At 39.9% G+C, this 141,268-nt stretch overlaps 17 protein-coding genes across 29 annotated transcripts; 10 read left to right on the top strand and 7 right to left on the bottom strand.

Annotated features, from left to right (window-relative positions):
• Positions 1-11,765: 11,765 nt before the first annotated feature.
• On the bottom strand, positions 11,766-17,335 carry LOC111598842 (protein disconnected). Its single transcript, XM_023314278.2, has 2 exons — positions 17,242-17,335; positions 11,766-13,687 (listed from the first exon to the last, which is right to left on the bottom strand). Exon 2 carries the CDS (start codon positions 13,651-13,653, stop codon positions 11,884-11,886), a length of 1,770 nt encoding a protein of 589 aa, XP_023170046.2. The 5' UTR covers positions 13,654-13,687; positions 17,242-17,335; the 3' UTR covers positions 11,766-11,883.
• Positions 17,336-70,541: 53,206 nt separating this feature from the next.
• On the bottom strand, positions 70,542-71,509 carry LOC111598855. Its single transcript, XM_023314290.2, has 2 exons — positions 71,076-71,509; positions 70,542-71,013 (listed from the first exon to the last, which is right to left on the bottom strand). Exons 1-2 carry the CDS (start codon positions 71,507-71,509, stop codon positions 70,542-70,544), a joined length of 906 nt encoding a protein of 301 aa, XP_023170058.2.
• A 1,301-nt stretch (positions 71,510-72,810) lies between these two features.
• On the bottom strand, positions 72,811-80,506 carry LOC111598828 (katanin p80 WD40 repeat-containing subunit B1). Its single transcript, XM_023314260.2, has 10 exons — positions 80,159-80,506; positions 79,258-79,385; positions 78,963-79,180; positions 74,945-75,286; positions 74,734-74,869; positions 73,731-74,672; positions 73,487-73,656; positions 73,335-73,424; positions 73,195-73,269; positions 72,811-73,132 (listed from the first exon to the last, which is right to left on the bottom strand). The coding sequence occupies exons 1-10, from the start codon at positions 80,190-80,192 to the stop codon at positions 72,898-72,900; spliced, it is 2,370 nt and encodes a 789-aa protein (XP_023170028.1). The 5' UTR covers positions 80,193-80,506; the 3' UTR covers positions 72,811-72,897.
• Positions 75,461-78,122, top strand: LOC111598829 (peroxisomal multifunctional enzyme type 2). Of its 2 annotated transcripts, none has more exons than XM_023314261.2 (3): positions 75,461-75,616; positions 76,029-76,829; positions 76,895-78,122. In XM_023314261.2, the coding sequence occupies exons 2-3, from the start codon at positions 76,124-76,126 to the stop codon at positions 77,977-77,979; spliced, it is 1,791 nt and encodes a 596-aa protein (XP_023170029.2). In that variant the 5' UTR covers positions 75,461-75,616; positions 76,029-76,123; the 3' UTR covers positions 77,980-78,122. The 2 variants fall into 2 exon arrangements, with proteins under 2 accessions (XP_023170029.2, XP_023170032.2); XM_023314264.2 differs by lacking the exon at positions 75,461-75,616 and adding an exon at positions 75,638-75,656.
• Positions 80,507-80,666: 160 nt separating the features above from the next.
• On the top strand, positions 80,667-81,832 carry LOC111598837 (proteasome subunit alpha type-7-1). The gene is made up of 3 exons (XM_023314275.2): positions 80,667-80,922; positions 80,983-81,212; positions 81,283-81,832. Exons 1-3 carry the CDS (start codon positions 80,821-80,823, stop codon positions 81,698-81,700), a joined length of 750 nt encoding a protein of 249 aa, XP_023170043.1. The 5' UTR covers positions 80,667-80,820; the 3' UTR covers positions 81,701-81,832.
• A 484-nt stretch (positions 81,833-82,316) lies between these two features.
• Positions 82,317-95,607, top strand: LOC111598820 (ethanolamine kinase). Of its 2 annotated transcripts, none has more exons than XM_023314249.2 (5): positions 82,317-82,631; positions 91,486-91,870; positions 94,271-94,836; positions 94,895-95,344; positions 95,438-95,606. In XM_023314249.2, exons 2-5 carry the CDS (start codon positions 91,487-91,489, stop codon positions 95,517-95,519), a joined length of 1,482 nt encoding a protein of 493 aa, XP_023170017.1. In that variant the 5' UTR covers positions 82,317-82,631; position 91,486; the 3' UTR covers positions 95,520-95,606. The 2 variants fall into 2 exon arrangements, with proteins under 2 accessions (XP_023170017.1, XP_023170018.1); XM_023314250.2 differs by having other exon boundaries at positions 82,621-82,699; positions 95,438-95,607.
• An 810-nt stretch (positions 95,608-96,417) lies between these two features.
• On the bottom strand, positions 96,418-98,467 carry LOC111598834 (vesicle transport protein GOT1B). Of its 2 annotated transcripts, XM_023314271.1 has the most exons (6): positions 98,452-98,467; positions 98,265-98,314; positions 98,097-98,188; positions 97,853-98,031; positions 97,668-97,749; positions 96,418-96,569 (listed from the first exon to the last, which is right to left on the bottom strand). In XM_023314271.1, the coding sequence occupies exons 2-6, from the start codon at positions 98,287-98,289 to the stop codon at positions 96,525-96,527; spliced, it is 423 nt and encodes a 140-aa protein (XP_023170039.1). In that variant the 5' UTR covers positions 98,290-98,314; positions 98,452-98,467; the 3' UTR covers positions 96,418-96,524. The 2 variants fall into 2 exon arrangements, with proteins under 2 accessions (XP_023170039.1, XP_023170038.1); XM_023314270.1 differs by lacking the exon at positions 98,452-98,467 and having other exon boundaries at positions 98,265-98,375.
• On the top strand, positions 96,770-97,388 carry LOC111598835 (cytochrome b-c1 complex subunit 7). The gene is made up of 3 exons (XM_023314272.1): positions 96,770-96,894; positions 97,018-97,065; positions 97,125-97,388. Exons 1-3 carry the CDS (start codon positions 96,855-96,857, stop codon positions 97,370-97,372), a joined length of 336 nt encoding a protein of 111 aa, XP_023170040.1. The 5' UTR covers positions 96,770-96,854; the 3' UTR covers positions 97,373-97,388.
• A 379-nt stretch (positions 98,468-98,846) lies between the features above and the next one.
• LOC111598868 (RNA-binding protein cabeza) lies at positions 98,847-104,382 on the top strand. Its single transcript, XM_023314316.2, has 7 exons — positions 98,847-98,999; positions 99,069-99,206; positions 99,269-99,359; positions 101,949-101,983; positions 102,970-103,124; positions 103,196-103,683; positions 103,743-104,382. Exons 1-7 carry the CDS (start codon positions 98,993-98,995, stop codon positions 104,056-104,058), a joined length of 1,230 nt encoding a protein of 409 aa, XP_023170084.2. The 5' UTR covers positions 98,847-98,992; the 3' UTR covers positions 104,059-104,382.
• Positions 104,383-104,865: 483 nt separating this feature from the next.
• On the bottom strand, positions 104,866-108,134 carry LOC111598827 (endoplasmic reticulum resident protein 44). Its single transcript, XM_023314259.2, has 7 exons — positions 107,928-108,134; positions 107,650-107,731; positions 106,656-106,747; positions 105,764-106,157; positions 105,437-105,703; positions 105,170-105,368; positions 104,866-105,105 (listed from the first exon to the last, which is right to left on the bottom strand). The coding sequence occupies exons 1-7, from the start codon at positions 107,976-107,978 to the stop codon at positions 104,964-104,966; spliced, it is 1,227 nt and encodes a 408-aa protein (XP_023170027.2). The 5' UTR covers positions 107,979-108,134; the 3' UTR covers positions 104,866-104,963.
• A 434-nt stretch (positions 108,135-108,568) lies between these two features.
• Positions 108,569-115,168, top strand: LOC111598856 (myotubularin-related protein 3). 8 transcript variants are annotated; one of them, XM_023314293.2, is made up of 15 exons: positions 108,569-108,747; positions 109,612-109,735; positions 109,821-110,704; positions 110,831-111,021; positions 111,093-111,288; positions 111,348-111,533; positions 111,590-111,754; positions 111,819-111,951; positions 112,025-112,130; positions 112,189-112,511; positions 112,573-113,182; positions 113,252-113,408; positions 113,487-113,591; positions 113,940-114,142; positions 114,698-115,168. In XM_023314293.2, the coding sequence occupies exons 2-15, from the start codon at positions 109,621-109,623 to the stop codon at positions 114,930-114,932; spliced, it is 3,609 nt and encodes a 1,202-aa protein (XP_023170061.2). In that variant the 5' UTR covers positions 108,569-108,747; positions 109,612-109,620; the 3' UTR covers positions 114,933-115,168. The 8 variants fall into 8 exon arrangements, with proteins under 8 accessions (XP_023170061.2, XP_023170060.2, XP_023170059.2 ...); XM_023314292.2 differs by having other exon boundaries at positions 108,569-108,764; XM_023314291.2 differs by having other exon boundaries at positions 108,569-108,768.
• Positions 115,169-115,409: 241 nt separating this feature from the next.
• On the bottom strand, positions 115,410-116,427 carry LOC111598822 (nucleoside diphosphate-linked moiety X motif 8). The gene is made up of 2 exons (XM_023314252.2): positions 116,048-116,427; positions 115,410-115,988 (listed from the first exon to the last, which is right to left on the bottom strand). The coding sequence occupies exons 1-2, from the start codon at positions 116,344-116,346 to the stop codon at positions 115,442-115,444; spliced, it is 846 nt and encodes a 281-aa protein (XP_023170020.2). The 5' UTR covers positions 116,347-116,427; the 3' UTR covers positions 115,410-115,441.
• Positions 116,428-116,506: 79 nt separating this feature from the next.
• Positions 116,507-117,024, top strand: LOC111598824. 2 transcript variants are annotated; one of them, XM_023314255.2, is made up of 2 exons: positions 116,507-116,580; positions 116,827-117,024. In XM_023314255.2, exon 2 carries the CDS (start codon positions 116,857-116,859, stop codon positions 117,019-117,021), a length of 165 nt encoding a protein of 54 aa, XP_023170023.1. In that variant the 5' UTR covers positions 116,507-116,580; positions 116,827-116,856; the 3' UTR covers positions 117,022-117,024. The 2 variants fall into 2 exon arrangements, with proteins under 2 accessions (XP_023170023.1, XP_023170024.1); XM_023314256.1 differs by lacking the exon at positions 116,507-116,580 and adding an exon at positions 116,594-116,675.
• On the top strand, positions 117,025-117,293 carry LOC111598823. Its single transcript, XM_023314253.2, has one exon. It carries the CDS (start codon positions 117,049-117,051, stop codon positions 117,217-117,219), a length of 171 nt encoding a protein of 56 aa, XP_023170021.1. The 5' UTR covers positions 117,025-117,048; the 3' UTR covers positions 117,220-117,293.
• A 1,421-nt stretch (positions 117,294-118,714) lies between these two features.
• Positions 118,715-121,405, top strand: LOC111598826 (serine/threonine-protein kinase Nek2). Its single transcript, XM_023314258.2, has one exon. It carries the CDS (start codon positions 119,065-119,067, stop codon positions 121,192-121,194), a length of 2,130 nt encoding a protein of 709 aa, XP_023170026.2. The 5' UTR covers positions 118,715-119,064; the 3' UTR covers positions 121,195-121,405.
• A 272-nt stretch (positions 121,406-121,677) lies between these two features.
• Positions 121,678-123,810, top strand: LOC111598865. Its single transcript, XM_023314313.2, has 2 exons — positions 121,678-123,167; positions 123,245-123,810. Exons 1-2 carry the CDS (start codon positions 121,754-121,756, stop codon positions 123,709-123,711), a joined length of 1,881 nt encoding a protein of 626 aa, XP_023170081.2. The 5' UTR covers positions 121,678-121,753; the 3' UTR covers positions 123,712-123,810.
• Positions 123,811-124,072: 262 nt separating this feature from the next.
• On the bottom strand, positions 124,073-126,860 carry LOC111598864 (dystrotelin). 2 transcript variants are annotated; one of them, XM_023314312.2, is made up of 7 exons: positions 126,498-126,860; positions 126,199-126,430; positions 125,313-126,139; positions 124,991-125,066; positions 124,808-124,925; positions 124,612-124,747; positions 124,073-124,532 (listed from the first exon to the last, which is right to left on the bottom strand). In XM_023314312.2, exons 1-7 carry the CDS (start codon positions 126,733-126,735, stop codon positions 124,138-124,140), a joined length of 2,022 nt encoding a protein of 673 aa, XP_023170080.1. In that variant the 5' UTR covers positions 126,736-126,860; the 3' UTR covers positions 124,073-124,137. The 2 variants fall into 2 exon arrangements, with proteins under 2 accessions (XP_023170080.1, XP_023170079.1); XM_023314311.2 differs by having other exon boundaries at positions 124,612-124,925.
• Positions 126,861-141,268: the final 14,408 nt, after the last annotated feature.

Below are 141,268 nucleotides of genomic sequence, written 5' to 3'. Positions count from 1 at the left end.
TTGGCTCCTCGATACGTGCCGAAAGCGAGATTAAGGGGCCAGCTTTACAAGCAGGAAACGCTGCTGCCCCCAACGGCTGCCGCTGCTCCATGCTCCATGCTCCATGCTCCATCCTCCATTCTCCATTCTGCATTCGCGTACTCGTTTCAGCTTTCAAAGTGCCCATGAGCATTATGCCAGACACTTTGTCTTTGACAGCACAGCATAGCCCAGCAGCAGCGTCTGTTGGCTGGGGCCCAGCTCCAGCTGCAGGTCCAGTGCGACGTTTATCCAGAGCGAAGATGCTCTTATCAGCAGCGAACACAGCACGTTCCATTGTCGCTTCGCGTCGATCTAATCTGAGCATTGCCGATGCCCCGATGCTCAGATCCTTTCTCTCAGTTGCGTTGCGTTCGCATTGTTGTTGTGCCGACTGCCTCGGCTAGTCCCAAGTGTCATACAAGCTGCAACTTCACTCAGCTTAATGGCAATGGGCATTTGAAATATCTAAACAATTGGCTAAAAGGGCAGCTTACACACTATTCAAATGCCAATGGAAAGCAGCTGTGAGGCGGGTATGCCCACTCGAAGGGTCTATGGGTGCTGAGGTCTGAAGACTCCGACATTAAATTATACCCAACTTGAGTTCGAAATCTGACGAATTTGCTTTTCCCCCTTTCTCTGAGTAAGACCCCCCAAGTACAGGGTATCTTCAGGACGAGCTTGGTCCGCACTCAGCTATGGCTACTTTGGACATATGGAGCCTGCATATTTTGGCGCTGAGTGTTGTCAAATATTGCCGTTTTATGCTAATGAAGTGGCATGGGAAATCACGAAAGGGTTAATGCTCCGACAGATCAGGTGGTTAGAGCCAATGGTAGCATGGGGTAGAGCTGGCCACTGTGCTGCTAATCGGTTAAAAGCCAATTGAAAGGCACTGAAATGAATCAATTGCTGGTTGGGGGAAACTGTTTAGGATGATTAAATTTGTTATAGAAATGATTTCGCATAGGCCTGCTTTGTCGTCCGCTCGCCCTTTCCTTTCCACGCCAGCGCATGGATCAAACGTAGCCGAGTGCCCTCTGACTTTAATGTTGCCACATCCATGTAAAAACGACAAAAAAAAAATAAAATGAAAAAAAGAAAATGCAAAGGAAAAACACTCGCATAAAAAGCAAATATTCAGATGGGGCAGTCCGAGGCAGGGCTGAGCTGGGCAGGGGTAAAGACACCAGTAATCAAGTGTATGCATACAAGGGATGCACGGGCCGGCTTTGGGCATGGTTGACGCCCCCCCCCCCCCCCCCCCCCCCCCCCTCCCCAGGCACACAAATGGGCATAGGATGCCCAACAGTTGGCCGTTGTACATTTGTTTCTTTTTTGTGGTCAAATACTTTTGCATGTAAATGTTAATTCATTGATTTTTATAATGCGCGCACGTCAAAAGGGATAATGCCGCCTGCCAATCTGCCCCTGCCTCAGCGTCAGTCCGGGGCTTGGGCCACGCTTGTCGCATTCGTCGCAGGACTTAGTAAGGGCTGATGCCGAAGTGAAGCGTTGGCAGGGCTGTGGGGCTGGGGGGCTGGGGGTTGGACAGCGCAAACATTGGAAACAACCAAAAACCAAACAACCGGCTGCTGAGCAGGAGTAGCGAAATGAATGCGCCAAGGCGAGTGAAGGAGCGAGTATTTGGCTTTGATGTTGCTTACATTTCATCACTGGAAGTCGTCGTTGTCAATAAAAGCAAGTTAATGGGTAAACAGCCCCCGCCGCCGCGCCCTGCCGGGGTCAGCTGCCCAAAGATCCACTCCCGAATGCCACAAAACTAAAAACATAACTTCTGGCTAGAAAAACATTGTTTGCGCGGTCGCCCATTCAAATATTTGTGGCCCGAGCATTTACTTTGCCAAGGCAGCAGCTGACTCGGAACAAACCGATTGCCACTAACCACCTCCAGTCAACCCCACCGCACGCACCACAACGTGGCGCACAGAAGTCGCTGATTTGAGCCCAGACAATTGCCATACTTAAGTGCATATAAATGGAAATCATTTACAAGTGTATACAAACATTTATCTAGAGTCTTAAGCAGGTATAAATAGTACGATCTACACAATTGAAATCTACATTTTCGTAGCGCTTCTTCAACTGCCCCAGTGCGAGCTGCCTATGCTGGGTGGGAGAAAACTGGCGTGAAAATACGTAAAGGTTTCTCTAATGCTAAAGCTGATACGAGAGCGATGAAACAGATCTATAGGATGTGTCTACGCATTATTAGGAGAGTTCTATATATCTATAGCATAAGTCCATAGATCCTTGGGAGACGATCTATATACATTAGAGGTCTTTAGATGCATAGGAAAGGTTTGTAGATCTATGGGATAGGTATATAGATCTATAGCGCTCGAGGTTAAGATCTATAGATAGAACAGATCCAAAGGCAAGGCTTATAGATCTATAGGATAGGACTATAGATATTAAGAATAGGTAAGGAGGATAAGATATATAAATGTGATACGTCAATATAGGCATAGATCTATAGATAGGCTCTATGAGATAGATTTGTCTATAGAGTAGAGTATGTCTATAGAGTAAGACTTTTATCTATAGATCTACGAGTTAATTTCTTAATGTATAAAAGGTCTATAGATGTATAGGATAGGTCTATAGATATTAAGAATAGTTCTGAAGGATAAGATCTATAGATGTGATACGTCAATATAGGCATAGATCTATGGATAGGCTCTATGAGATAGATTTATAGACCTATAGAATATATCTATAGAGTAAGACTATTATCTATAGATCTTCGAGTTAATTTCTTAATGTATAAAAGGTCTATAGATGTATAGGATAGATCTATAGATATTAAGAATAGGTCTATGTGCTACATCCCATTTGATCTTTGGAATAGAATTTATAGATAGGATAGGTCTATAGATCTAGAAGCTAAGATCTATAGATAGATCACATCAGACTATATATATCTAAAGGATAACATCTACAACATTATATTTGATATGAGACTTTGATACACATATTAGATTAAGCGACTATCTATGTCAATAATAATATATCCATAAGTAGATAAGTTACATGCGTTTGCTGCCCCTGAGAATATGCAGCTTTGGTTATATAAATGGGCTCTGAGCTACTCTGCTACTTGGCCAATTAGGCTACCAGTTGAAGTTTGTATTTATAATTTGCATGAATCTCTAAGGACTCTGCGCGTATGTTTGCGAGTAGACATCAAACTTTGCAACTGGCATCAATCACTTAAGTTAAATTAAGGCATCACCGCGGGCTCTGGAGCAGTTGGCGTGCAATAGCAGCCGCAATTATTCAGCCGTAGCTTGGCGCTGAGCCGTGTCGATGACATATGCCCATAGACCCCTGGGCAGCTCAATCAGCTGAGACAATATCAGAGTTCAAGTCAAAGTTGTCCAAGTCGCAGTTAAAGTTCAACTACGGCCAGAAGTTTTCCTTTTTCTTTTTTTTTCTTTTCTTTTTAGATGAGTACTCGCGTTCGCTGCTGTATTCACTGGTGTGTTTTGTGGTTGAGCCGCAAAAACATCGCCTGCACGAGACGACACGGAGCTGAGGGGGGGCGGAGGCATAGCCATGGGCCTTTTTCATCATGCGCCGTTTACCGGTCGCATTTGCCATTCAGCTTGCGGGCGCTGCCCAAACAAACATACACGGGTGACCTTACCGACCTGACGACCACACACACACACACACACACACACCCGCACCCACACACCTTCACATGGAAGCTTAATGAAGCTTGTGTAATTGATTTTATGTTTGTTAAAAACGGCAGAAAAAGAAGCAACGTTCCAGGCACTCGACTGGCCATTCGTTGATGTCGATTTGCCTCGATATTCATGGCATTCAATTTCAATTGAATCGCAAAAAATCAAGCAGCAGCAACAACAACAACAATAACTGCTGCAGCAGCAGTTGAATGGATAAAAAAAAACTAATTTTGCTGGCCTGCAGCAACTAAAGTGCATAAAGTGGCCGCTAACAGGAAAAACACAACTTGAGCTTCAACCAGCCATCGGGCGGCTACCCCCATGCCCATGCCCATGCCCCATCTCCGGCATTCTATACGCAGCCAGCCAGCAGTAGCACTGGCTGTGGCAGCTCTTGATGGGTTCATTTTGGCTGGGCTGTACAGTAGCCGTCAGGGTGCTGTAGGGTGTCCATTACAAGAGCCAGCTGACTGCAGCCCTTTCGTTCTGGCAAACCCAATTAGCACTTATCTATGAGTTTGTTAGACACGAACTTGTAGTTGTCTTTGCGTGCTGTTTATGTTGATACAACACACAACAATAGAACGGAACGGAGAGAGAGAGAGAGAGAGAATAGAGCGAGGGCAAGAGCGAGCCGTGCGACAAACGAAATAAAAATCCTTAAAGTGCCGCGCCGCGCCGCTTGTCAATTTGGGAAAATCCGAAACGAGGAACGACATCTAGAAACGACACCGCCAGCAGTCAAAGATCACAGTACACAGTTCACAGTTCACAGTTCACAGTTCACAATTCACATTATCATTATCAATATGTTTACTTTGGTCGATGGCTGGCTTTGGTCGTAGTCCCGGATCTCGCAACACATTTGTTGCAGCGATGTGTTAATTGCACTTGGCGATGTGTTTTCCTTGAAAAGTGATCCTTTTGCCTATGGCGTACCCTACCGGAGGTACCGACTACTGCACCGCGCGATAACGATATGGGCTATGGGATATCAGATTAAACAACATTGCCGACACGCACGACCTTGGCCAGATCCGAAACGTAGACTCCTCAAACAACAACAGTCCAGAACGTTTCGAATTTGTTGTTGTTGTTGCTGTTGTTGGTGTCGCATGTTTGTTAACTGCAATTCGGTAGCATGTTTTCACAACATGTCGCTCAATTTACCCTTTCACGGTTATCCTTCTGCTGCTTCTTCACTTCTATTTATCCATACACCTATTTGCTCTAACCCAAGCTCGCTGCAGTTGTGTGCGTGCCATATGAGAGCCGCAGCTCTCTATCCAATTAGCATCGTTTGATGTCGTTTAACTTGAAATAATAGATCCGATGGCATCTTCAGGCTGGCTCCGCATATCATATCGAGGCATGTACTACCTTTTTGTAGCACCTAGCATCAGGCCCTGGCCTGACTACATTTTGTCACACTTCGATCCTCGCATTTGACTGTTTGCTTTGAGCCGTGTCTGTTTTTTTCTGTTTTCTAGCCACTTATCTCCGGTAGCTACGATCGGTTCGGGCGAGATCAGAGCGCAATATATATTTGGGCATTGTGTTTTTATGGAACTGCTAATTACGTAGGAGAGAACTGAGATTGGGCAACTGGTCGCTGTTCCTTGAACAGCTTTCTAGGAATAATCATGGGCCTACAACAAAAATAAAGAAAACATTTGCTAAGCCCAAAACACAGTTATCGGCCTTATCTAAAGAACTCTCCGAATATGCATCTGAAGCTCTTCGCTCAGCCGGAGTGTAGAAGGCTTACGGACACTAATGGAGAGCTTCATCATCGGGCTAGACCGCTTTGAAATAATTAATATTTGGTATAGCTTGAGGCGGCTCTCGCCCTTGAAGCAGCTTTCATTGGAATACATTTATGCTTAAAATACGTATGATAAAGTTATTATATTACGCCGCCCCCACAAGTCGAGCCCACTCCAGTACATGCCGAAGACCCTTTACCCCTTTGATATGGCTTGGCAGCGGGCGACGGGTAGCAGGTGGCAGCTGGCAGGTGGCAGGAGGCAGGAGGCGCTATCAAAAGGCATTTTGAGTGATGCTACTGTAACAGATCCAACAATAAGTAAGCCATGCGTGCGATGCCTGCTGCTGTGCAGGCGAATGGATATGGAGTATCGGAGTATCGGGGCATCGAGTGTGGGCTTCGGTATTGGGTTTTGCTTTTCGTATCGCTGCGAAGCAATCAGACAGTAGCATTCTACCGTTATTGTTACCAAGTGGCCAATGGAATGAGCAGAGACAGTGGCGGGGCCTGCGGTATGCCGACCTCACTGCAATTTGCGCAATGTAATTTAATTAATGACAAAGAAAAAAACATGGGTGTGTGTGTGTGTGTGTGTGTGTGTGTGTGTGTGTGTATGCAAATCGTATGTATTATGTGTCGAACAGGATGATAGCTGAGGCTGCCCAGCCCCAACTGCAGTCGCCGTGCGCTTGACTTGCCGTCCGATTGGATTCTGACGGGGTGCCATTGGCTGCTGGCCGGACTGGGTGTGCGTGTGTGTGTGTGTGTGTGGCACAGTTGTTGTTGATTATGTTGTTGACAACAGGCGTTACGCATTTTACGTATATTACGTAAATATTTATATAATGCAGCAGGTAAATTTATGCTGTCCGCTTGCAGGTGTGCGTGTGTGTGTGCGTGTGTGTGTGCGATTACATATACACATTTATGCATATGCACACACGCCCACGGCCATTCGCAGCCACAGAGGCCGCCGTGTTGCCACATGGAAGAACAGCAACAGCAACAACAACAGCAGCAGCCGCAGCAACAGGAGTAGGATCTGTGGGAAGGGGCAACGGCGTTGTTTAAATGGTTGTTCGCAAAATATTTATTTTGGCTGGCAAGCAAATAGCCATTTAAGTAATTACTGCACTTAATTTTTAATATTGATTTTGCAAATTTATTAAAACTTAATCAATTGTTTAATCACATAATGATTAAGCCTCACCTGCCATCGCCAACAGGTGTTAAAGGTGGCCCCGCCACCTGCAGCTCGCGCCACTAAATGCGTTATTAATCAAGCCGGCTTCTAGTCGAGTTTTGGCTTTAAATTACATTATACTAAGCTGAGACTTTGCACATTTCTTTACCTAGGCTAGGAACTGTCTAAAGTTCAGATAGCCTCGACTTGGAAGTTGCTAGATTTTAAAATATATAAATAGGGAATTGAGAGCGACAAATAAGTCGAAGGGAATGCTTTTACTTTTGGCTATACCTTCCAGCTGTATTCATGCCATTATGCACTAAAGGACTCTCCTTGGTTGAGCTGATTCTCGCTTGTTAAGCTTTAAACTTTTGACGCAGAGAACTGTCAAGTATTTGAGCTAATGTCAACTTAACAGCTTGAAGCATTACAACACTCTAAATGGCAAATCAAATTGAATATTTAAACAGCTGCAAGTTATCGATAACATAAGCGCCTGCCGATAAATAGCTATCGGAAATAGTATCACGCTTGCTGGGTCACGCCATGCCAAACGCCTACCTCAGCCAGACTCCTTAAATTAACTACTCAAAATTCTATAAAAAGCAGCGCCGCTTGCAGAGACTGTATAAAACTCATTTGTAGCCCATTCAAGTGGCAAATCTGTTATATATATAGATGTATATGTGTATATAGACTAAGCTACATAATAAAAACTGAACTCAATGCCGTCAGAATAATATTTTATGCGTCATATTTAACCTTGATAATGACAGCGAGAGAGAGAGCGCGAGGGAGGTAGGGAGAGGCAGAGCTGGGGGTACGAGCTAGGGGCAGAGATCTTTGATTCGACTTTCGTAAACTTCAACAGAATCGAGAGTTTGGCTATTGCCCATGCAGATTGTGTCTGGCAGCTGGTAAATGAGCAACTGTCGATGTCTTTTGCTTCTGCCACTTGTCCAAAAGTTGTTCGTTTACTTCGGGCTGCACACACACGCACACACACTCGTGCAGAGTATTAGATACAGTCACCTGTGTCTGCTTCATGTTCCCATGAAATGTAAATTAAAATGTCGAATTAATTGCCCAAGTACTGAGAGCGAGCCGAGGCCGCTTCTTGGTATTCTCCCAGCCTCCGACACGAGCAACTAACGAGATTCAATCAGCGAGCACTTTACCAGCAATTTCTATGTCATTAAAATTAAGTATATTTATTTACTTGGAATCGAAGTTGTCTCTTCTGCTGCTGCTCCTCCTCTTGGCTGCCTCTACAATTACCCAAATTTGAATGCATTTTACGATGATTGCATCTCCACGAAACAGAAGCTTATCAGTTACGACTGCCAACCGGTTGATCGAGTGACCCCAAGCGCAGCCATATGACATGCTCGATATCTATATCAGCCGATATATATATATATATATATCGGACTACCAAGAACTACCTTTTGCTTCGGGCAATTAGATTTATCAGGGCGAACTATCAATGTCTGTTGCCAGTTGACAGAAATGAAATCTTCATGGAAATTTGTTTTGAAGCCTCTGAACTCTCTCAGCGAGAGCTCTTGCTCTTAGCTCAAGTATTCATAGATTTAGGCAAAGGGCATTTGACAATGGCTTTCAAATTATTAACAGCAGCTTCGATCCTTTCCCTCTTCCCTTCTCTCTGACTCCTGCTCCAGCTGACTTGAATTGGATTGCATGAATAACGAGTTTTTTTTTGGCAGTGTCATTCGCCTGTCAAGTGCCACACTTGATGTGGCATTGGACATTGTTGCGATGTATCTGCAAGCAGCATGCAAATGTATCTGCAGCTAACTGACTCACACACACACACACATACGTGTACCTATATCTATGCTTGTAGCTGTTGCCAAATGAATTCGCGCTGGCCGTGTGGCCAAAATTGTAAACAGTTGATCCTATTTCAAACGTCAAGTTAACTCGACGCGCCGCAACATTGCGAATCAGCTTTGTCTCTCTCTCTCTATCTCTCTCTCTGCCTCTCACTCTGTCTCACTTCTGCTGCTCCATCTTCGTCTATGTCTGTGTGTCTGCGTCTCCGACTACTTGACTGTCACATCTCAATAACCCTCGAGTGGTTTTCAATTGTCTCCAAAAATAAACGCATTTGCATCCCCCCAGCGACGAGAGGCAGCCACACACACACACAAACACACACGCACACACATCCCAATCCCAATCGCAATCCCATTTGAAATGTTAATTTTTAACGCTTTGTAAATTTTTCTAATATTTCATAAGGCCAAAAAGAAAGAAGAAAAAATGCGCAGCACGAAGCGAAACCTTTTCCTTTGCTTCCGTCGCATTGCCAAACCACTTGAATACAAAAGTCACCCACTCAGAGCGCGCCGCACCACCGCCCCGCTGACGGCTGCCGCCTCGTGACATCATCCAATTCAGAAAAACTTAAAAGTAAATAGATCCCCAGAGATGAGAGCAGCCATTTCACAGAGCAACGTTGACGTTGTCATTGTGGTTGCCACACATATGTGTGTGTGTGCGTGTGTGTGTGTGTGTTGGTGTCTCAAGTGACAATGCTGCCAAGGATCATCTCATAATGTGGCAAGCATTTAGCTGTCTGACTGACGCACACACACACACACACATACACACTGACGGATTGCTCGACTCGCTGTGCCTAGCTCGCTCTCCCTCTCTCTCTCTCTCTCTCTCTCTCACTCTTATATCCTTCTGCTTGTCTGTTTTTTGTCTTGTTGCCTGCTCGACCTCAGCTCCCCCTCTCGAGGCAGCACTTGACATTTTCTTCACAGTCTACACGCATTCATGTCAATTTTGCGGTTTCGGTTTCGGTTTCACGCAACTAAGCTCCAGCTCCAGCTCCAGCTACAGCTCGGATACTCAATCTGAAACTCTATAGGATTTTTTATATGCCGAATTTAGCATTTGGAGCCACGCAATGTTCTATTCATGTGGCATTCGAGTGCCTGCCTATCTAATGAGCATCTTCTATGTGTGTAATCTGTTCATAAGTGGCCTGCGCAGCCTATATACAATGATAATGATAATAATAATGATGATGATGATGATGATGATGACGTGGTTGATAATGCGGTTGCCATCCGACCAGTCAGACAGACCCAATAGTAGCCTGGAAATGAATGTCACGCCTCCTCAACAAATGCCACAAATCTGAAGACGAGTGAGCATATGGAGAGATGGATACATAACTGTGTTTTGTGTATAGAAAGAGAGCGAGAGTGGGAGAGGAAGAGGGAGAGGAAGAGGAACAGTGCTCTTAGGAGTTCAGTTTCCTTTAGCCAAATGATTTCTAATTTCTCTTTAATGAGCTCGCAAATGCTTCTCTCTCAGCAAGACTTAATTTTCGCAGCAATTTTTACCGATTTTATATGAAAATATATATTCAATATTTGCCTACAGACAAGCCAACTTGGGTTAACTGAACAATGAGAAAGAAAGAGAGAGAGAGAAAAACTGATAGAGTTCGTCTGAAAGAGAGCAACAGACGAAGAAAGACTGAGCGAGAAACCGCGAGGGAATAAGAATCTGAGAGAGAGAGAGAGAGAAAGATAGATAATGAGAAAGGCATTGAGAGGGAGAAAAATACAGCGAAAGAAGCAGATAAAGATTGAGGGAGAGGCTCTCTGAACTGATTGAGTGCAGACTGAGGGACAGAGCGAGATCGAGAGAGAGAGGGAGAGAGAGCCTGCATCTCTAAAGAAACAGAGAATGTAGCGAGAGATAAAGTCAGACAAAAAGAGAGAGAGCGATATATAGTAAGAGATAGAAAGAAAGAGAGAGTCAGAGAGAAGATGGAATAATTCTCACTTTTGAAATTGCAAACAATCAAATCAAATATTTCTTAAATCCAAAACATTGTCATAGCAGTTAAGCTAGTCTAGTTAAAGCCTAGGTACAATCTTTCTCTATCTACCATAAAACATTGTCATAGCAGTTAAGCTAGTCTAGTTAAGGCCTAGGTACAATCTTTCACTATCTACCATAAGCATCTATAAGTAGCCATAGTTCCTATGTACTCAAGTAGCAATTCTAAAATTTCAGTTCATAAATTGCTTTTTTAATCTTCTTAGCAACTAGCAATTTCTATTTATATAGCTTCTATATATATGTATATAAATCGAACTAAGTACTATGAATTTGTAGCGTCCACTCTCGGCCCGCCCAAGACGAAAGACATCAAGTTTTGTTATAATTTTGTTTGGTTTTTATTGTTCAAATGAAATATCATTATTAAATACACAATAAAACTCTTAAGGAGCAAAATTTTCAATTTTTCGATTTTCGATTTTCGATTTTCGATAGAGCAATAACATTTCTACTAAACAGTCATGGATCTACTCAGAGCAAACATCTCAGATTTAGCCATGTTCGTTGCGAGACTTTGCAGCATTTGTTTAGTAATCTACGAACTGAAGTGGGGAGCATAAACACACGAGATATGTTGGTATTTTTTTTTAATTTTCTCTGTTTTTTTTAATATATTTATATATAGTGGTATATGCCTATATAAAGTTAGTTACAAATACAAATAGTTATTGGCTATGAAAAAAAATTGTTGCACTTAAAATTACATAATATATTATTTGCTTTTTAGTCAATTTATATATATATATGTGGGTTTATATATATAAATATCAATACTTCGTTGTACGCCGTACAGTGGGTCCAAGAAGTTGCGCACACACACACTCACACACACACACACACAGATACACTCAAACACTCACACACTGGCTAACTCCCTCGACCACACTGGGTGCACTTGCACTGAGGAACGGATTGAATACTTTACACTTAGATGTCGCATTAACTTAGAATATCAAAAAAAAAATACGTATATTTATATATATATAGAAATAGCAATAGATTTGTTTAAAAAAAAACATAAATTGGTTTTCATATATAACACAAGTACGAGTAGAAAAGCTAAGTGCGGCACGGCCTGGACAGCGGCACCAATATAATCAGTTAATCAAGATCAAGATGCAGTTAATCAACTTCAATTTCAACTTCAACTTCAATTTCAATTTTTGGATACACTAAAAGCCATTTCATGGCTGCATGCTCAACTTAAATACACAGAAAAAAATGGGGGCGTGGATTGCTGCTTATCAATTGTTTCGCTTCTAATTGCTTGATCTGCGCGTGGTGGGGCGCACGCCGATCCCTTAGACGGAGATGGCGGCATTGGTGGGCGGCATGTCGCTGTACTGCGCTGACTGCGGCGTCGTTGGCGCCGCTTGGGGCGCCTTCAGGCTGCTGCCGATGCTGCTGCTGCTGCTGCTGCTGCTGCTGCTGAGCAGCATCGAGCGATAGACCTCGGATAGCAGATTCCATGGCGCGGCGGCTGCGCTGGGCGACTGAGCGGCGCTGTTGCTGGCGGCGGCTGCCGCTGCGGCCGCAAACATTTGCGTCTGCAGCAGCCGCAAATGATGCTGCTCCTCCAGATCCATGCCGAAGAGCATGGCTGGCGGCGAGGGCGCCAGCGCATGGCCCGCGACGGCAATCGAATTGACGCTGGCAATAGGCATGGGCTGGGGGCTGTTCGCTGTGGCTGGGAGCGCGTGGGCGGCGGCGGGCGAGCAGCTGCTGCTGCTCGGCAGGTGTTTGCGTGCTGCCAGCGGCGCCGACAAATCGTGGGCATGGTCAATGCTATGGGCGCTTTGGGCGCGCTCATGTGTATGCGCGTCGGCACTGTCGCTGTCCAGCTCGAGCTCCATCTTGATGGCCGTCGTCGTCGACTCCTGGGAGCTGGAGGCACAGCTGTCGTGCCGGCGACGCTTGCCCAGCAGGCGCTCCATGGAGAAGCCGCTGCCGCCGCAAGGGCTGGGCGAACGCTTGACGCGTCGCTCGCACAGCTCCTGCTCCGGCTCGGGCGCTGAGCGTGGCTGTGGCTCCCGTTCACGCTGCCGTTCCCGCTCCGATTTTGGCTCGCGTCGCTTGTGCAAGCTGAAGTCGAGCGGCTGCTCCGTGCGGTCCTCCTCATCGAAGCTGGTGTGACTGTTGGTGTTGCTGGCCAGGCTCAGGCTGCAGTGCAGCTCCGCCTCAGCCTCCGCCTCGGTATCGGCATCTGCATCCGCATCCGCATCGCTGTGGCAGTCCTGACTAGCTGGACTGGAGCTGTTGGCATGCATGTCCACATACACATAGACGCCCTCATCATCGGCATCGGCATCCGCATCCGCATCGCCCTCACCGTCCACATCCGCATCGATGTCCGCATCGATGTCCGCGCTCGCCTCTGCAAAGAGCCGTTCGTGCTGCGTGCGTCCTGTGAGCAGGCCGAGATTGTGAAGACCCGACTGTCCGCCGAACATGACGTGAGCCGCCGCAGCCGCGGGGCCATAGCCGACGGCCGGATGATGCGGATGGTGTGGATGATGCGGATGGTGAGGTGGCGGCGGCAGAAGGCCCGGAAATGCAGCTGCCGCAGCCGCAGCCGCCGGGAACACGGGAAACTGTTGAGCGGTGCGTCCGTCATGCGGTGAAATCTTGCGACGAATGTGCGGCGAATGCAGCTTCGGATTCGGATTGGCGCTGTGCCGATTGCGCGAACGCCTCGAGCTGAACACCATGTTGCAGCCGTCCACCGTGCACTTGTGCATCTCGCGCAGATGCACGGCCGAGAAGTGTATCTTGAGGGCGCCCTTGTCGCAGAAGGTCTTGTAGCAAATGGAGCACTGGACGCGCTTCTTGCCCGTCGCCGGATTGATGAACTGGCCGGCCAAGTTGATTGGCGGCGAGCCCCAGCGCTTCGGCTTCGAGTTGGCGTGCGAGCTGGACTTGCTGCTGCTGCTGCTGCTCGCGGCGCCCCCTGTGCCCGGCGAGCTGGCTGGCGACTTGGCACCAATGTGCGAGTGCGAGTGGGGAAGGGGATGGGCATGCGGGTGTCCCAGCAGATAAGCGGACGACATGAATGGATTTATAATGTGCTCCATTGTTTTTTTTGTTTTTGTTTTTGGGTTCGTTTCGCTGCAAGCAGAAGAAGTTGAAGAGAAAAGTCGCGGATTAGATTGGATTCACATTTCAGATTAAGTTTGCGTGTGTGTGTGTGCGTGTGTGCGTGTGTGCCAAAGATACAAATGTAGCTAAAAGTGACTTAAAGATACGAGAAAAGTATCTGCAATGCAGCTGAAAGTGACTTAAAGATGCCAAAACTATAAAAGTATCTGTTAAATATATATAAGTATCTACAAGTAAAAACCAGTATCTGACAGATACAAATGCTGCTTTTAGCTAACAAGGAAAAGTATCTATAAAATATAAAAGTATCTTTCAATCATGCCTTTGTATAGAAATGCAGCTGAGTTTCATTTGAATTGACTTTCAAAAGATACAAAAGTATCTTTTGCTAAGCTAACTCCAGCAAATTACTTTCAGATACAAAAGTATATTTTCTGTATGTTGAAAGGCAACTGAGTATGATTTAAATGTCAATTTGAGATACAAAAGTATCTTTTACTAAGGGAACTCCAGCAAAACACTTTAAGATACAAAAGTATCTTATACTAGGCAAACTTAAGCAAATCACTTCACTTCTTCTTTTATATAGAAATATAACTTGGTATGATTTAAAATTAAATTCAAGATACAAAAGTATCTTTTATTGAGAAAAGTCCATCAAATCACTTTAAGATACAAAAGTATCTTTTACTAAGGGAACTACAGCCAATCACTTTAAGATACAAAAGTATCTTAACTTTATATACAAATTTAACTGAGCTAATTTTTAAGATACAAAAGTATCTTTCAGTTGGGAAACTCTAACAAATCATTTCAAGATACAAAAGTATCTTTTACTTGCACCTACAGTTGACTTAGGCGTCTTTTTGCCGTCGGATCTTGAACTATTTGTCGTCAATCGCTAGGCAGAGGCTCGCGAGTGAGTCGACTTGAGTCGGCTGTCAACTGGCAACTGGAAAGTCCAAAGTGTCGCGGATGTCAATCAAATGTGGCTGGAAGTCAGTCGGTCACCAAATCAGGGGCAGCCAGAAGGGACGTGGACTCCAGGCGGGGGGTAGCTCAAGGCAATGCCAGAATCCTAATCACAAGCTGATGGCAGAAATGGGCGTAGGTTGACTGGGCAGTGCCGCTGTTACAGCTGCAAAAGTTGCGCAACTTTTTGCGACTTTTTGTGTTATCATCGCTGCACGTTTACTGCCCCAGCCCCTGACCCTGCCCCTGCCCCTGCCACTGCCACTGCCCGTCCCCTTCGAGTTGGCAGCAGCAGCAACCCATGCCAATTACAGATTTGAAATTTGCTGCGCAATTAAATCGCGGCGACACTGCGACACACGCACAGTGGTGCCGCTTGAGACAAATGTGGAAAAGTCACAAACGGAATCTATGGAAAATCTGCAAGTGTTGCAAACGGCCTTTGAATATAACTGTAAGTGAGGCGGGATTAGTGAGGGGAAGAGTGAGCGCTACTTGTGCTGGGATGAATCGAATCACTGTGCTGGCCAGTCGCTAGATCGGCAGTAAACGTCAGCAGCCGCTGGTCAGCGTTGGCTCATTTGCTTGGCCAAAATCTTTTACGGCCTTTTCGGCTGCTCGTCTGTTCGGGGGCCCCCATTAAAACCGCAAAGACGACGACAACACGCGGCGATCGGCAGCTAGTCCAAGTGGCTTTTTTTCTCTCTTCTTTTTATTGTTGTTGCCGTGTTTCGCTGTAATTGTGACTGACGAGCGGCGCAGAATTGATGGCCAAAGTGTAGCGACCGGGCGCGAGGGGCGGCTCGGCGCGGCGGACAACGATGGGGACAATTGTTAAAGCGACGATGGGGATCGCGGCCACATCGCAGCCGCATGTCGAGCGATCAGCGCTGCTGCTGTTAGCCGCCTTTGGGTGCCCTCCCCCCCCCTCGCCACTTGCTCGCTCTTGCGCTATCGCTTGGAATCAATCTCAAATGTTCAACAAACACATGCGCCAATGTCAGCCATATAAACAGACATAAATGAACACATACCTATGCTTGTATGTATGTAAGCTCAGCATAGTCAACAGCCCAGTTGAGCTGCGATGTACTTGATGTGGCAACACTATAATCCGGCTAACCTAACAGGTGAACGGGCCTCGACACGAATCTGTATGCAGTTGCTGCTGGAGCGTGGTATAATATAGGGATTTCAGCAACTGAATTCATATTGAAGATACAAAAGTATCTATGAAATTACAATTGTGCAGCAATTAAATGCAATATCACTAGCAAAAGATACAAAAGTATCTATGAGTAAATGTGCCTCTAGAATATATATTGAACACTTTGCTGCTATAAAAAACAATATTAATAGTAAAAGATACAAAAGTATCTGTGAGATACCAAAGTAACTACCACTCAACATTTTTAACAAAAGATGCAATATTTTCGATTAGATAGACAAGTATCTGAGAGATACAAAAGTATCTGTAAGTATATCTTACTAATTTCGAATTAGAAATATGCCAAAGTATCTTCAAGTCATACACATATACATTTAGATACAATCTTTTGGGATTGAAATATATCATTAAGATACAAAAGTATCTTTGCCTTGTTTAAAACATTATTATATCCTGAAGATACTTTTCATGTTGCTGACATTTCAGTGACGCGTAAGCTTCAGCTGCAGCTAGAACACGACTGCACAGTGGGGCAAAGCAATCGAGCAATTTCTATGGCTAATTTTCCAATAATCTATCGAAACTTCAGTTGGGTGCTTCAAATTGGTTCAAGACTTCTCTCATTTTTTTTCTCGATTTTATAGCGTCGAGTCGTTAGAAACGTTGGTAACAAAACGAAATGTGTAATGGCAGTGGCGAGTGTGCGAGTGTGCGAGTGTGTGTGTGTGTGTGTGTGTGTGTGTTCATGTGGTAATTATTTTTGTCAAACGCTTTAAATGTCTTAAGAGACGAAAGCGGCAACAGCAGCAGCAGCAGCAACAACAACAAAAAACCAATCACAAGTTTTGATGGCCAGCGTCGAATGTGTTTGTTGTTTGTTGTTTGTTGTTGTTGTTGTTGTATATTTTTTTATTATCGGCATGTTGAAAGTCACAAATTCCAAGAGCTGACGAGAGACGACAACAAACTCCTGTTTATCGTTGTTGTTGCTTGTTGGCTGTTGCTGTTAGTACACATTATAATAATAACAACAACAACAAATTGGAGGAGCAATGAACGGGCAAGAGACAGAGAGAGAGAGAGATTGAGAGAGAGTGAGACGTTGGCAATGATAATGATGATGATGCTGCCAAAGCTGAGGCTCAAACGGAGGCTGTGGCTGTGGCTTGATCTTTTGGTCTAGTGCTCAGCTTTGGGCTCTGCGCGCATTTGTATCTCAATTTGTATCTCAAGCAACATTTAAGAAGACAAAAATCTTAATTACAAATTTCGTATCTTTTCTTTTTTTTCGAAATATTTTCGCCCGAAATTTGTTCAACAATTTTTTCTTTCTTTCGTTTTTCTTTTTTTTTTTTGGCCGACGGCAAAACACATTAAAAAAATAGTCAAACTAACTAAAGAAAGGAATTTTTTTTGTACTTACAATTTCGATTGTCCGTTAGAATTTGCACAGAATTTTTCGTTGTGTTTTTTGCTCGTTCAATTTGATTTGTTTTTGTTTTTGTCACCAAAAAAATTTCACATATTTTGCATATTTCATTTAGTTTTTGTTTGTTTGTTTTGAATTTTTAAAAATATTGTTTTTATTTCAATTGTTTTAAAATGATTTTTTGCGTGTTGTCCGAACGCGACGGCGACGGCGACGGCGGTGGCAACAATGTTGCAAGTCTCACGGGGCACACAAACAAAACACAGAGACGAAGAAGAAGGCAACGAAACAGTTATTGTTGTGACTGTGACTGTGACTGTGACGGTGACTGTGACTGTGACTGCGACAGAAGCAGAAGCAGCGGCAGCAGAAGAGATCCACTCCTTCGAAAGTCGTGGGTGACACTGATTGTCGTGCCGCTGCGAGCAGAAAAAATGTAACGACGACGACGACGACGACAAATGCGACAGCGCAGCGACAACAGCAGAGACAGCGGCAGCACAGACACACAAGCACACACACACATGCACGAACACGGAGAGACAAACGCACGCATACGCAGCGGCAGCGGCAGCGACAGCGGGGTGGGTGACACTTTGCTCTCGCAGCGACGAGCGACGGCAAAGAGCACGGCACAGCAGAGACGACAACAGCAGCAGACACGCAGCAGCGGACAAGTTCAACGTAACTGCCCCACAAATGTCTACCTGAAACGCAGCACAGGCCCAGCTAGCCAACGAGCGAGTGAACACTGTCTCTGTGTGTGTGTGTGTATGCCTGTGTGTATTTGTGCGGCGAAGAGAGCAAGAGTATGAGAGCAGCGACGTCGCTTACGCTATTGGAATTGGCCTGCATTTGTAGTTGTTATTGTAGGTGTATTCGTGTATGTTGCCGTGCGGTCTTTGTGATGCCTTTTGCTGCCTGCTGCTGCTGCTGCTGCTACTCTTGCTGCTTGTTTAGGCTGTGTCACATTGTCGTCGTTGGGTCAGTACACACACACACACAAACAAGCACACTCTTACACTGTACATGTATGCACGCATACATAGACGAATGCGATAGCGCTATTGGCAGTTGGCTCTCTCTCAGTCGCACCACTGACGCTAGCGCGCAGCTGTCGGCTAAGCAGTGCAGACCAAAGAGAAAAACGGCTCTCTTTAGCTAGCTGTTTGATTGCATTTTCAATAAGTTTCAAAAATTTACCGGTGGAAAACTTTAAGGCAGTTTATGATGGCATAAAATTTAAAGTATTCCATAAGAGTAGTGCGACCACTGACAGTGCTTTTTGGGGGTGGCGATGGCATATGCGTAGGCGTAAGCTTAGGAGAATCTAATGCCTCACGCACACAACCAACGCCTTACGCATGGTCAACGCTTTAGCTATATATGTGTGTGTGTGTGCGTGTGTGTATAGGGAAAAAATAATTCGTGGGACATTCGACCACGACCACAGTCAAATGTGTGAGTGAGTGTGTGTACGTGCATTTGTGTGAGCGGACAACGAAGTATTTTGGGCAATTGCTGTCTCGCTTGCACATTGTCGTCTGAGTGGACGAGTGGTTGACATGCGACGTATTTGTGTTTGCTGACCGAGCGAGTGAGCGGCAACAGCAACAGCAGCATAAGCATAAGCATACAAACACACACACACACACACAAGCACACCTGCCTGCTCACGCACCTTTGCTCACTCTCCCTCGCTCTGCTGCTCTCCCGTAGCCGGCCACAGCGTCACACAGTGTCATTTGCTCGCCAACCAAAGAGCGCCAGTGCGCTCTCTCATGGGGCTTGGTGTGTGCGCTTGTATATATATAACTAAGTATATATATATGTGTGTGTGTATGTGTGTGTCGTCCCATTAGCCAGCCCGCGTGTGACAGAGCTAAAACGAGTTGGCCCCTTCATTTGTTCGAATGAAATGGCAATGGCCAGCCAATTCGTCGTTGTCGCTGCTTATTGTCGCTGTTGCCGTTGCCGCCGGCAGCGACGTCGACCGCAGCAGCGCTGCTCGGTGTGCATGTGCCGTAGCTTACTTGAAATTGCCGTCGTTTTGTCTTCGTCTCATTATGGACTACGGCAGTGTTGTTGTTGCTGCTGCTGATGTTGTTGTCGCCTTCGCCTGCTCTTCGTAGACGTCACACGCTGCTGTTGCTAGTTTTTTTTCGATTTGCTTTTTCTCTTTTACTTCTTTTTTTTTTTAAATTTTTGTCATTTGATTTCTTGTCCACTGCGCTCCGGCGACGGGGCGGCGGCAGCGACCGAGAGCTGAGAGTGTGTGTCCGTCTCTTTTTAGTAAACACCAATGAATGCCCTGCCCGTGCGACTGTGTGCGTGTATATGTGTGCGAGTTTGTCTCTCGAAGTGTTCGTGAGCACACCTCTCGCTTGCTGCAAACAGCGACGGCAGCGACGACTTTGCTTTACTGGCTATGCGATTGCGCCACAAATTTATATAGCTGTATGTGTATACGTGTTCGTGTGTGTGTGTATGTGTGTGTGTGTGCGCTTGTATGTGTGCCATTGGTGTCACACGAAGCGACACTTTAACATGGGGGCGATTTTTCCTGTCTCCTGCACCAATAGTAATCGAGCACCGCTCTGGTGACAAAGGCACCCGACCCCGAGAACGGGCACGAACCGAGGCAGCTATAGCGCTGCTGCTACTGCTGCTGCTTCTTCTTCTTCTTTATATTTTGATATGCTTTCATTTTGTTCATCATTTCTTGGCTGCCTATGTAAAGCAAATGTTAGTACATATGTATGCATGCACGTTGGCTTGTATGTATTTTTGTATCTGCGCATCTTCAAGTGTTGAGATACTTTTTGCCAGAGATATATAAACATTTTGCCATCAACAACTATATTTACATAGAAATATTTATATATTATGTATGTATGTATGTATATATATATATATGTACATATAAATATATAAACATATGTTTGCTTATTTTAGTTAGCTTAAGCTTTAACTTTAAGCTAAAATCTCTTGTGCATGCAGCAAATGATGCTTTAAACTCTTGAATATTACTTTAAGACTTCAGATAGTAGATAGTAGACATAGAAATTTAAGATTGCTTGAAAGCGCTTCTATTTTACATTCATATGGCTGCTTAGTTTTAGAAGTTTATAGTCTTAAGTAAGCTGGCCCAAAACTTTATCCCTTGATAAAAATTTAAAAATTTAACATATATCTCATTTACATCTAAAGGTCTTGGTAGTCTTGAGCAAACATTTTTTATCTTTTTCTATTTGTCAAGCTATTAAGCTTAAATATACCCACTTTAGACTGTGCCAAAAAATATTTACGGGAATTTCCTTCAATTTCACAGGCAACAAAAGTTTTGCCCCTTTAATTTGTTGTTAAAAATTATTTTATAATTCTACTTTTTTATAAAAATTTAATAAACTGCAATAGCAAAGCTGATTAAATTTCAGTATAGCTTATGGAGAAGTTTTTGGCTTTAAGAGCTGTTGGGAAATTATATTCATTTTTGTACATAAAAGTTCCTTTTTAAGCTCAAAAATTGTATTGAAAGCAATGAACATCGATTAAATGATCGATATAAAGTCTTTCGATTAGTTGCAAATGCGCTTTAGTCATCGACTTTCGATAGGTTTCTACGCACATCAGCTGTCATATATAGCTCATAAAAGACAAAAAGCAAAGAAAAGAGAGAGCTCTTTATGAATTGTTTAAATCTGGAAAATAGTTCAACTGGAATCATTAAGGACAACCAAGGTCTGGCTGATCACATTTGACTTTAATTACATTTCGATCAAGTATCGATATTTCTATTAGAAAAGCATTTTGAACTCGGCTGACCCAGGTGAAAATTCGTTTTGATCTGGCTGCTCAAGTGGAATCTGACTTGTTGCTGTTTGCACAATCAAAAGGTCGTCAGAGTCGAGTCCCAAAGGTGAGACGAATTGTGAAATGGAGTTGGCTATTAGGGGACAAATGGAAATATCTTCTATTGCCAGTCAACACTTTCGTTTCACTTCCTTTCACTTCATTTATAAATACACGCGTTTGTATCTTTTATTTTTGATTTTCTTGCTGCTTTCATTAATCAAAAATTGCCTTTATTCAGCTTGAGATAAATAATTGCTATCTTATTATGCCGATTGTCGTTGCTGTCGCCGCCATCTACCCTCGCCCTCAGCCCCTCGCCCTCAGCCATGGTCGAAGTTCTTTATAAACAGCACGGCGCCCTTTGTGAGTGCTGCACGAATCGAAATCGAAATCGAAATCGATCAATCATTTTTCACACTTGGCCCAGCATCCCGCGGCAAGTGAGAGAGGCCCCCGAGCCCTGTGGAGTGCACAGATACAGCTACAAGCCTGTATCTGTATCTGTATCTGAATACTGGTCCATAGATACACTTACAGCTATAGATACAGATACAGATACAGATACAGATACAGATACAGATACAGATACAGATACAGATAAAGATACAGATACAGATACAGATACAGATACAGATACAGATACAGATACAGATACAGATACAGATACAGATACAGATACAGATACAGATACAGATACAGATACAGATACAGATACAGATACAGATACAGATACAGATACAGATACAGATACAGATACAGATACAGATACAGATACAGATACAGATACAGATACAGATACAGATACAGATACAGATACAGATACAGATACAGATACAGATACAGATACAGATACAGATACAGATACAGATACAGATACAGATACAGATACAGATACAGATACAGATACAGATACAGATACAGATACAGATACAGATACAGATACAGATACAGATACAGATACAGATACAGATACAGATACAGATACAGATACAGATACAGATACAGATACAGATACAGATACAGATACAGATACAGATACAGATACAGATACAGATACAGATACAGATACAGATACAGATACAGATACAGATACAGATACAGATACAGATACAGATACAGATACAGATACAGAACAGATACAGATACAGATACAGATACAGATACAGATACAGATACAGATACAGATACAGATACAGATACAGATACAGATACAGATACAGATACAGATACAGATACAGATACAGATACAGATACAGATACAGATACAGATACAGATACAGATACAGATACAGATACAGATACAGATACAAATACAGATACAGATCATATTCCTTTTCAATTTCGATTTCGAATCCGAATTCGAGTTCGACTTGTCGATTGTACTTGACTTCGTGTCAATAAATCGTTTTAGTTTTTTTGAAAAATACAATTTACGCCGACACAAATGATATTAAAAATCCATTAATAATCCACAGCGACGCATCGATTACGTCTGATTCTTTTTACCTCTACATACATATGTGTGTGTGTGTGTGTGTGCATGGACAGTGCCTACTCTGCCCGGTAACCGCCCTCGCCCCGAGCTCTCGTCTAGCCAGAAGATACAGCGACAAAGGCCATGGAAAACCTCTGCGACGGCCGCTGCCGCGATCTCCGCTCCAGAAAGTTGCCCCAGACAAAGGCGTCACAAACATCTCACATTTAATTACATTTTCCGTACAGTCGCCGGCCAGCTCTGGCCTGGCCACGCCCCTCTTGAAGCAGCCCGCCAAGGAGCTGATATTTGTTTACTTATCGAATTTAATTATATCATAAAATTCATAATTTGTATAACACTTAGCCCGGGGCACAACACACGAAAACTTTTCTCCAAGCCAAATCATGGGAAAATTCTTAAAGCTGGATTAGCAGGCAATCAGCTAATTTTTTTCGTGATAAAGAAAGAATTTTTTGTTCCTTACAAATATATTGAATTGGGAATTAAACTAAAACAAACTTCGATTACTGACGAAATTAAGATTGGGAGTCGAAGTGGAGTCAAGAAGCTGCTGCTAAAACGAGGCCTTGCTGATTATTTGATGACAATTTAATTGCTGTTACTTTAAGCTGATCTCGCACATAAAATATATTAGAGATGTTAACCCAATCTAATTGGATAAGATATATTGCATGCCATAGACCATATAGCTGATTCCTATAATATTATGGACTACTTTCTATTCTCATTATCTATTAAGAACCAGCTTAGGCACAATCTCCAAAATACAATTTTTTTCTTTTTGATATAGATATCAAAATTTGTTATACACCTGTGCTCACAATTATAGGCACACTCGTATGTCTTGGCATAATCAGTCCACTTACAGCTGTATTTTTAGAACTTTTTAAGACAACTTTTGTTAAAATGTTTTTATGCTCTAAATTCCCATTGTCAATGGGTGTAGTATAAGATGGACAGAAATTCCTTCTTCTGAGAGGCAGAGTTTATATAGTATATATAAATAATAATAATAATAGTCCTGAATATATATTCCTAAACAGTATGCGCTAGATAGGCCTAGAGACCCAAAGTAGCGATTGCTCTCATATGTGTGTCATATTTGTATAGAAGAAGCTTGAAATATTTGCAACTGCAGCTCGATACGAGCTTCCGGGTATCTTTCAGTCGAGCACTCCCGACTAGAGCGCTCCAATTGCACGCTTTAAGTGCAAAGTAACAATTTTTTATGTATGTTATATATTCTTTTATATATTATTAAATATTTGATATATTTTGAACTTCGTTTAGCTGGCATGAATACTTAAATTTTACTTAAGCTTTAACTTCAACTTCATCTTCAGCTTAAAGCCAAATTAAATTGGTTAATGACTTCAGTTACATTTGATAATCGCATATAAAGTAATTTCGTAATATAAGCTTATTTATATACATTATCAATTTGCTTGGGCAAAATTACTAATCAATTAGCATTGAGTTGAGTTTGATGTGGCGCAGGCAGAGGCTAAATATTGATTTAGCAGCTGGCTAAGGCGGGTGGAAATTCGAAATTCTTGTGAGTGTCAAGAGGCTGTGCATCGTTGTCAATGAACGGTTGCCCGAGCTGGCCCTTGGCTCTGTCTCTGCAAATCCAAAATGGAAGAGATTTGTTTACACTGGCTGTATGCTGGGCGCCTGGGCGTCCGGGCTGCCAAATATGCGAAATAAGCACTAGACGAGCGAGTGAGGCTCAGTTCAAAATGGAAACTCCGTCCTGCATTGGTCGCTGGGTCACGCACATGGCTATGAGCATTGGGTAATTGGTAATGGGTATACACACATACACATAGACACATAGACGCACAGACACACACACACACATAGTGAACCGCTGCCTTTGGGTTTGGTGGTGCAATTATCGCACAGCGCCCTTCAAATATTTTCTCAATGAATGCGTGAAATCTGCGCGAGTCTCTGCAACTGAAGTTGAGGTCGATGTTGTTTGAGACTGAGACTGAGACGGGGCGGCAGTTGGTAAGAGTTTTTGGCTATTGCACAATTTGCTCGCTCCCAGGTAGCTAGTTTCCATTGTTGCGTCGCGTCGCGTTGCCATGAATATGGCACATAATGTGCCCAATAATTAAGTGAAAGGGTTACAATCAGGCTTCATGAGAACTTTGCCCAGCAACCAAACGGGTGATAAAATGTTGCTCGAGAAAAGGGTTTTCGGTTTCCGAACAACATGTCGTCGAAATTTCATAATGGCCGCGACCCATAAAAATTGCCAGCTTTGCGAATGGATGGCTGGCTGGCTGGCTGGCTGGCTGGGCTGGCTGAGTAATCAGGTAAGGACCACAAAACGGATGCAGCATGCACGATGGGTCTCTCATACACGTTTGTAGGTAGTTCAATGACTATGCCGCGCGCACACGTCCATCAAGGAAGCTCAATAAAAATAAGCACCCAAGGCGAACTAAGTACGAAACGCGAGCACAATAAAAACTACGCTGCAGCACACGCTTCATACAAAGTACAAACAGGATCTCGATAATGCGCTGCATTGTACAGGTACTTAACAGTATTACATACATATACAGCTATATATATATATGTGTGTGTGTGTGTGTATTTATTAATTTATGAGCCTATCATCAGCGGCATAAACTCAACAAAGAACCTTTGCGCTTTGCCCCTGCGTCTGCTCTGGCATGCTTAACTCAGCACATGTCCTGTTATATCCAAATCTAAATGCAATTTCTAACATATATTGAAATATATTCGAATATATATGCATTACTCATGTCAAATATGATATATTTATCTTCAGTTAACAGCAAGCGCGAAATATCTAGAAGCAGCTCAGCTTTCGTGTGCCAATCATTGATGATTGTCAGCTGTGAATAGTAATAATAAAGGAATACATTAATAAATGTTATATATGCTATATAATAAGAGGTGTGCTCAAATATATTCTTAAGCCTTTTGTATCTATTCATGAATATCTATTTTGGCTACTTCAAAGTAGTCTAACCTAGAGACACTTCAGAAAATCCTATTTTTGTTAAGCTTGTTCAGCTCCTCCTGCAATGTCGTCTATAACTGCTCAATCGTAGCGTAACCTCGTCCTTTGGTTCTTCAGTTTCGGGAATAAGAAGTCACAGAATGTTCAGGTCTGAGGCATACTTTATCTAAGGCCATATTAAAGTCTTGATTTACCAAAGATTTCATACAGATTCTTTGCTGCATACTTTAGTATAGACCAAAATAAATCGAAGACGAGCCAAAGCACTTCGAAGCCAAACAGCTGTAAAGATGAATGAACTTCTAGGCATAGGCGAGACCCATGAGCACCATCAGAAAAATGAAAGAAAATTCAGAGCTTGCAATACTTTTTGAGCAGCGCTCGCAAAATCGAATCAACTATATATAGCTGCCCCAAGCCTCTGTCCACTCACTTTGCCATATGAACTAGTTGCCTGCAGCTTAGGAGCTATACAAACAAACTGGGCTAATGCTCAAAGCTGCTAACAGATGCCTATGAATTAGATCTGATAGACTCTACAAAGCATCAAATTTTTACTTATATATATATACCCGAAATTTCCAAATGAAATCAAGAATATTTCAGCTTTATGCATAAAACTCTTTGATTCACTGACAGATTGATCGTAGTAAAAGCTGATAAAAATCTGTTCTCTAAGTGAAATGAAATATATATTATATACATACATATACATATACATATACATACATATATTACACCATAACTATTTTATTTTAAAATTGAAATTCAATTAGTTTGGTCTTAGATGAATCAACTTTCAGTGCATTCAGCTTAATACTTAACATAATTTTCTCAAATAATTGAATAAATTTGATATTCTTTTGTAATGTGGGTGGGCTTGTTGCCTTATCTATATCTTTTATCTAAGTCTTGGTACAGTATCTGCGGGCATCTATTGTTGTTGGCAGCGGAAATGCATCAAACATATTTTTCGCTCTCAGTTTTAATCTGTATGAAAACATCTGCAGAAAATATGAAATCATATAATATTTGGCCAGATTGAACAACAACTGAGAGATTCGATGCCAGTGGATGGAGAGAAAGGCCCAGTTACAGATATCTAAACAAGCAGCAAACTGTTCAATTGTTGATGTTGTTGCCCATTGTTGTTGTTGTTGCTGTTGTTGTTGCTGTTGGCATTGTCTGCCTGTCAGTTGTAATTATGGCGTAATTGCGCATTGTTACCAGCGGATAATCCTTGAACAATATCGACTTTCGATCTCCATCTTGGGTTTCGCGCAGCCATTGCCGCTATCTATGCCGAAGACCTACAGCGGCCACGCCCATTTTGTAATTGTTCATAGCTATTTTGTTTCGCAAACTTTTTTATTTAAATATGCATATTCTGAGCTCTAGAACATTTTAGCTTTTTCCTAACTTTTCTATTTGGGAACTGAAATTGGTTGACTTTCTTCATGTTACAATTGAAATAAATAAAACACATTTCCTTATTTTTATTTATATTAATACTCATATGTCATATAATTTGCTATCAAATAAAGCTTATTGCGTATATATTAAAAATATATTTCATTATGTTATTATGATTTAAGCTTATGTAACTCTAAAAAAATCATTGATAAAGCACTTTCGAGTGCCTGCAATCTGAGAAATCTATAATCGCAGCTTAACTATATAGACAAAATCGTAGCACTCTCTTTCTACAGCTGCTTGTGGCATCTAAATTAAAGTTCAGAAACGAATGCAGCAGCTGCAAGCGAGTCGAGCGAAAGGCTTGTCGCTTAGATTGATGGAGAGTTCTGACATGTACAGCTCTTGAGTCAGCTGAATAAGCTGCATCAAATAAGCATACGATGCGGATTAGGATTTCCAAGCACACATACAGATGTACGTATACATAGATATATTTTTATATATATATTTATATATGCTTTATATATCAATGTGCAGCAGTCAAGAGCGAGCAGAGAAATTTACACAATTTTTAGTTAGCAAAGCGTCCTTCATTTTGTAAGCATATATATATATATGTATACATTTATTTATATATATATATATATATATGTGTGTGTGTGTGTGTGCATTTACTGTACTGCTTTGAATGATGCATTTCATTCTATGCCGCAATTTGTTTGCCTGTGTGCGCGCCACCACTTGAGTTCACCCCTAAAAATGTTTTTCATCTTCTGTGGCACTCATCTCTGGTCTGCATCCATGTCGCGGTGCATAATTAAAAACTGTAAACCACACAAATAATCCCTTGATAGTAGCATAGACAACAACAGCAACACGTTGTTCGAGAACAATGGCCATGTATATGGGGTTGTTCCATCATTATCAAACGCGAGCGTCGCTGAAAGCTGTACGATCTGCCATTAGATGGTTTTGTGACTACATTTAATGTCAGTCTCGCATCTATCAAGACTCTACACACACACACACACACACACACCGTGAGAGGGTGCAACCTTCTAATGTTTTTTGATAGTTGTGCCGACCTATGGGCAATTATTCGACGCCCCTGTAGAAAAACCTACCCCAAAGAATTCATAATTATTACTTGATGTGTGTGTGGGTAGCTCCTTAATGTGTGTGTGTGCGCGTGTGTGTGTGCACGAGTACTGAGTAAATAAAATCAAGTCCACTTTAAGGGATTAAAATCTGTTGTCATTAGCGTTCAAATTGAATATATAAAATGGAGTTTTCTATTTGAATATCCCAATGCCAAGCCCAACTCCAATTGCCGGAGATTTATTTTTATGAAATATGAAACTGGAAACTTTATACTATTGAGCTGCATTATAAGGTTTCCCAAACTATCAAATCATCAAATATTAATATATAATAAAAATAAAAAATAATAATATTTATTCTTATCAAATACCTAAGATTCTCAATAAACAAATCTATGAAACTAAGCTTGGTACAAAGCAGAATCAGAACTATATTTCCTCAGTTTTCAGAGCAGAAGCCAATTGTAAAGCTGAAAGAAGTTAAGCCTGGCATCAACTTCTTCTAGCAGAACAGTGGAAAATACTTCATATAACTAAGAATGTTGCGGTTAGGTACCATCGACTACATAATACACGCTCACAGCTCCAAAGAAGTTAACGTATTTTTGGTAAGCCTCAAGAGGCAGTCTGGAGTTACTTGGCATTCAAATTTTTTTCTTTCTTTCTTTTTGCCACGCTCCCAAAAGATATGATTCAAAAGGCTTAATCTGTGGTCACTCTATAGAAGAGGTCCACTTTAGAGGTAAATTAGTTGTTAAATTCTTAGTTTCTAGCTGTGAAACTGCTGAATGGACATTTTTTCCGACCTACTCATAATCTATAATGATTTGTCAGAGCTACGGCAAAATAACCGGACGGAAAGCGAGACGAACGAACGAAGGTAAAGACAAAGGGACATCGGACGGACTGATAGAGGGACGGAGAAACAGACGGACGGAAGGACGGACGGACAGACAAACGAATGGACGCACGGACGGACGGATAGATGGAAGGACAGACGGACAGACATATAAACGTACGAACGGAAGGACGAATGGACAGTCAGAGAGTCAGTCAGACTGACAGGCGGACTAAAAAACAGACGGACGGACAGACAGACAATCAGACTATCAGTTGAACTGACAGACGGACTGACAGACGACTGTCATCAAACGAACGAACGTTGCACAAAGCCAATATACTCTTTTAATTTCATGAACAAACATAAAAAAAAACTTCATCTATCTGAGAAGTTTCACAAATTACTATCAAAATTTCGATAAAGTTGAATTTAGTTAAAATTCAATTTGGCTTAAAAATGCTTGCAGACTAAAACTAAATACTTAATCTTATTTTAAAGTCTTCAACTATTCAGAGCTGAAAGAGGAAAAGCAGTTCTTGACCAAGGGAAAACTTTTGCAACTTTTCGAATGCTGTAGCTAGGACGTGGCCTAAGCCTATTTCTCTGTGGAAAGAGATGCAGCTGAGTGAAAGAGCAAAAAAAAATAATGAGAGAGAGAGAGGAGAGTGGGAGTAGATTGGGTGGGGCAGCGACAAGAAAAAGTATTAAAATTTGTAAGCGAATTCATGAAAATTTCCTTCTGGGAATTCATTAGCGAGTGGCGGGAGGCAACCGACAACAGCAGCAACAACAACTGAGCAGCAAGGACGCAAGGACACAAGTACAATCCAGGGGAGGGGAGGATGGTCGTGGAGTTGTCTTCTATTATGTTATTCTATGACCGTGCCGCACGCTGTATCTAATTTGGCCATATTATGAATTTAACCCTTTCGTGTTTGCTGGATATTTAAACAACTGTTTGCACAAAAGTTTAGCCAGAAGGTCGGCCAAAATTGAAGCTGCTGCTGCTGCTCATAATTTCTCCACCTTCGAAATTGATTCCCCGTAATGCGTATACCCCGAAGCTCTGCTGCTGCTGCTGCTGCCCCAAAACAGGCCGCCTTAGACGCCTTGTCTACGTTGTCTGGCAAAGTCTGGCGTTGTGTTTGTCTGCCTGAAAGTGAACTTTGCTCTGCGTCTCTCTCTCTCTCTCTCATTCCTTCCCTCCGCCTGTCTGTCGTGGACCATTCGGTTGGCCTAGCCTTGGCGCTTGTTCCGTTTCATTAATGGGCGACCCATTACCGTGGGGTATTCCAGCGATGTTTTTCATTTACTTTGCCCTCGTAGTTTTCTTTGTTCTCCGAATGCAGCCAGTTGGAGGCTTTGCCGATTCTTAAGGCTTTCAAGTGAACACTCCGCCAGGATTTGGCACTGAAAGTCGCAACTTGCGACTTCTTCTTGCTGCCTGCTAATGATGCCTTTTCCAGCAATTTAATTGTTAAACAATGAAAACGCTTTTGATTACAAGAAAAACAATCGTCGCACCGCAATTTTTGTTGTTCGAGGCGAACGAACTTCGTCCGCCTCGCATCTGAGCCCGGTTCGTGTTGGAGTTGGAATATGAAGTCTTCTCGTTGTTGCTGTTGTTGTTTCAGCTTGGCCGCTGGCAACGGCAGGATGTTTATTAATTTTTACCTGAGGTTATCTATTTGTCGCGCTATGTTTTTATTCAGCCCTTTTTGCTTTTTGGGGTTGAACTGGCTCAGTTCGTCGCTTTTCCTCTGCGTCTTCTTTCTCTGTGTTTTTTTTTTGTTTTGGCTGCTCCGCAATTTTCATGCTCATTAAATAATTTGAGCGCATCAAAGTTTTTAGCTACCGCCTGCTGCCTGCTGCCTGCTGCCTGCTCCTTCCGCTCGAGCATCTGCCTGTAGCTGGGCGCTGAGTCTTGGGCATAGGCTGAGACGTCGGAAAAGGCGGGCGTTAAAAACTTTTTATTGAAAGTTGTAATTCAAATTTATTAGGTTTCACATTTTAATTAATGCGCACTTCTTGCTTGCGCTCTCTCTCTCTCCCTCTCTCTTGGTCTCTTCTATCTGCTACCTTCCTATATATATTTACTTCAATTTGCCTGTTCCTATTCCTCTTCCTGTTCCTGTTCCCATTCCTTTTACTGGTCATCTGCCCAGCTCCTGCCCCCTCCCAAATCAATTTCCAATTAAATCCACTTCTTGTTGCTACGACAACGCAATTATCTGGACATTCATTAAAAATTGAACTTTGGAATCACATTTGGCTGCTTCCCTTTTCACATTTAATTCATTCGCCAATTACAAAATTATGAATACGCAGTATTCAAGTCATTTGATATACTATTTCCATGGCCTACTAAAAGCCATATCGCTCATGTGGAGAGTCTGAGAAAGAAATTACAAGAATGATAGGCAGATGGGAGAATAGAGATAGTAAAAGAGAGAGAGGCAAATGAAAGCGAAATAGAGAAATTTTGTTTTTCTCTTTTTGTCTCTCCCCACAGCTCTTTCTTTCTCTCTCCCTCTCTATAAAGTGAGAGAAAACACACATTCAGATATATATATAAATATATAATATTTCTCTTTCATTTGTCTGTCTCTCTCTCTCTCTCTTGCTTTATCTATCTTTTTCCATCTCCCTCTCATTCATTCTTGTCATTTCTCTCTCAATCTGTCTCCTTTCTCTCTGTGTCTCTCTGTCTCTCTCTCCCTCTCTCTCTCTATAACTCTCTCTGTCCCTCTCTCTCTCTCTCTTTCTCTCTCGCTATCTCTCTATCTCTCTATCTCTCTCTCTCTCTCTCTCTCTCTCTCTGTCTTTCTCTCTCTATCTCTATCTCTCTCTGTCTCTCTCTCTCTCTCTCTATCTCTCTCTCTCTGTCTCTCTGTCTCTCTCTCTCTCTCTCTCTTTCCCTCTCGCTCTCCCCCTCTCTAGCTCTGTCAGTTCTTCATTCTCTCTGGCTCTTTCTCCTGTCCTTTTTCTTTTGCTAACTTTCTCTCTCTTTCCCTCCTTCTCACTGTATTGATCTTTCACTCTTGGTCTATCTACTTCCATTCTCCACTTTCTTTGTCTCTCTCTAATAACTATTACCTTTCTATCCCACTCTCGCGGCTTTCGTGGCTAATAAGCTTAGCTGTCCAACTTAGTCATTAGTGAAAATCAGACACTTATTCTAACAAATACTTCAATTTGAGTACTTAATGTACTTAACACAGATGTAAACAGTAATTCGGTGCCATTGTTAGGTAGTTCATGTCTCGTTAACATAAATCGCGCTTCTATGCGATTTTCACAATCATCAAACGAGGCTGCTCTCTTCTGTAGCCCAACAACATTATTGCATTATAAAAAGAGGGAGATATAGGGGTATATAGATCTGGCTGAATAGAGTGTCGACGACTGCTCTAGATGGCTCAGTTATTGAGCAATTGATTGGAGGAGGGACAACCGCCAAGTGCTCAAGGATGGCATATCAATGATTAACGAAATTATGCTGACAAGGTAGCTGTGAAAGCGACGGCCCAAGTATTTATTAATACAAATTAAGATGTTATCGTCTTAAATTGAATTGAGCCGCGCGTCGCCCCCCGTTCGCCCAAAGCAACAACAAAAATTGAGCAGCTTAATGTAGTCAAGGGACGCCACGCAGCAGAAAAACAACGAAACAAACAAAATAAAAAAAAAAAATAAAAAAAAAGCACAAGGATTCACGCAAAGGACGCGGGTGCTCGAATTCCCAATGCCAAACACCAAAATGCCAAGCAAAGCAGAACGGAACGACCTGAACTGAACTGAACTAAACTCTAGAGAACCGAAATGAACTGGAAAGAAGCAGCAGCAGCAGTAGCAGAGCAAGAACGAATTGTAATGCGAACACAAAAGTTCACAAATTAGCAAATTTGAGAAACTGAAGGAAAAAGCATAAAAAGCAAAAAAAAAAACACACACACACAAAGAAAACAAACACAAACAAGACAAAATAACAGGGCAGCAATGCGAGCGAGAGAGAGGGAGAGAGTAAAGTGGTCTTTAGAGTGGGAGCAGCCGTGGGAGTGCGAGCGACAAGGAGACGGAGACAGGAGTGGGCCAACAATAATAAGGACATGCAAAAGGCGCGCACAAACACAACAAAACAGGAAAATAAATAAAAAATGGACTAAGAATTGAAACGTCGTCGCATCCTGTCACTGGGGGCGCGCTTGATGACCGACAACAGGCAAAACTAAGTGCCCCAAACGGCAGAAGAAATAATAAAAAAAAACCAAGGAAAAAAAAACAAATCAGTGAGGGCCCAGCGAAGAGGAAGCAGCAATAATAAACAATTGTGCGCTGGCAATCCGCGATTGTAATCCGCAATTTTTACGGCTTTTGTTGGCCAGAGTCGGAGTTGGGAGCTGGGAGCTGGTAGCCGGGATGTGGCCGGTGGCTGCCGCAGCGTCACTTCCGTCAACATGCGCCAGGCTATCGTCGACACCATCTTTATTTCATTTTGAAAAACAATCGCAAAGCAATCTGCCAACAGCAACAGCAACAACAACAACAATGGCAACAAATGTAACGGCTATAATACCACAAAACAGTTAACTGACTAAGTGACTGCGGCGCAGCGATTGGGCGGGGCAAAGGGCAGCCAAGGGAGCCAAGCTGCGACTGCTTTTGATAACAAGGACACAGACATTGTTGGCTGTTGCGCACCTGCAACAAAAGGCAGATAAAGCTGCATTGTCTCTGTCGATTCATCAATTGTCGCTAGTCAAATCTGATATTAATACACACACACATAGGCAGAGAGAGAGAGGGAGGGAGAGACATACACTGATTGAAATTCCAATTGCGATTTGAGGTTTGCTTCAATGGCGGTGAGGGCTGCAACCACTCTAAACGTAATTTAACCCCATATGCCATTATGTCATATCAGAGCAAATACATGCGTACATATATGTGCCTGTGTGTGTGTGTGTATAGGCTTAATAATATGCGCCTCGCAACCAATGAGAAGTGCCCACCCGACTGCAACGGGTTTCCTCTGGGAAAACCTACTGAAAGAAGAGTTGCCCGGTTCGGAATTAAGTTAATCGAAAAACCCTTTGCTCGCCTTAATAATTAATATTAATATTTGTGATAATATTTAAGCTAAACTCTTTATGCGTGTTCGCAGTGAACCTGAGAGTATATTCGGATTTGTGGAAGTTACAATAGAGACACGAATATATTATATGATTGTAAGCTGATAGACTAGAGGAAGGATATTTTTTGGTATTCAGAAGCTCTTAACATTTTGCACTGCTAATAAAGAAATTGAACTAGTTCATGCGGAAATGAACTAGTTCATAAAAACAAGGCTAACTCAGATATTGTTAATCTGTTGCAGTCGATGGATTTACATATATATAAATATATATGATGCATATATAGTTCCTTCTATTTGAAGCCTGAATATCAGAGCGAGGAAAATGATTTCCTTCACAGTTTGAGAAGTAGAATCCAGAGCTATATTTACAAGTGAGTCCGAGAAAACATGCTAACACAGTTAAGTTAACTTTTTATGACTCAGAATGTATCCTAAAGATTATTCAATATTTTGAACGAGTATCATGCAGTCGTTGACATGCTTAAAAACTCTTTTAACGGAGCAGAAAACTTTCTCCCGCTTAAAATAGAGACAACAGTTTACTTAGAGCCATTCTCTGCTACATTTATATTATATATTTATATAAAATATATACATATAAATGTGCGTGCTAACAGCAGCGCAGAGGCAGAGGCAGAGACAGAGACAGAGCGAGAGAGAGAGAGGGAAAAGAATGTGCTTTTGACACGAGAGCGTCCATTGTAAGCGATACTAAATTGGTTTGTTTCTTGGTTGTTAAAATATAATCGTGACTGGTCTTTAATAGGAATCGGCATAACGTTTCTTTCCAGCTGCGTACAGCTGCTTGCCAACGTTACGCCCCCCATTGCCACACCCACAATGCCAGTTGGGCCGTTAATGTTCAGTTTGTGTCTCTCAATTGGATTGCTCTAAGGTAGTTAACAAGCTTTAAGTCCTTAGTTCGAATTCAGTGTCTTCTGGGTGGAAAATATGACAGTAAGAGGGGTTCTTAGTAATGTACATATGTAGGTGTATGTAGTTATATTATTATCTAATAAATGTTGTCTTATGACAATAACAAGTGCGAGTGCACAACTAGGAGATACCCCGAAGCCTGACCTGCTCTTTGCATCGTTTCTCGCTTCTTTTATACACAAATCTTTACTATAAGCAAATGGGAAAAACTATATTTATATATAGATATATATATATATATATTTATGTTTAAGTGGAATATAAGTTAAGCATTTCAGGTCTCTAACTTTTGTGGCTTACGAGATTGCGGACGGACAGGCGGCCAAGGGAATGGTCGATAGCCGCACAAACAGCCAAGACTTTCTGGACTCAGCTCGTTAACCTGCTCAAGAGCATAGCTGATGGATTCTGCCACGACTCCTTCTGCCCACTTTCAATCATAGCTAAGCTAACAAAAATCATAATAAATCCGATAATAAATCTGACTGGAATGCAACAAAATAGTAGCTAGACGAAACAGTTTAGGACAACCCTTCGGCAGATGCTAGAGACAGGGAATTACTTACAAGTCGAATGCGTAGAGCCCGCTCTGCACAGGCTACACTCATTTGCAACTCGCACTCGCACTCGCACTTGAACCAATTCAAATTGCGCAATGATGGAACATCCTGCTCAATCTGCAAGGACCTAGGCTTGGGCCAGAGTGTTAAGGGGGTGAAGGCACCCCTAGCGTTCATTGGTGAGTCAACTGCGGATTAATTAAATACTCATATACAAAATGTTTGGTCGTGTGGCATAAAAGGACGAGCCACGAAGGCCGCCAGTCAGCTCTCCATGAATAAAAGAAAAGTGTGTGGGCCCGTTGAGCAGGACGTGGCCAATGCCATTGTTTTTTTTTTCTTTTATTTTTTTTTTAACTCAATGCACAGCAGTCGGTCAGCACAATGGCCAGGCAGCAAATACATATGTACAGCCTACATAGCGAGTCTCCACAATACAGTAGCTCTCGTCTATACACACACACCAACACAGCGAAACATAGGCACATACGTATATACACATGAATTCCAATTATGTGTATGATTTGCAGAGTTGGCAAATATTTGCATGCTTTTACCTTTCAGATGCAATTTTGTCGGCTTCTTTTATATGGACATTTGCAGCAAGCGGCGTGGAGCGGGTGCCATGAATGCGAGCACTCATACTTGAGACCCAGACAGAGCGCCTCACACATGAGGCTGCATACTTAGCTGCATCGACTTGAGTCTTGCCAAATTTAATTATCTCACAGAGTTGAAATCGTTCAGCTTTAACTCGTTTGCTGCTTATTACTGACAGTAGTTGCTGTCGTTCTCATTACTAGCTCATTTGAACGTGCTAACTCGCTGAAGTTGACTTGCTGAAGCCTACTCGCTGCAGTTGATTCGTTTGTTTTAAGGCGCTCATATTACAATTTTTAGTAGTTGGATAAGATGTCATATAGAAAAGAACTAAGCTTGCTCAAACCTACTCGCTGGAGTTACCTTGCTGAAGTTTACTCAGAGGAGCTTACTCGCTTGTTGTTACTCGTTTGTCTAGGCTTGTTGGGCTTATAATTTAGAATAACTAGCTATAAGCACTCTAACAACACTCTTGCCTGCTATCGCTGGAGATTAGTTGCTGAAGTTTACTCAGTGAAATATACTCGCTTGTTGTTACTCGTTTGTCTAGTTTGGCGGAGTCGCTGGAATTTACTCGCTGGAGCTTACTCGCTCGTCGTTACTCGCGAAGTACAACTTTCAGCAGTTAGACTCGTTGTCATACAGAAAAGGTCAACTTAATTCACTCGCTCGAACTTACTCGCTGGCATTTACACGCTACTCTTTACCCGTTAATCTTTGTTCCTTCTGTTATATAAGAGCATTTTTCACCTAGCGAGTTAGCTCGCTGGCACTTAATCTCTACTCCTTACTCGTTTGACTCTATTCGTTTGCTTCATAATTTAGTCACTAGTTCCTCACGTCACACCCAAAAGTTCTATATGTATTTATTTCCTAATCAACAATAATCGAATAGGCTAACTAGTATATATATATATATAGCCTTTAAGCTCAACTCATTTCATACCTTAGGTGTTGACATTCTCTAGTTCTCTAGTAGCTATTAGTGAACAACGCATGATTGGCGTCACGCTTTAATTAGTATGAGAGACAGAGGAAGTCCATTGTCTAGCAGAGCTTTGATGAACTTTCTTAGCCACAAAGTCAAATCAGTCAAACAAATGACAAACTAAGAAAAACCAAGAAGAAGCTGCTCGCATTGCAATTGCCGAGGCGACGTTTCGAAAAGGTCTCAACTGTAATGACATTCCGTGTCGGCGTGGTAAAAATCTTTTATAGCGACCGCTCTGATTCAGACCAAACCTGCAATTAGCGGTCTTCCGATGACACAGACAGACAAATATCATGTGTGTGTGTGTGTATTTGGGTACGTGCTCTAAACCAATTACGGCAAAAGACTGACACGAGTTCCAAAGACCCAGATGAGAGACTTGTGGGCTTTTATTGTCCACATTAGTTACCCCAACCAGATCGTGAGCTTGACTCCATGCTCCATGATGATCGCATTGATAATGACACAAACAAACTGAATTATCTATAGACAGTTATATACTCTGCCCGGGTAAAAGAGTTCTACTCTGATTTTCATATATGAATAGAGTTCAAATATATTTTCTAGTTGAGCTATAGCCAAACTTCTTCTGATGCTACACATATCTTTCGCACTCTTTCCCTGCCTCGCTATGTCTCTGCTTGCTCATTTTAGTTAGTGTATTTTGTAAGATATAATTCTTTTCATATCGTTTCTTTATAGCGCCTACTGGACCTTAGCTGATGATCATGATCAACTCTTTCTCTATGAGTTTTCATCTCTTTTGTCGCTGGTTTTGTCGTTGGCTTTTTGACTTGATTAATTGGAGAATGGGCTATGCTGGCTATGCTTTGTGTTTTTAGTCTATGGCCTTTTTACCTAATGCCTGCCAGGTGGCACTGATCGTCATCTTCGGTTTACCGCTTCCCTCCTTCCCCGACTGAGCACTTTTCATTGATGTGTACCTTAATTATAACGCCATCGAGTTGCGTCATCATTTACAAGCGCCGCCACAAATCTGGCCAAGCACATTAAAGCCAGTACATACATAGATATATAGGGCATATAGAGTATGTGCATTAGGGTCAGTACCATACATATATAAATACTAGAATATGAGCTGGCATTTAGAGTTTAGTCGAGAGTTCACTGTGCGCATCCTGCTACAGATTTATGCTGTTATACCTAAGGAAAATGGATATAATGTTTTCCTAAGAATATATGACGTAGCAGAAGGCATAAGCTATATATATATGTGCTTGAACAGAAACATTACCTAATAATCGATAATAATCGATAAGTTAATTTTGTTTTTTTTAAGCGTAGCGTTCGAGGTGTCTCCTAGTCGGACACTACCGACTAGAGTAGTCTTACTAGTTAAGTGTTTTAAGCTGAGTTGCTAAGATTTCAAAATTATTTCTTCTACATGATATTGATTTTCACTACGTTTAAAGTCTTTATGGTCTATATGAAGTCAACTCTTACAAGCTTACAAAATTCTCTTTCACTTTGCATTTTTGTTTCTGCCCAAGCCAAGGACTTACTACAAAGATTTCTCTAAAAATATATATATATATTTTAATATTTAATGTTTTTTTTAGCAATTTTTCTATTCGAATCTTGCTGCCTAGACTGTGAGCCTAAGACAATTATAATTTTTGTAAGAGCAAAGTAGCATAAATAAGGCGCTGGGCGAACAATAAAACAATACGAGAATCCACAATGCAAATCCCATCAAAATGGCAAAGAAACGCCGGGATTAGCCAAAGCTGAAATCAAGGCGAGCGCGCTGAGAATTGGGAATTGAGAAATGAGAAAGGCTAACGCCGGCTTTTGGATACGGCTGCTTAACAACAAGGTAAACACAACAGGCGCACACAATGTGGCCAACAATGGCACAGTGTTGCGAATGAATAATTAAAATAATAGGTTAAGGCAGGTTGAACAAAGGCGCGCACAATGGCTCAGGATCTGCATTGATCCTCGCTGGCTGCGATGCCCGCTGCCCGTTGCCTGTTGCCTGCGCCTAGCGCCTAGCGCCATGCGCTTCGCCTTAGCGCACAACAAAGCAACTACTGTGTGTGTGTGTGTGTGTGTGTGGAAGGGCAAGCGCGCAGCAGGCAAAAACAATGCGGCAAAGCGTTAAATACTGAAAAGCGAAATGGCAACTGGCAAGCGCAAAAGAACATTCCGGGCCCCTTTTTCAGTTTTCGCCCGGCCAAGTCGATCCGTATCCGTGCAGAGCCGCGCTGAGCCGGGCAACGGGAACGGACTACGGTAGCAGGCGGCAACAAAAGGCACAAAGGGCAAACACACAACTAATTATCCTATTCACATCAAGTGTGTGTAATTACTCTCACTCTCTCTCACTCCTGCTCTCTCTGCTTTGTCGGTGATATATGCGTGATCCTGACATGTCCTGCCAAGTGGCCAGCATATCCTTTTGCCTGCTGTTTTAATTTGCCGCTGCTGCTGCTGCTGCTGCTGCTGCTGTTGGAACCGAAAGCCAATTACCGATTATATCTGCTGGCAACTGTAAACGCCGTCTCATCATTTTTGCAGTTGGCAGTTGTCAGTTGTCAGTTGTTAACTGTTTGCTGTTAGCTGTTAGTGACACACTCACACAGAAAGACAGAGGGCAAGCATCATCAAGCAACTGTCGCTGACCAGTCCGTCAGTTAGTCAGCCAAATGGCAGTCGAACGAACATAAGGTAATCATCAATCAAAATCATAGCAGCACCTCTACCTGTCCAAATTCAAAATCCCAATCCCAATCCAAGTTCGAGTTTCTATAACAATTCGAAGGGCATATCGAAGACATCGGCCCACTTGTAAGCGCACTTTGACATGGTCCATGGGGCACATTGGGTGATCTGGCATGATTTTCGACTCAAGATGAATCGGCCAGTTTGTTCGCACCCCGTCGATAAGCAGTTAATTATATTTATTCTCATCCTGTTTCTGTTTCTGTTTCTGTTTTTCTCTTACCTTTGGGCGTTTCTGTTCAGGCGGCTTCGCTTTGTGCCGCATTATTTCCAAGTACGCGTGTCTAGTTGCACTTTCCAGCTAGATATATGTATATATATAGCCGATGTTGCGGCGCCAGCAATGATTAATCAATGGCAGTCAATATCTACTACACACACACACACGCAGGCAATTCATTGCAACAGTTATTGTCTCTACATACACGGAATAGGTGTACGCGTTGTACTTTAAGGAAAACCGTATAAATCATAATTTCATTTCCAAATTGTAAATCGTCAATCAACATAATGAAATACATTTCGTGCCCTCAAAACTATTCAAGTAATCTACTGAAAATGAGCCAGCACTTTTGATCGTTCAAAGCCCAAAGATCATAGCCTCACACACAGTCTCTCTCTCTCTTTGTGCTTGACATGAAATAAATTTGTTTATCTTTGGCAGATCAGCAAAGCTAACAAAGCTAAAATGAGATCATAAGAAGCACATATATATAATAGATTTTTGTAATATTTCTACTTTTACTTGTATATATTATAAATCTGAAAAGCCCAGAAAGTGTTCTTAAAAGTATAATTAAATGGGCTTAGATGGCATTCATAAGGCTTGGAAAGATTGAAAACTTATCCTTCAGATTGATTATATTATTAAATGATAGAGAATATAGTATCCTAATAGCATGTGCTCCAGATCAATAGAGAACAGGGAATCTCTTGAAAAGTGAGCTTTTTGCTTTTCGAAGCATATAAAGTATCTTCGACTATATATTTGATAGAACTTAGTAGAATCTATTCAATAAATCTGTTTGATCCAGTTCTTAAAGTGTTCGAGATATGCTCAAGTAACTTATGTGTGATATGAAATTAGATTGTGAAAGTTGATCTTAAGCTGAGTGCGATATATCTACTATCTATTGTAGGCACCGAGACAGGCCTGAGCCACAGTTTCACATGGGTCAATTCATTGATATAACTATGAATATACTGCGTACAGTCAGTTACTATCAATGCACACCAATTGTATACATATAAATATATATATATATATATATATATAAACCATATTAAAACCTTCTACACATCTGGATTATGCGCACATTATGTTTAAAGTGGACGAGAAAAAAACCCCTAATGAGGCAGGCATGTAACCCTCAGTCGAATTCTGCTCTCTAAATGGGTTACACAAGGCTATCAACCCAGCAATTTTGATGGTTTTATTAATAAATATTTTTCATTCGCAAGCAAGAGGGGTGGACAGAGCCACACCCCTTTTGCAAATGAGCTTTACTCGCAATCAAATCAGTCAATGCGAAAAGGGTTCAGCTCTGTAAAAAGAGCACAACAAATCCATTTTCGAATCACATCAAATGTTAGCAGAACTCGAATCTAGGTTAGATCTGTAAATCAAAGCATATATTAAATATTTCCTTATTTTTATCTCACATTTATTTTTATAATTGTTATAAATATTTACAATGATTCATACATATATTTCTATAATGCATTTCGTCCCTCAGCCTGTGAATGCTTATAAAATATGCCAATAGATGGCGCTGTCATGCTGATCGTCGGGTTTGTGCAACAGAAAACAGTGTGACCAAATGTGCTAATGTGCTCGTGTCTTTAACTTGAATGTCCACGCTAAGGATATTCTGTGCATGTGTTGGATATTTTATAGTTTTATCTATGGTATGTAAAGTATGGTCTGTAAAGTATGAATAATATGTTATTTGTTAAAAATTTGTTAGTATGTAAGAACAGTGTGTAAAGTATATATACTATGTAAGGTTTGTAAAGTATGTATAGTGTGTAAGGTTTGTGAGGTATTTAAAGAATGGAAAGTATGGAGAGAATGTAATGTATGTAAAGTATGGGAAGTATGGGAAGTATGGATAAAATTTGAAAAGTATGTAAAGTATGTAAAGTGTGTAAAGTATGTAAAAAATTGTAAAGTATGTAAAGTATGTAAAGTATGTAAAGTATGCAAAGTATGTAAAGTATGTAAAGTATGCAAAGTATGTAAAGTATGTAAAGTATGTAAAGTATGTAAAGTATGTAAAGTGTGTAAAGTATGTAAAAAATTGTAAAGTATGTAAAGTATGTAAAGTATGCAAAGTATGTAAAGTATGTAAAGTATGCAAAGTATGTAAAGTATGTAAAGTATGTAAAGTATGTAAAGTATGTAAAGTATGTAAAGTATGTAAAGTATGTAAAGTATGTAAAGTATGTAAAGTATGTAAAGTATGTAAAGTATGTAAAGTATGTAAAGTATGTAAAGTATGTAAAGTATGTAAAGTATGTAAAAAATGTAAGGTATGTAAAGTATGCAAAGTAGGTAAAGTATTTCAAGTTATTGAAGCACGAAAAGTATGTAAAGTGTGACAGCTGAAGAATGAGAAAATGATGAATAGAGTATTTACTTGTCTGTCATAATATCTTATTCATATATTAAATCTAAATTTCCTAACGCAAACTGAGTGAATTTCAATAAACATTATATTTAAATTCATCTGTGGCATCTGTGAAGAAGTTCAAATTCCTTTGAAAAGCTGCATGATTATAATGAAATTAAACTAAAAAGTCGCGTCTATATCCGATATTGATTGAAGACAAATTTCTATTCAATCGCGTTAATTGTGCATGTCCTGGGCAGGAGGCAGCCTTCTCTGCAGGACAGGACTGACCATCCCGCTGGAATAGTGGCCAGAATGCAGGCCATTGTGAAATAACAATATTATGATGGCATACAATGTCCACTTGAACAACATCAAAGCCACGACTGATGCTGATGCTGATGTTGATGTTGATGTTGTTTATCTAAGGATAATGGATAATGTGTTTGCGTCTCTGGAATGTCAAAATAAAAAGTATTTCAAACGCAATCAATTGAAATTAATTTGCATAAAGGAATGTCCGCATAGGCAAGCAACAATTTGCGACTCTTTCCGTAGCTGGTGGCTCGGTGGTACAGTGGTTGGGTGGTTGGCTGGTTGCCTGGTTCTGTGCGTGGCCTGGCCCGGCCTGGGGTTAACTTTGCTCTTTGTTTGCTTGATTTGTGGCTGCCTCTTTACAATTAGATTTTAATTTGTGCATAATGACAAGCGGAGTGGGCTTACGCAAACAGTGAAACAGACTCCAAAAAACGGGCTACCAATATTCGCCTCCATTTCCAGCCAGGCCCCACAGTGACAAACCCATTTTGCGTACACATGTTCCGCATAATGGGTATAACGGTTGTTTGTAAACGGAACTAGAAGCCTATAAGCGACTTGAGATTTCTATATAAAATTTCTATAATAATAGAAATTAATTATTTCTTTCTGATAGCTCATCTCATGTGCCCATTATCGATAAGGTCGATATTTTAATTTGAAATATATTGATGCGCACAGAAGCTAAAGACATCCAATGTGGTTAGTAAATTATTGTAATAAATAAACAAATTAAAATGATATCCTATACTGAACTACTTCCTGCCTTGAAAATTGCATTAAAACCTTTAATCCAGAACTGAAGTTATTTAATAGACAATTTCTCTATACAAGAAGCTCAGAATGATTCAAGTGCAGGGTATCTTTAAGTCATATACTCCCGATTAGAGCATTTTCACTTGTTATTTTTTTGTTTTTGCATAAACAACATATTCATTGAGCTGAAGTTCAACGTTCGCTCTCCGGCTTCAGCTACGGCTACGGCTTCTGCCACGGCCGCTGCACACATCCTCGGATGGCCCAGGGGCATTTTCGGCTCGCAGCGTAAGAGTCTGTTGGCACAGCTGAATTTAGGGTTTAAAATTAATTAAGCGGAAGTAAGCAAGTACGTTTGATTGTTTTAGACAGTTCCTGATTTTTACAAAATTCATTCCCATTTAATTTAATATCCGGTATTTAAGGAGCGGGCTCTGACTCTGCCAACAAATAATCTTCATAAGCATTAAAGCCCATATTTATTGTGAAATTAGTTAAGTCACAGGACATTTTCTTGTATGAACTTGTAGGCAGCAAACAGACTGAGGTAATTAGAAATTTAGTAATGCCCTAGAAACTTGGTCTTAGGCTAATTGGACAACTCTTCAGTATTTCATATTTATAAAATGATTTACTAAGATCTTCGTAGTATATATTTTGGAAAATATATTTTCTTGACTATTTTTTGAGTTTAGTTTTATTTTGAACTGCCTCCGGCTAGACATTTCGATTAGCAGCGTCTGTCCGTGAGTTGACAAAATTTTGGGCAAATTTAAATCAGGTTTAATTAATGAGAGTGACTTGTGCTATGACGCTTGCATATTGTATAGTGCTCTCGTTTTTAGCGAATCATCATGTTCATGCATTTAGCACCTTTATATATATATATATTGTGGTCCTTCCGGGTGTGCTGTGCCGTGTTTACTGTCACTTAGGGATTGGGATTTCAGTGCTTATTTTATGCACAAATGACAGACTGTCCCTGGCCAGATATTCAGTGCAAACACACGGATGAAACAAAGCAAATCACGCAACCTATTGCGATATGGCATGTTGAACCAATAATTGAAAAGTACAAGCAAACAGCACACACAAACACACACACACAGTATAGAGTAACCCCTGGGCCAACGCCTATGACAATCATCAATCATTTGGGTGTTGCTCCTGCTGCTGCTGCTGCTGTTGCGTGTTGTGTTTGCTGTCATATCGAACCGCTGAGCCACTCGCAAGGCCAGCACCACACCCCACTTTAAGCATCACAAGACGCGCTAATTTGTTATACTCTATTTGTGTGTGGAATCATAACATTGTCTTTAATTTTGAATCTCGCAAGAAGACACAGAGAGTGTGAGGGTGAGGGAGAGCGAGCTTTACACACTCTAGGATTCGTGAGCGAATCTTAATTTAATGCTTTGTCTGATCTGTGTCTATTTAACCCCCAACTGTCGCCTTTCTATGTGATTCTCATTATCACCTTCCTATGCGATTCGCATTCTCTCTTCTTCATTGATTGCAGCCAACTTAAAGTGCCAGCAATCGCATTTTAAGTAACTGGCAACTTGACTTTAATAATCGTGAACATTAGCTAATGCTCAACTGGCAGTTCTTAGAATTTCGCCTTTGTTTTATGGGGCTCTCGACTTTTGGTCTTCTAATTGGAAAGAGGTTGAGCAAATAAACACAAATCGTAATAAAAGTTTATATGCAATAAATATTTTTTCGGATACAGTCGAGCGGAGTTGCTTTTGAATTTTTTATTCGCAAAAAAAATAAAAAAAAATAAAAAAAAAACAAAATAAAATTGAAAATTCAATTTCGCAATCATTTTGGCACCCCAGACACCGACACCAGCTACTAGCTACCAGCTGCCATCACAACACCCAACCCCCCGCCAGCTGTGCTACCCTTGCTGGAGATTAAAAACGACAAACTCCGAGCTCGACGACAGGACGAGCCTGCAGCCAGACCAAGCCAGGACAGGCCAGGCCATGCCAAGGACATTCGGAGTCATGTGATGGGATGAATATTGTTGCTGCTGGGTGGTTGTGGATCCGGATCTGGTCCCGGTGCTGGCCTCGGTGCGGGCGGCTTCATTAAGAGCAGCCAGCGCTCGGGAAGGCAGATAGTAATTGCCAGGACTTGAAAGTTTACCCGGCTAGATTTGTATATAGCATGGAGCAGCATGACAATCCGGAGCCTTCTCGTAATAATAATTAAAATAAAAAAAGTTTGCCAGCCTCGAGAAAAAAATAATACATATACATGGGAGAGGGGTAAAGGGTGTCGGCACTGGGAGTTGAAGACAAACCCTTTTAAAGAGTTGCCATTTACCGAATGGATTCCCAAATAAGTACAGGTTACAGGACTTTCAGGCCGGGGCATTATTAATTAACCCGTTGTTAGCCCATAGCGGGCTCATTTGTTCTAGCTTTTTTTAAATTATGCACCTATTAATGTTTAAAATGCACAGAGCCCAGAGAGCTCCGTTGAGCTCGAATAGCCGTCCATAAACTTTTATGGGAGCGCAAACCGTTGTCAAGGAATTATGGCCACTTCGTAAATATGCAGCCAAAGGGTCACGCCCATGTACCTATATACCTAAATACATAAATATTTGCATAATTATGTTGTCATAAAGAAAAGAACACAGGAACAGAGCAAAAACAATCAGCGACCTCGAAAATGTTGCGCGAAAGAAATCTAAACATGATGTAAGGAAGGAAAGAAAGGAAGCAAGTAGAGCTTAAGCTATTCGGAAGATCTATGTAATTTAGACGTACTATATTCTTTGGCCTGTAACATGAGTCAAACTTAAAGACAAGTTAACTGAAACTAACTGCGATTTCAAAGCAAATGAAGAAAAGTTTCGATAGCTCTTGTTTGAGATGTAGAGTTGTTAGGAATGTATATAGTTATAGATATATATATATGTGTGTATATATATATATATATCTGTTTTCTATTAAGCTGTATTTTAGCTAAGCCATAGACTTGCTCTTATATCATTTCGTCTTATACAAACTAATCTCACATGTCAACAAGCTTTAAGCGTTAGGCAAACTCTAAGTGCGTTGTCCTTGAGCCCATAAATCCATATTGCAGCCACTGTTGCTGCTGTGGTCGATAAACGCCCACGTAGCAGGTTTATTTGTGGTATAAATGTTCTATAGAGTTAATCACAATGAATACTAAAATACCGAAATGCTGGAGTTAAGTTTTGGAGCATTCAACCACAAAGACAACCACCGCAGCAGGCATTTAAGGAAACGTTTTCAATTAAGGCCAAATACCTTAAGGTAATGTTGAAATCACTTAAAGAAAATGATAATCACTTTGTACACACACCCACACACACACACACACACACGTTTAAGTCCTCGGGGCTGCTTGCTCACTTGCTTAGCTTGCTTAGCTGGCTGCTCTAACAAAAGTGAGTAAAGTTCGGGTCCTTGAGCTCCCCGTCCAACTTGGCGGCAGTTCAGTTCACTTGTTTTTGTAGTGGATTAACCCGAGCAAAAGAAATAAATTCACCTGCAGATGCTGCTGACGAGTACCTTAGCGACTGGATAGCGCTGAGCCCTCCCCCAGCCCACACACACACACTAGAACGTCTCTGCGCATATGGAGCCAATGGGCTCGGAAATGGCAATACCATTGTGCTTTATCAGGGTTAATGGTGGGGCGAAGGTGGCGGGTGTTGGCAGGGTCTGATGTTTGCTCGAGCTATGTGGTAGGGGTAGCTCTTGCCAAAAGGAAAAGGTAATTTAGTAAATAATAGGGTCAAAGACAAATATTGTTGTGGGTTCGCCCAATGAGCAACGCTTTCGGCGTGTTTTGTGCGTGAAAAGCGTGTATAAGTTACTTTGAAGCAATTGAGTCCGATTAACTGGCAGTAGGCAGCAGACAGCAGACAGCAGACAGCAAGTAGCAAGTGGCTGTTGGTTGGGATATTGACCGTTGAGTCCCCTTCAAGAGCTGCACACATCCCACGCATCCCACACGGCCTGCACCCCAATGAAGGCTCTAACACATGTGTGGTCAAATTTACAGTAACAGCAACTCGAGAATTAGGTCTACTTCAATTTATTTCAACCATTTCTAAATAGTTTATCTGTGGGAAATAAGATATTGCTCAATGGGACTAATATACGCTAAAGTTCTAACAATATTGTCATTGTCATTGTCATTGTCATTGTCATTGTCATTGTCATTGTCATTGTCATTGTCATTGTCATTGTCATTGTCATTGTCATTGTCATTGTCATTGTCATTGTCATTGTCATTGTCATTGTCATTGTCATTGTCATTGTCATTGTCATTGTCATTGTCATTGTCATTGTCATTGTCATTGTCATTGTCATTGTCATTGTCATTGTCATTGTCATTGTCATTGTCATTATCATTGTCATTGTCATTGTCATTGTCATTGTCATTGTCATTGTCATTGTCATTGTCATTGTCATTGTCATTGTCATTGTCATTGTCATTGTCATTGTCATTGTCATTGTCATTGTCATTGTCATTGTCATTGTCATTGTCATTGTCATTGTCATTGTCATTGTCATTGTCATTGTCATTGTCATTGTCATTGTCATTGTCATTGTCATTGTCATTGTCATTGTCATTGTCATTGTCATTGTCATTGTCATTGTCATTGTCATTGTCATTGTCATTGTCATTGTCATTGTCATTGTCATTGTCATTGTCATTGTCATTGTCATTGTCATTGTCATTGTCATTGTCATTGTCATTGTCATTGTCATTGTCATTGTCATTGTCATTGTCATTGTCATTGTCATTGTCATTGTCATTGTCATTGTCATTGTCATTGTCATTGTCATTGTCATTGTCATTGTCATTGTCATTGTCATTGTCATTGTCATTGTCATTGTCATTGTCATTGTCATTGTCATTGTCATTGTCATTGTCATTGTCATTGTCATTGTCATTGTCATTGTCATTGTCATTGTCATTGTCATTGTCATTGTCATTGTCATTGTCATTGTCATTGTCATTGTCATTGTCATTGTCATTGTCATTGTCATTGTCATTGTCATTGTCATTGTCATTGTCATTGTCATTGTCATTGTCATTGTCATTGTCATTGTCATTGTCATTGTCATTGTCATTGTCATTGTCATTTGTCATTGTCATTGTCATTGTCATTGTCATTGTCATTGTTGTCATTGTCATTGTCATTGTCATTGTCATTGTCATTGTCATTGTCATTGTCATTGTCATTGTCATTGTCATTGTCATTGTCATTGTCATTGTCATTGTCATTGTCATTGTCATTGTCATTGTCATTGTCATTGTCATTGTCATTGTCATTGTCATTGTCATTGTCATTGTCATTGTCATTGTCATTGTCATTGTCATTGTCATTGTCATTGTCATTGTCATTGTCATTGTCATTGTCATTGTCATTGTCATTGTCATTGTCATTGTCATTGTCATTGTCATTGTCATTGTCATGTCATTGTCATTGTCATTGTCATTGTCATTGTCATTGTCATTGTCATTGTCATTGTCATTGTCATTGTCATTGTCATTGTCATTGTCATTGTCATTGTCATTGTCATTGTCATTGTCATTGTCATTGTCATTGTCATTGTCATTGTCATTGTCATTGTCATTGTCATTGTCATTGTCATTGTCATTGTCATTGTCATTGTCATTGTCATTGTCATTGTCATTGTCATTGTCATTGTCATTGTCATTGTCATTGTCATTGTCATTGTCATTGTCATTGTCATTGTCATTGTCATTGTCATTGTCATTGTCATTGTCATTGTCATTGTCATTGTCATTGTCATTGTCATTGTCATTGTCATTGTCATTGTCATTGTCATTGTCATTGTCATTGTCATTGTCATTGTCATTGTCATTGTCATTGTCATTGTCATTGTCATTGTCATTGTCATTGTCATTGTCATTGTCATTGTCATTGTCATTGTCATTGTCATTGTCATTGTCATTGTCATTGTCATTGTATTGTCATTGTCATTGTCATTGTCATTGTCATTGTCATGTCATTGTCATTGTCATTGTCATTGTCATTGTCATTGTCATTGTCATTGTCATTGTCATTGTCATTGTCATGTCATTGTCATTGTCATTTGTCATTGTCATTGTCATTGTCATTGTCATTGTCATTGTCATTGTCATTGTCATTGTCATTGTCATTGTCATTGTCATTGTCATTGTCATTGTCATTGTCATTGTTCATTGTCATTGTCATTGTCATTGTCATTGTCCATTGTCATTGTCATTGTCATTGTCATTGTCATTGTCATTTGTCATTGTCAATTGTCATTGTCATTGTCATTGTCATTGTCATTGTCATTGTCATTGTCATTGTCATTGTCATTGTCATTGTCATTGTTCATTGTCATTGTCATTGTCATTGTCATGTCATTGTCATTGTCCATTGTCATTGGTCATTGTCATTGTCATTGTCATGTCATTGTCATTGTCATTGTCATTGTCATTGTCATTGTCATTGTTCATTGTCATTGTCATTGTCATTGTCATGCATTGTCATTGTCATTGTCATTGTCATGTCATTGTCTCATGTCATTGTCATTGTCATTGTCATTGTCATTGTCATTGTCATTGTCATTGTCATTGTCATTGTCATTGTCATTGTCATTGTCATTGTCATTGTCATTGTCATTGTCATTGTCATTGTCCATTGTCATTGTCATTGTCATTGTCATTGTCATTGTCATTGTCATTGTCATTGTCATTGTCATTGTCATTGTCATTGTCATTGTCATTGTCATTGTCATTGTCATTGTCATTGTCATTGTCATTGTCATTGTCATTGTCATTGTCATTGTCATTGTCATTGTCATTGTCATTGTCATTGTCATTGTCATTGTCATTGTCATTGTCATTGTCATTGTCATTGTCATTGTCATTGTCATTGTCATTGTCATTGTCATTGTCATTGTCATTGTCATTGTCATTGTCATTGTCATTGTCATTGTCATTGTCATTGTCATAGTCATTGTCATTGTCATTGTCATTGTCATTGTCATTGTCATTGTCATTGTCATTGTCATTGTCATTGTCATTGTCATTGTCATTGTCATTGTCATTGTCATTGTCATTGTCATTGTCATTGTCATTGTCATTGTCATTGTCATTGTCATTGTCATTGTCATTGTATATGAAGAATAGAATTTGAAGTTTCCTGAATATTTTCCTAAAATTTTTTAAAGGCGCTTCCTTTTATCGCCACTGACTCTAACGTTAGATGGCCAGTGACTTAGGATGTACATGCAAGTGAATCACAGTATTTTCTAATCAAAGCCAGTCAAAAGTAGGTAAATGGAAGCGCGTATTTTAAAAGTAATATTTTGTTCCTCACTTTTTCCTTATTTCTTTTTTTAATGTAAGATTTTGTGGCTTTTAGACAGCTCCCAGTGCTGTGCTGTACTGCGCTGGGCGGAAGGTATGGACAAAACTTGTTCTTTGATGCAATATTTTTGTTTTCCCTCATTCCATAAAATTTTTTTACGTTTGGTCGCGAGCGATGGGCGGGCGGGGGAATGGTAACTGCCAACGGGAATGGTGCGACGGACATTAAGTAGTAGAATGTTGTCTTTATAACACTGTGAACACAAACAAAGGAAAGGTCACAGCATGCCTACGGCACAGCAACAACAACGGCAATAAGGACGACAAGTCAAGAAGACTCACCCCGAGCAACAATTTTTCAATAAATTAGGTTTCTTTACAGATTCCGGCGTCGACGTCGACGGCATCTCCGGATCCATTTAAGTCGCCGCGACGGCATGCGGCAAAGCAATTCACCCCATATTTGTTTTGGCTTTTGTGTACGCAAACGAGGGCGAAACTTTTAGCGGACCTCCCCACTCCCAGCCAGCCAAGTCGAGGTCCAGAAGCCAGAAGCTGGTCGCGAGGGCCGCGAGCCAAATATGCTTTCGGCTGCAGTAGTCGCTGATTTATGTTCTTTTTAATGTGGCTAAAGTAAATGTCATTTAATTACACCCGATTTAATGGAATTTTACGCATTATCGGTACATTTTTTTAAAAGAAGCAAAACAACTTGCTCCTTGCCCACTTTGCCTAGCCCCTGGCCCTTTTTCACAACTCAACTGCGGTCTTCACTCACTTCAAAGAAATGCTCAGCATTTTTCCTAAAGCAAATATTTGGTAACTTTTTAGTTTTGTTTACAGATTTCATTATGCGAGCCCCAAAATTTGTCCTTAGAAGCTAAATATCTCTGCTCATAAATAACATATTAATAATTAATGTATTTAATTACAAATATTGCTTAGAGATCTGTGTTTTTTCTTATAGACATTTATGATTATGGAGCTAAGATTTTGTAACTTTTTACTTAAGATTCCTTATGCGTCATATACCGCAGGTGGATCAAACAGAACTAGAAATAAGATTGAGTTCGTTTGTTGTTTAAGGCAAGCTTAATCATTTTATAACTCAACTCTTAACATTTAGAGTGTGTTGACCTCGAACTGACCGAAGGTGTCGGGTCTTAGAACTTGGCGTTGCTACACTGAAATCAATCGAAGGATGTCAAAATGCACCCACCACTCGTCATGAGCTGCGTCACTACAATTTTGCCTTCGTTCATAGACACTCAACTAACTTTAAATAATTGATAATTAAATGGCAAAACATATTGAATATTTAAACCACTATATCTTATCGATATCAAAACTAGCTGTTTTTATAAATTTATCGGAAATAGTATCACTCTTGCTGAGTCAACTCATATGAGGCCAACTACTATGTCAAAGACCTAACTTCAGCGAGAAACTAGTCACTCTTTTGGTTAGCTCTAACTATATTATAATTAAAATTGATATTTATCATTTTTCTAGCCATTTTTCAGTCTATATCGTTAGACTAAATTGGAGTTGAACCTTCATGAAGTGACATTCGTATAAAAATCTAATTTTTGCGCAAGTAAACTTGAAAAAGAAAAGAATTTACTGGTCCCAGCACTCAATCTCAATTTGGTAAAGGAATCTGTTATTTGTCTAGGTCTTATCTAAAGAAAGTGACCTTCAGCGCTTAAGGACGCAAAACTCCCACGATAAGCAAACAGAAAAAGGAGCAAAAACGCTTTACCAAGGGCTAATTATAGCTGACAGTAGGTGACTAATCTGTAATATTACGAAAATCGGTGTTAAAGCATAGAGACGGAAGTAAATGGCTGAAAAGCAAATATTTCACAGCACATGGCATGGTCACATCTGTCCCAGAGCCAAGCCAAAATTACTTTCGACTCGTGCCCGCTCACCCGGTAGGGGGTGAGTTGCATATTTCAACGGGCTCCAGTTTCGTTGATTGGACATCGAAGAGGTGGGCTGTGGCTGGGTCTTTGAGTAGGGGATTTTGGGTGTGGTTTGCCCTAAACAGCATTAAAAAGCCCTGTCCCAAGCTGTTAGAAGAAGGTAATTGCTATAAAATTGCTTTGTAATTGCTTACTAGAAACAAATAGCCGTCACATTAATAAAAACGCAAAACAAAAAAAAAACAACAGCAGCAGCAACAACAACAAGACAAAGTAAAAATGCGGTCTTTTAAAGTAAGGCAACGACCAGCGCTGCCAGCCCCGCTGCCCTCTCCCTAGCCACTCGAGGTGGTGACGCTGATGTGGGTCTAACACTTCGACCCCTCGGCTAGCGGGCGTGCCAATTCACCACCCACTCGCCGGCACTGAGAGCCGAGCAGCGAACCGCTTTATTTAATTAGACGCTCACAAACCAATTAATCAATTTTTGGGGTTCCAACACTGAGTCCCGCTCCCACTCCCCATACGCCGTGACTTTGTTCCCATTGCTCGATCAACCCTGCGCCTGTCCGCTGTCCGCTGTGCGCTGTCCGCTCTATTGTCAATGTCAAATTATGTACACTTTTATGCTAAAATTAAGTAAGGCTCTTTGGGGGCCACAACAATTCTAATGAAGAGTATCTTCTCGTCTAATACAACAACAAATGGGAGCGAAAAATAAAAGAACGTAGAAATAAAATCCCGTTTAAGACCATTTATCACCCGACAATTTGTGTGTTGGGCCCAATTTTGTTTTGTTGTTGACGTGATATTATTTACAGAGGACTGATTTCACCCTCTTGGATTGCTAACCGCATTTACGTAAAGTTCGACTAAGTAATATTTACAGAGGCGCAGGCGGGTCAACAGGCAAATCACTCGCAGACAGTTTCGCAATTTAAATTTCCATTCGAAAAGCCAATTAATTTTCCCAACTGTCTGCAATTAAAGAGCAACAGGTACAGGTAATCAATATCAATCAATTATATATATACATAAAAATAATTTTGAAAACTAGAGAAAATTGCTCAGAAATCAAGTGAATTCTGATACTTATTAGCATATTTCGGGACTGGGAGCGTTGCCAGAGAATGCAGCAATTTCTTAATTTCAATTATTGTTTCAAGTAAATTAGCTTTATTGTAAATATTTGCACTGGGTCTGCCCTAAACCAAACCCGTTCGCAGTTGGAATAACAATTTCTTGCATAACACAAATCAAACTTTAAATGAACGTCGATGCAGCTCGGCTAAGACAACTTAACGAGGCTTAAGCAAAGCTCTTTGAGTTAGCTCAAGTCTTTTTAAACTAAAGCTTGTCCTGAACCGAACCGGTTCGCATTTGGCATGTCAACTTTTTGCCTAGAAAAATGCAAAACTTAAGTCAAACTTGATTCAGCTTTGGAAACACAATTGAAATGAAGCTTAAACAAAATCCATGGAACTAGCTCTAAGCTCTTCAGGGCTGAACCGAACCGGTTCACTTATGGCATAACAATTTGTTACCATGCAAAAGCCAAAACTTAAGTCAAACTTGTTTCATCCTTAAAACGACTATTTAGTAGTTTAAGCACAGCTTATTGAACTAGTTCAAAGCTAAAGTCTGCCACGAACTGAACTGTCTTGCACTTGGAACATCAATTTGATTCTGCTTTGATTCAGCCTTGGAAAATCAAGAGATCAAGCTTCAAAAGAGAGAGACAGAGCAAGTCACTTGGGCAAATCACTGAAATAAGTGAAAATGGAATCGCGCGCACAGCTGATAGTCGGATTCATGAAGGAACCTTTCGACTTCCTGCCGCTAATGTCGTGCATTACAAATACGAAAGCAGAAATTGTGCCGAAAATTAAATCTTATTGTTTATTAAAGTGCCAAGCGAAATGTCCTCAAGCAGGAGCAGCTGCCAGGCAAATGGCAATGGGGGCCCCGAAGTGTTATATTCGAGTTTAATATGTAACTGGCCATTTGTGTGCCGACGCAGAGACAACAGACAATAAAATATGCAGCACAAGTGTAAATGAAATGGCAAAGGTGAGCGGGAGGCAAACAGCGAAATTTGCATATTAAAAATTTAGCACATGCACTTGAGCTGGATGTGGGCTGGCTGAATGTGGAGGGTGCCATCTAATGGCCATAAACGCGTGTAGTCAATGCTAATGCGGCCATTACCGTCGTGTGAAATTCATGATCTCATGCAAATCCACACAATCCGCATGCCGCGCACACATCCGGCCGATAAAATTTGCAACTTTTGGTGACAAGCGATGGGCGCAGCAATCAAAATGTGGATAGAGCTGGGGCAGGCAACTGGAGTCGCAACTGGAGCCATCTGATGGCAAGTGGCGTGGCGTGGCGTGGCGTGGCGGGGTAGCGCCGTTGGCGTTGCCAGCCACAGTGAAGGTGTCATAAAAATCCTATTATGCACATTACAATATCAAAAGAACATCGCAATGGATGCCGCGGAATCCCATGAGGAAATGCGTAACATGCGAAATGCGACAGACCACGCAAAGGGGCGCACACAGCAGCCACAAGCGAAGGCAACTGGCAATCGAAAAACCGGAACGAGAAGGCCAACTTTGGAGGGGGTTTTGGCAACGGGAACAGCAACCAGGCAACCAGAAGGCAGTGGGTTGCCTCTAACGATTGAACAAATCTCATCAAGCATCAGCTTTCATTATGAAACTACAAAGATTCAAATTTTAAATTGACAAATTTAGTACAAGCTTCAGTTCTTTAGGAAGTTATCTAAGTTAGTTAAGAACTATAGCCAGTTCTTCAAGTAATTCACTCAATAAGCAGATATATACGAAGGCTAACAGAGATAAGATGAGATATACAGATACGAGTGTTAAATGTTATTGATAATAGATAAATTAAATATGATAGGTGGAATAGATGGGACATATAAGATAAATAGATAAGTACATAATTTAGATAAGATTGACAGACAGGATAGATAAAATAGATACATTGTTAAGATAACAAGCTAAATAAATTTAAGGAAAAGATAGATGGGCTGGATAGACTAACTAAGATAAGTAGATGATATAAATATAATAAGTCTATAAATAAGATACATAGATTGAATAGATGGCTTAGATAAGATAAGTAGATGATATAGATAGGATCTATCATTAAAATAGATAGATAAGCTATAGGGATAGATAGATAAGCTATATAAAGACAGATGGAATAGATCGGATAGTAAAGATGGGTAATTCAGGTGCTATATAAAGGATAGATAACATAGTCAAGATATACAGATATATAAGACAGATAGATTGCCTGATGGCCTCAGAACTTAAAAGTAAATTCTAAAATTAAGAATAAGAACCCCAGCACCCTCTTGCTGTACTTCTGTGACAACCCTCGGATGAGCTCGAAATCGCGTTCAAAGTGTCTTCTGACGGATATGCCCTAATAAAATGAACCAGAAGATTTTTAATAAATTTGCAAGCAAATCAACCACTGCTAAAAAAAATGAAAGGTGTCCTGGCTGCGGCTGCGGTGCCTGTGCCGGTAGTGCCAATGCCACAGAAGCCAGGGCTGTGGCGGGGCACTGGAGCGGCGGCTGGGGCTGGTGGCCGATGGCAAAGTTAAGGCCGAGGCATCAGCAACAACACCCAAAGCGACATAAATTATGACAAAATATGAACCATTGACGACGCTACCGGGCAAGGGGCCAAGGACCACGGGGTCCTGGCTGCCGTGACTGCTTCCGTATGGAAGGACGGTAAGACGGAATGGCATGAGCGGCGGCTGGAAGCGAAGGGGGAGTGTGAGGAAGCGTACGCGTATGCAGAGGGTGCGTATTTTATGCTCTGGGTGCCGAGAAAAAGTGGCAAAACATAAAAGCGAGCAGCATGAAGCGCATAATAAGCAAATTATAGAACGTTTAGAAAGGACAAACCCACCTAGGCCTAGGCCTAGGCCTAGGCCGACCCCAGAGTTCAAGGCAAACATCGTAGACGCGCCGTCATTATGGCCAGAAGGAAACTGCTTCTGTTTCTGAATCGAGCAAATTTACATTTATTTAAGCAGCAGCAGCAGCATCAGCAGCCGGGTGGCCATCATGGAATGGCCGGGCAATGCGCCGGAGTGGGAGTTGGCGTACAATAAATTGTTTCTATTACTTATATATACATGGCAATGAAGCGGTAAACACACAAATTTTATAACCCAGCGCAATTTTCAAATTGCTGGTCCAAGAAGTCATATCATTCGAGAACTTAAGTATTCTTGGGTAGCTTCAAAGCAGCAGCTGTCAAACCACCTCTGAATTGTTAACTAAGCGAGCTTTATGGTATATCTGCTGGAAGATAAGCGCTAGTACTAGAAAATTCCATTCAAGCCGTAACTTTAAGCTGTAGAGATATCATATCTTCTTTGAAGCTGCAACTTCTTTATGGCAGATCCATGGAGAGAGCATTATCGAGCTGAGACATTATCTGAGACTCTAAAGCTTAACTAATAAGCAAGCTTATCAGCCATCATATATATGTATCCTAAATCTAAGCTTTACTCTTATTCTTTCATCTCTTCTATTCTACAATATTTCAACATCATCAGAGAACGTTATCTTTCCAGCCTGCGCCTGCTCTAATTGGTAGTCAGATAAGATGCGAGCTATTTTAGAGCGACTTTCTCTGTGTTAACCTACTAAGTAGGTGCTTACCTGGCGCTGGTATACCTGAATAAATATCCTTCTTAACTTCAATGAAGCCTCTAAATTTGCACGTTTGAATTGTAAACTGAACTGTAAGCTTTTGGTCTGCCAGACACCCACAATAAGATAAAGCCACACACATATCTATACATATATAGATTATAAGCAAACTCTATCATATCAAGCTGCAAATATCGACAGCATTTAATACATATTCAAATTTAAGCTCTTTATGAGCCTAACTAAATACTTTAGATTAAAGCTTCAACAGTTGCCAATTGTTCAGTGCAATAAATAATTTTGTAATGTGCATAACAACGATACAAAATGCTTATTTATATGCCCTATATACAATATTAATATCTCATTCGAGTATGTAAGTTGAACAATGGCACAACGTTCACTGTTTGAAACTAAATGCAAGCCATAAACCATGAAACTATGAGATATTTGCGAATGTAGGTGTGCTTTGTGAAGGGGTGGAAAACAGGCTGACGCCCACCAGCCAGCTCGGTTGAGGCCAGCATCATTTTCGGCGAAATTCCTACTATTGTGTAATTGTGAAAATCTCTAAAAATTGTTGTGAAACTTGCATAGAAATTATAACAAATTTCAATTTGCAAATTTTGTATTTTACCATTATGAAATTTTGCATAAAAGCAGAGCGAATCTAGTAATTAAGCAGTAATAAGCCAAATCATCCTTGACTCTATATCAAATTATATGAAACTCTGAACATTAACCCAAAAAGTATGCTACACAAATGATTGAAAAATTGTTTTCAAGCCGAATTAGAAACATTTGTGGTAGTAATAGGAGTTTTTTGATTATATTTATAAAAGTGTAATAGGAGTACTAGTAATAATAGTAGTAGTAGAAATAGAAGTAGTAGTAGTAGAACTGTAGTAATAGTAGTAGTAGTGGTAGAACTGTAGTAGTAGTAGTAGTAGTAGTAGAACTGTAGTAGTTGTAGATCTGTAGTAATACTAGTTGATCTATACATGTCTTTATGGAGTATCTATAGAATATCTTCAGAGTACTTACAAAGTAGCTTTAGAGTATGGAAAATATCTTTAGAGTATTTAAAAACTATCTATTTTTGGAGTATCTTTAGGATATCTTTAGTGTATTTTTAGAGTATCTTTAGGGTATCTTTAGAGTATTTTTAGAGTATCTTTAGGGTATCTTTAGAGTATTTTTAAAGTATCTTTGGGGTATCTGTAGAGTATTTTTAGAGTATCTTTCGGGTATCTTTAGAGTATTTTTAGAGTATTTTTAGACTATCTTTAGGGTATTTTTAGAGTATCTTTAGGGTATCATTAGAGTATTTTTAGAGTATCTTTAGGGTATCTTTAGAGTATTTTTAGAGTATCTTTAGGGTATCTTTAGAGTATTTTTAGAGTATCTTTAGGGTATCTTTAGAGTATTTTTAGAGTATCTTTAGGGTATCTTTAGAGTATTTTTAGAGTATCTTTCGGGTATCTTTAGAGTATTTTTAGAGTGTCTTTCGGGTATCTTTAGAGTATTTTTAGTGTATCTTTAGAGTATTTTTAGAGTATCTTTAGAATATCTTTAGTGTATTTACAATGTATCTGTGAGAAAGTGTCTATATTATAAAGTGCATATATAGCTTGAGAATATCTTTAAAGTATATACAAAGTATCTTTAATAATTTAATACGTTGATACTTTATAGTATCTTTTGAGTATAAAGTATCTATAAAGCACCTGCAGAGTGCCTGTAGATACTCTACAAATTTGTATAGATTATTTATAAAGTATCTATAGATTTTCGATAGAGTAACTACAGAGTATCTTTAGAGTAACTATAGAGTATCTGCAGAGTAACTATAAAGTAACTATAGAGTATTGTTAGAGTAACAAGAGAGTGGCTTTAGAGTAACCACAGAGTATTTTTAGAGTATCTATAGATGCTCTAGCCATATGCTATATTCAACCATTTTTTCGAACATATTATTTATTTAAACTTTGTTAACGTGGTGGCATATAAATTCATAAAGCTGGCTTGATTGGCCCACAACTATGTATAATAAATTGAAAAGAATCCCTTAAAAATCGAATACAATTTTTATTTTTTTACGAGCTTACATGAGTGTGTGCGTGCGGGTGTGTGTCTGTGTGTATGCGAGCCACATCAGGCTCGACTGTCGTGGCTCTTACCTAGGCATCGTTGGCATTGGCCACACTTACCAATATCCCATCGATGTGGCATGTGATTCGCATACTAAACATTTCGGGTTCTGCCTCTGATTCGGATTCTAGCCAAGATTTATACTTAACGGCAAGTGGCATTTCAGAGACCCCACCAAAGTTCGCATGGCACGGGCCGTACGGCTGTCTAAGTGACCAACACCCGCTTCCCCAGGGTGTCGTAATTTTCGAGATATGAATGTAAAACAATTTTTGCGCTACGCAAACTGTCGAATGTGCGTTACTTTTTAATTTGTTACTCTCTCGATATTTGCTGCAAAGAAATCGATATCCATAAATGTATCCATATCCAGTTGGTATATAGCCAGACCTATGTCCTACACACACCCACGTGATGTATGCTAATGTTTGTGCAGCGTAACAAATTGTTTCGCTATCGCTGGCATGAATCAAATGGAAAAACAATTACAAAAAACTGAAAGGGCAGGCAGAGAGCGCCCTGTTGGCATTCCACAACAAGTCACGTGACCCAAAAATCACAATAAATCCGTTAAAACTCCATGAAAATACTTTACCTAAATTTCAATAAGCAACATGCGAATGAGTCGCAACGCGAGCGACCCCACTTGCCCAGCCATTCGCTCTGCCTTTCGCCGGGCCGCGCGAGGAAGCCGGGAGGCGGGCGGCAGCAGGCAGGAGGCTCGGCGCCTGGGCTGGCACATTATTAACTTGTCATACAAAGATAAAAATTTATCAGCGTAGATGCGTGTGCCGTGTTACTTCACAGCATGAGATCAACATCAACGTCGACAGCATTCCAGCAACCAACCCACGTTCAAACCCAAAAGCCCAAACCCAAAATCAACCCAACCCAAACCCAAGCAAAGAAGGCTTTTTGTTTCTTGCCCTCGCGGCCTTCCGCGTGAAAATATGAAAAATTACTATAAAACGTTTTGTGGCATTTTAATGTCCACAAAATACGCTCTGCGCTTCGTTATGAAAAATTCAAAAGAAAATAAAAACAAAAACCAAAATATGACGGACACAGCCCAAGCAGCGCATAAAAAAAATGCTCTTACGCATTAACTAGGTTTACTTTCTTAGATATGTAAAATTATAACAGATGACATTTATAAGTAGCAAATCCCGAAAGCCTCAAATTCTGAAAGAAACAAATATTTGTTTATGTCATTTAAAGGACTAAGGACTAAGGCATAAAATGTCTAAAATATTTTTTTAGTGAATAACAAAAAGATCGCAGCTTGCATTTCAGTTGATGTCGTCGATGTTTATCATGTTGTATGTTTATCAAGGCTATGAACTATGAAATGCCAAATATTAATAATAATAGTATTTTCATATTGTACATTTAACTAACCAGCTGAATACGATTCATGGATAAGACCAGAATCATTTAAGATATTATATTTTTATGGTTTTATTTTAAAGCTAGATCTATGCCATGTAACATATAACTCAAAAAGTCATCTTAACCTTGCTTCATAATAAGTTATGATCTTACTTTGGACTAGCTCTTAATAATGTTGGCGCTGAGTGAACTTTGCGGTGTCTTCTTTAATACTAGCTGATATGGCAGCTATATATTGTTCACTTCTAACATACAGCTTGAGATCCGAAAAATGTTGCTACGAATTGTCGAAAATGACGATTGACTTCATGACGCACTAAGCCTAAAGAAATCATGTTTACCATGAGCTGCACTTCCTGATCAAATGGCAAATGGTATTATATATATCCACAACTGCAAATTATTTATAGCTTAAACAGCTGGTAAGGTATTGCTATGGGAAATAGTATCATTCTAGCTGGGTCAGCCTATGCGCTACTGAAGTTGCTTGCTTCACATCAAAAGGTTCCTCGGATAAAAACTCAACAGCTAAACTTATAGACTTCCATCTTTCTGCATAGCTGGCTTCTATTTCTACTTCTTCTGTTCTCGTTATTAGAGAAAGGTATACATAAAAATACATATTTATTTAAACATACATATATATAATATATATAAAAGCAGTTATCAGCAGTTATCATATTGAGCTTACTTCGAAAATTATACATACGTATATATATGTTCACATAGCACTTATATTAATAGGAGTAGAGTTTAGTAAAATAACTACCAGGCACATCTGTTAACTTCAAAAGTATTATCCATATATTACGCTTAACTCTATAAAAATCACGTCTCTTTACGCTGCATTGCTCGGGAATAGATAATTAACCTTTGTCCTTTTATTGACTTGTTGACTCGTTTTGCATTGCAATTAACTGGGCTGCCATATGTTGTGCTTAGAAGCTGTTGAAGTGGCCTGTAATGCTTGGCCTGGCCCACTGCTCATTGGTATGGATGGCAGCACACACATAGTTCTCGCGCGGGTCTGCGTATCGGGCATTATTCATTAGTCGCTGCCATTCAATGGAAGTTCAATAGTTTGCTTCATTTAAAGAGCTGTGCATTTGCTACATTTTGATTGAATCCTTGGCAGTTGCTTGGTTAATTGAGAGCCACAGATAAAACTGTGGGAAAACTAATTTCATAGGCGGGGCGTGTGGCGTGTGGGCGTGTGGGCGTGTGGGCATGGGCGTGGGCATGAGTGAGTGGCAGACACAAACTGCTGTTAAAAGTGTGTGTGCCTGGCTTGGGCCTGCGCCAGCTGATAAGCATTTCATGTCACATCCTTAAGAGCCTCACAGGAGGACGACACATACATCAGAGTTCACATGCAGTTCCCCTTCGGTAACTGCGCCTGCTACAGCTACAGCTACTGCTCCTGCCACTGTCATCGTTACTGTCACCGTCAGCCAGCGCTTAAGATTGCTTTCAACGTCCTTAATTGCTTTTTTTTGTGCTCTGCGTTGCGTGTGTGTGTGTATTGCCATTCTTTTGATGTGCGTGTGTGTGTGTGTATGTTTGGGGGGCTCGGCTAGTCAAGCTTTTGTCATGGGACGTGAACGTGAACATGGACATACGAATAGGTTGCGACTGCTGACTCTTTGGACGTGCTGCTTCTCGCTAGTGCGTCGTCGTCCTTATTTTCGCAGGAAGCGTTATTTCAATTTCCGCCTTTCCGCTTTTCCTTTTCCTTTTTCGCCAAACAGCCAGACACGCCATTATTGTTTGACGTGTCAGTGTTAATGAGTCATTGTCCATTAAGTTTGCTCATTTCAAACGGGCAATTAAATTCGACTTTATTGCACTTCAACAATATCGAAACGGACGAGCTCCGACACACAGATGGACACTAAAGCCGACATTGAGACCGCATCGAATCTGAGCAGCACATGATAGAACAACACAACACAACACACACACACACACACCTTTATCAATGGCCATATCCCAAACTCACATCAAGGAGGCGTGGAAGGCGACTCTTAACTAAGTAGAGCAATAAATCAGCATCTATGCACAACTAAATTATGGAGCTTCAGCCAGCTAGAGATTCTTATGTACAACAATGAAATGAGTACAATTTCCAATGAGTTCGCTGGAATAGGACAGCACTGAAAATTTTCAATAAGTAACAGGCAGTAGCAGGAGGCGTGGCAGAGCTCATAAAGTATGCATATTCTTGATCTGGAGCTGAGTTGATATAACCATATCTGTCTATGCAGCAAAGACTCTGTGTGTCCATCCATCTCTGTCCGTCTGTTCCTCTGCGTGTCCATCCAGCTGTCTTCCCGTCCGTTTACCCTCAGCGATCTCTTTAACCAGAAAGATTACAAACTTGAAACTTTAAATATCTAGCCCCGTATACCAAATGCAGGACGAGCGTATCACTTTGTTCGATAACTCATTCCATTTCGTGATTATCGATAAAAATCGATATGTATCGTTTGGAATGTGGAATAGCAGCACAGGATATTTACTAGTAGTACGAAAATACTCTTGCTTGCTTTATGCTCCAGCAGCAAAGGAGTATATTGGTTTTGTTCGTCTATACATCTGTTTGCTTATCCATGTGAACGCCTTTAGTAACCTAAAAGCTTGCAATTTTTATTATGTAATCATTATTTACTGGAGTTACAATAAATCGAGTATATCCAGATCTTTCACAGTCTGACAGTTTGAGTCCTTATTAATATCCTTTTCAATTTTATTAATTAATTAAATGAAATTATCATTAATATTAATAATAATAATTAATTAAATAAACTCGAATGACAGTACGAATAAGAATGAAAATATTGAACAAAGAAATTCAGGTGGCGCTATTCTAATAACGCGCACTGTATGTACCTCCATATATGTCTATATCTGGCTGCAGCTAAATACCAAGCTATTTCCCATAGATTTTCCTACAATTAAAGTATTTCAAATCACTTTCTATATATTTAAATAATTCCGAAAAATAAAATCAAAATTAATTAGGCTTAACATATATAAAAAAACGACTGGGAAAATTGTTGTTGCATCATTTTGGCCAAGTTTCATTACTTTTTCAATAGATTTATCTAAATATTGTGAATATAAGAAATCAAAAAATAAACTAGAAATATAAAATATATATAAAATACATAACAGTAAATAATAAAATGAATTTAACTTATTTTTCATGGCTGCAAAGAAAGTTTCAACTCCCCAAGGAAACGCAATGTCACATGTCAGACAATCTGATGTTATATATATATGCATTTTAGATCTATGTATATACATGTATTTAGTTATGTGGGCATGTGTATGGGATGTCTATGTCTCCGATGCCATAAATCAGCTGCAGCGGGCAGCAAAATATGAAACATGGCAGCATAAATAATTAACAAACTTGGCTCAAATGATAAATTTTTTCGCAAACAAAGACGAAAGAGATAAGTTCGTTTAATATTTATGACAACAGAGCAGAGCAGAACACATACGCCTACATCAGGCACTAAATATATATTTATATATACATATATATTTATATACATATTCGGAATGCCCTTGGCACTTGACACCAGCGCTCGGAGGGAGAGGCATTTGACTTGTAGTGCTCTAATCAGAGCCAGAGGGGTGTTTGCTCAGCTCTGCTCGTTTGGCCTATTGTCAGTGATTTACGAGCGCCCCAATCAGACGGGACAACATTGGGACAACATAGTTCCCAAAAGCAGCACGCACACACACACACACACATACATTGTATCATAATTCGTCATTGCATTTGATTTTATTTCGGCGTTATTTATTTGAATTATTTATTTATCCTATTATACGCACTGGGGCTCGTCTCGCTGGCCTCTGCCTGTGCCCCTTCATATCTTTTGACAATAATACAACTGGCCAAGCACTGCCCATCCATATGCATAATATGTTTGTCCATATGTCCATTTGCGTGTGGCACATACCACGTCCCAAGTGCCACGTCCCACGTCCATATCCATGCTATGGTCAGCGCCAATCAATAATGTGCGTTGTATCAAGATTTATAGGTTTTGCATTTGCTAACACATAGACACACCCGCACACACACCCACACACTCGCATGCCACACCCCCCTTTGCCATGCGCACGCAAGCTGAGGCTGGCCAAGAGCGTAATTGACACATGTTTGCCTTTTCAAACTCTCATATTACCTAGCTACACTGGTTTATAGTGTTGATTAAGGTTACAAATTTTTTAATATAATTTTAGTTGAGCATTTGATAACTCCAATTTGAATACTATATGTAATAGACTCTAGCGTTAATATGTTCCACTTTTGAGGTGAAGCTTCTAGAATTCTAGACAAACTCAACATATATTTTTTTTGCTAGCAAATTGGACAAAGGACAACAAAACAAGGCCTTAAAATCGATATTTATCGATATCATTTTTTTTTTATTTTAAAATAATAAACTTGATGTGAAGTCATCAGACCTGAATGCCTTATCATACTATGCAACTTGGTAACATAATAATTTCAATTGTTCTATATCCATTCAATTTTATTATGCGAGGTGTGTTCAGTAAGTACACCGAACTTTATGCTTTTTCGAAAGAGCTTAAAAAAAAATAAAATAAAAATATGAATATCTATTTTATAGCCTTGAAAGCAATTCCCATACAGATATTCTACACTTTAGTCAACGTTTTCGATCCTAGAACTTAGATCCTAGCTATTAGATTCTAAAGGTACTTCAAAGCATCCTTTTTTGTTAAGTTTGCTCAACTGCTCCTTCGCTGCCGTCTACAGCAGCTCAATCGTAGCATAGCATCGACCTCTTCAGTATTTTGGGAACAAGAAGAAGTCACAGGCGTGTCTTGTTTTTGGCCAAATTTGTGCCACAGATTCATTGCTTAGATGAGAGCTTTAGAACTGGACGAGCTAAGGCACATGACCACCAAAGGAAAAGTCACAAAACAAACCAAAATCGAAAACTGGCGAAACTTTTTGAACAGACGTCGCACAAAGTGCAAAGTATCTGTGCACAGAAAATAAACACATTAACATTTACAATTACTAATTACTTAAATCTTTATATATATGAATATTTATATACGCATGTATGTCTGGGTGTGATTGTGTTTGTGTGTGTGTGTTAGCTGTTTGTTTGCATCACACAAATAAATTTGCGGTGATTTGTTGAGTTGCGATGGCCAAAGCGCATTAAGCTGGCTGCAACCCACATAAATACAGCTCAGCAGCATTTAACTACTCAGCGATTACACACACCCACGCACACACACACATGCATACGTATAAACACCGCCACAAATGCTTCATGTGTGCAAACAAAGGACATCTTTGTCTGTCTGTCTGTCTGCCTGTGTGTGCGTATGTGCTTAATGTATGTCCTTAGCAAAATGTGCTCAAAGTTAAAGGTAAGCAACTTCACTAGAGATGAGCGCGTGACACGAACAAGAAATTGTTGCATACTCAAAAGCGCAAAAGCTGAAGAGACACGAAATTGAATTTGATCTTAGATTGCAATTTTCTATTTATAGAAGAAATGAATAATTTAAAAAAATATTTAAAAATATTTAAAATAAATTAATAAAATAATTCACTTGAAATCTAATTTTAGTCTAACTCAAGACAAAAAATTAATTGAAATAATAACAAAAACTTTAGTTAAAATACCTGAAAATCGTGCTTAAAATTAACTCTACGCCCATCGCTAGTCAGAATCGAAACTTCTGAGCGGAGCGAGCGAAACCATAAAAAAAACGAACTTCATTTATTCGCAAAGAAATAAATCTTTTAATGCACATTGGAGAGTCGTTATTCGGGCATTGTTTTCTCATTTGCCACAACACCTCCCAGCACACACACACACCCACACGCACACAATTGGGGGGCATATGTCGTGCGGCGCGGCCATCGACTGGACACTTTTGTCCAGTGCTGCCTCACTGAGCAAATGAACTTTGAATGGTTCCATGTATTTCAATGATTCTAATTATGAAGACGCCCTGCCCCGCCCCGCCCTGCACCGCACCGCCCACTACCCCACGCCCTGTTGCTGGCACAAAACTTTCTTAAGTATCGCGTGCATCATTGTTATTGTTTTTGTCCTTGGACGAGCAGCCCAAATTGCTTTGTTGTGTGCCTCGCACACACACATATCTCAAGATACACGTATATGTGTGTGTGCACATCCTGTAACTGTTTCAGTGCGTGGGCGGTACGCTCATTAGGTTTCCTGTGCCGCCTCGGTTCGGTTATGGCCCATGCAAAATGTCCCACAAGGGGTAGCCATTTGTCGCGTTTCTCCTGTTCCAGCTTTATGTTATGTGTTTATGTGGCCATTTCTATGTGTGTGTGCGTGTGCTCGCTGGTGACCTGCGAAAATGCCTGTGTCAAGTTGTGAGTAATAATGCGGAAATGCCAAAGAATAGAACAACCAAAATACGCTCGTAAATAGCCCAGAGTCGAACCTTTTCATGCTAGCCGAATGCGAAATACTCTGAAATTAAACAAAAAAATATATATAAGATATATATAATTATTAAAAATAATAAGCAATTCTATATAAATATTATCATTTTAAAAATGTTTAAAAATATTTTTTTATTCTAAATAATTTATTTTTTTTTATTTTATTTTATTTTTTAAATATATAAAATGTATTATTATTAAAAATAATAAACAATTCTATATAAATATTATAATCTTAAAAATGCTTAAAAAATATTTTTTTATTGTTATTTATTTTTTTTTTTTATTTTATTTTACTTTTTTTAAATATATAAAATAAATCATTTTTAAAAATAGTAAACAATATTATATATTTATTATAATTTTAAAATTAAAAATATTTTTTATTCAGAAAAATTTATTTTATTTTTTTTAAACTAAATCAAAAAGCAATGCTACAAATAGACAAGCCATATAAACCAGGCCATTTCTAAATGAAAGCAGAAAACCAACTTGAACTCCTCTCTTACTCCTATGAATTATGTAAAATATATATTAAAAATTTATTAAAAAATAATTAACTTTACCATGAACTTTACCATGAACTTTACCATGAACTTTACCATGAACTTTACCATGAACTTTAATACTAACTTAACAAATAGCTTTTTCATGAACTTTACTTGTTTAATTAACTTGTATAAACTTGATTCTGAACTTTAACACGAACTTGCGCATGGAGCTTACAAGGAGGTTTAGTTGCTGCTATTTATTTACCAATTCTCATAAGTATGACGAACTCAGTGGAACGTATTGCCCCAATTCATATAGCCCACATAATATTTCGTTGTATTTGATTGTGCTCCGCCAGCTGGCACGTAACATAACATATTTACCAGCTGACATGTGTCACAAAGTGGATGACATATGCGATTAGATCGCTTAATTCGCAACTGACAAATGTGGTGGGAATGAAAGGCACATTAATTAGCTGTACGTGTCCATGCATTACAGAAGCAGTTGTTGTCCTTTTCGTTGTTGTTCCGGCGTCGTTGTTGTTGTTGTTATTGCTGTTGGTGTTTATGCTGCGCGAGTTTGTCAAGCCGAACCAAATGACTAAAAGCTGTGACCCACGCGCGGCGAGGCGAGAGCTCGCTGATGCCTCTCAGATGGATGTGCACATGGACCACGTACATAAGCACATAATTACGAATCTTTCTTGTTCTCTTCATTTATTTTATTTCGTTTTGTTGTTTGGCTCTTGCTCGCAAAGTTAAATTGCAGAAATCGCAAACTTTACTATCTGCAAGCAGAAAAATAATGGAATTGTGTAATTAACGAGACTCCAGGGTAAAGACTTGATGAAATGCCCTGGCCAAGAGTTATGCTCGCATAGAGAAATTGTCGCCATTCAATCTTTAGCTTGACTTTAACCAAATGCCCAGCAACTTTTGCAAAGGGCAGGCGTAGCTATGGGGATGAGAGAGGGAGGAAGAGTGTGAGAGAGAGAGAGAGAGTGAGTGTGAGAACTTACATAAATGTAGTTCATCAATGATTACAAATGTTTGAGGAGAAATTTTGCTTGGTCGGATGCAACCAGCTGCTTAATGCTCGTTCGCGCACATTTTAAGAGAAATTGGTTTGATAGACACAGCTTTAGGGCATCTTTAAGAGTTTCAATGTATCTAGAGCTCTTCCCTCATGCTAGTTAAGTCCAAGCAATTATAAAGAGCCTAAAGTAAAACGAAATTTCAAGTCTCTATTATTAGACGTTTAGACATTCAGGCAAACTAACTAAATGGACTAAAACTTCACTAATATAAAATATTATTTTCCGATTGGGCATAAAAAGTGGAAAGTGATTTTCATCAGATTTCCTATATATAAATACAATACCATACCAAGTTATGCCAAAGTTGTCTAAGCTAATGCACTCTATATATAGTTATACTGCTTATATGTTATACTGGCTCACGTTGAGTTAGGTGAGTATATTGGCTTTGGCTTTTGCCTTTGATACAAGCCAATTTTCCCGTCTTAACATATCATTTGTAATATATAGATTGATAAATTATTAAATTGAATACGCCCACTGGAGATGTGGTTTATCAAGTGTTACTTTATCTCTTCTGAAGTCGAGAAATTGGCAGTCTCTAGCTCTGGCTAAGGCCTAAGGGCTAATAATATTTCGTAGTCTTTTCAACTACTACTGCTTAACCTTTGGCTTAGAGCTTCCACAAATTTCTTTAATATTTTGACAATATCTAAATTTGAGCTATTCTTAAATTCTAAACTAATTTGGCTTAATTATACGAGATGTGTTCAATGAGTATCGTTTATTTCGTGCTTTTTTAGTCATATTAATTTATTTCCCTTTATGAAGAGCTATTTCAGATATTCCATAACGTCCCATTCTATAGGAATCTAGAGGAAAAAATGTGGAATAAATCAGATTTTTTGCTATAGGTAACAATTGAAGTACGAGTGCATCATATTATTTATTTATATATAGTAAATATAATTTATTTTATTTTATTTAATTTTTTTTTAAATGCAAAGCTTGAATGAAATGGTTACTTTCAGCAGAAGAAGAAATAGCTTCATAGAAACGTGGTAAAAAAAATAACTATAATCATTTATAAAAGTTCAAAATGTTCTTAAAACTATACTTTAATCTCGGCCAAAAAATGCTTGGATATTAAAAAAAAAATTAATAATAAATTGCATAAGAATTAAAAAAAAAAAGTTAAATACTAAAATATATATAAAACAAGAATTGAGTACAATAAAGGGACCTATAATAATATGATATATATATATATGTAACACATATATATATAAACCGAAGGTCGTGTAGAGGAAGCTATAGAAGAAAAAAATGCCATTGAACAATATTCGGGTGAGAGCGCAAAAGCCAATTAGAAAATTTGCTTATAGTTGGTCGAATTGTCGGCTCGTTGCAAGGTTTTCAGTTTTTTTTTGTTGGGCTTAAAGGCCAGGGGCTGTGCCACGGCGGCGACATTGCGATCCGTACGGGTGGCGGGCATATCGTAGGGAGTACGCACGATTTCCGGCAGGTGGGCATAGTAGACGACGCGTTCGCTGCGGCTGCGGGGCGACGACAGCTGTTGCGGCAGCTTGGACGAGGCGTACTTGTTGCTGTAGGAGTCGAGCACGGGCATGGTCATGGGATCATCCAGATAGCCACGCCTCGACTTGATGTAGTCAGTCGGCGGCGGCGTATCCAGCTGACGGTCCGGATACATGAGATATGGCTCTGGATATTGGGGGACTCGAGGACTGTAGCTGTCATAGGGATCGAAGCGCTGCCGATGCACATACATGTCCTCATAATAAGGCGGATAGGCGCGATGGTACTGCTCATCGAATCTGGGGGGGGGGGCAAAAGTGTGCCAAATCAGGGAAATGCTTTAAAGCGCACACAAACTCACCTGTCGTAGCGTCTGATGTACGGGTCATACGACCTGGACGGATACATGGCAAGCGACTTGCCCGTATACTGTCCATACCAGGGCAATGGGTTGGCCATCCTGTCATCGCCTGACTTTCGTATATAGCCCAAGTTGTGGTCCCGGCCAGGTGTGCGTATCGCTGCAGAGCCGCTCAGATCGTTGTCACCTGGCGCATTGTCGCTTGTGCGTCGACCTGTCGTATAGTAATCATAGTCAGCATATCTAGCCGAGGACTTGCCAGCTGCTATCAGCTGTTTGCCCGTTGCTCCATGCTCCACGGACTCGGCTGCCTCCACATCTATCATGCTGTCCGCATGCTCGAGCTCAACATTCCGATTGGTGTGCTCGTAGCCAGGCTCCGCATTCACTGCAATTTGCAGAGAGCACAATATGAACAGACTTTTCAATTCCATCTCGATCCGATGCCAACTGCAGTTGCCAGTTGGCCAAAACAGACTGATGCCAACCGGCTGCCACTAGACAAATAGATGAAGCCACGCAAATGGTTAACAATAATCCGGCGACATGCTAAGTTAAACTTCAATAGGCAATTGTATTACTTTATTTGCTTCGTTCGTTTGATTCTATGGTCATTCTATTGAGTCCGTGAAGCGCAAGAGTGCACAATTCAAGTGAAGCAGCAAACTACCCACGCGAATACCCACTATTCGCTGAACGAGGTAGTGCTCGGCTCCTCTAATCACATGTTTGTCAAATATTTGCTATAAAAGCAACAGTAGACAGAGTACCGACTGCATAATACTCGTTCACTTGTCAGAAACATATGTATTTATTTGGAACTCAAGCAACAAGGACAGATCTTTCATTTATGAGTCTATCTGTGCAGGAAGTTAACACTGATCAGCATGCCCCCAAGGATGAACCACAAAACTTTTGTGTCTATTTATGATGCTGAGCTCAGCATTGATACAACTGCAAAAGTTTTTAGACTTGGCTCTTAAACTATGACTATATAAACTATATATTTTAAACATATTCCCTAGTTTATAGTATCTAGTTGAGGGCATACAAAAGTCTAGCAGACAGGCAAACCTTCGACTGAACATTGCACACAATCAAGATACTCTCCCAGCACTGCCTGCACGGGCATAACAAATAGAAGCTTAAAACATACAAATAAAATAAATAAATTAAAAAATAAAATATACATTTATATATAAGAATCATATTTAATTATGATATAATTAAACATACAACAATAAGAGACAACTAAACATTGGCGCAAAATGTTTACAGAGCAACTCAAGTCAATACGCTCATTGAAGTACAGGTGCGCCGCCATCTAAAATTGATAGCATTTTGTACTTATTTAACACACGCAAACACACACACACAGTTGCACGGCCGCACAGCATAGAAATGCATTCACTTTGAAGTTCAGAACAATAACAACTCGAACTTGTCCAAGCTACGCTCTGTTGGCTGCGACAAACTGCATTTTGTGTTTTGCATATGAAAACAAAGCCAGAGGCAACAACACGGACACGGGCACGGGTTCGAACTAACGGTATTTCTAGGCTAGAAGTAATATGTAAGGGCTTGTCGACTCAGCAATTCAATAAGAGTTCAATTAATTGTGAATTTAATTATTATGAAATTTGTATTACAAATATATATTTCATAAAATTTCATAAATTTAAATTATCAAGTCTTAAATTTAAAAGTGATATAAATTAGTTTTGAATAACAAATTAATATATATATTTATATAGTATGTGTGTAAATCATTTGTAATGCTGGACAATTTAACTTCATCTTCCGCTTTTTCTCTAACTATTAGTTAAAAAATAATCATGTTTTGTAGCTGTGACAGCGTTGACCCAAAATGTATTGATTCGGGCAGATTTTTAATTTGCAACAACCATCTTTGGCAGTCTAGACACTTTCGCTGGCGATCCTCGCGTGTCACATCGACGCCCAGTCCGATGGCAGCCCAAGAGTCCAGATTTTCTTGGATTGTTGGCAAGAAGTTTGATAATATGATACGCAGCGTATCGCAGGCTCTTGTGAAATGACTGCAAATTACAATTATTAACATTATTTATGGTCGGACTTAATTGCAATGCAATTTACTCACAATTTGTGTTGACTTTGCAACAGTTCATACAGTTCGGGTAATACAAACGTACAAAAATCCAAATTCAACGAAGATCTAAATTAAAATAAATGTAAAAAATATGTAATAAAAAAACACAAATACACGCTCGTATCACTTACGGCTTCTCCAGTATTGCACCTAGAAGATCTATAAAAATGGAGCGTCCAGCTGATTTGGCCAACCTAAGTGCACTTAGCACATCATTAACACTGAAAACAAAATCAAAATCTATGAGTATCTCTAATGAATTTGGAGATCTTGAATAGCTCACCGCGTGGAATTGCGTAGCAAATCGAGACTGGCTTGCCGATTGCTCAATTCCTGCAGCACAGCTTCATGCGATCTTGAGAGCATATCAAAGTCATATTGTTCATCAATGAAATTGCGATTCATATTCTTGCCTGAGGTAGGTATCAAGTCTGGGCGGTAATTCATTGTTTGCTGCAATAACACAATTATTTCACAACAGTTTCAGATATTAAATCGTCTTCATATTCTAACAATTCAATACGTACGTGCGTATGCTTCTCCTGGACCTTCGTCTGATTCGCTGTTGTACGCATATCGAGGGTCGTGCGGGATCTCATTGGTGGCTTTGTAATAATCTCCACACTTATGTTTTTCTGCTGTGCGTTCTCTTTGTAAAACTGACTCTGCGATCCCATCATCGTTCGCTTGTTCTTGTTGACAACAGTTGTGGATGTTGACTTCTTGAGTACCATATTATCGTCGAGCTTATGCAGTTCCATTGAACTAACTGAAGATGCCTGTCCCAGCTTATTGCTGCCAAATATTGCCGTCGAAGTCTGTTTGGTATTGCTCATTGCAGTATTTCTTTTGTGCAAAGTTGTTGTTGTCTTCTTAATAGATTTCGATGAGGCATTTATTGTTGATGCAGGTACTGTCTTGTAGTTGCTGGCTGTGTAGTTCTGATTGACTGGAAAATCTTCTGCCATTTCACAATTATCATAGTTGTTTAGGATTGGCGGATTGCTGTCGTTTGGACTATACTCAACATCATTTGCCGTTTCACCCTTTTCTACTGAGTATATGCTATAACCTTCTGGTACGTGCAATGAACTTGGCCCATAAACGTTCAAAACGCGACTGGAGCCCATATCGATGCCATAGCTATAAGGCAGATTATGTAATGATGACATTGACGTAGATTCGATATGTTCCAATGCAGCCTCATTGACAACTTCCAGACTCAAATTTGGGGACGATTGCTCGTCGTACGTTTGGCTTTTATTGTCTTCTTGCTCCTCCTCAACTTTGGCCGGCTTGGCTCCGCCCAGTGATATTCTAAACTTTTGGGTGCCGCGAGAAAAACTCTTTCGATTGGTTGAATTATGCTTAAAATTGGGCTGCGCATTTTCCGGTTGATAGAACGGTATCACACAATCAAGGCTAACTGTATTAATTGACACTGTATCAATTTCATGGCAGCCACAGATCTGTAAAGCAATCAAGATTTAATTAATACAGCTATATTTTCACCAACTAGCGATAACTTACAATCTTATTTTTGATCACTTTCATGTCACCCAAAGAAGCCCAACTACTTTTGATGTGATCTAATTCACGGTCTGGCTCCCATCCAATCACAGATATTCCCGAAGCGCTGCCCACAAATAGACACTCACCATTCTCGCTGATGGGAGTGTGTAAATAAATCAGGATGTTAGTGAAATATTATAGAAGTTAAGTGCTCGCCCAAAGAGCTTACCTAAATGTAATGCATCTGATGGCTTGACCATAGAAATGAGTTGTTTGCGAGACAAGCTGCTGGTGCTCCAGATCATAGATGGACACGGTGCCATCCACTCGGCCGGCTGCTAGTAAAAACTCAAATGGATGGAATTGAATGCATGTAATGGCTGTAACGGGTGGCTCTGCAACAAACTCCATTATCTGCTTGCTTTTGCGTATATCCCATATTAATATTGATCCTTCCAGGCCAGCGGAAGCAATCCAAAGTCCGTCAGGTGAAAACTTCACGGAATTGACATGCGATATGTGTCCTTTGCATACTTTAATGCATTTATTTTCATTTTGCACATCCCAAAGTCTAAAAATTGAATTAAATTTGTATTAAAATAAATGTAAAAAACAGACACACTATTTAAAGTCAGCGCTTTATCGATATATGATGAATGGCAACCCTGCATAAAATCAGCCCGATAGTATCGGTTAAGAAGAATAGCAACAGAGCGAACGACAATCGGATTTCATACCATCACTTCGAACAATCTGGCAATATAAAAATTGATGTGAACCTCTGTCCATAATCCAGTTTTTGTTTTCATTTTGCAACAGGCTTATCGATAATTTTAAGTGCCCTTTGTACCGGCGATACAAAGATAATTCTTCACTTAAACAGCCAATACATGAGATAAAGGTAAATTATTCGCACATTAGGCATTATTAATATATGTTTGGTGAGTGTCTATGTGTGTGTATGACATATATGTATGTATATAAGCTAGATGTGTATTTAATTTTTTTTTTAATAGAAAAGATTGTTTAATTGTGTGTGTACCCACATCGAGCCATAGGACTTCGATCAAACATTAAACAATTTGTATTCAGACACGTAATCAACGTTTTCTTAATGAAGAGTTATAGTAATCTTTGAATGCATTAACACGCACACATAAGCACACAGTGTGTATGTTTAATGTAACTAATCTAATCTAAAACTGATATCGTATCAGTGAATATATTCGTATATATATATGTATACATATCTGTGTCTGAGGTTGAAAGTTCGTCGACCATTGAGAGCTAAAGTAACAGTTTTTCATTTATAGCCGTCTCACAGCGCCGTTGACAGTTGATTGCATCGGTATCCGAATTGCAGAGAACAAGTTTATAAAACAAACCGGTGTCTACCTATATACAGAAAATGTCTTCAGCAGCAAAGTTGCGTTTTGATGGACGTGTGGCCATTGTTACCGGCGCTGGAGCTGGTCTTGGACGAGAGTATGCATTGCTGCTGGCATCCCGTGGCGCCAAGGTGGTGGTCAATGATCTGGGTGGCAGCCATGTGGGCGAAGGTGCCTCTCAACGCGCAGCCGATGTGGTTGTCGAGGAGATCCGCAAGAGCGGCGGGGAAGCAGTCGCCGACTACAATTCGGTTATTGACGGTGCAAAGGTCGTCGATACGGCAATCAAGGCATTCGGACGTGTCGACATTCTGATTAACAATGCTGGCATATTACGTGATCGCAGCATTGTTAAGACCACGGATCAGGATTGGGACTTGGTGCTCGATGTGCATCTGAAGGGCAGCTTTAAATGTACACAGGCCGCCTTTCCACACATGAAGGCCCAGAACTTTGGACGCATCATAATGACAGCGTCCAACTCGGGCATATACGGAAACTTTGGACAGGCCAACTACTCGGCTGCCAAGATGGGCCTGGTTGGACTCGCCAACACGGTTGCCATTGAGGGCCAGAAGAATAACATTCATTGCAACATAATCATTCCAACAGCAGCCAGCCGCATGACTGAAGGTATTCTGCCCGACATACTCTTCCAGGAGCTGAAGCCCAGCCTAATTGCGCCCGTTGTTGTCTACTTGTGCCACGAGTCCTGCGAGGATAATGGTGCGTATGAAAGCTTCCTTATCGGCGTATACACTTCTCACTTTTTTCTGTCTTTCGTTGAACAGGCAGTTATATTGAAAGCGCAGCCGGCTGGGCCACCAAGGTGCATACGGTGCGCGGCAAGGGATGTGTGGTGCGACCATCGATAGAGGAGCCGTCAACGTTGGAGTACGTGCAGAATGCTTGGAACAAGGTGACAGACATGTCGCAAGCAGCGCATACCAATTCCATTGCCGAGGCATCTGGTTCCCTGCTGCAAGTGCTAGAGAACCTGAAGTCCGGCGATAAGGATGCCATCGAGGATAGCTTTACGTTCGGCAACAAGGAGCTAATCCTTTACGCTCTGGGCATTGGCGCCTCAACAAAAAATAGCAACGACATTCGCTTCTTGTATGAGAACGATGGCGACTTTTCGGCGATTCCGTCATTTTTTGTACTACCCGGCTTGATATTGACCATGACCAGCTCACTGGTCTCCACGGCGCTGCCCAATAGCGGCGCTGATCTGACCAACATTCTGCACGGTGAACAGTATTTGGAAATTGTTGACGACCTGCCCACCAATGGCAACCTGGTGACCAAGGGCAAGGTATTCGATGTCATGGACAAGGGCTCCGGTGCCGTGGTTGTGACCAGCTGTGAGTCATACGACGGAAACGGTCGCCTTCTAGTGAAGAACCAAAGCTCCATCTTTGTTGTTGGCGCCGGCAAGTTTGGCGGCAAAAAGCAGCCTATTGCCGGTGTTGTGCCACTGGCTGCCCCACCCAAGCGGTCACCAGACTCTTCCATAGAATACAAGACTAGCGAAGATCAAGCTGCACTCTATAGGCTCTCCGGTGATCTAAACCCATTGCATATCGATTCGAACTTTGCGCGCCTATCCGGATTCAATACACCCATTCTACATGGACTTTGCACTTTGGGATATTCCGTTCGCGCTGTGCTAAGCAAATACGCCAATAACAACAGTGCGCTATTCAAGGCGGTTAAAGTGCGCTTTTCTGGCCCCGTTCTGCCCGGACAAACTCTCAAGATTGAGATGTGGAAGGAGGGTGCACGCATCCACTTCCGAACTATAGTCGTGGAGACTGGCAAAGAGGTTATTTCGGGCGCCTATGTCGACCTGAAGGACTCGAAAGCTAAATTGTAAAATCAATTTCTGAAGCGAGGCAATCATCGTAGACATACATACACACACTTATATATATATAATAATTTTACAACATAACCAGGCGGTGGTACAAAAATATTGCAATCAACACATTTATAACTCTACTAAATGTAACTGTTATTTTGTCTAATTTTAATAAACGATGTTAAACTTTTTTTGCATAATAGTCTAGAGCAAATATTCCAAGTCATGATTCAATTTCCTTGATTTGTACGCAACGTACACAAAAAAAGAGCAGATATTAATGGTATGCGCACAATTTACTATAATATAAAATATACATATATATATACATATATATATATATATAGATATAACGAACGTATAAATAGCGGCTAGCGGATAGCAGATAAACTGATAAAGAATTCCGTAGACTTTAGAAGTGTTAAGTATAAACCTAGAAGCAATAAGGCGACAAGACTTAAAATCATAACAGCTATCTGTGCACCTATCATATATGCATATATATTGGTTAACTTTCTAAAATATATTGCTGTAGATATCTACAGACTGTCCAGGTTCAAAGTTGCCTTCTATCTATAACCCTATTCAAATTTGAAACGAGTACAAACTCTATAAAAGCAAGTAAATTGTCTCATGAGCAATGCAAATGATATTGCATGACGCATGCATATAATATATATGTATATATATATATATATATATATATATATGTACACTAAGCGATCCAGTAGTCTTTATCAGTTGTATATATATGTGAAGATTTAGCTGAATAATTTCATGAATGGCAGTGAGACGGAACATTTTGTCGCACTTTAAACCATATCGAATAGGCACAGCTCATATAACAATTGGAGAATCGAATTGATACTGATATAGAATGAGCATTATGTCAGAAGTAAACCGATCTGAGTGGATATATGTGTATATATATAGTGAGAGTAGCAACTGCCATGCGAGTCTATATTGAGCACCACATAAAGTAGGCGGTTTGGACTTACCTAACAGTCGTATCATTGCTGCCAGATACTACGTACTCCCCGGATGGATTGAAATCTAAAGTTCGCACACTTTTCATGTGCCCATTTAATGTTGAGTAGATTTTCTGGGCGTTCAAGTCCCATCGCCGTATAATGCCAATATCATCAGCTGAATATACAAAATTATCCTTATAAGCAAAGCGAACGCATTCAATCGAACGATTGTGGCCAGTCAAGGACTATATAGGAAAGGAAAGGAGAGCACAAATAAGTGAAATATAGTTTTTTATTATAGCACTTAATAATATATACAAACCATGAAACATTCGTCTTGGCCAATCGCCCATAGATTGACATTTCGGTCTTCTCCTCCAGTGACCAGCACTCGACCCGTTTCACCCAAATCGAGGCTTGTGACTTTGCCATCGTGTGCCTTAATTTCATCTGTGGATACATATATTTGAATTAGAATCAATGTTTGGTTTATGGCGATATGTGAGTTAAATATTTGTATATAGCTTCATGTTTATGTTACGTCTACGGAAAGCATTCGATTTCCTTACCCAGAAAATAGAAATTATTTATTTATGTAGTGATTTAAACAGGGCTAGGCAATAAAATGTCTAAGATATATTTATTTTTTTAGATTATGCTCACATTACGTTTCTAATGATTTACTGAAGACTTAGTCGTCACACATATCTTATAAAATCTATTAAAAAAGAAATTAAGGAAAAGGATCTAAATACATTTCAAAAGAGCGAGAGAGAGAGAGAGAGATTCATGGATATAAACATATACTCCATATATGTTTATGCACACATACATATGTATCAATGAATTCTATGCAACAGATACGGCATGCTGTAATGTTTATACGATATTTAGGAAGTTGTTTATGCTAATATGTACAAAAGTGGAATCTTTTTTAACTTTTTATGGTTGTTTGATGTCGTGAACTCATCTTAACCTTACTCCAATACATATTCACATATCTACATATTTAAGCACACACTTTACACACACAGAGAGTCGGGCACACATGTGTAACTGCACAGCTCCTTACAAGGGCTGCATCCCACATGCAATTATTTGCATGTTATTGGCCAAAACAGGCTGATACACACACATGCACAGATACACCGCTCTGTGTGTATGTGTGTCGACCAATAAGTATGAGAACTACTTTCATAGAGTTAAAATTCTATTTTACTTACATATCTTTGCCACAAGATTTCTCGGCAGCGCCATTTCCAAGAAAATTAATCTTACAGGTGTATGTTTATGTTGACCGCAATATTATACGTTAAAAGTAATAATATTGTAAATATTTTATTTTATTTTGTCGCAGGTGTGATAATTTTTTGTGGGTTTGAGTTAAGTCGGATCAGCTGTCCGCTATCTCTTTTATGAGTCTTACAGACAACTTTATTGAAACATACAAGAAATCATAAACACATATGTACAGATGTAACTAAACCGTTTTACATGATTAATACCGTAATATTATTATACAACCGTCACATAAAATAACGATAAATTAGACAATATGCGTAGACTAAACAAATGCACATAATATATATATATATATATATAAATACACATACATATATATACAAGATTACCAGGGCTGAGAAGCCATTCTTTGACTCGTTTGCTGTTGCCACCTTATTTTTATATGATTGGCGGATTTTTTTACAAAATATGGCAAGCCATAAGAGGCAATGTTATCGATACCTTAAAGCGAATGACAGCTCTGCAGTTTTATTAGGCATTCCTAAAAAAAGCATCATCATTGCCTTGTCGAAAAGTTGCCGACAGCGTTATTCGAGAGTTTTAAGTTACTTTGCTCTGCGTGATTAAAGAAATTTAACTAAAGATGTCTTCACGTTACGATCGTGCTGTTACTATTTTCTCTCCCGACGGCCATTTACTTCAGGTTGAATATGCACAAGAAGCGGTTCGCAAAGGCTCCACAGCGGTATGTTAACTTGTTATGTTCATTGAAACCGATTAAATTTTTACATCAATTTTTGTAAAGGTTGGCGTGCGTGGTGCCAACTGCGTTGTACTGGGTGTTGAGAAAAAATCGGTTGGCAAACTGCAGGAGGATCGCACAGTTCGTAAAATTTGCGTTCTCGACCATCACGTCCTGATGGCATTTGCTGGTCTCACGGCAGATGCCCGCATCCTTATCAATCGTGCCCAAGTCGAGTGCCAGAGCCATCGTCTCAATGTTGAGGATCCTGTTACACTTGAATATATCACAAGGTACATGATAAAATGAAGGATAACCAACCATTTGACATTAACGACTGAAATGGTTTGCTTTATTTTGCAGATACATTGCACAACTGAAACAGAAGTACACCCAAAGTAATGGGCGCCGTCCATTTGGTATATCCTGCCTAATTGGAGGCTTTGATGCCGATGGATCAGCCCACTTGTTTCAAACCGAACCATCTGGCATATTCTATGAGTATAAAGCCAATGCCACCGGGCGTTCGGCAAAAACGGTGCGTGAATTTTTCGAAAAACAATATCGTGACGAGGATGTCAGCACTGAGCAAGGCGCCGTGAAGCTGGCCATTCGCGCACTGCTCGAGGTTGCTCAATCGGGTCAAAATAATTTAGAAGTGGCCATCATGGAGAATGGAAAACCGCTTAAAATGCTGGATCGCGAAGTAATATTAAAATATGTGGACATCATTGAAAAGGAGAAAGAAGAGGAACTTGAAAAGAAGAAGCAGAAAAAGTAATGCCAATTCAAATTCCATGTTGTCATTTGGTATTGGTATTACCCTGCGTTATTCTTTAATTACAATACTACATATTTTTATAAAATCTAAAAAGCTGTACAATGGAAAACAAAATTATTTTAAAGATATGTATAAAATACATGGTCATCAAAACAAGTACGCAGCTTTATATATTTAATGAACATAAAAAATTAGAATGGTACTACCGTGTGGCGGCTGTAAATTAAAAATGAATTATACTGATCTCTATATCTCTATATAGTACACAATAAATAATTCAGAGTATCCTTTGGGGCTTATACTAATTTATACTTGAAGGCAGATTTATTCACGAAAAATGTATATTAACTACAATTATTTTATATTTCTTCTCACTCAATAGTAATTAAATATACATTGTAAATATCTGACTGTTTTAAGCAAGCTGTAAAGAATTTTTTAAAAAAGTCGAAGTGTTGACAATGACGATAATTGGAGAGCGGCTTGCAACGATAACAAGGAGCTTTCTGTTTAGTTCATATTGTACGATATTATTTAACCCATCACTAATACGAGCAAGTGCTTCAGAACACTGGCAGAAGCAGTGCTGCAAATTGCACGCCTAAATTCATATGAGAATTTAGCTTAGTTTACTACTACCACTGTCCGGAGTCGGAAGTTGCGTCGAAGAAAGAGCCAAAGCAAAAATAATAAAAATAAAAAAACAACAGAATAGAATTGTATAGAGCGAATAACGAGAACAAGAATATTAAACACTTTTGCTGTTATACGACAACATAAAAAAATAACAAAAACGCCAGCACTGTTTCGCTTTTCATTCCCTTGCCTGTCATTCCAAACCAAGCAACACCATCAGACTAAAATCAATAATTTAGTTGTGTGGTTTTCGCGGCTTTTTGTGTTTTCTTTAAAAAACAATCAATACCCGAAGGTAACGTGTGTAGTAAAATAACAATTCACCTCAGTGTGCGTTTGCATTCGTTGACGCTTGACATATTGGTACACAATTTATTTATTTATTTATTTTTCTATATATATTTTTTTGCTGTTTTTTGGTTTTTTTTTTAATGTTTTATAAATCATACGTTTAACATTACAAACAAGATAACTTGGCATCCTTCGAATCTTGCAGCACTTAACACCACGTTAAAACGCTGCCAACCCTTCCTCCCCCTCCACACACACACACAAACACTCGCATAAAATATAAGAAAAACCACGTACTATTTATGAAATGTACATGTCTATGTACATACAGACACACATACAGATCTGTTGAAGCGTATATATGTATGCAAGTATAACACATACACAGTAACACACACACACACAAACTTTAAAGTTTTTATTTGCGTTTCCGCATATATTGGAGAATGCACTAAACAGAAAAAAAACCGAATTCAAATCGAATCGTATCCAATATAAAGCTGCATATAAATGTCTTACATGTATATAGATGTATGTATATATAAATTATATGATTTCCAGTCCTGTGGTGACTGAAAGTTAGGTTGAGAGGCGACTGTGCCTCTTATTGCTGGCCTCGGGCTCAGACAATGAAATAAGCCATTTAACGAGCAAATGACGGAGTGAATATTTATTTAAGCGGTTTACTGGAAGAACGCTTTTTAACCCTGCTTTTAATTGTTCTTTTTTGAATAATCGAAACAGTTAATTTTATTGGTTTTTCTTATTATATTCACTATTTTTAGTTTTACTTATATGACACCAATTTTTAGCATGTCCTATCAGTACGAGTTAAAACACGAGACTGATCTATATTTTTACAAATCATAGCCTCACCGGCGTAAGTAGAGTTGCCCTTGCCAGGGCTGTTCCTTAACTTGTCTAGCACCCGATAATAAGTGTTGAATAATACCTTACATTAAGTGTTATAAGCTAACTAAGTGTTATAAGTTAACTACCCCCCCCTCAAGTGTAAGGTCGTCCTCGACCGACCCAATTCCAGCGACGACTCCTCGCAAGTGCTTCGCGGACTTCTTTGCGTCGATGATCCACCAAAGAGTGAAGCCAATGCAGATTAAAGCACAGCATATGGCTCCTCTTTCGGAGTGCCGTACAACGACACATCATCAAAGTGCACCATTTCGGTTCCTTGGTCGCATATTAGCAGCGGTGACCAGCGAGTCGGTGCAGGTGTTCTCGAATGAAATCCGCAAGTCGTTCTCATTCACATTCAATACGGAGCAGTATGAGCAGCGTACTGATTCTTCGCTATCGCCGTTCAGCAGGCGCTTACTAAGCTTGCTCTTGCGCCTACGTATGTGGCGTCTGTTGAAGCTGTTGGTGCACGACGTGGACGTGGGCCTTGGCATCGGATGATGCATACCAAAGTTGTGCAGCTGCAGCGACTTGAGTGTGGCTGGCGCCGTCGATGACTGGCCGTGCACGTGCCCGTGATGGCCGTGATGACTGTGTCCCACCACTCCAGCGATGCTATGAGCCGTTACTGGACGAGTGATGTGTGTAGTCTGTCGGCGCGCTCAGCTGGCGATTGAATTCGGCCTTGCGGCGCGTCAAGTCCGTCAGGCAGTATTTGTTCAGATGGCCGTTGCTGGAGACAGGGCTCTTGGGCGATGATGCCAGATGCTGCGTATAGGCCGAAGGAGTTGCTGCTCACGCTTAGCTTATTGCCGGCGTTGTGCAGCAGATTGTTACAGTTCTTGCCGCTGATCTTGGCCGACTTTTGCCCGTCGTCGGTATCGTGTTGCTGCTGCTGCTAGCCGCCCTGTACTCCTTGTCGTCGCTCTCGCTGCGCACCGATGCTCGATACGCAGGAAATGTCTTCGTCTTGCTCTTCAGAGAGCCGTTCAGCAGTAGCTGCTGTTGCCGTGCGGCAACTGCCGACAATGCCGGCAGCTGCAGTTGACGTGACGCCGCTGCCGATGAGGATGAGGATGAGCCGGCAGCCGTGGCAGGTGTCGACAGAGATGGGCAGCGGTTGGAGCAACCTGTGGCTGTGAAACTTCTTGAATTAATGCAGTTGGCGGTGTTTTGGGGATTTCTTGACTTGGTTCTAGTATGGATGAAGAGTCGCTTGGCTCTGCCGCCGCGAAGAGTTCGTTAGTTGTTGCTGGCTGATGAGCTTCTACTGTTGGTGGTGGTGCCGTGAACAAGGGGGTTTCCTCAACGATTCCGCTTGTAGATTTGCATGCTGTGGTTCTGGCTTAGCATCCAACTATGGGGCGAATAGAGCTGTTGCTGGTTCTTGTGGACGACAGGATAAATCGTAATTTTTCTGCAGGCTTTTTTAATTTTTGGGAATTTGGTTATAAAATGTATAGTGTTGATGGATTCCTCTAGCCAAATTGATTTTAAATCTGAGGAGTCCAAAATGTTTGGGCTAACAATGAGCCTTCGCGAGAGTAATAGCAAGCATTAAACTTTGCAACTCCATCGTCCGCATTCTGTTTCTGGACAGTGTTTCAGTGTTTCAAATAAATAAATCAATAAAATCAATTTGTGAGTTTTGGCTATCCCGAGAACTCCACTGACAGCAAATGTTAACTGGTTAAGTTGGTCTTGAACCTCAGTGTTTACTTCTATCCGTCTACTGTTGGCATTCATTAGTCGCATTTCAGTGGACCTAGTCTGCTCTAAATCACCAGCATCGGGTGTACCCGCCACCAAAATGTTTTATAAAAACTATGCCAAGTGGCTAAAGGTAAATAGAAAACTATATCTAACTTATTCGAAATTGCCTAGCGGCTTAAAAAAAAGGTGTAATAAAAAAAAACAAGGGAGTCATCTTAGGTTGTCCTTGTGGACCACCCTTCCTTTAATGAGGACCTCGGTCCCCAGGTCTGCTTCCACGGCCTTCTCGACACATAAAGGTGTGAGTTTGTTTCCGAGCCGTCGGTTGGACTTGACCAAAACCTTGTCACCAACATCGAAGACTCTATTCTGCCGCTTTGCGTTCTCCCTAGCTCTGAGCGTCGTCTGAGCGTTTCTGATCTTTTCTTCTATCTTCTCTTGTGGCTCATCAGAGTGCGCCTGAACCACATCAACTGGTCTCTGGTCGATGACCGAATGGATCGACTTATTGTATTCGGTTGTGGCCAGTAAAATGACTTCTACGGTGTCATTTATGCCTTTGTCGATCTTTAGGCATCTGGCTAGCTCTAACAGAGTGCTGTGAAAGCGCTCAACCTGTCCATTCGATATGCTATGCAATGGTGGTGCATTTGAAATGCTGACCCCATAGTTGTTTGTGAGCATAGTCATGATGGTCTCTGAATTCAATGACGGTTCATTGTCACAGTAAATGGATCTGGCTTTTGGAAAAAAATTCATAAGTTGCATTACGGCTGGCTTCAGATCCACAATGGTTCTTGAAGCGACCGGTTGGACGATAGCAAACTTAGAGAACTTGTCGATGCAAGTGAGAAAGTATTTCTTGTCAGTGGAGAAAATGTCTATGTGTAACATCTCTCCTACATGTGAGGGGATCGGTGTCTCTCCAAGCTCTTGTTTTTTGGGGTGTCTATCATACTTAGCCCTAGCACATGTTTTGCAGTTTTGTACTATTTCCTTGGCAATTTTTGCCATCCGTGGAAAGTAGTACTCCGAGAGTACCTGCTTAACATTTTCCTGTGCAGACCTATGGGCCCTATTATGCTCGACTGTGAGGATTTCCCTTCCTTCTCCAACCGCAAATATGTCCACTACGCGATTTTTGCAATGCCAGAACTTTGTGGCTGGGTATCTTCGCACCAATGCATCTTGTATCATTGCAAGCGTGTGTAAATTACAGTGGAGAGCATTTACGCATTTGGGTGAGACTACATCTTCGAGCTCGTCTAGCAGCGATTCGACGCATGTATAGCTGATCAAGTAGCGTTTCTTATTTCCAAAAAGAATAAAACTTCGTTTTAAGGGGAAACGCGCCTCTTCTAGCACTATCTGGTTTTGAAAACAGTTCAAGGGTTTGTCTGTCGTCTCAATGGTGTTGGTGAGAGATACCTCACTGTGGATCGTTGCAGCGCAGGACTCAATTTCTTGCTCATTTATAGCGTTGAGCTGCTGTCTTGACAAGGCATCCGCAACCAGATTGTCCTTGCCAGGTTTATAGAAGATACGTGCATTAGACTCGTCAATGCGCGCTTTCCACCTTTTGATTTTCGCATTTGGATTAGATTCCGAAACTGCGAAGGTCAAGGGTTGATGGTCAGTGAAGATATTAATGTCTTTCACCCCATACAAATAGTGCCTTAATTTGGCAAGTGACCATACAATGGCCAATAACTCTCTCTCATTGGTTGCATAGTTAACCTCACTGTCCTTCAATGTTCTTGAAATCATTGTTATAGGACGACCCTCTTGAGACAAAACTGCACCTATGCCGTGAGCCGAAGCATCGGTCGTTAGATCGAATGGCTTCTTAAAATCGGGGTACCTGAGCATTACATTCTCGGATGACAAAATATCGCGCAACTTCTGAAATGCCCTCTGCTGCACTTCAGAGAATTGAACCTTTATATTTCTGGACCTATGCTTACTGACTGTTCCATTTTCACCCTTCAGGATATTCGAGATGGGTCTTGCTATTGCGGCGAAGTCCCTAATGAAACATCTGTAATAACTTGCGAGGCCTAGAAATGATCTAACCTCGAACAGCGTTTTTGGTTCTGGATACTCCTGTATTGCCCTAACCTTTTCAGGATCCGTCGTGGTGCCAGTGCTGGTGACTACGAAACCAAGAAAGTTCACGCTTTTCTTAAAAAAACGTGACTTTTCGACGGAGACCCTCATGTTTGCTTCGTGTAAGCTTTTCAGGACCCAATCCACGTGTTTAATGTGGGATTCCTCATCTTCTGAAAAGATGATTACGTCATCGACATAAACATAGCAAAATTTGCCAATCTGCTCTCGCAGTATGTCGTCGATGGTTCTTTGAAAGATGCTTGCTGCATTCTTTAATCCAAAGGGGAGTCTTTTGAACTCGTATTTCCCCCCGTTCACAGAGAAAGAGGTTTTTTCACGGTCGCGTTCAGCGAGTATGATCTGGTGATAACCAGACTTGAGGTCTAATGTTGAAAAGAATTTGGCTCTCCCCAAATTCCCCAATATCATTGATATATTTGGCATAGGGTATTTGTCCGGCACGGTTTTTTCGTTAAGTTTACGAAAGTCCATTACCAACCTCATTTTCCTATTGCCCGCTTCATCAGTGCCCTTCTTGTCTACTACCCATATTGGGTTATTGTAGGGAGAGACGGACTTTTGAATTATATCATTCTTTAGTAGATCTTTGATTTCTTTATTAACGAAATCAGCCGCTCCCATTGGATATGGGTAAAGCTTGGCATAGATCGGTTGCTCGTCTGTAGTCCTAATGGTAGCCACGACTGATGTGTTATACGGCAACGCCTCGTCTGGGTCTGCAAAGGCCTTTTGTCTGGTCTTCAGCATTTTCAAAAAAGAACTTCTAACTAATGGGGATGCGTCTGCACAGTCTACATTTGTGAAATTTACATTTTTGCATTTGTGGAAGGTGATTGGTTCGACCTCCGTGCCCCACTTAAGTTGTCCTGAAGCTAAACAAAGCGAAGCAGATGCCTGCTTTAGCAGGTCAAGGCCTATAATCCCATCAAAGGTTGATAAGTCCGGCAGAATAAAAAAAGTTGCTTTTAACCCAAACATTGAAACAAAGCATTTGTGTGTAATTTGTGTCTCGCCGTGAATGGAGTGAATTTTGAAGGGGGACTCTACCGAGCGGACGCCTTTCAACCCTTTATGTGGCCGAATGAAATTCTTGGCCGCGCCCGTGTCTATGAGGAATTGCATGTGAGTCCCTCCTACTCTTCGTCTGATGACGGGTAGAAGGGATTTACTCCTAAAAAATTAAGGGCATCAGAGTTATAACTAGTAACGTCATTGATTTGTGCCGCTGCGCTGGAGGCAGCATCAGCACACACCTCTGCCCCCTGTCCCGCGCCTTGCGTGACGTGATTCAACCTTTGCTGCTTTCTCAGACCGCCTGTGCGGTCAGATGCGGGGTGCTTCTTGTTCGCGTAAGCAAGGGCCTGAGTGGGCTGCATTACCCTTGAAAAGGAAGGATCGACCTCCATGGGCACTGGTGCGCCATTATTGTTGTGCTGCCTGGTGCTTCGTGGGTCAGTCCGAAATGGGGCCCTGTTTTGCTTGCTAAAGTGCGGATTCTTTGTACCGCTAGCTTGTCTTTCGGCTTGATGCGAATACCTCTCATATTGGTGACCCTGCGCTTTTGCATGCGGCTTGCGCTCTTTGTCTTCAAGACTTTTTGCAAAATTAGCCGCGAATGAGTACCTTTCGTGATTCGACTCGACCTCTTGCGCGAGAGCTAGCGCTGAAGGCAGATCTCTGGGCTTTGCTGCAAAGAGCACATCTGTTAGACTGCGCTTGAGACCCGATATGAACACACGCAACGCATCGTCGCGGAATTTTTCACATAGGCCCTTTGCTAAAGCCGGCTCATATGACATATTAACTTTGTTTGTGAGAAGAGCGAGTTTCTTCTCTACTTCATCATAATATTGAAGCAGGGACAGGCCACCTTGCCTCAAGGTACTTAATTCTTGTTCAATGACATGAATTGGTCTCTTATCACTGTATGTGAAATCTAGGCGATTTATTATCGCATCAAAATTCAGCACAGTACCAAATGAGGCTAGCACCGCGTCTGCGGGGCCCCTAATCTTGCTTCTTATGATGATGACGGCCTGATAATGACGAGAACTGCCATTATACGGTCTGAAGATCTCGTAAGTGGCTAATGCTGCCTGCCTCCAAGATACATACGATTCCTGTACCCCTGCAAACTCAGGTAAGCATTTGACGGCATCTAGTGGCTCGTCACAGTGAATATCGTTCCTAATTCCTATAGCAGCATACGCTACTACTTGTGGGGCGGCAACGTTTGCTACCGCTATTTGTTCAGCTAACTCATTAATTCGTTGAGTTAATACATGTTCCCTCTGCTGGTTTACAGCGGCCTGTTCGGCTAAAGCTTTGCTAGTAGCCGTCCTTATTATTTCCGTAAGCTGATCTGCATCCATTCTACCTGATGGTGGGGGAACTACACAGTCGGAATCTGAGTCGCTAGACTGCCTGCGAGGGTTTCTATATTGGTTGAACCGAGACATGCGCAGGTCAGTGGTCGCGAAAAATAAAACGGGCCGTCAGAAGATGGGTCGAATTACGTCACAGCTCTGAACTACGAGAACTGCATGCACAACTTCAGACACACAGAAAGTAACACAATGTAATTTTATTGACGATCTGAATGATCAATTGCTGCCACTAAAATTCCCAAAGTAGTCACTCTCACTTGGTTCTGATCATTAATTTTTTTTTTTTTTTTTTACATGCAATTGCAATATAAAATACTCGCTAGTCCTAGCTATTTTTTTATAAAATAAATTTTAACACTTTTTGTGTTTGATGAAAAATTTTGGCTAGAGTATCCACTTACAAGATTCAACTAACACAAAACAAAAAAAAAAAATCCCTTTATAAGATCTGTCAATTGCAGCTCCCGCGCTGCTGTCTTAATTGTTGTTGGTTGTGGAGTCCGACCACTAGTTGGGCGCCAATTATATGTTTTCCAGTCCTGTGGTGACTGAAAGTTAGGTTGAGAGGCGACTGTGCCTCTTATTGCTGGCCTCGGGCTCAGACAATGAAATAAGCCATTTAACGAGCAAATGACGGAGTGAATATTTATTTAAGCGGTTTACTGGAAGAACGCTTTTTAACCCTGCTTTTAATTGTTCTTTTTTGAATAATCGAAACAGTTAATTTTATTGGTTTTTCTTATTATATTCACTATTTTTAGTTTTACTTATATGACACCAATTTTTAGCATGTCCTATCAGTACGAGTTAAAACACGAGACTGATCTATATTTTTACAAATCATAGCCTCACCGGCGTAAGTAGAGTTGCCCTTGCCAGGGCTGTTCCTTAACTTGTCTAGCACCCGATAATAAGTGTTGAATAATACCTTACATTAAGTGTTATAAGCTAACTAAGTGTTATAAGTTAACTTATATAATGTAAATGTGTAGATAAAATACATATATATTTTTTTTCATTCCAATACAATTTGTTTATACACATTTATATACACGCATACATATATGTCTCCTATAATGCACCTAATTATGTATATGTACATATAAATATATGTACATATGTATGTATAGGTATCCCTATATACACACACTGACGTTCCAATCTTATCTCTGGCATAAGTGGTCCGCAACGGTTGGAAAAGGCCTGTCCTCTTATCTCAGTTCAGTTGACTGTTATAATCACCCAATACACCGTATTACGAGCGAGTCCACATACATACATGCATATATAGATATTTTGGTAGAATTCCATTAAGATTTACACTTGTTAATCGCAGCTCTCATTCAATTCTATCTATGTCTAACTCTCCCATAGATCTCAAGATTTCAAGAACTCGTAGAAAGGATCATATAAAAGCCAAGAATTCAATCGAATAGTTAAACAAAATATATTGTAAATATATAATTATGTATATATTGTATATAAGAATGACTTAAACAAAAATATATATAGAGCCTGTCTTCATCTATTATATATATTGATCTTTAGATTTTTTTCCTAATTTGTTCGGCTTGCCGATAGCTAAATTTCCCATTTTTGTGCCCTTTCTTTATAATATTTTCTGTTTGTGTGTGTGCCTGTCTGTATGTGTGTGTGTGTGTGTGCGTGTTGACCCGACCTGACACTCTCCGTATTTCACATATAATACAATAGAATGGGCACAGAAACGAAGAGCAACAGTTACACAGGACAGATTTCAACAAGTGGCGGCAACCCTAAAGTGATGAAAGATTCTTTATCTTTAGTTCGTCAAGCGGTCAAACAGCAGCAATCGAATCAAATCAATTTGAATTTAAATTCGAACAGCAATTCGAATTCCAATTCGAATTCGAATTCGATAACATACTCAAGCGAGCAACAGAACAACGCGGGTGATATACGACCAACCAAGCAGGAGGATAACACAAGAACAACAGTTAAAGATACGTTTGTGCCATTCGTACCGATATTTGTTGAAGAAGCCGATGTTATACAAGGTGCTAAGGATATACTGAAAGTAATACGACCGAACTGGGACCTCAATCACGTTGACTTTAAGGTAATCTTTCTCTCTCTCTCGCTCTCTATATATATAATTTGAAATAGAAACGGAAAGGAAAAACCTAGTTATGACAAGGTTCCTTTGCCATATAGTATTGAATCATTCCATATATATATATATACCTATATATCTAATTAGATAAATTTACATTCGATATTCATAAATTATTTGCGAGTTATTAAAAAATATAGAAAAATATAAAAGACTATGTCTGTACACAGCTTATAATATAGATATAGATATATATATATATACAGCTGTAGTTTGTATAGTATTAGTTGTTTCGAATGCATAGCACGAGGTTTCAATCAGTTAATCTTTAGTTATTATTTACTCGTTAAATCGCTCAATAACAACTTCCAACACGTATTATTATATAAGTATAGCACACATACATACATATATATATATATATACTTGTGAAGCTGATTCAAAGTTTATTTAAAATATGTAAAATCATTGCGAATTCAATATATACATATCTAATAAAAAAAAAAAAAAAATATATATATATATATATATATATATATACGTTCATTATAGTATATGCCTTTGCATGACAGCTATTGCTAACAATTATCTGAAACGTGGAACTATTATTTATACACAAATATAAATTAGCTTCGGGCTGCGAGTTAAGTTTTTCCGCGCTGAATATATTTATCTGGTAATTGAAGCAAACCCGTTTAACTATAATTATTAGTATTATTGCTAATGGCGTTCTGTACGTGCTTTTGTAAATTAGATTTAATGAGCTCGCTGCTCAAAATACGTATACGTCTGCGTATACGCAATATAGCTGCTTAGCTTAGCCATATAGTGTATCAGTTTATAAGTTTATTGACGTTGATAATGCTCTATATGATGATAGCATCTGTATGTATATGGACGCACACACACACCTATACATCAGCTGGCAGCTCTAATGCGAACGAACCACTTAAATCACAAGAATTTCATTAAAAATTTGTTCGCTTTTTACTTGAGGCTTATCAAAACTATTACGTCTGGACCCCCATAAGCACATGGTGTTATTTATTTGGCTACATACATACATATACATATGTACAAATGTAGTTTTAATGAGCACATGCACAAGTACTGCTGTGTGTGTGTGTGTGTGTGTGTGCGCGCGCTCAATAATTTCAAAAGTCACAAAGTTTATCAAGTTTGATTACTAATATACTACACAAGTACATATATGAGTGCACGTGTGTGTGTGTGTGTGTGTGTGTGTGTGGCTGTGTGCGTGTGTCCTAAAATCTGTTTTCTTTTTAAGAACTGAAATCTTTGCTGATTTTTTGCTAGATTAAGTGTAAATACAAATTCAATTCAGACTTTAAGCATAAACAACTTGATGGCCTATAAAAATATCCTATACATTTATACAAATATATATATATGTATATATGTATAAGTATATATAACAACTTGCCTTTGGGCTAGGCATTTTATAATCTGTTTGTAAATCAATTAACAACTTTGATAGTTAGCAAGTTTATATTACACTTCTATATAAGCTTGAATGTAAGACTTACGACAACAACATTTCAACAAGTTAACATATTTATATATATATACATACATACATACATACATATATACATATATATTACATTTACATTTAGAGCTCAGGCGCACTACTATTTTTATGAACACAGCTGTGTCTGCTTATATATATTTAGCTATATATATATATATATATATATATATATATATATATACATATATATATATACATATGTATATATACATATATGTTGCACTTACATTTAGAGCTCTGGCGCTACTACTACTATTTTCATGAACACAGCTTTGTGTGTGTGTATGTATGTGTTTATGTACATGTATGTGTATATGTATATACTACTTGTTAGTACTCGTTCAGGCTGAAAGTAAATGTCAATGTATTGCGCCTGCAAGGGGCGTGGCCACGGCCATAAATGTCGAAAGCTTAACTTTGGTAGTTCTAAAATGTAGAAGATGAACGCAACTAGCTATACTATACTATATAGTTTTAGCTATATATATATATATATATATACATATATATATACATATATATATTAGCCGATTTGTCACACAAGCCGACAAAATTGAGATTTCAAGCATGCGACTCCAAATGCCTTGTCAGTCATAAGGCAATATATATTCTAAGATTATCTTTGAAGTCATAAACCATTAAGATATTCTGACTCACGCTGAATATGCCCATATCAGAGCTGTAAACTGTATGCAGCAGATACTTGAGGCTTTAGGTAAACATTGTGCAGAGCTATAATATACCCATTGCTTCTGCACATAAAGTTAGATCAATAGTTTGGCAATTACTGATATATATACATATATATTCTAAGATTATCTTTTGGTATTTATTCTGTTTCTTGTGTCTTTCAGAAATTTACAGATGGCATAACAAATAAGCTAGTCGGCTGTTTTCACAATTGTTCCAAATTGGGCAATGACAATGACGAATCCTATTTATCAATCAACAATGCGCAGAGAATTTTGCCGGTCAAATCGGAGGATCCGGTTATCCTTCCGGAGGAATTCACAACCATCGATAGAGAGACAACGGACCATAAACATCTACAATTACCTATACAATACTCCGATAACGTAGTGCTCGTTCGTGTCTATGGTAATAAAACGGACCTATTGATCGATCGGAAAGCTGAAACGCAAAATTTTCAATTACTGCACACATATGGCTTGGCACCATCTCTCTATGCGACATTCAAAAATGGGCTCGTCTACGAATATGTACCTGGTACCACCTTAAATACAGAAAGTGTGCTATGCCCAGATATTTGGCCATTGGTCGCTCGTCGCATGGCCGAAATGCATCGTGTGGTTAGAAAGAATACTCCCGATGCCAAACCGATGCCAATGATATGGAAGAAGACGCAAAGCTTTCTGGACTTAGTACCTGAACGATTTAGTGATGCTGAAAAACACAAAAGGTAACCTCAACGACCCATGATATCCGAGCAAATATATTAACTTCAATGTGCTTTGCAGAGTGAAAGGAACATTTTTACCTATTGGACGACTGCGCGAGGAGTTTAATAACTTGTACAAATACTTGGAGGCATTAGAGAGTCCAATTGTTTTCTCACACAACGACCTGCTATTGGGCAACGTCGTCTACACGAAATCAAAGAATGCTGTTAACTTCATCGACTATGAATATGCTGATTACAATTTCCAGGCCTTCGACATTGGCAATCATTTTGCGGAAATGTGCGGCGTCGATGAGGTCGACTATACGCGCTATCCGAAACGAGAGTTTCAGCTCGAATGGCTGCGTGTCTATCTCGAGTGCTATCTACAGCGGAATAATATCAGAAACGATGAAGTCGATCGACTCTTTGTCCAGGTTAATCAGTTCGCACTGGCTGCCCACATCTTCTGGACAGTCTGGTCTCTACTACAAGCTGAGCATTCCACAATTGACTTTGATTATGTTGGGTGAGATTCAGCGACCTAACGTCGATCGTCGATCGTCGATCTATCAATGCTAATTAATGCTGATCTATCTTTTTATCTCTGTCTATATCCCAGCTATGCATTTCTTCGTTACAATGAATATTTGGCTCGCAAGAAGGAGTTCTTATCGTTGACTGCATCAAAGAACAATAAATGATTTTTTCCCAGAAATTCGCAAATAATAATAATGAAACGAAATACACACAATTTTGTGTCCAACCCCAGTGATGTACTTATATATATAGGTATATATATATGTATATGTATATATTTGTGTATACATATGTGTGTAAACTATGGCTAGCATTGATATACTATATATGTACAATTATACATAGTATATACATACATATATGCATGCGTATTTGATGTATACAGCTGTATATAGGAAATGTGTTCACAAATCTTCATTAATTGGTGCCGTGTCTATACCAGCCGTAGTCTATGCATATATACATATATACATATATATATATAATGAATTTGTATATGTTCTTTAATTTGTATATTGATATTTTGTAGTCATAAATAAATAAACATAAATATTTAGTTTTCATATTGATGCTTCTATCTACACATTCGCTCATTCTCCAGTTATACAATTATATATACATATGTATGTAACTCGAGAGCTTGACTGTGCTTAAACAATAACGCCTGCTTCAGTACATACATGTATTTTTACAGTAGGGAGGTACATGGTACATGGTACATGGTACAAGGTACTTTCTAGTCTAATCCCACTTGTCAATTAGAGAATATCCCTGCTTTAAGCTAGCCCGCTTTATAGAGCTCGATATGGAATGTGGAATGCTTAGACACACGATGAAGAAAGAAACAGATTATATTGCCTGCCTTTTCACACCGCTGGCAACACGTGCACATTAACTTAAAGCCTTTAAATAAGAATGATAGTAAGATTATATAAACTCTTGAGCTTGAATCTTATGGCTATCTTTTTCTGTTTATTATTATTTATTGATGATTGTGAATGTTTAGCAAAAAAAATGTATATATATTATTTAGACATACCATATTAAATACTTAGGAATATATATGTATTTACATATATTTTGGGCGTTTAACAAAAGGTTTTACACAACAACGAATTTATTTAATTTATACAAAAATATTCTTGTATAATTTCAAATACTTCCTAATTTTATACAGTTGTCCGATTCCCGTCGCCACCAAGTTTTTGTACAATCTGCAATATAAAAAAAAAAATAAAATTCTAATGATTAGCATGATCTGTTATAAATAATAAATAACGATATTTATTCGTTTGTAGTCGCTGCTTGCAACTAGATTCTGACAATTTAGGTGGTTGGGTGTACAGCAATGACACTTAAGTGTTTCGATTGTCAAGAAAAACATATCGATATAATTTTTTCAGATTATTGCCATCCCTAGTCTGTCAGCTGTCATACCTAAAATAAAGGGAACAAGAGTCAAGCGAGCGACTTCCTAAAATTACGATTTATTATTAATCATGGCGAGTTATGTTGCTAGGAAGGGTCCTTTGGTATTCTGTAAGTATTCCCTTTATATTCCAATCACTGAATTACGAAGGTAGAAAATGCGCAACCTTAATCGCAGCATATTTAGCTGATTACGTAAATATGTTTCACAAACTTTGCTATTCTACATTCCAGCCAATCTAGGCAAGTGGGCCTACAATCTGTCCGGATTCAATCAATATGGTAAGCACTAAGTGAAATGCACAATTTATTTGAGTGGTCTATGAATAATGTCATTTAAGGTCTGCACCGTGACGATTGTCTCTATGAAAACGAGGATGTTAAAGAAGCAGTCCGCCGCCTTCCACGCAAATTGTACGATGAGCGCAACTATCGCATAATTCGTGCCTTGCATTTGTCCATGACAAAAACCATTTTGCCCAAGGAGCAGTGGACAAAATACGAGGACGATGTCAAGTACTTGGAGCCCTATCTGAAGGAGGTTGAGAAGGAGCGCGAGGAGCGTGAGGAATGGAACAAGAACCATTAAAATTCTTCTCAATGTGCGGATTTGTAAATGTTGGAAAATACATAGATTAGATTCAAATTAAAATATCTGAGAAGAATTCATTTTTGAGATATGGGCAAAGTTTGCGATATATAACTACAATTTATTTATAGGTAATAAGAAATGTAATTTGAATGTAGGAATGGGGGACCAGATGTATTCTATTGTTAGTGCTTACAACAAATTTATATTCTATATAATACTAGCATATTCGTTCAGACGGCACTTGGAACTGTGCTTGGAATGTTAGATATTTCGTAAGTCCGGTTTATCTTACCTTTTGCATAAATGGTAGATTGAATAATGATCCTAAGACGGGCACACGGCCGAGGAAATTGATGGCTACGGGGAAAAAGCCACTGCAAGGAACAAATTTTGGAAAATTTAATATAAAAATTAGTTTAGACACGTGCTTCTATGAAATCTGGTAAGCGGGATATGCTTAGATGCGTGTGTACAAACCTGAATAGTGCAAAGAATCCATAGGATTCAATGATCATGCCAATTATGGGGAAACCAAGCAGCACAATCACAATTCCACCAAAGAATGCTGTTGTCCCTTTGACTTTATGGCGTTGAAAGAAAAAGCGTAAGGTCCGCTCGACGCCAATGACGCAGCCAAGGCCGGATATGAATAGAATCTGTAAGAAATGGACTGGCTAAAATATATCCATGAATGGGACTCCAACATTGCTGTCTCACGCACATTTCCTATGGCAAGCAAGCCCTTGTCAAATAAAAGCAACATGCCAAGAAATAAAAACGATATGCCAAAGCCAGCCAAGCCGATTCCAATTTCTGCAAATAGTGTGCAATAATTAATATGAGCTGTGTTAATTTGCCAATAACGAATATAACTTATTGTCTAACATACTTTGGAGATCTGTTATTTCAATCATTCTGCTTTAGTTTGGGCTATTTATGCTTAAAAGGATAAGAAAGTGCATTGGGTGTATTCCACGTAAACACCAAATGTTTCATTATTATGAATATAAACAATCATCGCAGGGTTGCAATAAAAACAGTGTTGGAAAACATGCAATAAAGAATGTCATACATACCTCGAATTCAATACTTGAACATAATATCTGTAATCATATTATTTATGATATATATAAATTTTGACGCAAAATCAAAATATTAAAAAAGAAAATTATGCAATTGCAAAGAAACTAGCCTTGAGTCGATAATTTTTTTAACAGCGGTCAACATTAATTTGTTAACTAAACTGTTAACTAAAAACTATAGACTTAATTTTGCGGCTATTATATTCAGGAACCATCCAACGCATACAGCAAAATAAAAACGTAATTTGATTATTAACAAATTCTTTATTTTGTTGTATTAACAGTCAAAGAAACCGCCGCTATCTTGTCACCTTGCTAATCGATTAAGTATTCGTTTCATTATCGATTGCTCGACATGTACGATTAAAAAAATTTCTGGCATCCCTAGATTCACACGCCATTTTTACAATAAAAAGTCAAGTCGAATTTTCGACTGACGCTTGGGTTGAAAAAAAAGAACGCAAGAAGTGAAAGAAATTCTGGAAAGGTTTCCTTTTTTTCCATAAAAACCAATTGTCTTATTCGCGTTTTAAATATGGATCGTAAGTGTGCATTAACACGAGAACGTTAGTGAAGTCGAAGAAATATATTGAATGTGCAATTTTTTTTAGGTGGTGGTTACGGTGGCGGTGGTGGCGGTGCCGGGCAGTACAATAATTTTGCTGTTCCTCCGCCAAATTACCAACAAATGCCAAATAAAACTGGTAACTATAACGAGCCCCCTCCAAACTATAACAAACCAGGCGGAGGTAAGTTTAATTGAAATTCAACCACAATGGTTTGCAGCAAAACAACAATATTTTTCTTTAAGGTTATGATTCAGGCCATCGTGGCGGCGGTGGCAGCAGCGGCGGCGGTGGTGGTGGTGGTGGATCATGGAACGATAGAGGCAATTCCTACGGGTATGTTATTATCATTATGATACTACTTATATACTATGGGGACAGTGTACAATGTGGCTACGAGTATTAAAAATTCAGAGTGTGTCGCCAAATAAGAATTCCATGAGAACAAAAAAAATCGAGCATACATACAATTATCGTAAAAAAATAAACAAGACAAAACTGCAAATAACATTAATTTTTTCACAAATTGGAACTACGATAAACTTCGATAAATTTGCCAAGTTGCAACAGAAGAAAGAAGAAGAGCAGAGAGAACATAATATCCTTGTGAGTTTATCGTAATAAAGTAGAGCAAATATTGTTATATTTATATTCCTAATATAATGTCCATATCGCATACAACACAAAAAAAAAAAAATACTCGTATCATCGTGGTAAAACAAGATATTGAAAGGACATCTTGAAGCAAGTTGGTATTTCATATTTAATAATTACTATTTTTGTGTTCGAATTAACAGACATTGAACGATAATTATGTAGAGTTTGGTCTTCAGTAATGAAATGAACTTCACGTGTCCAAATTATACAAATGCAATGACAACGAATCAAAGTGGTTTCCATAGATATATATTAATGTGTATATAAATATATAACGATTGTATGGTCATAGATGTCAAGATGTAAAGAAGCTGAAAATGCTGTCGTCTATTTAGTGTGCAGCACGTTATTGATAACTACAGAGTAATGAGAGTGATTTACAAATCTGAACTGATAGATCCAAGAGATCTTCAAGTGGTCTACCTGTAGGTGTATACTACTGATCGAGCATGCACATATATATACATATGTATGTATGTATTAAAATTTAATGGCATTATCTGTATGAAATGCTTTGAATTTAAGCCAAACTAAGAGGTTAACGAAAAGGTTGATTTGCTCGATGCGACTTACAACAGGATATATACATATCTCTCTCTCCCGAATTGTGTGAGAAGGATGCCTGCCAGCATATTGAATGGGATCGCTTTTACTCTCCCTCTCACTCTCTCTCTCTCTCTCTCACTCTCACTCTCAACTGTCTCTGAATCTCCCTTTCTGCGTCAAACAAGTAATTCGTAATTTGAGCACACATTCTGCATATTCGTATAGATAACCCATATACAACTGCGTTACACGTTAAGCTTAAATAAATAATTAACAAATTGTTCATTGGTATTTGTAATAGTTGCAGCCGTTCAGATCGCAACTGTTGTACACAAACGATTTTGTATAAAACTTGGCATGTCAAGTACTCTTTAAACTCTCCTAATCGTAGTCGCAGCAACCAATTATCGATTTATCGATTATCACATTCAACTTAGATCGTAAATTAAAGTTGTCTCATACTAGCGCGCAACATAGATATAAAGTAGCTTAAATATATAGTGTTATGTTAAGGTTTGTTTTAGAAATATATTTATATATGTTTCCCATTAATCGCTTAGTACTTGAATGCCTCAATTTGTGTGTAATCAATATCAAAATCACAGTCCATAGTTAATATACTAAATGTATGTACATAGAAAGTAACTAATACCATGTTAAGGTTCTACAACTAGAATGAGATTGAAGTATATTTAATAAATTTTAAGTAACGATAATGATTTATATATATATGTATGCTTTTAATTACAATGCAAACCCTTTAAATTAAGCGACAGTCGAGACAAATGTTGTACTTTAAATATAACTATAAAAGCTGCCTTCTGTATTTTTAACGTTATATAATAGTAGGGGTATTTTGTGTATATATAATAGATAAAAACAACCATTTCAAATTTTGGTTCTATAAAAAAACCAATGTAGTATGTTTGGAAATATGTGTTGTATTATATTTATGCAAATTTATCATAATTTGAAATATAAAAAAAATAAACAAAATGTATCCATGCAGAGCAGTGTTTGAAGGCAAAAACTTAACGAAACCAAAGATAAAAAACAAATAGAAATTAAATATTTTTTTTTTGAATATAAACAAATTTAATTGTAAGAGCTATGTAACTTTAAACTAAATTTATTTTATGCTGTTCGCGTGAAGCGCCAAGTGTCGTCTGCATGGTTACAGTGAAACCTCGGTGCACCGATTCAGCTGTATGCACCAAATACATCTTTTTTTTTTTTTTTTTTTTTGACAAAATAAAGGCAAATGCCACTTATCATTATATATTTACATTGCCAGCGGTGGGCGTGGCACAGACGTATTCCACATAGAATTAAGTAGCTTTAAAAAGTTTCTGTTCAAACAACCCAATGGAAGATTCTTTACCAGAGCCCTTTGAGTGACTGTTAAAAAAAAATGACAATTACAAATATATCTCTCGGTGCGCATCAAAGTGCGCTGGTAAAAGTCATGAAACGTTCTATGTTTAAGTAATTGATTTAGTAAACAATACACACGTATATATATATATATATATATATAAATATATATATATATATATTGTATATGTATATGTATATGTATGTTTGTATGCCTCTAGAGAGTCATATGTTGTGCGATGATAAAGCGGCGGCGTGCGTGGGCGTTAACTTCCATCATAATGCATTACAAACCAAAAACATCAAAATCAAAAAACATTAAATAAGTTATTCAATATCCTCTTTTAGAAATGGAGGCGCCAGCAAGGACAACTACAACAAAGGTAAAATAATGCAAAACAATTTGCAACCATATCGAGTAATGTATAACATTAATTTACTACAAATCAAAAAAAAAAAAACAATAGAAAAATACAAAAACAAACAACAAAAAAACAATAGAGAGAAGAGTAAAGATATTTCGCTCGAAATTTCTGCTAATTAAGCTATAAAAAATAAAAGGAAACAACAACAGGAAAATACAAAACAAATAACACAAATGAGTTCAAAGCTTCGTACCCAAAAATTTCGCTATATATCAAGAGAGCAGCGAGTCATTTCGAGTTGTTTAGATTCTATGGCAAACTGAGTGGTTAAAGTGTGTAAATTCGAACGTTAAACTATTAAGTTCATATGTCGTGACCCCGGGTCATAGGGTCATGGGTTACCCTTACCTTGGTTCTGGTCACTGGTTATCCTGGTTATAAACTTAGGGCTATTGGTTTGCTGCACGATCTTTAAGTGTCTCAATCTGTGTATGTGTGTGTGTGTGTGTGCGTGCGTGCGAGCGTGTGTGTACGTCTGTGTGTTGCGTCAATATATAATTATATATATGCCTACCAACTTATCATCTGTTTGAGACAGCAGCTCAAGCTTAAGTTATCCATAGGTAATACGAGTAAAAGTAACAAAAATCGGTATTTATATATATTTACAGTCCTAGAGGTGTTCTTGTTGAAATTCTGGTTTCAGATGAAAAGGCATACCACTTAAGATTATCTATCTATCATCTAGATGAAGAGCAAAGATAAGAACGCGTTGTCGTCTTTATGTATACTCTACAAATTGTTGCATACATATATAAATACAACTACAAATAGAGTTTAAGAGAGTGTGTGCGCTGTATTGCTGCCCTAATTGATATGATGCGTGTATTGTTGATACGAGTGTCCAGCAGTTTCACACTTCGATCTAAGGGTTAATCTTTGTTTCTCAAATATAAACTATCTGTCGTTATTCTGCCTTTCTAATGTGTCTCTCTGTTTTGTAGGATATGGTGGCAGCAATAGCAGCAGCGGAGGCGGCGGTGGTGGCGGTGGCAACGATATGATCACGCAAGAGGATACCATCTTTGTTTCTGGCATGGATCCATCCACCACTGAGCAGGATATTGAAACTCATTTCGGAGCAATTGGAATCATAAAGGCAAGTAGATCGATCTCACAGGCAAGATTTGCAATTATAATCTAATCAGAATGGTTGGTTGCCTCTTATAGAAGGACAAGCGCACCATGAAGCCAAAGATCTGGCTGTATAAGAACAAGGAGACTGGCACCTCGAAGGGCGAGGCCACGGTCACATATGATGATGTGAATGCCGCTCAGTCGGCCATTCAGTGGTTCGATGGCAACGATTTCAATGGCGCCCAAATCAAAGTCTCTTTGGCTCAACGTCAGAATAATTGGAACAAAGGCGGCGGTGGTCGCGGCGGTTTCGGTGGACGTAATCGTGGTGGCGGTGGAGGTGGCGGCGGTGGTCGTTTTGATCGCGGTGGCGGTGGAGGTGGCGGCGGTGGTGACTTCGATCGCGGCAGCGGAGGCGGCGGCGGCGGTGGTCGTGGTGGTGGTGGTGGCGGCCGTTTTGGCGGCGGCGGCGGCGGTGGTGGCGGCGCTGGCGCCGGTGGCAATGTCCAGCCTCGTGACGGAGATTGGAAGTGCAGCAGCTGCAACAACACAAACTTTGCTTGGCGTAACGAGTGCAATCGGTAAGACAGACCAAATCATGCAGCTAAATCATGGACTCAATGAATCTCCTTTATTTCAGATGCAAAACACCAAAGGGCGATGAAGACGGCAATTCTGGTGGTAATAGTGGCTATGGAGGTGGTGGCGGCGGTGGAGGCGGAGGCTATGGCAGTATGAATGATCGTGGCAATGATCGCAGCTCTGGCGGTGGCTACCAAAATAGAGATCGAAGCAGTGGTGGCGGCGGCGGCGGTGGTGGATACTCACGTTATGGCAATGATAATGGTGGCGGCGGTGGTGGACGTGGTCGTGGTGGTGGCGGCGGCGGTGGTGGTGGCCGTCGTGATGGTGGCGCCATGCGCAATGACGGCGGCATGCGCTCCAGACCATATTAGGAAGGTGCTCGTCACGCAAAACTATTTTTTCTAACTTACGTATTAATTATACTACATAGCAAGTACTCAATTTTAAATGTACTTTTATATTACGCCCCCCTCCCTCCCTCCCATCACCAGTCAAAACAAAAACAACTACTACCACTACAACAACAAACCATAATGCAGATCATGCATTCAAGTCATTATATCCATTGATTTCAGAATTCAGAATTGTTACAAATTGTAGCATCTTATCACTCGTTTTGACTTTAGCATATTATAATATGTATATGTAATCTAATTTTACACAAAAAAAAAACAAACATAATTGTAATAGATACATACAAATAAAAATTAATGAAAACAAGAGAATAATACATATTAATAATACGTACACTGGTTAAAAAAACGGCGATTGGCATGATTTTCAAAATGGGTTGGCTGAGATAGCCTAAGCAACAGGGTAAAAATGGCCTAACACATTGCGCCTGTCCAAGAGAGAGACGGATATATTTGGGTAGCGAGACAGAGAGAGAGAGGGATACATGGCAGTAAGACACTGAATCTGCTTAATGTCCCGCTGCCTTCGAATATTATACTTTACTGTATAATATATCTCCTGAATTTAAGCTATGCAGTTCCTAATAATAATAAAACAAAATGTAAACAAATAGAATATATAAATGAAATAAATAAAATTCGACGTTTCAAAGTTCAACTTTAATGTGCATTTAATATTATTCCTGACGAGCTGCTCTCGATTATTATTTATGGTATATTTAAACGGTGCTACTAACTAGCGCACACAAGCTGAGAGGAATTGGTTGCGTGTGTTAGTTGCGTCATAAAACAGACGATTAACAATTGACTTGGATTTTATAAAATTTTAATAATTATATTTAAATGAATATACATTTGTAATATTACAGTTCATCTTTTTCCAGCAAGGTGTAACGATGTTTCGATGGGCCCAGCTCCTTAAATTTAGACTCGGGCGGCGATGTACCCTTACCATTGTCCGACTGGATTTCATTACTTGTGGGATCCGGCCCATAATGAAACTCCCTACGATTAGAAAGTGTTCGTTATATATACGTATATAGCTAGCTGTTATTATCTTATTACATACCTATGCAGTTTCCCACTGTAAAGATCTTGCAGGAATTGCTTTAGCTTGCCGGGCGTATACATATCATTGAAGTGAGGGAAGAGATACATGTGCTTGAACGAGTCGATGGCAATGACCGGTAGATCATCTTCAGATTTGCCCAGGTGGTGTAACGGATGTGCAAACCGTTTACCATCCGCAGTTAAGAAGTTGACGTTCTCTGCATGAATAAAGTAAACAAATATATATATTGATGGAAGATTGTGGGTCAACTGTAGAGCTACATACGCTTCTCATCCAACAACTGTTGCTCAATGATTGCTTTGTAATCTTTGATGGAATTCAGATCATCGGGTTTATAGAACAGGATTAGGAACGGCAGTCCTTCCTCCGTTAGCTCCTCAGCGCTCTCGAATGTTATTTCTCTGACAAGCGGTACACATTTTTCCTGTATCCAGACCTTCAGCTCATCGAAATTGGTTAAGCTTCCTGTATAGGTTTCATCGTTTTCGTGCGATAAAGCCACATCCGGTCTGAACACGATAATGGGTGTGCCTAAATGTGAATAAGTGTATCATTAAAATAGTGAAGAAATGAGCTTTGAGGGACACTAACCTGGAGGATGCATTGCCTGCGAGGCCTCGCCAAAACCAACGTGGAACTGACAATCCTCTTTGAGGTTGGTGGCCACCTTGCGGAAGATGTCATATTCGCTCTGATCTCGTCTATCGAAATAGCCCATAATACTACGCTTTTTGGAGTCCAGATTCTCCAGATCCTTCAACGAATGGAACTCCTTGATGGGATCCTCCAACTGTTTCTTGACAAACTCCAAGAATGCCTCTGCCGATCGCTGGCCACGATACTCCCGCTTACTCAGCTGACCATTGCGAACGATCTTCAATGTGGGATATTTGCTAATATGGAAACGGGAGGCAATTGCCGTTTCACGATCGCAGTCCACTTTGCCTAGCACCACTTTCCCAGCATCTGGGAACTCCGCTTTAATCTGTAATTTTTTGGATTTATCAACGATAAAGTAACAACAACAGCAGCAAAAATTATAAGTTTCATTTGTGGTTAGTTTAAACAGTTTGCACTGAATTGAGAGCACATTTAACTAAATTAAACAAAAGACAAAAATAAACAGACACAAAAGTGTTTCGAGGTTCACATATTTTGTTCATGTTTCTTTGTGGTTTTTTCCTCCATCTGTTTCCATTGTTGATGACAAACAGGTGTAAGCCAGTCATGCAGGTATTATATACAATTCAGTTCTTTTATTTGGCCACATTATACGAGATCTTCCTGAGTAAATAAATAATTTTCGAGAAAAACGCAAAATACGCAAAACTTTCTAAGCACACCTCGCATGTAGCTACAATAACAGCAATATCGAATTCAGCTTCAAAGATTTGTCTTTGTTTTTGAAAACTTTTCCAGCTAGTTATGTGACGCTTTCCATTTATTTATATATACTTACAATAAATTTTCGTTCTTGGCTTACCTTATCCGCCGCTTCATTGAAAATTGGCGCTAAAATATTACTAAACCGACACCATTCCGCATAAAAGTTAAGGAAAACCAATTCGTTAGACGCTGCAAGACAACAATAAGAAATGAATAAGTATTTATTTATTATCTAATTATTGGTAGAATACCATAAAATTGCCAAAAGAAATAACATGTTTGCGATTCTTTGACAAATGAAAAAGAAAGTCAAGATTGTGTTTTCCTTGACATGTTTTTTCATTTACTTAGTTGGAAAATTATCAGGTGACAGCTTTATCTACAAGATAATGGGCTTGGGAGTATATGTATGTCTATATCATTGCACTTTGATGGAGTAGCGCCTCTGGACCAGCAGCAATTAATCTTATCAGCCCTGACAAAGCGTGTAAAAGTATAGAAAACTTTTTGATTAACTGATAAGAAATTACTAATAGCAATATTATTAGAAGGAAAAATAAAACTTTTCATGTTTACTTTGGCAAACTGCCCTCTGAAGGATATTCAGTGCATCTTTTAATCTCACAATGCAGATATTTAAGGTCAATTCATATTTCTATTTCTAGTTCAATTGTGCGCCTGTTCCAGAGGTGTTTGAATGTGAAATGAAGTATGTCTAATTACAGTTGTATATTTTGTTTAGTGAGCGTAGCAAATATATTTGGAGCCAGCGTACCACGCTGGCAAATTCTGTGAAATTTATCGAGCTTCAGATTTTCAATTTGTGACACGTCAAGCGACACACAAGCTTACACACACACACACACACACACACTCTCGCGCACAAATGAAGTGTGTGTGTGCGTGTGCGTGTGAGTGCGTGTGACTGTTTGTATGTATGTACGCGTATTAGTGCACCAGCTGAGATATTAAGTAAATATATGTGTGTTGTATGTAGGTGTGTAATCCATGCGGCTTTTAGTGCATTTAATCTAGCTATGTTTATGTTTCGAAGAAAAACACTGAAGCAGGTGTTATTATTGTCGGCTTACCTAATGTCATATCAATATTTTCACTGGTCATGGGCAGCGCACCACCAGACGCATCTGTGGGATGGTACAGGACATGGAGAACCTGAAATTATCAGAAGGAACAAAAGATTCGACATTATTTGATCATGTTCACAGGTCGAATATACTTTGATTCACATGTCAATTGTCACATTGCGAATGGCCATTGACCAAACAAACTTGGGATATTTCCACGTCTTAGCCGGCCAAGTCACATTCGCTCTGATTCGAGCGGGTGCGGGTAGAACACGTCGACTTACCGCAACAATGGCTAAGCACGAGCCCAGCAATGGCTTTATGGATGCGGTCATGTTGGTGCTGTGGGCGGCAGGCTTGACCAATATTTATAAGCTACTGAAAACTAATTTATTTAATTTTAATTCACTTTTACATTAGGTGGAATGAAAACGCAGTCACGACGTATCTATATATATAATTATTATAACAACTTCGTTGATTATCGTACAGTGTTGGTTAATGTACCAAAGTCGAAGTACCCATGCATAAAACTACCCGTTTTGTGTAACGATTAAGGTATGAAGTGATTTTATAGCTGATAAGTTATTTCTTGCGATCTGAATTCAACAATTTAATATAAGTTGTTAAATTATAATAAAATCAACTATCAATTATATTATATATAAATAAAAACATGATATATTTTCATGTTATACATATAAACAACAATATCACAATAACATATTAAACTAATTAATTCATTTAAAAATAAAATTCTTTGTATATATTATTTATCTTATTGTAATATAAATACCAATTGGTCATAATTTGAGAGGCATATTTTGAGACGTGCCGAATTCAAACTGCAAAAGTCTCGATAACGATAATAATATATTCGATTTTTGTAAGTGACAAAAGTAGTCGGGTTGTTCACGAATACCTATTTGTATGTATGTGAATATTGTACATCTACATATGTATAAGCAACAATATCTGCGAATCTTTGTTTATAATAGCTGACGTTTATGGAGTTTATGGTGCTAAATAAAGAGGAAAACCACAAAACGAGTCTTTTAATTTTTGTAAAAATACCAGGAAACTAACCACAACTGTTATCTAAAGGTGTTCAGCATAGTAATGTATGTATGTTTGTATGTTTGTTTTGGTGTTTTTGTTTTATAAATATTGTGGAATCATATACATATATGTATGTATACTCAAGCACAGGTTTAAGTGTATGTGTGCCTAATTACTTTGTTTATAAAACATATTTCTTTGTTTTTTTTTTCTTTGGCATACGTCCAACAGCAAGGACTTAACGAAAATCAAAATAACTTTGTTTAAAAAAGTTCATCCATATGCATACATATACATGTATGTGCATAATAGAACAATTCGTTGTTATACGCAATTGTATTAAAATGTATGTACATTTGTAAATATAACTGTATTTGTACGTAAGTGCATATGTGTATATATTTATATATATATACGTATTATCTACACTGGCAACCACCACACACAAAAATTGTATTTGTTCATATCTAGTATAACTGCTAATAAGGTGTTTGGATGTTTGAAACATTTTGCATTTAATTGCTTTGCCTTGAGTTCTCGTTTCGAGATATGTAGACGTGTTTGTGTGTGTGCGTATATATATATATATGTACGCTTATATGTATGTGACGTCCTGTTTAACTGGTGTCATAAACGCATAAACAATTTAAAAAAGTGTGTGCGAAATTTTTCCATTGCTGCGGTGCAACAATTAATTAAAATAGTAACCCTGAGAGGATCTCAGGTGTTCGAACCCGAAGCGTATATATACATATAAACGTATGTATATGTGTATGTCTTATAAGTAAAATCTATAAGTGTGTTGTATTTACATACATACATATGCATGTTTGTTACCGTATGTGTACGTGTGTGCCTATGTGTGTGTGCGTTTCTGTGTCTGTGCACTAATTGAATCTTTTATTGCAGTCGCAACACATGATGTCAGATGGATCGCCGCCCCCATCGATTTGTTTTATTCGAGCCGCGGAATCATATCCAAAATCACAAATGGAAAAGGAAGACTCACAGCTGTCAGTGCCCTTTCAAGAGCGTAAGTATCATTGGAATATATCGACGAATAGCTGGCTAAATAAATAATTATGTATAAATATATAATCCATATTTCGACACAACAGTTGCCGGCGAATCAATAAAATACTTGGGCCGCACCGATGATGGAATTTTGGCTCTATCCAACTATCGAATATTCCTGTCAAAGAAATCAACGAACGAGACGTACGTGCCGTTGGGCCTGATTGAGTCGGTGCAAGTACGGGATCCCTTCCAGCTAATTGTTAATTGCAAGGATGCCAGCACTGTGCGCTGTTCGTTTCCAACGGCAGAGCAGTGCTTGGAATGGCAGCGACGCATTCAGCTGCTAATTGGTGTGCCTGAAACGCTTGAAACACTGTTCGCATTTCCATTTTACTCATGGACATGCGACATTATTGGGAACAAGGAGCGCGCTGCTCTAACCAATGGCAACTTCAACTTCAACAAATCGACGCCAGCGCCTGAGAGTTCAAGTCTACAAGCGGCAAGCGAACATTTACATCGCTTGCAGCGTGAAATTCGGTATGAGAGCGACTTTAAGAATGAGGTTGCCCGTCTGGGCTTCGATTTGAAAGGATCATGGCGAATCTCGACGGCAAATACAGACTTTAAACTCTGTCCATCGTATCCACAAAAGCTACTTGTTCCGTGCTGCATTACCGACGAAATGCTTCACAATATTGCCAATTTTCGGGGATCGCGTCGTTTGCCGGCTGTTGTTTGGCGTCATCAAAAGTCTGGAGCGATTCTGGCCCGTTGCAGTCAGCCAGAGGTCGGCTGGCTGGGCTGGAGAAACTACAAGGATGAGCAGCTGTTGAAAGCGCTCGCAGATGCGTGTGCCTTCGACAGAGGCGAACATTCAAGGCGACAGGCTAAAGATACAAATGGAGAGACTGGATCCTCAGGGAAAAGCTCTCCATCGCTGGAGGACTCCTCGCACGAGGAGCTCGCACTGGATGAAATCAGGGTATGCTTAGACAAATTTCGTAATTCTTATCAATAGGGAAGAGCAAGAAAGTTCCCGAAAAAACTGATTTGTGTTATTAATTCCAAATAATCAAATATTAATCGGAACTTTCAATTATATTTTTAGAAAATTCTTATCGTCGATGCACGCAGCTATACGTCAGCGGTCACAAATCGAGCACGCGGCGGCGGCTGTGAATGTATTGAATATTATCCATGCGCCGAAATAGAATTCATGAATTTGGGCAATATACATGCTATACGAAAAAGTTTTCATGCTGTTCGTCAGTTATGTGCATCATCGCCTGACGATCCAAAGTAATTATAGATATATATATATATAATATATAGACTGACTGTATTGTAATCATAAAATTTAAAATTGACAGTTGGTTTGGACAATTGGAGAAAACGATGTGGATGCAGCATCTGTCGGGTCTGTTGGGAGCAACGATGACTGTTGTACATACAATCGAGAAAAATGGTCGTCCCGTTCTGGTGCATTGCTCCGATGGCTGGGACCGTACGCCACAAATTGTGGCAACTGCGCAACTTTGTCTGGATCCATTTTATAGAACAGTTGAAGTACGTTTAGCCTTAACTTAGATTCAGTAAGAGATTCCATTCAATGTCCATAATTTTAGGGTTTCCGGGTGTTGGTGGAGCGTGAATGGTTAAATTTTGGACACAAGTTTGCGGATCGATCCGGAAACGGTCCCAATTCGGATGAGGTGAATGAACGTTGTCCAGTGTTTCTACAATGGCTCGATCTGGTGCACCAAATACACAAGCAATACCCGTGCAGCTTTGAGTTCAGCACAGGTTATTTGGTAAGATGACTTGATCTACTAAAGTAAGTTAATGCAATTTGAATCGTGTCTTTCAGATAAAACTCGCCCAGCACTCATTGTCCTGTCTGTTTGGCACGTTCCTATGCAATTCGCTTAAAGAACGCATCGAGAACTCAGTTTTCGACCGAACATTTTCCGTCTGGCCATTTTTAGCTGAAACTATGTATAGAAATCCACTCTATAAGCACGAGACTGAAAAGGTAAAATCATATACAATTATGGATGTCTGATAGCATAATAGCTTAACTTTCAATTTAATTCCAGGTACTTTGGCCCGCGCACAATGTGCGCTATTTACATTTCTGGTCCGATGTATATCTGGGTAATTTGGGCAATAAAAACGGCACCGATCTTCCTTTGCAAAGCAATGAACGGCAAAGTGTTCATAGCGTGAACGGTAAATGCGACAATTGGTTAATATTATTATATCAGAATTGAACAGTTTTTTTGTCAAACAATATTTGTTCTAGGAGCGACAGCAAAGACTCGATCGACAGAGAACATAACAACAAACGAGTTGTCACAGAGTACGATATCGAGAAGATCAAGTGATCCCAATTTGACTGTGGATTCAATGTACGTATACAACCAGATCTGCAGCTAAACAATGAATAATAAAATTAAATATTTTCAGTGTAACGGATGGCATCAATTTGAGTGCGAACAGCAACTCCATGTTTGACATTCGGTTAGAGCCAAAGGAATGCATAATCGATACGAAATCTGAAGTCAAACAGGACACCGACTTGGTGGACAGTCCAAAACTGGCGGAGCATGCACAAAATGGCTCCACAAAATTGTTAACTGAATTCAAAAACAATGACCAAAGCACTTCATCAGTTCAACGTGATACATTGAGCGCGGGTTCCACATCCATAAATGGCAAGATCACCATTCAGCGCATGGATTCCAAGCCCATTGATTTAGCAATACATACCCCATGTGATTCCCCAAACGGTTAGTTAACTAGTTTACATTCATTTGCCCAAACTTTTGTTTAACTTTTGATATTATTCAGATTATGCTCCCTCCATGTGTGAAAGCTTTAGTGATAATAGCCTAACTCTGCGTCAGGGTCAAGGCCAAATCGATACTAGTACGGATACCTTAATTCCTATAGAAAGTACACAACATGAGACACTTTTAGTGTCAAAAAATCCAATTAAAGACAGCGACGTGCCTTCAGAACAAGATGCCGATGTCATACCTCATGAAAAAAAGACCGAAGCAACCAACGTTGCGCATACCAATAAAATTAGTCAAAGTTATAGCCATTTGCCCCGAGTTCACGTCAAGCCCAATAATCTGAGGTACTTCCAACAGAACGCCAGCGCAAATATAGAGAAAAGCAATGCATTTGAACATCAGTTGGAAGTCCACAAAACAGGTGGCGAGGACAGCTACAAGGAGACAAATGCAACTAAGGATATTTTAAATGGAACAGTGACCTTAAACGATGGCAGCAACACAAGCGAGTCCCTGCCATTATCACCTGAGCACCACAGATGCAATTCTCAAACACATAATATGTTTGCGCATTTTGATGAGTCAGCGCCAAGTAGAAGAAATATGCTCTGGTCGAACCTCAATAGGGAACACACGCATTCAAAATATGCAGAAAATGTTAGGTAAATATTGATAAACGATGCTGCTTAAACTGTCTCAAGACAATTAACAAATTTCAATCTATATTATAGTGCACTTAATTTTCCGGCGTCTGGACTTATATCATTGCCCCCGACACCACAGGGATTGCAAGAGCGAACACAGTTCACAATATCCTGTCCAGATGGCTTGTCACATGGCTTAAGTGAACAGAACATACGACTACACCAAATTGTTCAAGAGCACAAGGTTTTAACGAATACATATTAAAAATCTATAAATAAATATATATATATATATAATATATTATAATTTCTCTTATTTTAGCTACGCGAGGAAGTTCTGTTGCGCGAAATTCATGGAATGCGTTTGGCGTTGTTACAAAAAGGTTGTCCAAGCTGCAATAGTGTCGTATCAACAAATGTGGAGCATGTAATTATGTCATTAAATGTTATATATTATGTATAAATTACATAACAAATCTGCACACATGCAAACCAAATAATATTTCGAATGCATAATGTATGCAAATTTGTTAATATGTTTATTCTAAAGTGAACACAAAATGAGATGAATATATCCAGCCATATCTACGCACTTACCACATGTTCATCAGCTCAACTCTGACAATAACTCTGGCTGGATAGTTTCGATAATAATATTAGCATAAATTTAGGCTAAAAATATTTAAATGTTTAATCGGGACAACGAAACGTGCCGTATTTGTGATGAAAATGGTTTTTGTTTTCGTTGTTGGTCTAATTATTTACATTTCTTTAGGAAAACGGATCGGATATTGTTGAAAATGCATCAACATGTTCTTGGGAAGCCGTAGAAGAACGGAGTGGTCCATCATCGTATGCCACATCCTCGATTCAAGAGAAAAAAGCTTCAAGTGTCCTCTGGGTACCAGATCATGCCGTTTCGCGTTGCTCTAATTGTCAAATTGAATTCTGGCTTGGACGAAGAAAACATCATTGTCGGTGCGCATTTCAACATATTCTTTTATTTTCTCCTACCTGTACCTGTACCTGTATCTATTATGTTCATAACATACCTTAGCTACCTTAGCCACACACATACATACTTACTATATACTATGGGCCAATAGCCATTTCTAAGCAATCAATCTGGCACCAGTTCGTAACTAATATCTTATCGTATCTTGTATTATTTTATATGTTTTATTCTATTATGTTTTTGGAATCACACCTTGCTGTCATCATTAGCAAAGCTTCTCAATCTACTATAAGTTACCATTAGGTCCTTTATTTGTGCTTTATTATTCTCATTGTTTCGCAACAAGATGATGCCAGATTTGAAGACAGTGAAAGAAAATTGCAAATAATGAACTAATGTCAGATTGGCTGTGATAAATATTTTCTCATTTTGTAACAAATTCAGATTAACATATCGTATTCAGTGCTAAATATGGTTGTGTTCAATTTACGATTGTTTTTAACAAACAAGTCTATTTGATCTCTATTAACAACTTCAAATTTAAATTTAAATACCAATTGTCTTTCATCTCCTTACAGATCATGTGGCGAAATTTTCTGTGCTGACTGCTCTGAATTCTGGGCGCCTTTACCATTCGAAAAGCTTTTCAATCCAGTAAGACTTTGTGGCTCTTGTTATACGACCGTTACAACACAAGTACACGAATGTAGCCTTCCTTCCAATACAAATTCAAATGGAACTTCAAATTTGATTGCGATTTCAATTTCAAACGACGGGGCTACGAAGAAGCCTTCTTCAAGCTCTCAACAGTAGTTTTCCATTAGCTTTAGGGTTCTGACGTTGAAACAATATGTAAATATAATATACTCAAATATTTATTGCATATATATAAATGTTAACACTATTATAGCAAAAAATATATAAAATACAATTGAGCGGACTTGTAGAAATACATGAAATTATACAACAAATTTTGTTAGACATCTATATGGATATATAAAATTGTATATATTCATATGTAATATGGACACAATTGTAAATTCAAATACCAAACTAAAACAATTATAACAAAAAAAAAGTCTTTGAATTTTTCTTATAATTAATAATTGCTGAGACTCGCGTAGAAGGGTGATATTTATAAGATATAGCAAAAGTAAAGCAGTGAGTGCGTGAGAGAGAGAGAGAGAGCGAGGTATGGCATTTAACATGTTTTTTTCTTGTTTTATTAAATTAACACTTTGTGTACGTAAATCAATTATATTACATATATATATATAACATATTATACAACAAAAACAAATTCAAACTCGAAGTCTACTTGTTCATTCGTTTGCTTCTATATGGTGATGAGGTAGCTTTGGCGGCAGTTTATAGGGTCGTACGTATTTCATATTAGTTTTGAGTGTTTCGGGCAACATTGTACTGGATAGCAGGCTGCGTAGGAAGAAATATGTCAAATAGCCAGTAATTCCCCAGATGCGAAGTTGATCCACCACAAACACGGGTACGCTGTAGCCAGTGCGAAATTGAGTGTGTCTAGTGGCTGTTGGGGAGATTAGTGAGTTGATTGGTATGCAGAAAACCTCCTCCACTTCGTCCAGGTTAATCTTGAGTTCGGAAACATGAAAATCGTGCACTACGCCCACAACTGGTACGATGGCGGCGGTGCGTGGTAAAAATAAAAGTTTCCCTTCACCCCACATTTGAATGCGTTGTCGTGGTAGACCAATCTCTTCCTCCGTTTCTCGCAGTGCACAATCCATAAAGCTCTCGTCACTTTCATCTCGTTTGCCACCCGGAAACGATATTTGTAGGCTATGGCTACGCAAGTGTCGAGAGCGGCGGGTGTATAGTATCGAAACTTCATTCCTGCGGGAGCTAAGTTTTATTAAATGCATTAAAAAGGAAGCCTAAATATTTTTACTTACGTGTCCCGCTCCTGACACAAAGCTATTAGCACGGACGCTGTGTGCTTCTCATGCCTGCTGGGATGCCACGACTTGGGTGGAGGAAAGACCGGCATCTTGCGTAGCCGATCCATGCAGCGTTCTCGCTGCACATCACCCAGGAGTTCCGTAAAGTCGTCCACAGTTAGGAGTTTTACATTGGCAGTTGACGCACTGTTACTTTTGTTTCTAGTTTGATGACATATTAGTTGCCGCAACCGACTCCTTGTCAGAGAGCTGATGACGTAAGCTTTTGTCAGGCATATTTCGGTAAGAGTCATTAACTAATTTGTTAATAAGCAAAAGTGATGTAAACAAAAACGAAAGAGATTTGAACTTTGTATTGCCAGCTGTATGCTCAGCTGTTTTTGATTAATCTTGTGTATCGATTGCTGTTCAGAAAGTAGTCGCTCCAAATAATCGATAGAAGTTAACTTATCAGTTTAGTATATTTTATCTTGTATCGATATATCGCCAAGTTCTACATCTCTAATCGGCCAGGCTTTTGCATAAGCGTAAGTTAATAACAACAAATTATTCGGCAATTTTCTAACAAAGTTCATTAAAGCCATTAGAAAACGAATACGCACTTGACACGTGTGCGTACAGAGTAAGCAATTGATTCCATTGTACACAGCTAAATAAGATTGGCAGTGGTGTTTCATGCATTTCCATTACGTAACCCAAGAAAACAAATAATAAAAACGAAGCCTTTTAACACTTTCATGTTGTTGCACTCATTACTTGTTGTCTGTTTACAGTTTCATTCGCACTGACCAAGACACATACATATGGGCAGTAGTATCATCTCGCAGCTGGCGCGAAAGTACGGTGCAGTGATATTCTTTCCAACTGTTACAGTCGGCTCCATCTACGCTGATTGGTCACATACACGCGAGTGGAAACGCCAACAACTTTTAGCAGCACACTCCGCGGCGCTAAAGAGTCAAAGCTAAAAACACAATAAATAATCAACACTAACGATGGTTCTTGGTCTGGACAAACGTGCCGTGTGGGCAGCACTGCCACTGCTTGGACTTGCGATCGGTCATTTCTTGGACAAGAAGGAAACGGAACGCATGACCATGTTTCGTGACAAGAGCGCCCTTTATGGCCGTCCCTCTGGCAGCGAGGACAAGCCACCGTCTTGGTGATTAGCCATTAGAATCACAACTAATTTTTTTCTTCTCACTGTCGTTAAAATAAACTGTAATATGGCTATGTGAAATGTTCGAAAATGTGATCTATGGCTTATTAAGTGGAATTCTGTGTGCATATGTGTGTGAGTGTGTACCTGTGCCTTAGAAGTGTAGGTTCAGAAACCTAAGTATTACAAACCAATCTGGCTGACCTAACATCTTGCGGTCGCTTCCACTAGTGCTGACAACTTTTTAGCAGCAGCAGGGTAGAAATGCTGTAATAGCAGAAAAGCTAGATTTAGCTAGAATAGCTGAAATTTCAGTTTTATCTTTTAGATACTTTTTATGTACAACTTTATAATTCACTGAATCACTTCACTTTTCTTAACCTTACGTCTTCCAAAATTAAGAAGTAGACAATACTATAAACAGCTAAAATTCCCGCTGACTGCTTTTTTCAATTATACCCCCCGCTGCAGAAAGCCAACTATGGTGGAAATCTAAAGGATTTAGCAACTCTGATAACTACACAAACAATGGTGAGCAATACACACAAACCGCGGACCGTGGGCGAGCCGTAGCTAGATTTATTTGTTGTTAAGGATTACGTCGCTGCCTGTTTCTTTTGGCCATTGTTTGTTTAAGACATGAAAAACCATAAAACCATCAACACACGGGCCAACGATAAGCCAAAGATAACTCGTTTATTTAGTCTTCTACCTGGTACGGAACACACACACACAGACATTCACACACTTGCATGGAAACGAAAATCACAGCTAGCCTCAATATTGCAGCCTACGTGTAAGCGAGATAGCAAGAGCAGTGTTTTTATGCGCAAAATCCGTTAGGATTTAAAACAGCTCGTGTTTGCTGAATGAAAAATATCATATTGAAATTCATAATAACTAAGCTCACAAATAGATATTTGTGTCTGGCTGTGTAACATAATCCGCTCGAGCGGCGCAAACGCAGACACCGAGCGAAACAACCGACACACAAATTGAAATGCCAATGCAACAAAACTAATTTATTTTTATGGTCACAAGCATAGAGAATTGTTCAAATTGCGGGCGTGCTGTGCCAAAGGACCCATGTCCTTAGACACAGCCATCAATGCACATCCAACGGTTTTTATTTTGTACACAGGCTCAAGGCAACAGAGCGACTGCGCAGCGTGCAAGATTGGCAAAGTGCGTACTATTGTCGCAGTCGTCACCATTTCTATCTCTTTCTGTGTGTATGCGTGAGTGCGACAGAAATAGCGACAACCTTCCAGGAACGTAACAAGATATGCAACTAGTGATGAGCAGCGTTGTCATTTTTGAAAATATATCACTCTGCGGGAGTGTTGCAGTGACTGTCGTATTTCGTGTTTGTCTATATATAGGGCCGAAAAAAGTGAAGCTCGAATCGAGCCAGATTCTAGATAAATTTTATAATTAATTAAAATTAGTTTAATCAATTATTGCAATTTAATAAGCAAATAAGAATGTTTATTTATATATCTAGTTGGATTGTTTATACTCTTGTCACAGTGACACGTACACGTTTTCTGCTCATCTCTAATGTGTAGGCAGCACGCAACACTTGTTTGGTATATGTGCTGTTGTTGTTTTTCGCAGGTAAAATTGTGTGTGTGGGTGCGCATGCGCTTATACAAGAGTGCGAGTGTGTCTGTCTGTTTGTATGTGTGTGAATTTGCCGAAAAACTTGTTTGCAGGAGTAGAGCCATGAAATCAGTTAGTTTTCGGCATTCAAGGCAAACAGAACGGTAGTAGAGGAACAGAAATTGAAAAGTGGAAAGAGTATTTGGAAATAAATAGTTATTGCTCCTTCGTTGGAAATCACAGCCACAAGATGAGCAAAGAGCAGATCGAAGGTGGCGACTCGGCAATGAAATCCACCTCAGAGTTTGCTAACAAGACGCTGCAGGACTACGAGGTGCTGGCCGTGATGGGCAATGGAGCCTTTGGCACCTGCTACAAGGTTAAGGATAAGACCACTGGTGTACTCTACGCCTGGAAGGGCATGAACTACGATGAGCTGGACGATGATAAATGTGAATCTCTCATATCCGAGATAACTGTGCTCCGTCAGCTGCAGCATCCGAATATTGTGCAGTACTATCACCACCTGGTTAATCGCGAGGCCAAGTCCATTTACATTGTGATGGAGTGTTGCGACGGTGGCGATCTAGCCCAGCTGATACAGCGCGCCCGCTCACAACGCCAACGCTTCGAGGAGCCATACATTTGGCGTGTGCTCTTCCAACTGTGCCGTGCTCTGCAGGTCTGCCACAACAAGATACCCAGTGGAACGATTCTGCATCGTGATATCAAGCCTGCAAATATCTTTCTGGATGCCTGTGGGAACGTGAAGCTCGGTGATTTTGGTTTGGCACGCGTTCTGCGGCGCGATCAGAGTTTTGCGGCCAGCTTTGTGGGTACGCCACACTACATGAGCCCGGAGCTGGTCAAGGGCAGGCAATACGATCGCAAGAGCGATGTCTGGGCTGTTGGCTGTTTGATCTATGAGCTGTGCGCATTGCGTCCGCCGTTCCGTGGACGCGCCTTTGAGCAGCTCTCCGAGAATATAGCACATGGCCAGTTCAGCTGCATTCCTGCGGTCTACAGCGCTGATCTGCAATCGATAATTAGTTTTATGCTGGCCGTGGATCATGAGCAGCGACCGGGCATTGAGGTGATCACACGCCATCCGCTGCTGGTGCGGAATATAAAGCAATTGGTTGCCGAATTTCCTCGCCTTGTGGACGCCGGCGAGGATTTCCAGTTGCCCGGCATGGGCAAACTGTTTCCCGATTCGCCAGAGCTGTCCAGCACGCTATTTACGGAACAGTATAGCTTCAATGAGGGCTATGGCCAGCGACGTTTGAGCGTCACTGGCGTCTTTACGCCCGATCTGCGCAGCGAGCTCTTCTACTCGGCCAAGCGTCGCATCTTTGGCAGCAAGCAGTTGCTGAAATCGGATCCATCGCTCTACGAGAGCATCAAACGTGAGCACAGTCCGCAACGACTCACGCAGAACATATTCGATGAGGCGCTACAGAAGCGCATGCATGCAATACGAGCACAGGAGTCGCTCTTGGAGCAGCGCGCAAATGAGCTGTTAGCAGCCGAGCAGCGGGTGAAGGCAATGGAACGTGAGCTGCGGACTAAACTGGAGCAGGCAGAGCAGCAGGCACAGCTACAGAAACTGTGTAATTGCCAGGTGGTTCCGCCCGTGCCGCCACGCAAGCCGCTGGCCAAACGTCACGATGACACCTACTGCAGCATTGAGCTAAACGAGACCTCGCCAACGGTGGCCAAAATGAATCTGGCCATGATGACAGCGCCCAAGCAGCTGCAGCTGCAGCTGCAGAGCCAGGGCAATACATTGCGCAAGGTCACATTTCAATCACCTCCGAAATGCAGCAAGTATGCGTCGGAGCAGTCAGCGACGGCTCCCATTGCTCCGCCAGTGCTGCCGATGCAGACGAGTGTCTCCAGCAATGAGTCCGCCGAAAGCCAGGCGTCCAGCACGCGTCGCAAGTCCATTTTGTCGCTGTTCGGGCTGAGTCGAGTGAGCAAGGCGCCTGCCAAATCAGCAGCAGTCACAGCAGCTCCAGCTGCGGCCACGCATCAGCAACAGCTATCGCAGCAGCAGCGACGTCCGCCATTGGCTGCTAAGCTGCCAGCGACGCAGCAACTGCCGCCCCAAAAGCAGCAGCAGCAACAACAACAGTTCAACAACATGTGGACCAAGGAGCAGAAGCGCGCTGCCTTCGACTTGCTTGCGGCCATGAATGCGGCGGAAAAGGATTCGGCCAGCGTTGTGGCCGCGCGTCGTCAGCAGCTGCGCCAATCGGTGCGGGAGCGCAACAGCAGCATGCAACGCAATCGGGCGATGCGGCGCTCCCTCGTTCTGACAGCTGGTGGCGCACAGCCAAAGCCGTTGTTGCTTGGCTCGCGTGAGCAAATGCTGATTTAAATTGCAATTGAGGAATCGTTTTCGAGTTACTGAAGGGGGCGCTCAAAGTGGCCCGCCTTGTGATGTGGACTAAGTACCAATTTTTTTGTCAACCTTTTTTTTTGAAACGACAGTTTTGTTCCTATTTTATGTTTATATCGTATTTTTTAGTTGTAAGAAAAACCAATTGCGCTTTGTGCAATTTACAATGTAATAAAAGAAAAATTAGTGCCCAAAAAAAAAAAAATTGCACAGCCGTTATAATTCAATTGCTGTGCTGATCAGATCGATACCTATCGGAAGCTATTGCAGCAAATATCTGGTGCGATTGCCTTGCTCATGTCTCTTGTATAGTCAATATTATTAGTTGTTAGAAATTTAATTGTGGAAAATGATCACGACTTGTTAAATTAACAAGTGAATAGAAAATTGTGCTAAAAATGCTGAAACACGATATACACCAGTGATTGATAGGTGAATATCGATATTAGATGTATTGAGTATCAGTTGCATGGCTCATCTCTAGCATGCTATATTTAGCGGGTTTTTGTTTTTGTTTTCTTGTTTGTTTACATTTAAAATGTCGCCGCTTGTCGAGCAAGATGTTCCCGAATTTTTGTTACAACGTGATACAATCGCCTACTGCAGTCAGCTGCATGTTAGGAAATCCAAGTCTAGTCTTGTACTTGGGCGCAATCTTAAGTTTTATGAATTCCGCAAAAAGGAGTTGTTGCATCACATCGACCTTATGGAAACAAGCCTCCAGCAGCTCGCCACGAAACTTAAGTCGTACAATGGACCGCTCAGTAGATTTCTCATACGTGATGATGTGGCCGACAGCAGCGGCGATGCGACCAGTTACAGCATGCTGCACGTCCCTGAGGAGCTGCCCCTGAGCATAGGCAAATACGTTTGGCTGGGCGAGCACATTTACGTGCTGCTCCAATGCTGGCAGAAGTTGCTTGTACTTCGCCGACCAGATGAGCAAGGCGCCAGCTTTCAGCTCATTGCACAGCATGACAACCTAAACGAGTACAAGCTGGTCAGGGGACCCATACGGTATCAGGCCTATGTGGAGCTACAGTTTACTAATGGCAAGCGATTGCGCACCAATTTTCAAGGTAGTGAAGTGCCTGAGAGTCCTCTAGCCGGTAGCGGCAGCGGCACTGTTGCTGGCTTTAAGCGACTGATGCAGCGCGTCCATTGCGCACGCGCCGAGTTGCATTCGCAGCGTAGCCAAACTCAGCTGGACTTTGTGCAGTCACGCGAGCTGCAGGCCTTCGGTGTGCCAGGTCAGCGCTCGTTGTTGCTGGAGGAGAAGCAGCTGTTGCGACGCTGCGGCGACATATGGACGCGCATTTGTGGCGATTCTCTGGTGCTAGGCACCCTCCTAACCAACATGGCGGGCACAAGTTGCAACAGCACGCTGCACGCTCTGCGACCATTGCTGCGCCTGCCTCATGGCTCTGGCTTAAACTATGTTCATCGACTGTACGAGCTGCCGCTGCAGGCTGATGGCCAACCGCCGGAGGATTACGATAAGCTGGCCCAGTTCTGGGCCATGCAGCAGCAACAGTCCGGCAACAGTTTAGGCTGGCTGCCTGCCTCCTGTGTTGATCAGCTGCCACCTGAACGCAGCGCCGTGTTGCTTGTGCGTCTGCAGCTGGAGGATTTGCTAATGCTGGATAGCATACAACTGCTTGCTTTATACGAGCTGCAGGGCGAGTGCAAGCGACAGCTGCAGCTGCATATAGCCAGCATTAATGTGGCCGCAGTGCTGCAGCAACAGGAGCTGCATGTGCCGAGCTTTGCTCCGCATACGCTACATCAGGACTTTCTTGCTGTGATCATGACTCAGGCGGCGCACTGCGCTCTGCGACTAGTGTTTCAAGGCGTGGAGCAGCAAACGCAATTCGAGCAGCTGCTATTGATTAAACTAAACTTTGTGGCCACAACTGTGCCGCATGAGAAGCATCAACAGCAGCAATCGGACTGTAAGGATCTTAGTTATTTCTTCAAGCTAGTTGAATATCTAAAGAGTTTATATCTCTCGCACTCTCTCGCTCTACAGCCATGCAACTGCTGGATGACTCTTGTCCGCAGCAGGAGTTTGCCTTTGACAATGGCAACACGGATAGCAGCAATGGCTGCACAGCATCTGTCCATCGCATCTTCTATAATGGTCCGAAGCGGCTGCTTTTGCTGCGCAACGATCCTGGTAACCATTGGCATTTCTATGCCAGCAGTGAGACGCAGCTGTGCCTCTTGGTGAGTCGTCTGCTGCGTGATCTCTTGCAGCTGCATTGCAATCTATCGCTGATCGAGCTACAGGCAGAGGCATGCAGTGCGCCCTCAAATGCATCACTTCTATTGGAATCAGCGCTGCGCGACGAACTGCAAGCCCGAGCAGAGCTACTGCAGCAGCAACCACAGCGAGCGCAACTCCACGCCAGCACCTCAAAACGTCTCCATCAACTGGAAATGGTCAGCGATTCGCTGATAACTGTGATAAGGACCCAAACGCAGTCAAATAGCTAGCTGTTTGGGTAGTAGAGCATTTAATACTCGATGTTAATTCAAATTTTTATTTTCTTTATAATTTTTAATAGTTTTAATTGTTTTTGTATACAACATGTGCGGTCATAATATATGTTTTATAGTAGACAAATGTTTCATGCTTTATTTAAAGGTTTGCAAATGTAAAAAAAAGTAAAACTTTAGCTTGGACGGAAAGTTTTATACATACATACATGTGAGCTTATCCTAAACAGGCATATATATGTATATGATATATAGGATTCAACTGCATTACATTTGCATCTTAAGCAATTTGCATAATTAAGCAAATTGTTCAGAAACATTTACATTTTTATATACAACAAAACTTAAAACTAATTTAAAGCACTTCAAATGAAGTTTGTTGGGAATTGTAGAATATATAAAAACATATATACATATCTAAGTTTATAGTTTTTCAGAAAATTTTTGTGAGCTTCGAGCACTGCAACTGCTGCGTCGCTGCTGCTCCTCGCTTTTGATAATATTGTCAAGGACATTCTCTAGATTTTGTGTTGCGGCCGAGAGTTCGGCATTGTCGCTGTACGAGTCTTCGACAATCTCTCTGACCTTATTTAGCAGCAGCTTAAAGTTAACCATTTCCGTATCACGCATATCCACATTGACAGACTGCTCCAGCAATGCGCCCAGCGGCAGCTGCTGCTGTTGTTGCTGCTGCATGGCGGAAGCAGCTTTGGGCAACAGGCTCGAACGCCGCTGATCGAACCACAAACTAATATCGCTCAACGAATAATCCGACTTATTGGCCTCCAAGTAGCTGCGATTCAGTTCAGCGCCGTTGACTAAGAGATAGAAAGAGAGAGAGAGATCAGTTTTGTCTAGCAATTTGTTAGTCATGAGATTAATATATTTGTTACGCACTTGAATGTGTTAAATTGGCGCCCACTGGAGCGTACATATCATATGGAGCTGGTGCTGCAGGCGCCGGTGGCACACGTTGTGGCGTGCTGGCATTTAGAAAAGTGGAGCTGATCAGCGGTGCAGCAGAGGAAGCACGCTGAAAACACATCAAATGATAAGTTATATAAGTTATAAAATATATATATATAACACCCACCGATAGCTGACGCATATCCTCAATTATTTGCAGCAAGAAACTTTGATGAGCGCTCAGAAATTCACATATTTGAGCACTGGATGTGCTGGACAGCAGTTGCAGTTGCGTCTCAAGTTTGCTGCAAAAAGCACCAGAGGAAGCGTGTGAAAAGCGTTGTAAACGTGATTAGTGTTTGCTACTTACGCATTTTGTAGTAGTACACGATCGATAATGGATTGCAGACGCTCCGAAGCATTGCTCGCCAGGCCTGTTAGGGAACCTGCAACAGCAAAAAGTAAAGATGTAGATTATTATTGAATGGTACAAAATGTTAAGCTGTTGGCTTCAACTTAATCATTTGTCCTATTGTAAGTTCTTGCTAAGTCCTTTCGACTTTGGCCGGCTGACTTGTCAGTCATGCATGCTTGACAGAACATCGGTAACTGGTTTATATAAGTGAGCTAGTCAACTTATATAACTGATTTCTTTTTGATATAATATATCAAATACTTCTCTCATGACATACAGAGTTCCTGTTGTGGTTGCTGCTGCAGCTGTGGCTTCTCATTGGGCGACGCCTTAATGCGCAGCGTCGAATTGCTGCGAATGCTGCGCGTCTCGGCTGGAATGGGTGCCAATTCGGTAGCATTGTTGGGCTGACCGACACCAGCGGCGCTTTCTTGTGCATTGCAAAAGCCGCGTCGCTCCTCTTCCTCTGCATCGGCGCGTTGGCTTTTCTGCGTATAGGCAAACCAGCCGCAAAGGCGTGCCAAATAGTGGGTCCAGCGCTTCGGTTGCGGCTGATCCTCGACAAAGACTTCGCACATGCGATGCGAAGGCTCATGCTTGCCGCTCACATGCACGGCCGAGGCAAAGCAGGGTAGACACAGCGATACATCGCGACACACCTGGCACTTGAAACGTATTCCAATGATATGTTCCAGGCGACAGCCGGCGCACTGATTGCTGTGTATTAAATGTTCCGTATCTTCGATGCGTTTGATCAGTGCCAACAAATTGCCATAGATAAGAAATCGTGTCTGGGTATGCGACCATAAGTTGTGAAACTGCTGTTCGCTAAGGCCGGCGAGTCCGTGTGGACAACGTGCAAAGGACTGCTCCAGCATAGGCTGCAGATTGTGGGGGCCATAAGCCTTCGTTTCGCCGAGATAGCTAAGCAGCTTACTGAGCGTGTGTAAAAGCTGTTCGAACGCATAGCGTGAAACACACTGTGATTTGGCATCCACCAGCAGGCTGTAGAAGTCACCAACCATGTGCTCGCTGCTATAAAGTTTGCAGAGCAGCAAAAATGTCACCTTGATCTCCAGTAGTGAAATGGAGTGACGACGTTGCCTGCAAAGCAGTAAGATAGAAAGACGGATACACATATGAATAGCACAGGCAACACATACGGATCGTAGATATTCCAAAAGAAGTTAGCCAATAGCGCTGTAGCCGTGTCAAGTTGATAGTTTTGTGTTTTAGTAAAGTGACCCAGTTTCTCGCAGGCGAAATATATGTCATGCAGCAGGGAGGTGAGCTGAAACGGCGGCACCATCAAATTCAAATTACTATTGCCACTGCTTACGGGCATGCCATGCCGTTCCAATATGGCCAGCACTAGTTTATAGGGTATTTTACTAGCTGTAAATATTGAGTCATAAATCAAATGCATTTTATATGTATATGCGAATATAACCCCGTTGCTTACTGTGAAATATCTTTTGCAGCGCGACAAATTTGCTGGCGCAGCGATAAACAGTATATTTGTAATTGCCATAGTCCAATTGCAATTTGGTTATTATCTCTGTTAAGTTTGAGGCAACTTGTTGCGGCACCTGTTGCGTTTTGCTTTCTAGTTTTTGTCCTTTGTTGTTTGCCAAGGACGCAACGGCGGCGGCGCTTGTGCGCAGCGTTGTCATTTGCGTGTTAACTGCAGTGCTCAGCATATTGCACAGTTAGTCTATTACACTTGGCACGTTTTTGTTTTATTATTTAATTTGTATTTCAAATATAATTTACAGCGTCGTTTTCTTTCGTTTCTGGCGTTCCCCACGACGTTCGTTAGCGCAAAAGTCAAATTTGAAATGAATGTGTGGCAACGCTGTTGCGCATGCGCTTAACAACACTGCAGTGCTGCCAGCTGATGCAACACTACGGCCGTTGCGCTTTGAATTTTCTCAAAATTGAGTTGGCGTTCTGCATTAAATTTGCTAGAAAAACAAAAAGGTTCTAAACAAGAATCACTTATATATTATTACGATAAACATTTAAACGACACGCCCACATATGAGCAATGCAACAATTGCGTAGGGTAAGTATGCAGATCACAAATGATTTGCAAATGTCGCTATCGATATTCATATCGATTATTTTAAATTACCTTATTAGTTATCAATATGTTTAAACTATTCCCATACTAATGGGACGCTTGAGTCCTCGAAAATCATTTAATAAAGACAAATATGTATATGTCATGTAGCTGCTTGCAATCTAACAGGGCTAACAGTTCACTATATATTGCCTTGGCCTAAAGCATTCTGCACAGTGTCCTTGATCATCATACCCTTCTAAGCCATTCTCATATAATATTAACAGTTTCTTTATGAACATCTATGCATAGTTATGTGTCTTTAATATAATCTATGACAAAAATGTCATAAACTCAGTATGTGACGTCCACTCTCAAGCTGCTGATTGACTAGCTGACAAATTGTTGCAGTCATGTCGTTGCCCCACCCAATTCCCACCTGTGCGAAATGGTTCAAATGTCATAACAAGATGGAGCACACATGTCATGCCAACACAAGGCTTATACATATACACATACATACATATGTAAGTACATCACAGACACTGGCACACACATTCACACAAATCCACATACACAATTGCAGTTGCATTTGCATGCACAGTGTACAATGGCGGACAGAGAGCTGGGTCTGGGAACAATAAGAAGCATGTTGGGCGTCGTTGGCGTCCAACTGCCTGCACCAGGCAATAATAATTCGCCAGTGCCAGTCATTGACAATGTCGGTGCCATAATGGCTCTCCACTGACTGACTGACTGACTGACTGCTGCAGCAATTCGAATACCCTGTACCGATAGTTCTGTCAAAAGGGTATATACACTAAATACTGTTGTTTCTGTGGGCGTCGTCTGAAAAATTCCCGATCTAAATGTGAAGATATTGTATATTATTTTATTTTTATTTATTTTTTAACTTGGAAATTTTTACAAAATCCTATCAAAGGTTAGATAACTTGTCATTGTATATTTTAATTACAGAGTATTGTGTAGTGTCATATGCCGACTGCCATATTTGTTGCTTTTGTTGTCAACGCTGCCGACAGAGGGCGCTACACCTACAATTGTGAGAGTCGTCTAAATGAATGAATTAAGTCAGCCATGTGACATAACTGGAATGACCGCCCAGCTGCTGCTGCTGATGCCCAAAGTCCCAGTCTCAGTCGCTGGCTTACGCTGAGCCCCTTAGTCCCCTGGATGGAGTCGCTGCAGAGGCAACTGCTGCCAACGCCTCACGTTGAACATTTGCCACATTGTTTTGTTGCTGTCATTCCTGACGCCTTCTCTGCTGCTGCTCTTGTTGTTGTGATTACGTATTTGTTGGCCGTTGCCAAAGTTATATGGCGCACACGTACAACAGCAGCTCCCGCTGCAGGACAATGGCAAATGCCAGAATGCAAATGGCGTGTGGACGTGAACGAATCGCGCACACGGCGCAAAATGTTGTTGGCCTGCCCTCTTCAATTACATATGCAGGCCGTGGGAAGCTGAACTCATCACATTGCACTTAGCGAGGAGCGTGACACGTGACACGAACAGAAATGCAAATGAGCCGTATAGTTAAAAGTGCACGTGCATGCATGCAAACATACATACATAAAATAACGTAAAAAGAAGAAAAACTATGCATAAATGTAATTTAATTGATAATAATTAACATAATTGATTATAGTACATTATGAAGTAACGATAGTCTTTTGCCTTGTGCCTGATGCACCTAAGGCACATCTCTAAATCGAATAACCAGTTACTCCGGTCTGGCGTCCAGCGCGCCAATTAAGCAACAAAAGCTTGGCCGCTTGGTGTGGGGCTGCGCCTTTAGCATTACCGTTACCGTTACCGTTGGCATCGTCGGCGCGGCCATGTTGACGACTTGGCCGCCATTAAAACGAAGCGACGTTGTGAAATGTTTTGATGAAGCCAATGCCCGCTCCCACCCTGCCGCTAGTCCCAACAACTTGTCTCTGCTCAACTTTTAAAGCGATTGTTTTTTTTGTTGCTGCTTTTTTTGCTTCTGTTTGTTGCACATTTTGCAACAAAGTTGCCTCGAGATGCCGTTGCTCAGTGTAGTGGCCAATACGTTTGCCAAATGGCTGCAGCGACCGGCGTCCGACTTCTATGGCCCCGGGCATTCAATTTCTCTTAACATTTTGTTGTTGTTTTTTTTTTATTTTTATTTTTTATTGTTTAAAGAGAGAAGCAAGAAACAACAACGCAAATGGGGGGAGAACAACTTGAAGTCTGTGCGCACAACAAGTGGACATGGAGTAGGAGCCAAGATGGCTGCCTGCTTGGCTGCCTGCCTGGTTGCTTGGCTGCATGCTGCATGGCTGCATGGCTGCCTGACTGCCTCGCTGCTAGTTCGTATGTTGCTCGTTAACGGTAATGGGAGCAGAGGCTGGTCTATTACGGGTCACGTGGATGGTTTAATTATGACTTTCAGTGCTTGCACTATTATCACATAATAAAAAATGCATTTGCTACTAATGATGTGGATTTTGGAATGTGCAGTATTTTATTTCATTAGATGCATTGAAAATTGAAAATTGAAAATTTGCGCAAAATGCTGACTTTAATTTAAGCTTCAAATCACATTGGACCACATTGCCTAAAATGTTCGTCGTGCTGTGAGTCAAGCACGTCAGTTAAAGCACTTTGTGATCACGTCCATAATTACTGGATTGAAATCGTTTGTCATTTTAATCGGAAGTGTGCAATGAAATGCATATGTTTTCTTTTCAGCCATTTAAATGTTTGCTGCTTTTTGTACTGCCAGCGCGTGTGCAAACATGCCCATCGCCTATTTATTTATCCGCGAAATGCACACCTCAGCAAAGTGGCAGTCATTTATTTATTTATGTGCCAATAAAGCCCACAATGTTCGCGGCGCTATGTCACTTCCATTTATGGAGACAGGAAATGAAATGGAATGTAAAAATATTCATTGCGTTTGCTCATTGCCTATTTTTTTTCACTTGCACATTACAAGAATAATATCGATTGGCGATCGCTTGACACGCGCCCATCTCTCATGCAGATCGACTGCTCTTTAAAAACAAAATGGTGTCGGAGAGTGCGAATGTCATGGCTGCTCATTTCAAATCGATCAAGTTTGAATGACAACTTTTCATATCGGCAGGAGAGAGACGGAGACAGAGGGATAGCGAGAGTAAATATTAAAGCGTCTGGTGATTGGCGTTCGCTGCTGACTGGCCGACGTCAATCCAATTAGTTGCGGACAGTGCAAACACGCAGCGTCCGGCATCGTCTACTCAGTTTCACTCCGAATGTGGCTGCCGGGCAATAAAAATGAAAACAACAACAAAGAATAATATCAGCAGCACCAACAACAGCAGCACCCAGCAGCAGCAGCTGCAACAATAACAACAGCTGCCCAAGTGGTATGAAGAAGGAAGCGAAAGGACATGGATCCATGCCGAACGGGGACACATTCACGCGCGTTGGCACGTGTACAGTGAACGTGTGTGTTTTTGTGTTGCTGTTGTTGTTGTTGTTACTTTATGTATTGTTGCTGTGCATTGGTAAGTTGATGTGGGTGATGGACGCGCACGGAGAGTAGCTTTTAAATACCTCGCATATGCTGTAGGGTATGATATAACCATGTCAGTTTCTGTCTTGCTATATGCTCCACTATCTTAATGAGTTATAGTTTTATACCATATAATCAATAATATTTATTTTGTCCCGTTAAAATTTTCCTTTTTTAAAAATCGATATTTGTGGATTTCGAATTTATCAATAATATTTATTTTGTCCTGTTAAAATTTCATTTTTTTAAAAATCGATATTTATCGATTTCGAGTTTTCTTTTTATATTTAAAAATATTGAGAGTTGGATATTTAAGCTACTGCTTATCGATTTAGAGTCCACTTTTTACGTGATATAAGCTATAAATCACATTTGAATATCGATGCTTATCGATATTTATTCGATATTAAGTTAATTTGTACTTTAAAATCGTATGAATAACTTGATAATTAAGTACTCCGCATTTAAATAACAAATAATATAATATCGCTATATATTGATAAACAGTTGTCTCTTAGAGCTTGTGATATTTATCGATTTTAAGTCTTCTAAAGTGCTGAATACACATAATTTGCAAAAAAACAGGGTATTACTTAGGCCATTCCTGAGAAGAGTTTCTTCTCCACGTCCAGTTTTTTCTTGGGTTTTCAACTATTTATGAGGTTGAGCTGTTTGCTTAGTTTTATTATATTGCAAAAGGACTTGTGACTTGTGTCATAATTTAATAATGTCCGAGGGCTTTCAATGAAATCATTCTTCAAATTTAATAGTCCCTTAATTTTAATTGGATTTCACATCGAAATCGCAAAATGTTTAGAACGTTCTTTTAAGAAATGAAGATTGTTGTAATGGATATATGAAAACATTTCATCTATTTTCTGTTTAGTTGAGCTTCCTCGCCCACCGCTGCTGCCCTTGCCGAGTGTTCACTGCATTCCACTCCAAATTGTCTGTGCTTTGTGCCAATTAGCAACTAATTTACGCTCATTTTATTTTGTCGTACTCAAATACAAATTCCATTCAACCAAAACATTTTCAACAAAATTATTTCAAATTGAGATACGAATTTTTGTCTCATTCAGCTTTACTCATTTTTAGCTGACTAGCTAATAACTTGTATGCCAAACAAAAGCGATGGACGTGTGGGTGACTGGCTAATAGATATGCTGTTATATTGAGAAGCGAACTCAGAAAATTAAAATTAATTCCAACGGGCAAAATTATATTAAAAAATGTAGAACAAGTTGGTTTTTTTTTTATATTATAAGAAAGTCTATCAACTAAGTTGGCTTTTTTAATAAAAATTTTCGTAATTACTGTTATCGATTTCATGGCAAGTTATCGATCTAGTGTGTGCATTCTGCTGCTACTTATTAAAAACCTTGCTACAAAAAGCTTTCCTTAAGAAATTTTTCGCTTTGCTAAAAAATATTTTTGTTATCGATTTCGGCCTAGTTATCGATTAATTTTCAATTTTTAAACGACATGTTCAAGCTCAAAATGCCCCACAGTGCGAGCATTTTGAATGGGTAGACTTTATAAATGGAGATATTTTGTATATATTTGTATTTAGAATTTCAATAAACTAATCAAATATGTGAAAATGCATGGAAAAGGAGGAATGCAATATAGCAAACGAAGCACTTTGGATAAACCACACGCTCGAGTCCAACAACGTTCAAATGGCCAACGGACGACTGTTGATGAAGATTGGAGGCGTTGGATGCGCTGCATGCGTTGCTGGAGTGGGAGACGACGACGTTGATGTGGGCTGGTGTAGGTGTCTTCATTGGCATCAGCTTTAATTAAAAAGTTACCTGCAAAAATGTATAGCTATTTTTGCCTGGCAGCCATTGCAAATGTTTGCCCGACCAGACCAGAGCAGAGCAACGCAGGACGAAGGCGCAGCCCTGAACCGAAAGGCAACCCAAGCAAACCAAACTAACCCATCGAAGCTGCCAGTCAATGGAATTTTACAGGTTTTGCGGTGCTAGCTAAACTTTCTATTAGATTGTGCCAACACTCGATGGCCTTGCACCCTCTGCTCGGAGCCAAGAACTACCCAAGCTCCAAAACACGTTTTCCTTCTCAATTATAGTTGCAGTGGCTCTGCCTCCCACTCTCTCTCTCCCCCTCTCTCTCTCCCTCTATCTTTGTCTTGGTTTTTAGTTGTATCCGTGTCCATATTCCGTGCAACTAGGTTAGTATAGCCGCCAGCACATTGGGCCAACTTTCAGCCACCCACTGCTGCCAGGCCACTTCCTCCTGGCTAGCCATTTGCCACATATTTCTTTATCAATTTGCGTTTACATATTGCATTTTAATGAATTTTCTGCTGCCAGTTTAAATTGCTTTAAGCCGTCTCGTTGCCAATTCGCACCCATTCACCGCATTCAATTGCAGCTCACCTCGGCAGCAGCTGCTTTAATGCTGCTCAAAGCTCTTCGCTCTTCGATTTTCAATTTTCAAATTTCAATTTTCAATTTTGCACAATTTCATCAAATTCTCAACTTTTGCATTTTGATAGCCAAAGTCTTGTGGTAATTGGAATTTGTGTAAGATTAATTCGAGTCCAATTTCAATTCATGTATTTGCAAAAGCCGCGTCCAGGACTTATCATTCCAGATCTTTCTGAAATATAAATAAAGATTTAAAGCTTCATTTGAGTGGAGCTCATGAAAAGCTGCTCCAAGACTTACTTCAAGTTAAGAGAATTGCTCATTAGTTACCGCACATGGACTCAATACCTTTAACGTAACATCGCCAGTGTCTCTAGCGGGGTATGCTTGACTATAATATACCTTTCCAGCTCTTGTTTCGCAATTAATTTTCTTTACAGTTAGTTTTATCACACGTTTTATAGATTGATAAAAAAAAACTTATTTAAAAATTAATTAAAAAAAGTTTTCTGAAAATTTCTGCCGTTTTGAAAATTATTTGAAAAAAAGAAAATATTTAAAATTTTAAGTTTGTAGATTTCAAATTTGATTAATTTGTATTGCTTTTTAAAGTAAAGTTCATTTGAGTTTTTTTATTATTATTTTTTAATTTATTCGAAGTTTAATATTTTATTCAAGCTCCTTTTCAAGTTGCTTCAAAATTGTTTTAAAATATTTATAATATTTATATAAATGTTAATAATTGACCATAAATAATTTTTTTTAAGTATAAACTCTAGATTGATTCTATATTTATATTTAAAAATAAGTACATAAAATTTTAAATTACTTTTGTTTTTTTTTAAGTTGTTTAATTTTTTTTTTCAAATTTAATTGCTATTTTTTTTTAAATTTTTTTCATTATGTTAAATTGTTTTTATTATTCTTACAAAAATTTTTAAATTGTTGAAAATTTTTTTACAATTTTTTATATTGTTTTTAATCTTTAAAATTAAAAATTTTTTTTTTTAATTTTTAAATTTTGTTGATTTTCTTTTAATTTTTAAGATTGTAAATAAAAAATTTTAAAAATTTTTTAAACATATTTTTAAATATGTTTAAGTGTTTAAATTCTTAAAAATAAATTTTGTTGTCATAATTCGGTCAGAAATGAATTTATGAATAGTTATTTATGTGCTAAATTACCTATGTATAAATATATACATGCCATATACAAGGCATATACCCGTTTACAATTGCACTTAGGGTATACAATTAAGGAAAGTATCTTTCAACGAATCATGTCTGTTGTGTCATTTCACATAAGAAAAATACTTAATCTCAAGTAGACTCTCCCCACATACTCTCCCTCTCTGTCTCTCTCTCTTTCTCTCTGTCCCTATCTATCTGTGTCTCTATCATTTCCTCTGAAAGACATTCACTTGAAACATATTGCACTTTTATTTAGAGCAAATTCAATGGAGGTGAACATAATTTGAATACAAATCGTTGCATATTTGTTTTGATGGTCATTGCACAGTTTTTGGATAGCCAGGGCAGGGCAGAGTGGACAGCAAGCTGCTTGGCAAGTGGCGTCATCCCTATCTGCGTCAGCGTCAGCGTCAGATTCAGGAATCCTTTTCGTTGTGGTTGCGGTTGTTATGTATACCCCGTAGACATATTTTCATCTATTTGGGGTAGCTTGTTGCTGGAAATCGATAAATATTGATATAAAGCATCGATTGCAATTCAATAGTTAAAGACATTTGCTTCGTTTTCAGCGCTTCATACATCTATCTTGAAGTATCGATAAATATCGTGCTCATTGCTGAGGGTTTAATAACTGCTTAAGGTATAGGGTATCTTCGAGTCTAGTGTCTTATCATATTTTTTATATATATCATACCCATTCCGAGCTCTTGTGTTTCTTGTAGTGTCAGCTGCTCTTGTCACTTTCATTTACAGGGTATCAGCGAGGTGTATATACTTGCAATGGGATTGCCTCCTAGTTATATAAATCTTAAGACCTAATTTGAAAACAGGGTATCTTCCAGACGTATATGCCTGATTCAAGCTTTTGTCTACCTAGATTTACTTGTTATTGATATATTTTGATAGTTCCGATCTAGCTAAGCTGCACATTAAAAAGCAGGGTATCTGCTAGTCGTATGCTTTTGTGTCAAACAGGGTATCTGATAGTCGGACACATCCTGACATCCGTTCAAGCAAGCAAGAGAAAAAAAATTGTAGAAGCTGCTTACAGGTTTAGCTGCTCGTTGGCTATGTATAGGGTAACTACAGGTCGGGCATGCTCAACTAGTTGTTGTTGTTGTCGTTGTTGCTTGATGTATTTCATGAATTCTTTATCTAGTTGGTTGCCAGTTGCCATTTGGTAAGTTGCGAAAGTGAAATGCGAGTCGCACCGCACGACAGGATGCAGCTCCAGTTGCCCCAGCCAACATGCCCCCAATCCCCCTGCTGGCAACATTATGACGGCTCGAACTTATTTTATGGCTTGAGTAAAATGAGCAGCAGCAGCAGCGGCAGCATTCATAGCATTCATCAGCTGTGGGCGGTCGGCGCAATTGTCAAGTGCAGCGAATGCGGCATGCGGCATGTGGCATGCAGCAAATGTAGTCAACTGGTATTTGTGGCAATAGCAGTCGTTGGCGAAGCCTGTGTCAAGCTTTGTGTGCCATGCAAAACATGCGCAAATATTTAACGCAGCTGCTGCCTGCTTGCCTGCTAGCATGTTGCATGTTGCATGTTGCATGGCATGAGCATGTCGCTAATGTGGCGTCAAAACGTTTGGCAAGTGTCGCCGCGCTGCGGCTTAACATAAACACTGATCAATCTCAATCACACTCGTGGGGGCGTATCTCTCAGTGTGTGTGTGTGTAGGTGTGTGTGGGTGTGTGTGAGTGTGTGTGGTTGTGTGTGTTGGCGCGCACACATTGGTTACAATGATGATTGAGCAGCTGACAAATACCGTTACACGCGCAGCTCATGCATAATTAAAGCTAATGCGCTTCTCCACGTACAGTTGTGCATTACGCCTATCGTCTATCGTTATCGATTAATTACATAATTTAGTTTCATTTGGCTGGCTAATCGCCATTTGCCTACACATATATATATTTCTAAGTCTATAACAATATATCATAGTATTTATCACATTTGCCGTGAACACGCCCCTTGCGTTTCACCTGACCGCAATACCTGCCGTAAAACCCACAGCAGGCAAAAATAATGCCATGGATTATGTTGACATATGCTGAATGTGGGCCAAACGGGCTTTGCAGCTACATATTTTATATATATTTATACGTATATATATATATATATATATATATCAATCTCTATATGGTTGGGGCGTGTGTGTGTGAGCGGCAATAGAAATTCATAGAAAAATTATTTATTCTAGAGCTTTAAATGTCAAAGGCAGTCCACGTTTCTGAAATAGAAAAGTTCGTGGCAGTTGGAGGTTGCTCTAAAAAGCGAGATTATATCAAAAAATCGTTAAGTTTGCTAATTTCTTAACTTGATTTAATAAGCAATCGATATTGAGCAGAATATGTGCTCTTACGTTTATCGATAACTATGAGTCCAGTTCCAATGCTGATATATCGATAACATATGTGTTTCCCTAAGGTGTCAACAATAATTTATATAGTTTATCGATAACTAATTGCAGTTTATCGATTGCTGATTGCAGTTTTTCTGTAAGCGTCAAATTCTAATGGTTATATATCGATAAAAACATGCTCGTTGGAAACTGTCAACAGATATATCACAATATATCGCCTATCGCTTATCGATTACTAGTTTCTGTTAATTTATTGTATAGCATTGCATTGCTGTATCGTTTAGTTCTAACAATCAATCGATTGATAAATGTATCGATTATCGATTATCACTTGTCATTAAGTTATAACAGATAACTATATTATGTTTATCGATAATATTCTTTAGGCAGAAAACTGCTTATTGCTTATCGATTGTTGGCTTTAGTGAAGTAGTCGATTAATTGAGTACTGCTATTTGAAACTATCGATTATTCTTTGTAGCTAAATTGAAGTCTATATACAGTTTTGTTGTTTATCGATTGCTTGCTGTACTGCATTGATAGCTTTCCACAATTTATCGCTTATCGATTTTCATTTATAGTGTCAGTTCTTAATGCTTATCGGTTGCTTGTATCTGTAACATTTGCCAGTTGGGCTTCTGTCTTCCATGCCAGCTGTCCTTCAAGGAACACCCATAATTATCAATGTGGCCGCCTCACCTGGCTCAGCTGGACAGAGGTGTTGCAGTTGCTGATTTTCAATTCTAATTTTAAATTGGTCAATGTCCGAGTGTCTCGTTCTTACAATTCGTTTGGCTGCAAAATTTGCCTTGAAAATGATTTATTAAAATCCATTTGCTGCTGGCTGAGCAAAGGGCGAACTGGAGAGCCATGCCAATTAGCTGTAACAAGTCTCTTATCGTATTCAAAGAGTCTCTAGTTGATACCTGAGAGCACTGAATGAATTCCAAGTTTTATTTTTTGAAATTTCAGAATGTTTAAATAAGTTTCTTAGCAAATTTATTGAATTTTAAGCGAATGAAAAATAATATAGCATACTTTTGTGGGCAATGATTGGATCTAGTTGCTGTTGGCTACGGCACATGGACCAATCATAGCTGGAGTTGCCCAAGGCAGCTCACCTTGTGCACGGCAGGTATGCCAATATGGGAGCTGCTGCCAATGGAATGCCAGTTGACACCGTGATGCTGCCCCGGAGTCTGCACGGATGTGCCACTGAAATACGCAATTCCGAGTGCCACTGAAGTCAAATGTCGTGGTGTCAGTTAAAACACCTGGCTTATGGCTGACCACAACACGCAAAACGAAATTAACACGTAAGAGTGCTCTACGTGGAGACTGCTCGACTAGGAGATACCCTTTGTAATGCGAAAAGCTCTGCTCTACTGCGTTTCTTAAGCACGAGAAAATACGAGAGATCGCTGCGTTCATAAGGAAGGAGTAACAGACCGGACGGACGGACGGACGGACGGACGGATGATTGGACGGTAGGGCGGGCAGTCGGCCATGGCTAGATTGACTCAGCTTATTGTTCAGTTCAAGTGTATATATACTTTATGGGATCCGCCACGCCTACTTCTGCCTGTTACATACATTATCAAAAAACATTCTAACTTGAACTTTCATTTGCAATGAGTTTAGGGTATAAAAATCTGTATTGGCTGCTGGGCACTTGTTTAAACAGCAAAGGCCGTAGTCTAGGCACTACGTCGGTGCCACACATCAACATAATTTGAATTTTCCTAGCTGGAGTTGACTGATTTGAAAAAGACTCAGTGTTGCATAGGCAGCTAGCAATTACTACTCATTGGGACGAAGTGGCTAGGCTAAGTGACTGAAAGGGGCACCCAGGGCATTCAGTCTGCATCTGTGCTGCCAAGAAACAAATTCTCTGGTTAGCAGGGAAATAAAATATGTGATTGCATCGAAATAGCTCTGAAATACAGAACTTAAAATAGAAAAGAAGAGAATTAGAAATAAATAAGTCTTGACTTAAGATGTCGATGTTAAGGCTTAGAGCTAAGAATTAAAAAAAACATAGCATACTTATATGGGCTTAAAGTTTTTACATAATTAGTTGTTATTACTATTTTAAAATATTAGAAAAATAATAAATATATAGAACTATAAATAGATTAGAATAAATAAGAAGATGAAAAACAAAAAAAAAATTATATATATATATATATATATATATATATATATATATATATATATATATATAAATATATCAGATCGAAGACAGGCTTAAAGCAATTAGCTGCATCAAATGAATATATTAACACTTATATATCTATATATATATATATATATATATATATATATATATATATATATATATATATATTTATATATATATTTATATAATATATAAATATATATATGTATTAGCATATTCAAACTTCATTCATATCAGAAGCAGTTTAAACTGTAAAAATGGTTGACAAAAAAATTCAGATTTTATCCTTAATTATTATAATTTTTAGGGTATTAGCAGTGTGGTTAATCATGCGCTTAACGCTACATAATTAATTGCTGTATTTATGTTTTTTTTTTTAATATATTTTTTTTTGTAAATAAATTATTTCATTTAGCTGACACGCACATCCACGCACACGGCTGCACAGGTGTTACGCACAATTGACATGGTTAAATAAAATTCAACATATGCAATTGCAATTGCAATTGCATTTTCCGTAATTACCAGAATAATCGTAATTACGCGTATAAAAGACACACGCGCACACACACACATGCACATACGCACACAGAGTTCGGCCGGACAGATAGTTAATTGAGCTGTTGCAGGCTTACAATTGTTCTTGTTGGCGTTATTTGTAATTGCTGTTGTCTTTTCTGCTTCTTCTTCGTCTGCTTCTTATTGTTGTTTTTGTTGTTATTAATGCGAGTGTTGGCACTTTCGCACGCAGCAAGCAGCTTTTTGTCACCCCCACCATCAACTCACCTCTCCTCACCTCATCACATCACAAAAATTCACCCCACTCCAGAGCAGTCCGGCGCCCATTTGCACGCTTACACCAGCCAGCATTGTGTGGAAAAGTTTGCTGGTAAACACATTCATAAAGCAAATATGCAGGCCACCAACCAACCAACCAACCAACCAGGCAGCGCAGCGAACATCAACAGCGATGCTCTGGCATCGCTGCTGGCGTCGCTGCCAATACGAACATATGCTAAACGCCCAGCAGAACAACAGACAAGTGTCGGCCCCCGTCAGCTAAAGCGAGCCGAGTCGAAACGATTTGTTGCGTAGCCGAAGTCATGCCGACACGGCGTCTTGGTATAAAAGCCGCTGGCAGCAACAATCTCGTTCAGCATTCTACGTGCGGCAAGCGTAGAGCGCACATCATACACAGAGCTTGAGCAGAGCAGAGCAGAGCAGAGTGAAGCGGAGCTGAGCTAAGCAGCGCTAAGCGGAGCAAAGCACTTTCAAAAGACAGAGGCGCGTTTTTGTAAAAAGCGCGCGCAAAAGCATTTGCTTGAACGGTAAATGTGAAAAAAATAGAAAAAAAAAGAAAACGGTAAAAACGAGAGGCATAAGAGTCGCGCGCGAATTGAGCGCTGTTTACTTTGCCTTTATAAATCCGGCGAGCGCTTTGTTTGTGTTTGTGTTGATGTTGACAAAACAAAAAAAGCAAAAAAAAAAGAAAACAAAACAAAAAAGAAAAGAAATAAAAAAAGAACACATTATTTTCTTATCTGCCTTGCACTCTCTGTGTCTACTTGTTGTTGTTGCTGTTTTTTTTGTATTTTTTTGTTATTTTTCTTGTGGTTGTTGTTAGTGCGCAAAGTGCATAGCCGAAAGAAATAACAGGCCAAAAATTGCAAACGGAAAAGGAAAGCGGAAAGTGTTGCATTTCCGTGTCGCCTGCAGTTCGCTGTTGTTGTTGATGTTATTGCTGTTGCCATTGTTGTTGCCGTTGCTGTTTACCGTTACCTTCGGCCATTTTTGGCGCCGCATAAAATGGCCGCAGGTGCTGCCGACAAGTCGCATTGGCCATAAACAAATTCTCGCCAATATCCGTTGACCTTTTTCAAAGTGGCCCAAAAATGAAAAGGCAAACAAATTGCGAATCGCAAATTGCTAATTGCAAATTGCATCGTAAAATCATTTAATTCCAGATTTACAGCCAATTCGAGACATCAATAGAAAAAAATATATATCTAAATATCAAATCACTTGCCATACACTGTGCGAATTTGCTAATCTTCAATCGATTGCTTTCATTTATTTTCCTGATAAATTCTTAACATTCATTTTGTTAAAGAATTTTCATATATATATTTCGACGGCATAGAAAAAGTTTTAAAGTATTTGTTAAAGATTATTTTAACCAAAAAAGTTTTTGGCTTAAAAAAATTTTTTTTTTAAAAGATATTCTTAGAGCAAAAAAGTTTTCGGCTTTTCAAAAATCTTACTTAGATCGAACATAAATAAAATTTCTATTTTGAACGTAAAGCAAATCTCTTTTAGTTTTTTTTTTTTAATCATGGAATATATATATCCTAATTGATTTCTTATTAGTTTTTTAAGTTTTTAATTTTTTTCCTTGCACGAGTTTCAAATACAAAATTCAAAGAAGAAATACATCAACTTTCGTATACGTAATATTGAGTTATACAATCTTTTATTTACGTA

Source organism: Drosophila hydei, unplaced genomic scaffold (genome assembly GCF_003285905.1).
Source record: "Drosophila hydei strain 15085-1641.00,03,60 unplaced genomic scaffold, DhydRS2 tig00000215-arrow-arrow-pilon, whole genome shotgun sequence".
Lineage (NCBI taxonomy): Eukaryota > Metazoa > Arthropoda > Insecta > Diptera > Drosophilidae > Drosophila > Drosophila hydei.
This window is presented reverse-complemented; position numbering and strand designations above follow the sequence as displayed.

Bases quoted from the DNA above. Each gene is read 5' to 3' on its own strand.
- LOC111598820 (XM_023314250.2), top strand. From the start codon at position 91,487: ATGGGCACAGAAACGAAGAGCAACAGTTACACAGGACAGATTTCAACA. The intron at 91,871-94,270 runs GTAATCTTTCTC...TGTGTCTTTCAG, and splicing joins TCAATCACGTTGACTTTAAG to AAATTTACAGATGGCATAAC. The intron at 95,345-95,437 runs GTGAGATTCAGC...TCTATATCCCAG, and splicing joins ATTGACTTTGATTATGTTGG to CTATGCATTTCTTCGTTACA.
- LOC111598864 (XM_023314311.2), bottom strand. From the start codon at position 126,735: ATGCTGAGCACTGCAGTTAACACGCAAATGACAACGCTGCGCACAAGC. The intron at 126,140-126,198 runs GTATGTGTTGCC...ACTGCTTTGCAG, and splicing joins TTTTGGAATATCTACGATCC to GCAACGTCGTCACTCCATTT. The intron at 125,067-125,312 runs GTATGTCATGAG...TTGCTGTTGCAG, and splicing joins GCAACCACAACAGGAACTCT to GTTCCCTAACAGGCCTGGCG.
- LOC111598835 (XM_023314272.1), top strand. From the start codon at position 96,855: ATGGCGAGTTATGTTGCTAGGAAGGGTCCTTTGGTATTCT. The intron at 96,895-97,017 runs GTAAGTATTCCC...TCTACATTCCAG, and splicing joins GAAGGGTCCTTTGGTATTCT to CCAATCTAGGCAAGTGGGCC. The intron at 97,066-97,124 runs GTAAGCACTAAG...ATGTCATTTAAG, and splicing joins GTCCGGATTCAATCAATATG to GTCTGCACCGTGACGATTGT.
- LOC111598826 (XM_023314258.2), top strand. From the start codon at position 119,065: ATGAGCAAAGAGCAGATCGAAGGTGGCGACTCGGCAATGAAATCCACC.
- LOC111598828 (XM_023314260.2), bottom strand. From the start codon at position 80,192: ATGGCGCTGCCGAGAAATCTTGTGGCAAAGATAT. The intron at 79,181-79,257 runs GTTTGTATATAT...TTTCCTATATAG, and splicing joins GCCAAGACGAATGTTTCATG to TCCTTGACTGGCCACAATCG. The intron at 73,270-73,334 runs GTAAGTGATACG...ATTTTAATTTAG, and splicing joins GGTGCAATACTGGAGAAGCC to ATCTTCGTTGAATTTGGATT.
- LOC111598868 (XM_023314316.2), top strand. The intron at 99,360-101,948 runs GTATGTTATTAT...ATCCTCTTTTAG, and splicing joins GATAGAGGCAATTCCTACGG to AAATGGAGGCGCCAGCAAGG. The intron at 101,984-102,969 runs GTAAAATAATGC...TCTGTTTTGTAG, and splicing joins CAAGGACAACTACAACAAAG to GATATGGTGGCAGCAATAGC.
- LOC111598834 (XM_023314271.1), bottom strand. From the start codon at position 98,289: ATGATTGAAATAACAGATCTCCAAA. The intron at 98,189-98,264 runs GTATGTTAGACA...CACTATTTGCAG, and splicing joins TGAAATAACAGATCTCCAAA to AAATTGGAATCGGCTTGGCT. The intron at 98,032-98,096 runs GTGCGTGAGACA...CATTTCTTACAG, and splicing joins GCTTGCTTGCCATAGGAAAT to ATTCTATTCATATCCGGCCT.
- LOC111598823 (XM_023314253.2), top strand. From the start codon at position 117,049: ATGGTTCTTGGTCTGGACAAACGTGCCGTGTGGGCAGCACTGCCACTG.
- LOC111598822 (XM_023314252.2), bottom strand. From the start codon at position 116,346: ATGACTCTTACCGAAATATGCCTGACAAAAGCTTACGTCATCAGCTCT. The intron at 115,989-116,047 runs GTAAGTAAAAAT...TAGCTCCCGCAG, and splicing joins TTGTGTCAGGAGCGGGACAC to GAATGAAGTTTCGATACTAT.
- LOC111598865 (XM_023314313.2), top strand. From the start codon at position 121,754: ATGTCGCCGCTTGTCGAGCAAGATGTTCCCGAATTTTTGTTACAACGT. The intron at 123,168-123,244 runs GTAAGGATCTTA...CTCGCTCTACAG, and splicing joins TCAACAGCAGCAATCGGACT to CCATGCAACTGCTGGATGAC.
- LOC111598837 (XM_023314275.2), top strand. From the start codon at position 80,821: ATGTCTTCACGTTACGATCGTGCTGTTACTATTTTCTCTCCCGACGGC. The intron at 80,923-80,982 runs GTATGTTAACTT...ATTTTTGTAAAG, and splicing joins TTCGCAAAGGCTCCACAGCG to GTTGGCGTGCGTGGTGCCAA. The intron at 81,213-81,282 runs GTACATGATAAA...TTTATTTTGCAG, and splicing joins ACACTTGAATATATCACAAG to ATACATTGCACAACTGAAAC.
- LOC111598827 (XM_023314259.2), bottom strand. From the start codon at position 107,978: ATGACCGCATCCATAAAGCCATTGCTGGGCTCGTGCTTAGCCATTGTT. The intron at 107,732-107,927 runs GTAAGTCGACGT...TGATAATTTCAG, and splicing joins CGTGCTTAGCCATTGTTGCG to GTTCTCCATGTCCTGTACCA. The intron at 105,106-105,169 runs GTATGTAATAAG...TTCTAATCGTAG, and splicing joins TACAGTGGGAAACTGCATAG to GGAGTTTCATTATGGGCCGG.
- LOC111598829 (XM_023314261.2), top strand. From the start codon at position 76,124: ATGTCTTCAGCAGCAAAGTTGCGTTTTGATGGACGTGTGGCCATTGTT. The intron at 76,830-76,894 runs GTGCGTATGAAA...TTCGTTGAACAG, and splicing joins CGAGTCCTGCGAGGATAATG to GCAGTTATATTGAAAGCGCA.
- LOC111598856 (XM_023314291.2), top strand. The intron at 110,705-110,830 runs GTATGCTTAGAC...TTATATTTTTAG, and splicing joins TCGCACTGGATGAAATCAGG to AAAATTCTTATCGTCGATGC. The intron at 111,534-111,589 runs GTAAGATGACTT...CGTGTCTTTCAG, and splicing joins AGTTCAGCACAGGTTATTTG to ATAAAACTCGCCCAGCACTC.
- LOC111598855 (XM_023314290.2), bottom strand. From the start codon at position 71,509: ATGGAATTGAAAAGTCTGTTCATATTGTGCTCTCTGCAAATTGCAGTG. The intron at 71,014-71,075 runs GTGAGTTTGTGT...CCCCCCCCCCAG, and splicing joins TACATCAGACGCTACGACAG to ATTCGATGAGCAGTACCATC.
- LOC111598842 (XM_023314278.2), bottom strand. From the start codon at position 13,653: ATGGAGCACATTATAAATCCATTCATGTCGTCCGCTTATCTGCTGGGA.
- LOC111598824 (XM_023314255.2), top strand. From the start codon at position 116,857: ATGGGCAGTAGTATCATCTCGCAGCTGGCGCGAAAGTACGGTGCAGTG.